Source organism: Somniosus microcephalus, unplaced genomic scaffold (assembly GCF_052327205.1).
Source record: "Somniosus microcephalus isolate GS21.2 unplaced genomic scaffold, FLI_Smic_1.0 unresolved_chr2, whole genome shotgun sequence".
Lineage (NCBI taxonomy): Eukaryota > Metazoa > Chordata > Chondrichthyes > Squaliformes > Somniosidae > Somniosus > Somniosus microcephalus.
Window position 1 is genome coordinate 95,251,014 of NW_028225180.1, and position 144,179 is coordinate 95,395,192.

Below are 144,179 nucleotides of genomic sequence, written 5' to 3' on the forward strand. Positions count from 1 at the left end.
AGCACAAACATCGCCACGCCTGGCCTTTAGTTGCTTTGTGCCCCAATTGGTGCCCTCTTAAGGTGCTAATGGGAGGCGCAATCAACTGAATTTTTCCCCCCTTGAATTTACATAGCGTCTTTCAAGGGCTCAGGACATCCTAACGCGGCTTAAAGCGCATAAAGTACTTTTAAAGTGTAGTTACAGCAGTCATGTCAGGAAATCCAGAAGCCAATATGCGCACAGCAAGGTCCCACAAACAACAATAAGGTAAATCACCAAATAGGACAACACTGGGCATGGACGGTGGATATGAAATTATCGGTATCACATCGATTGCCTGTTATACACTGCCCCCAGTATTCAGCCATATTGGCGTCATGAGCGCAGAATATCAGTTCTGTTCTATAACTGTCGGCAAATGCCCAACTGGGCGCAAAACATAGCCATATGGAGATTTGCAGTCATCGGTGGATGGAAGACAGAGCAAAAAGCGTCTATGAAAAAGAAAAAACATTCCAGCCAATATAATTTGGAGGAAATTTGAACCAACAGAGTAACCTATATATGCGATGCCCATCAATCACAGAAGGCATTTAAACATCAAGTGGACACTATATACCCGGTTACACACATTCTATGTGTAACCGGGTATACTGAACGAGAGTGCAAGCAGCCCGCGGCATCTCCTCTGATGATCTTACACATCCTGCAGTGTGAACGGTGGATTTACCAATCCCAGGGGCAGCCTCTCCTCCACATCTTCCAATCAGTAACCCAAACACCGCTGCTTATAATGGAAAACAGTTTCAGCTGAGGCACAACAGGAGGAGGGCGGTAAAAATGTCAGTTCATTGGCTCAAGTTTTTATCTGATCTCTTTGCACCGAGCCAGGTCCCCAGTGGGGCCGGGCAGAGCTCCCAATAGACCGACTTGCATTGGGGATACCCGGTCAACCCCATTTGGTATAAGACAGGGGGTGTTATATATTATGGTCTGTGTGCAAACACAGGCAGAGGATTGTTCCAACTCAATACATGACTTTTACATTGTACAGATCGTTGAATCAACTTTTCCTTTTATTTAGTATATTATGAATTCTTAAACAGCTTTACCTGTTTAACCAGGTCGCTGATTCCAATGAACTGCATTAAGGTTACCTGTGACACAATTATTAAAAACAAGTATCGGATTTACTTTAATGTAGCTGCAAAGCCTTCAACTAATTCTCAGTATTAGAGATATCAGAATAAAAACAGTTAAAATGACACAACTTCAGTTAACATTCAAGAAGTGGTGAAACATCACGACACTCTGAAGCTGGCATCAGCTCCACTCCTTATTCCCAGGAGACGGGATGAGGCGGTCAGTGCAGCTGCAATCAGTCCAATCAACATTATCAGTAAACCTGCGAGAAAAGATAATGTCACCAGGGTTTCTACACCACCGAGTCTTATCCTAAATCTGACGGATATTCTTGTCAATTACACGTAAAATGAAATTACAGTCCTCGCTCTGTCAGATATTAAACACGTTGATTAAATATCCTATTCCATTATTCAACTTCAGTTATCACTGACGCTTTTCATACTTAAGGCAGAGTGTCCTTATTGGGCAGGAGTCATCAGTTAACGAAGTGTGCAAACCCAAGGTCAATGTTGGGATAAATGACACAAGGGGCACAGATATAGTTGCATACCTGTGAGATTTTACAAGAACCATCCTAATGTAGCTGTAAGGATTGGGAACCCCAGTCGAAGCTGCAAAAGGAACTAAAAGTGAATTCTGATATTCCAAAGCGAGCCCTAGTACGCATTTATTTTATTTTTAACCAGTCTTAGAATCAGTGTCCAGGGAGATTTTTGCACCTTCTTCAGCTCTTCTCTGAATTTCTTCTGTGTCGCTGCATAAATACACGTGTTCAGACAGGAACCCAAAAGCTTCAGTATGGCTTTGGTTTCAGTGACGAAACATCCAGGTTTTGTGCGGTCGCCTCGGTAATAAGTGGTGTTTGATAGTCCGGTATTTGCAAAACTCATGACAGCTGTCAACCACAACAGTATAAAACTGCCGGATATAGTGAAGAGTAAAATGATGGACTTCCTTCCGTTCTCCATCTCTGGATCACACTGATTCTCACTGCTGTGACCCCGGAATCCCCTGTGGGCTCTGCTGGTCACTAAAATACGTCTGATTGTGAAAGTATTACACAAAACTGTTAAAGTAAAAGAAAGCCAAACAACCCTGACGCTGTGAAACCAGGAGAACGCTGCACCTGGAGTTGAGGGGAAAAAAGCTACACTTCCTCGGCAGCCCCACTGCACCTTGTCAATTATTTGCTGAAAGTCATATGCAAACATAAAAGCGATATTCTTTAACAAAATCAGAACAGAGAACATTGTTATAATCATGGCCGCGGTTTTCTTGGTGCAATACTTTACTTTAAACTTCTGGCAGCAGATAACTACACATCGGTCAAATGTCATGGAGACGGTGAACCAAGCAGACAAATCGAGGTTGACAGTAGTGATGTATAGAATGAACTTACACACGGGAATGTGGGAAAGGAATGAAAGTGGAAACAGATAACTTAAAATATAATATACTATTATGTTGAAGAACATGACCAGTAGATCTGCTGTTGCCATGGCCACCATGTAGACAGAGATACATTTGGAAAGGCTGCAATTTCCTCGGGAGAGAATCGCAATTGCCACCAAGTGCGCTGTAAGAAAGAGATAGGAAGAAACAATGCTCCAGTGTCTGATTGAAATATATATAGAGATTTAGATCATTTGCCTCCATGCGGTGTGATTATCAACATGGAGCATTATGAGAATAGGATTAGTTTTTGAGCCATTACTTGGAAACCCAGCCACACATGTTAATGAGCTGCTGCAGCGCTCACTCTGCATGAGGGGGGGCAACACTGTCCAGATATCCGCTAAAATCCTTGTGTTGGAGCTTCAAAGAAGATTGTAAAATCAGTGAGGTTATCAGATTAATGGGATCTCGGTAAGTGCTGACATGTGGTTCAAGAGTTTCTGGCAGTCACTACCAATTGTGCTGACATCCGGCAAACCCGTCACCTTACCCAGCAGGCTGTAAGAGCAAGGGGAGTGTTAACACCAGTTAACAACAAACAGGTTACAATGGCTCACTCACCGGGAACACCGATGGCTGCCAGAGTCGGGTAGTAAATCTCTTTTCTCAGTAGAATAGTTGGCCGCCCAATTTTCTGTGAGATTCGATGAGTTATTCAGGAGCTGAATATCTCTGACAGGCGCACGGCTGAGGGAATGGAAGGGAACCTATATTTGTCCTCAAATCAATCCTCCAGGGAGTCAATCAAGTATAATCTTAATTAGAATTAGCTACAGTCATTTAACAAATAGACTCAACTAAGTTGTTTTGCTTATCTGACATTTCAGATTAAGAGAAAAGTGTGAAATTGTTGTTGGAGATTTTAACAAATACACAATAAAAGATTGTTCACAAGTGAAAAATGCAATGTCGCAGGATGAGTGTTGGCTCTATTCCTACAGCCCTGGTGAAGGATGCTCCCCTTATAATAATCGTCATGACCCTGGCCATTAGTCACTACTAATGCACCATATAATCCAGAACAGGCGGACTAACAAATCCTGCAAAACTAGTGATATAGCCAGTCTGGCAGCATTAGCCATGACCTTGTTCCTCCAGTACTATACATACGCTACACTGATACTAGAGGTGATTGCGCTCCTCCTGTACAAGTGGCACACCTACACTTACACTAGAGGTGACGGTGCTCCTCCGGTACAACTATTTACAATCTATATTAATGACCTGGATGAAGGATCCGAGTGAAATGTAGCCAAATTTGCTGATGATACATAGATAGGTGGGAAAGCAAATGTTGTGGAGGACGGAAAAAATCTCCAAAGGGATATAGATAGGATAAGTGAGTGGGCAAAAATATGCCAGATGGAGTTTAATTTCTGAAAATGTGGGGTTATCCAATTAGGTAGGAAAAAATAAAGCAAATTATTATTTAAATGAGGAGAGATTACAAAATGCTGAGTTACAGAGGGATCTGAGGTGCTTGTACATGAATCACAAAACGTTAGCATGCAGGTAGAGCAATTAATTTGGAAGGCAAATGGAATGTTATGCAAAGGGAATGGAGTATTAAAGTAACGAAGTCCTGAGAGAACTGTACAGGGCGTCGCTGAGACCACACCTGGAGTACTGTATACAGTTTTGGCCTCCTTAATTAACAAAGGATAAAAGTGCATTGGAGGCATTTCAGAGATGTTTCACGAGGCTGACTCCGGAGATGAAAAGGTTGTCTGATGATAAAAATGTTGAGCAGGTTGGGCCTTACTCATTGAAGTTTTGAAGAATGAGAGGGAATCTTATTTAAGCATTGAAGGGCCTTGACAGCTTCGATGCCTAGAGGGTGTTTCCCCTCGTGGGGGGATCTAGAACAAGGCGCCATAATTTCAGAATAATTGTGCCCTCATTTAATTCGGAAATGAGGAGGAATTTCTCCTCTCAGAATGTCATGAATCTTTAGAGTTCTCTTCCCCAGAGAGCTATGGCAGCTGAGTCATCGAATATATTTAAGTTGGAGAAAGGCAGATTTTTGAAAGAAAAGGGGGTCAAAGGAGCCAGCAGGGAAGTGGAGTTGATGCCACAATCAGATCAAGCATAATCTTATTGAATGGCGGAGCATGCTCAAGGGGCCAAATGACCTACTCCTGCTGCTTCGTCTTATGTTCTTATGTTCTCCCGTACTAGTCAAACCCTTAATATTATCATAGAGTGGACCATGCTCATCCAGTGGTAGTGGTATCCTACACTTACACAAGCTGTGAGCGTGTATTTCTCCTTCACTACTGGATATAATAAACCTAAACTAGAGGTGACCACGCTCATCGGGTACTGCTGGTACACAACACTAGAGAGAGGTGAATATGTGAATGCTGATGAAGTGATTTTGCATGAAGCACAGTTTCGCTGATGACAACCAGCTGTACCTCCCCACCACCTGTCCCGATTCCTCCTCTCTCTCTAACTAGTCAATGCATATCCAACATCCAGTAATGCATGCGTAGAAATTGCCTCCAACTAAGTATAAGGAAGACCAAATTCATTGTCTTCGATCAACGCCACAAACACCATTCCCTAGCCACCAACTCCATCCCTCTCCCTATGATAAATGTGACTGTAACCTCCGATGTCCCCTACATTTTGACTAGAGGAGACCCTGCTGCTCCGGTACTAGTGGCACCTACACTTAGATTAGAAGTGACCACCCTCCTATGGTACAGTTGGTACACAACCTTTTCTTTTGGTCCTGCGATGTGGGCATCGCTAGCAAGTCCAGCATATATTGCCCATCCCTAATTCACCTTGAAAAGGTGGTGCTGAGCCGCCTTCTTGAAACCGCTGTAGTCAGAGTGGTGATGGTTCTCCCACGGTGCTGTTATGGAGGGAGTTCCAAGATTTTGAGTCAGCGATTTTGAAGGATCGGCGATATATTTCAGAGTGAGGATGGTGTGTGACTCGGTGTTGAACTTGGAGGTGGTAGTGTTCCCATTCGGCTACTGCCCTTGTCCTTCTAGGTGGTACAGGTCGCAAGGTTTTGTGGTGCAGCCCAAGAAACCTTGACGAGTTGCTGCAGTATATCCTGTAAATGTTACACACTGCAGCCATGGTACGCCGGTGGTGGAGTGATTAAGGTGGTGGCTGGGTTCCCAACTAAACGGACTACTTTGTCCTGAATGGTGCCGACTTTCTTGACTGTTGTTGGTGCTGTACATATCCAGGCAAGTACAGATTATTCCATCACACTCCTGACTTATGCCTTGTAGATGGTGGGAATGTTTTAGGGAGTCAGGACGTGAGCCACTTGCCTCAGAATACCCAGCATCTGATCTGCTCTTATAGCCACAGTATTTATGTGGCTTCTCCAGTTAAGTGTCTGGTCAAAGATGACTCCCAGGTTGTTACAGGTGGGAGATTCGGAGATTGTAATGCCGTTGAATATCAAGGTGTGGTTTTTAGACTCTCTTTTGTTAAAGATAATCATTGACTGGCACTTGTGCCACTTTTCAGTCCAAGCCTGGATGTCATCCAGGTTTTGCTACATGCGGAGATGGACGACTTTATTTTCTGAGGTGTTGTGAATGGAACTGAACTCTGTGCTTTCATCAATGAACGTCCCCAATTCTGACCTTGTATGAAGCAGCTGCAGTAGGTTTGGCCTAGGACGCTGCCCTGAGAAACTGTTGCAGCGATGTCCTGAGGCTGAGGCGATTCACCTCCAACAGCGACAGCTATCTTCCTTTGTGCTAGATATAACTACAGCAAGTGGAGAACTTTCCCCTGATCGCCAATCACATCAATTTTACAAGGGCTCCTAAATGTGACAATCGGTCAAATGCTGCCTTGATGACAAGGGCAGTCATTCTCACCTCACCTCTGGAATTCAGCTCCTTTGTCCAGGTTTGGATGAAGGCTGTAATGAGGTCCGGAGCCCAGTGTTCTTGGCAGAACCCAAAGGGGCATCAGTGAGCAGGTTATTGGTGAGTAAGTGCCGCTTAATAGTACTGTCGATGACACCTTTCATCACTTTGCTAATGATTGAGAGAAGACTGATGGGGTGATAAATAGCTGCTTTGGATTTGCCCTGCTTTTTGTGGGTAGGACATACCAGGGCAGCTTTCCACACTGTCTGGTAGCTGCCAGTATTGTAGCTGTACTGGAACAGTAGGATGGAGCCGCAACTAGTTATGGACCACAATAGTTTAATCTGCATATAGACTGGAATCAGATGGACAAAGGTAGCCTAGATAACGAGTTCATGGAATGTTTTCGGGATAGTTTCTTGCAACAGCACGTTCTGGAGCCAAGCAGAGAGCAGGCTATACTAGACCTGGTATTGTGCAATGAGATAGGATTAATTAATGACCTCATAGTGAGGGCGTCCCTAGGTAGCAGCGGTCATAATATGGGTGAATGTTACCTTTAGTTTGAGAGAGAGAAGAGTCGGTCCAGGGCTAGTATTTTAAACTTAAATAAGCGCAATTATGAGGGCCTAAGAGCAGAGCTAGCTAAGGTGAACTGGCAAATTAGGTGAAGGGTTAGCTCAATAGAGTTGCAGTGGCAGACATTTAAGGGGATGTTTCAAAATACACAGAATATATACATTCCAACAAGAAAGAACAAATCCAAGGGCAGGATCCACCATCTGTGGTTTACTAAAAATGTTAAAGATCGTATTAAACTTAAAGAAAAAAGCATATAATTGTGGAAAGATGGGTGACAGGTCAGAAGATTGGACAGAATATGAAAAAACAGCAAAGAATGACTAAAAGATTAATAAGGAGAGAACAATTAGCGTACAAGAGAAAGCTAGCTAGAAATATAAAAACAGATAGCAAGAATTTCTATAGATATTTAAAAAAGAAAAGAGTTAACAAACTGAGCGTTGGTCCTACAAAAAGTGAGTCTGGGGAATTAATAATGAAAAATAAGGACTTGGCAGTTAAATTGAACAGGTACTTTGCATCGTTCTTCACTATAGAGGATAAAAGTAACATCCCAAAAATAGATGTACATCAGGAAATGGAAGGGAGGGATGAACTCAAGAACATTATAATCACCAGGGAAGTAATACTGAGCAAATTGTTGAAGCTACGGGCTGACAAGTCCCCGGGTCCTGATGGACTTCATCCTAGGGTCTTACAAGAAGTGGCTAGTGAGATATTTGATGCGTTGGTTTTAATTTTCCAAAATTCCCTAGATTCAGGGAAGGTTGCATTAAATTTGACAATACCGAATGTAACTCCTTTATTCAAAAAGGGAGGGAGACAGAAAGCAGGAAATACTGACCAGTTAGCTTAACATCTGTCCGAGGGAAGATGTTAGAAGCTATTATTTAAAACATTATAGCAGGGCACTTAGAAAAGTTAAAAGTATTTAGGCAGAGTCAACATGGTTTTGTGAAAGGGAATTCATGTTTAACTAAAACATTGGAGTTCTTTGAGGAAGTAACATGTGCTGTGGATAAAGGGTAACCGGTGGATGTATTGTACTTAGATTTCCTGAAGGCATTTGATAAGGTGCCAGCTCAAAGGTTATTGCGGAGCATAAAAGCTCATGATGTAGGGGTAACATTTTGGCATGGATAGATGATTGGTTAGCTAACCGGAAACAGAGATTAGGCATATATGGCTCATTTTCTGATTGGCAAGATGTAACGAGTGGTGTGCCACAGGGATCAGTACTGGGGCCTCAAATTTTTACAATTTATATAAATGACTTGGATGAAGGGATCGAAGCTATGTTTGCTAAATTTGCTGATGACACAAAGATAGGTAGGAAAGCAAATTGTGACGAGGACATAAGGAGTTCACAAAGGGATTTAGATAGGTCAAGTGAGTGGGCAAAGATTTGGGTAATGGAGTGTAATGTGGGAAAATGTGAAGTTGTCCATTTTGGCGGGAAGAATGTAAACGAAGCATATTTTCTAAATGGTGAGAGATTGCAGAGCTCTGAGATGCAGAGGGATCTGGGTGTCCTAGTACATGAATTGCAAAAGGTTACTATGCAGGTACATCAAGTAATTTCGAAAGCTAATAGAATGTTATCATTTATTGCGAGGGGAATTGATTACAAAAGTAGGGAGGTTATGCTTCAGTTATAAAGGGTATTAATGAGACCACATTTGAAGTACTATGTACAGTATTGGTCTGCTTATTTCAGGAAGGGTGTAAATGCGCTGGAAGCAGTTCAGAGAAGGTTTAGCAGAATAAATCCTAGAATGGGTGTGTTGACTTATGAGGAAATGTTGGACCGGCTAGGCTTGTGGGAGAATCTAGAATTAGGGGTCACTGTTTAAAAATAAAGGTTCACCCATTTAAGACAGAGATCAGGAGAATTTTTTTCTCACAGAGGTTCGTGAGTCTTTGGAACTCTCTTCCTCAGAGGGCGGTGGAAGCAGAGTCTATGAATATTTTTACGGTGGAGTTAGATAGATTCTTGGTAAGCAAGGGGGCGAAAAGTTATTGGGGGCAGCGGGAATGTGGAGTAATCAGATCAGCCATGGTGTTATTGAATGGCGGAGCAGACTCGAAGGGTTGAGTGGCCTACTCCTGCTTCTAATTCGTATGTAAGTATTTTCAGCACGACAGCCGGGATGTTATCGGGACCCATAGACTTGCTGTATCCAGTGTGCTCTTCCGTTTTTGATATCAAGTGGAGTGAATCTAATTGGCTGAAGATTGGCTTCTGTGATGGTGGGGACCTCAGGAGGAGGTCGACATGGATCATCCACTGGCACGTCTGACTGAAGATGGTTGCAAAAGCTTCAGCCTTGTCTTTTTTGATGCACGGTTGGCTCTTCCGTTATTAGGATGGGGATGTTCATGGAGCCTCATTCTCCCGTTAATTGCTTAATTGTCAGCACCATTCCCTTACAGAAGAGGTGACAGTGTGGACTGTGCGCTGGGAAAGTTTGGCGCTGATTTTCCGGTGGTCTAAAATTTCCAGCACCCGCCCTGCCCACTGCATGAGAATGGAAGTTGAATTGTGTTCGAATTTCCCGCTCTACCTTTCGCAGTCTGACTCACAAAACCCCATCAATAACAAGCTGTTTGTTGCTCGGTGGTGGTTGTCAGGGGCGATTTTTATTGGATCCGTTTTATTGGGATTGTGCAAGTGGGGAAACTTACTTTCTGGAAATTCCATGTTTTTGGCCTTTTACTATCTCCAGCTCGCAAACGGTTTCTCCATCACCACCAATGCTGAGGGATATTTTTGACATTCACCTGCCCCTGTGTCTATGAAGAGCAGGAACAGGAGAATGAAGAATTCGCCCAGCAGAGCTCAGTGTCCACTGTCAGATATCTGTGACCACAGGTCAGACGTGGCACCGGAACAGAAATAAGATCAGAGACATATGAAAAATAAACCAGTCCCGGCTATCATCGAGTCTCCCATCGGAAATCATCCTGATTCTATTTTTACGAAAAATTACCGGGAATTTACAGCACAGAAACAGGCCTTTCAGCCCAACTTATCCAGGCCGGTGATTATGTTCCACACAAGCCTCCTTTCACCCTTCTTCAGATTACCCTATCAGTTCATCCTCATATTCCTTTCTATCTACTTACATAGCTTCCCCTTAAATGCATCCAAGCTATTTGCTTCAATTATTCCATAGTAGCTGCTTCCACATACTCACAAGTATCTGAGTAAATAGTTTTCTCCTGAATTACCTGTTGGATTTATTAGTGACTATCGAATATGATCCCTAGTTTAGGATATTCCAGCAAGTGGAAACATCTTGTCCACATCTACCCTATCAACGATCTTCATAAGTTTTAAGACCTTTATCAGTTCACACATCAGCCTTCTCTTCTCTAGAGAAAAAAGCCCCAGCCTGTTCAATTTTTCCTGATGGTTATATCCTTCACTTCTAGTATAAATCTTGGAAATATTAGTTGGAACTTCTATAGTGATTCTCTATCCTTTTAATAATAACTCTATCTCGCCGGGCCACCCCACTTTGCCCAAATTATTTCCCCTTATCCAAATAGTGCTAAAAATGAAAGGAAGCCATTCTGTGTGCTTTCCTCTTTTGATAACCACCGGTGCCCCTGCCGATTCCTACAGTTATAGGGCATTTCATTCCAGCCTCTCCCCTCTCCTCAGTGGGCCTTCAGCACCAGGCGGTTCTGAGCTGATTGACTGATGCTGTCCAGCACGTTTATTGTGAGACTGAGGCGGCACTTCCTTATATTTGGTGTTGGGATGTTTCTCATACCAGAAAAAAGTGCAGAGTGTGAAGCTGGAATGTAACCCAGGGGTCAGAAGCGGTGATTAATGTGGGTGATAACAGGGGCAGAAACTAGAAAATAAGCGGCATGTGAGTCTTCCAATGATTTCTGACATTTCTGTCTGTTTGAAAGAAGGCCTGTCGGGAAGAGACGGGGTGGGGTGAAGGGTATTCGGGTCCCTCCTCCACATTGCTATCCAGCTGTCTGGTAATCAATGCAAACAGACCCGGCAGCAGGCAATAGTGAACATGGTTATTATAGCGCACTGTTACATGGGGCACTGACTCATGTTACCTTGGCTGCTCTGGAGATTTCTTTGAAATTCTTTCACCTTTCAGTAGCCAAGCAGAAATTGCTGGAGGTGAGACTCACTGCCAAGGACAATCTCCCCGCACTGGGCTGGCACCGTGCCCTCAGTGCGCCTCCTTCCATCAGGACCATGGAGCCGGATGGTCCTTTGTTGTGTTTCACACAGTAAGGACAAGCTGAATCGTGTGTGAATGTCACGGCTCAGTGTGCGAGGAACCAGCATTCTGAGACTCTGCTGTGATCCAGATAGTTTAACAAACTGATGACTGCATTTCCCATCCCATTGCTGCAGAGAGATTGGCAACAAATTTTATGTTCCGCCCCAGCCTGAGGCGGGGTCCCAATATCGGGCGGTAAATGGGGCCTGTACATCCGCTAGCTTTTTCATGAAGGAAACAGAGGAAAGCTCTTCCGGGGTCATGGCATGGCCACTGAGATGGGTGTAATTTCCGGTCTCTGTGCACTCGGGATTTTTATGAGCCAGGGAATGAAACCAGATGTTTGTCTTCCGACGCCCTGCGTCACTTTACCAGTTTCCAGTTTGCTGGTCCCGACCACCTCCTTTTCACTATGGACGTCCAATCCTTCTACACCTCCATCCCCGACCAGGACAGCCTTCGGGTGCTCCGTTTCTTCCTTGAGCAGAAGTCCAACCAGTCTCCATCCACCACCACCCTCCTCCGCCTGGCTGAACTTGTTCTCACATTGAACAACTTCTCCTTTGACTCCACTCACTTCCTCCAAATTAAAGGTGTTGCTATGGGAACCCGCATGGGCCCTAGCTATGCCTGCCTGTTCATGGGACATGTGGAATATTCTTTGTTCCATGTCCTACTCGGGTCTGCTCCCTCACCTCTTTTTCTGGTACATCGATGACAGTGTTGTTGCCGTTTCCTGCTCTCGCCCTGTACTAGATAAGTTCATTCACTTTACTTCCAATTTCCACCCTTCCCTCACCTTCACATAGTCCATCTCCGACTCTTCCCTTCCCTTCCTTGAATTCCTCGTCTCCATTTCTAGTGATCGGCTTTTGACAAACATCCACTACAATCCCACAGACTCCCACAGCTACCTGGAGTACACTTCCTCCCAGCCCGCTTCATGTGAGGACTCTGTTCCATTCTCCCATTTTCTCTGTCTCCGCTGCATCTGTTCTGACGATGCCACCTGCCATACCGCTGCTTCCAACATTTCTTCCTTTTTCCTCAGCCGAGGATTCCACTCTACTGTGGTTGACACGGCCCTTGACCGTGTCCATTCTATTACCTGCACTTCTGCTCTCGCCCCTTCCCCTTGTCCTCACCTTTAACCCCACCAGCCTTCACTTTCAATGGATCATTCTTCACCATTTCTGCCACGTCCAACGTGATCCCTCCACCAAACACATCTTCCCCTCACCTCCCCTTTCAGCATTCCAAAGGGACTGCTCCCTCTGCGACACCCTGGTCCACTCCTCAATTGTCCCAAACAGCCCTTCTCCTTCACCTGGCACCTTCACGTGCAAGTGCAGGAGATGTAACACATGCCCTTTTACCTCCTCCCTTCCCACTGTCCAGGGCCCCAAACACCCCTCCAGGTGAAACAGCAATTTACTTGTACTTCTTGCAATTTACTATACTGTATTCGCTGCTCACGATGCAGTCACCTCTACACTGGGGAGACCAAACGCAGATTGGGCGACCGCTTTGCCGAACACGTCCGTTCAGTCTATAAGAATACCCCTGACCTTCCGGTCGCCTGTCACTTTAAGTCACCACTTCGCTCCCGCTCTGATCTCTCTGTCCTCGGCCTATTACATTGTTCCAATGAAGCTGAATGTAAGCTCGAGGAACAGCACCTCATCTTTCGATTAGACACTTTGCAGCCTGCTCGACTCAAATCGAGTTCAACAATTTCAGATAATTATCCCTGCCCCCATTTTTCATGCAGTATGATTTTTGCCACTCTCATTTGCAACATTTTATCTTTCCTGCTTCTTGCAAAATTACAGGATGTTCTTTCAATTCCTTCCTCCCCTCCTAACCTCCCCCCTCTCCCTCTGCACCTGCTTAATATCTGTTACACCTCCATCTTTTTCCAGTTCTGATGAAGGGTTCCAGACCTGAAACTTTAACTCTGTTTCTCTCTCCACGGATGCTGCCTGGCCTGCTGAGTGTTTACAGCTTTTTCTGTTGTTATTTCAGATTTCCAGCATCCGCAGTATTTTGCTATTATACAGATGTTTTTCTTTCTGCACTCGGGAATAAAGTAGCGACTACACAGAGCGCACACAGCAAAACAGGGATAGGAGAATTCCCATGGAGCAAGAAAACTCGTCCAATGTTCCCTCCATTAATGTTCCTCTCTGCGCTCCGCCAAGGCGATCCTTTACTGCCCTGTGCTATGAGGGCTCATCCGGCCTCAGGATCTTTCCCTGCCGCTGGGTCACTGTACCTGACTCGTGCTGGCGTGGCCACCTGATGCCCGCTTCTGCCCCTGCTATGTATTGTAAGATTGGTAGTTGAGAGCCTTTATTTTGTCCGCTCACCACATCCTCCCAGTCTGAAGGCCGCCGGCTCGATGCCCATTTCATTTTATTCTTGGACTACAGGAAAACTACGATGCTTTGGTCTGACTTTTATTGATCCACTGCCAGTGGATTTGGTTCTAGTGACTGAATTGGGCACCTTCATCACTGCATGTGATTGACCAATAAAACGGGGGCTCTCGGTTTTCTAACCACCAGGCGGGTTTCAGTGTAAACTCATTTTAACCCCCTGGCCGGTGAAGCACATGCACTCTTTTTATGGAACAGTCGGATATTCAGCATAACACCGCGAGTTGGAGCTGGCCCCATCCAAAGCATTGAGTGCTCTCCACATCTGGATCATTCCTCGCACAATCCCGTTGATGGTTAGGGCACTCATTGTTCTGGTGGTCCATCAGGATGTTATTCTCTTCCAGCAAGGTCGATAATATGCACTGTGGGATATTAAAGTGAGGCGTCACATCCATCCCTCTCATTTTTATCATTATCACAACCCCTTTCACTGACACTACCTTCTGTCTTCTCTACAGCACAGGCCGAGTCCGGTCTGACATGGTGAAGTCTGTGTGGAGCAGGTGATGGTCCATCAGTTGAGAACAGTCACTGAGATGTGAGACTCTCTGCCCCACTTCTGATTAAAGGTGAACGCGCTGTGACTCGGGATTGGAGTCCTGTCCTGTGCTGAACCAGTAGACTGCGATGATCAGCGATTCAGCACAATTAATGGATTCAGTCCAATGGACCGAACCACTTACGTAGATGTGGGTGATGGGATTGGCCAGGATGGATTGATCATTACAATAGATTGATCGCTGCAGCCCAATCCCACTGATTAATGTTAATGTGCCATGTAGCTACATGTGGAAATGGGGATTGGCAATGATTTACTGCTCATTACGAAAACAATAACCTTCATTTATAAAATGAATTTAACTGAGTAAAACACCCCAAGGTGCTTCACGTTAGTTTAATCAGACAAAACAGGATGCCGAGCCAAAGCAGGAGATATTACGACAGGCGACCATATGTTTGGTTAAAGACGTCAGACGTAAGGATCTCTGTAAAGAAGGAGATAAAGATGGAATGGGTAAGGGACGGAATTCCAGAGTTTAGGGCATAGGTAGCCGAAGGCACAGCCGCCAATAGTGGGGAGAAGAAAGTTGGGTATGCACAAGCGGCCAGAGTTGGAGCAATGCAGACATCTCTGAGGACTGTAAGGCTGGATAAGTTTACAGAGATAGGGGAGATGCGAGGCAATGGAGCTATTTGAACACGAGGATGTATGTTTCTAAACCGAGACATTGCTGGAACGAGAGCGAATGTATTTGAACGAGCAAGGGGTAATGTGTGAATGGGACTTGGTGCGAGTCAGTTTATGGACAGCAGAGTTTTAGGTAAGCTTATGGTTATGGAGGGTGGGAGAATGGCAGCCGGAAAGAATGGCATTAGATAGTCAAGTCGGGAGAAGGTAAAAGCATGGGCGTTCTGGCGGCCGAAGTGGCAGAGCTGTGAGATGTTACACAATCTTGGTGATGGAGCCGATATGGGGTCAGGAGCTGAGCTGGGGCGCTGAGTTTGCGAACACGCTGGTTCAGCCTGAGACATTGGCCATGGAGGTAAATTGAATCGGTGGTGAGAGAACGGAATTTGTCGCTGGGACCAACGACAATGATTCAGTTTGCCCAATGTGTAATTGAAGGGTCATCCACGACTGCAGGTCAGACAAGCGGTTTGACAACACAGAGGCAGTGGAGGGGTTGAGAGAGCAGATGGTGAGGTAGAACGGTGTGTCATCAGCATACAAGTGTAATCTGACGTTGTGTTTCTGGAAGATGCCGCCAAGTGGCAGCAAATAGATCATAAATCGGAGGATGAAAGAGAATGACCTTTGGGCACACCAGAGGCAACAGTGCAAGAGTACGAAGTTGAAGCATTTGAAGTATATTCTCTGGTTCTGACTGGATAGTTAAGAGTGGAACCGAGTGAAGGCAGGAAACTAGAGGAGAGGCATTGGAGAAGGCTGATGTCTTCAGTCTTGTTGAAGAGGGAAGAAAGAGGCAGGATAGTGCACCCCGATCACAGTCACAGAGGATGTAATTTCTAACTTCGATAAGGGCCGTTTGAGTGCGGTGGAAAAGGCAGAACATTCATTGGAGAGATTCAAACATGGAGTTGCAGAAAGATGAGCACGGATCTGGGAGACAACAGTATGTCCAAGGGCTTTGGAGAGGAATACTTATTGGAGATGGGTTGATAGCTTGCAAAGATAGAGCGGTCAAACTGCCTTTGTCAGAAGGTGTGTGATGACGGCAGAAGGGATGGGGACAGTAACAGAGCAGGTGGAACCGTTCAGAATATCAGCCAACATGGGGGCCAGGAACAGAAGTTGTGTAGTCAGCCATTTTATGGGATGTATTTGGAATAGGGTCGAGAGAACACGAGGTGTATCACGTGGACAAAATGAGCTCGGAGAAGACTCAACGGCAAATGGGGAGCATCGAGGAATTGATGGTAATACAGTAACTGTTTAATTACAAATACACGGCAGGTGAATTTAGTGGAATGCAGCAACTGTTTCATTAGAAAAACAGGACTGGAGAATTTAGGGGATTGGAACAATTGTTTTGTTATAAATAGAATAAAAGGAACTATGGGGAACACAGTGGTTGTTTAATGAGAACTAGCGGATTAGGAAGTTTAGGGGAACACAGTAACCATTTAATTAATAATGGGGAACACAGGGAATTAGGAGAACACATTAACTGTTTAATTAGGAATAGAGAAAGGGGGAATTTAGGAGTAAAGGGGTAATTTGTAATTGAAGCTCATGGAACGTAGTATCCGTGTATATAGAAGTAGGTGACAGGGAAAAACGGTTATGGTTTGATAACAAATAGAGGGTATGGAATGTCAGGGAAACACAGTAACTTTAATTAGAAACAGAAAATCTCAAGGGAACACAATTATTTAATTAGCAACACGGGGCGGAGAATCACAGCCATACGGGACTTAATTTGACACGGTAATGTAATGGTTAAATTGTTCATGCATTTGATTTCTATTTTATATGTTGATATTAGATAATGTAATTGTTTACACATCGGTTTCTCACGACTTGTGCTGGGTGCAGTTAAATCGCTGACTGAGAGAATTAACACCTCTGCCTGCTGCCTTACTCCTGTCTTACATAGAGTTGGCCGTCTGAATCCAGTTAACTGAGAATGTGCCTATTACACAGAACAGCCAGCAACTCACCACCACTTCCCCCAGAAGCTGAGTGCCAGCCGGATTGGCAGAGCCCGGGAATCACGGGGAAATGAAACCAATTTACTTAGCCTTTATCAATAACGAATTTTCCTTAGTGAACGAGCTGTTTTTTTTTCTATTGGGCTAACAAGTATTATAACTTTAGTTCATTATCTTATCAATAGTTTCGCTCTTGATCCATAAAATTGCAATTATACCAAGTGAAAGTTTTAATGATAAGTCAATTCTTTGTTTCTGTATCATCGAGGTCAATGCTGATGAATTTCCAAATGGTTTCCTTGGCAGAACTAACACCTTCCCACACGTTATCACATGATTAATGTTCTCGGAAATATATGAATCAGTTTGGGATGATATCTCTTAAATTAAATATCGTATTACTTCATCCTGAAACTGACCATTGCTGCAGGGTCAGGCCTGGCCCATCAGCCTAGTGTTACTTTAAATTGTCTTGTACTTCCCCACTTCAATGGAAAAGGGTGTAGGTTAACATTACTAAAGTATAAAGAGAAACCAATACAATATAACATTAGCAGACTTCAGGACAGTCTGATTAACCCTTTCCTTATTGTGCCACTCTGTTGGTGTTAGAGTACTAACGGCCATCACTAAACAACTTCTCATCAGCATCATATATTTATCTCGACGTATTCCATGCCACAGATTTCTGCCTACTATTTTTACACATGTTCTCACTCTCTAGAGCGATATTAACAAATTCTTGTAGTGGTGATGTCAGCGTGACTGACCATGTCATGGATCCGTTCTTCGGGGCATCTGCATCATGTAAATCGCATGCTGGTCAGTTCATGTTCAACGCGTCACTTCTGTACACACAGTGACATCGCAAGATCAGGCAGCACCAGACATCCGATATTGACCCACATCTGTCCTTTCTGGCAATCGATCAAAAGATCGGGGCTGTGGAGGAGTTTGATTTGAATTTCACCCTGCATGGTCCTGATGTTTCGGATAGTGGCCACGCTATCAAATATATTATTCTCATTGTTCATTATAAACAAGCACACAAACATCGCCAACAGAAAGCTATAAATTAGTTATTTTCACTAAACTTTCCTGACTTTTACTAGATTATGTATTGTGTAAGAATCACTTTCTGAGATCTTCGATTCCAAATGATTCGACATTCACCTGTATTGGTAGCAGTGGTTAAATCTTTAATCATCACAAGCAGGAATCAATATAATTACTGTATCTTAAGCAGCAGGTTACAAGGTATAATTAAAAGTTACACAACCCCGTTTCTGCCTCCGGAAATAGTCGAGTTAAGAGTTGCCTGCACCCCTCTGGCCGTGCCACAGACCTGTATTCACATCGGAGTGTTTCCGGGAATTCCTTGGATCCTCCTCTGGCTTCAACAACTTACAACTGTCAGGACTTCCTTCTTATACACTATGGCGGTGTTTGATTATAATCTCCCCCTGCATGGTCCCGATGTTGCGGGATTCCATTAAACTATCAACTACATTCTTCTCATTGTTCAGTGCCAGAAAGGACACAACCATCTCCAAGATAAATCTATCAAGTAAGTGTCTTAGCTACACTTTCCTGATTTTCACTAGACTGTGCATTGATATCAGATTGATATATTTGTCGGGTCGTGTCCAAGTGATGTGAGTTAAGAAGGGACAGAACAGGATTGATAGAAGCTGGCTGTTTCCATTTGTTCAGCGGTCAAGAAGTAACGGTCAGAGATAAAATAATAAATGTAAGAGGTTTAGAACTGAGGGTGGTTGAAACATCTTTACCTGGAGAGTTATGAGGCTGTGGAATTAATGGAAGCAGAAATTATGTCGACATTCAAGTTAAATTGGATAGTTTGATCAATAATAATAGCTTGATGGGATGTTCAGACAGGCTGGGAAAAGTGAATGGAAGTTCTTGTTCGGGGTAAACGCCACCAGGACTGATTGGGTCGAATGGAGTGTCTCCTGTTATAATATTCCAACATTGTGATGAACAGTTGAGATTTTAATTCGATATCTGTGAACAAAGAGTCTAATGTCACATTGACGAGTCAAGTTCCTATTGTCTCCAACATTAGTCACTGATCAGGAGAGAGGGCCCCTCTTGGCACAAGAGACAATGGGGGGGCGGAGTCTGATGGGGAGATCAGCACCTACTACATTCACACGAAGAATTACTGTTTAAATTATGCGTTTCTTTCAGCGTCAACATTTGATTTAGTGGAGATTTACTAACTACATTCCCGTGGTGAAATTCCGCGCTCCCCAGAGGAGCCATCATGTGTTCTCTGCTCTTTATTGCAGGTGATCGTGATTTTCACCGTGGGCCAAAGTTATTCTTGCTCGTTGCTGTGTTGCTCAATAAATGCAAAGCATGGGGACTTAATCTACAAGTTAAGGTTGACTCAACCAAACTGATCGTAGAGGCTAGAGAGAGAAACGCAGGCTCAGTGCCTCAGGAAGAAGAATGAGAGGTGATCTCATTGGAACATGCAAGTTTCTGAAGGGGATTGACAGGGTAAATGCTGAGAGGTTGTTTCCCCGGCTGGACTGTCTACAACTAGGGGGCATAGCCTCAGGATAAGGGGTTGGCCATTTAAGACAGAGACGAGGAGGAATTTCTTCACTCAGAGGGTTGTGAAGCTTTGGAATTCTCTGCCCAGAGAGTTGTGAAAGCTGAGTCTTTGAATATATTCAGGGCTGAGACAGATAGTTTTTGGACTCTAGGGGATTCGAGGGATATGGAGAGAGGGCGGGAAAGTGGAGGTGATTTCGATTATCAGCCATGATCTTATTCAATGGTGGAAGAGGCTCGAGGGTTCGTATGGCCTACACCTGCTCTTATTTCTTACGTTCTTATGTGCCCCGACCTTCCGGACGGACCTGTAAAAGGATTTGTCGTTACCAATACAAAATGATACTTTGTATTGTGAATTTGCATTCCAGATTATTCTTAATCTGTTACATTTTTCTTCGGTATATTTGCCTTCTGGTATATGTAATACACGTATGTGGAGTGTACACGATTATAGTGAGCACCGTTCGGGGAGAGGTTTAGGTGGACTGTTATTGAGACTACATGGGAACATGATGAAATACTGCGCAAGCAATTAAAAGGGTTGCTTAAAGGAATAAATAGGCAAACAGGGGATGTTATATCGTAAAAAGGAGAGTCTCTGGTTCCATAAAGAAATGGCCGAAAGGTTGGGGATGAAACTAATACGATAATCATTCAGAACAACAAACACTAAAAGGAACAATTGGTGTCAAAGGCAATTGCTTACAGTATGTGTGAATGGTTTGTGCTTAATCATGTTCAGAAGTGGTTACCTGATTGAAAATACAATCGGATCACAAATTTTGTATTAGACAAACAAGTGCAGTTCCGGACGTCAGATGGGAATATAAATTGGTGTAAAATGCGAAGATTTGAATCGGAGCATTACACGGCATAGGAGAAACATATAAAAGATACAACACACTGAAGCTCTTTGGGGACTTTGAGCCGAGTCTAACTGAAGCCAGCATAAGCATTCAAGGTGACAGGCTTGCGATCTCCTGAAGGAGACCTGGCTACAGGAGTTATAGTATTATTGTAAGTACCTCTATCTCATATACCCTGCATTTAAGAATTAGTGTTTTATTATAACATTGACATGATTTAATGAAATGCATTAATAAGATGTTTCAGTGTTTCCTAGGCCATGAACTTGTATCAGAGGTAAAGGATGTACGACGATATCTTATTATACCTCCACTTAAGGGCAATGGGCTGATATGACAATATTCAACAGAAAACAAACAGTGATCACTTGTAAATCAGGCCTAACTATAAATAGAATTATAAAACAGGCACGTGCCCTGACGCAGACAATGGAAGCAATGGAGCAGTAGGGAGGAGGGGCACTCTCACCTCGGGAAGGGTTTAGCTCACCAGGTTAGACCGCATTGGTGGATTGTAGTCTTGTTTAGCGAGGTTTTCCGTCATCTCGGCTCTGCTACGAAACTAGCACGTTAACTGACGCGTTGATCTATGCAATACACATTGGGCCAGAAATTCGGGGCCAAATGCGTGAGTACGGTCTGGGTACTCACGCATCTGGCCGGTGGAAATGCCGGCGTTCAGCATGCACAGCGCATGCGGGGAACGCCGGCATTTCCAGCCCTCTGAACGAAGGGGTTCAGAGGCACACCGCGTGCGACTGCACAGGCAGCGCTTGCGCAGAGAACTTCGTCGATTTCATTCATGGATTCAGTGAGGGTAAGTCCTTACAAGTTACACTTGAAAAAAGCATGTGTAAAGTTGTTCCAAGGCTGCGGAGGAAGATATATTTTATCGTGGAGCTTCTGAAAGGCAGTATTTTTGTTTGGGAAAGGGAGGGAAGTTATTTTAAGAAATTTTAAGTAAGTTTTAAAGTTTAAATTTTTTTTTTAAACGCTTTTTCAGAACGGTAGGTAGAAGGAGCAATTGTGGCTGTGTGAATGGAATGTGAAAATGAGTGTTCTAAAATGAGTAATGTAACATTTCCAGCACTTTTAAGAAATAAACTTTTCATCAGTAATAAGTAATTATGTATGTATGTCCGCATATATTCCTTTATGTATATGTATGTATGTTTTATATTCCTTTACTTATGTGTATGAATGTATGTTTTTAATTATGATTTTCCAATAAGTTACTTTCTCTGAAAGTCATAATTAAATAATACATTCATACACATAAGTAAAGGAATATATACATAACACGCAAAGGATGTATATACAGACATACATAATTTCAGAAGCTCCACGAGAAGAAATATCTTCCTCCGCAGCCTCTGGAGCAAATGTACCCATGCTTTTTTCATGTGTAAGTTGTAAGGACTTGACTTCACTGAAAGCATGAATGAAAGCGGCGAATTTTACTGCGCACGTGCTGCCTGTGCAGTCGCACGCGTTCTGCCTCTGAACCCCTTCGTTCAGAGGACAGGCAATGCCGGTTTTCCCCACATGCACTGTGCATGCTGAAAACCGGCATTTCCTCCGGCCAGACGCATAAGTACCCCGACCGTACTCGCGCATTTGGAAGGGAATTACTGGGCCAACGTTTTACATGTCAATAAAATGAAAAAATTAACAATTGCACGATTTGCCCCCTCGCATCTGCGACTGAGGGTCCAAGGAGGTGCATTGCGCAAGAGGTCATCATCGTACGTATCCTCACACTGTGCCCTTTCGGGAACTGTATGAAGTGGTGGAAGGATTTATGGCCATGATTAACGCTCATTCTGTGACCGTAACCATCTTTGAACCAGCCATTAGGGTGGTTAGTCCTATGGCGTGAGGGTTTTACGGGCTCCCACAACCCATCTGAGGGGGGGGCCACCCACACCCACGGACGCAAGTATCCCGCTGGATGTCCACCCAGAATTTATAGTTGGAGCTCCGACTCCACTTGCCGGGACTGTCTGGAGTGGGGTTCGAAACCCTACTCCTTCTGGCCCAGTGGCAGGGATGCTTACTGCTATGCAAATGGCCCACTCCGCACAAAAGGTGACACCCATACGTTTCCTGTGCCTTTTCCCTCCCCGTGACTGGAGCCCTATGCTGCCACTTGAAAGACCAAGCTATCATCTGCCCTTTTTGCGGCGCCTTTGACTTCTCATTACCAATGATGAGCAGGCGCTGCGCCTCCACCTCCTTGAGGAGATTGCTGAGGTCATCATCAGTTCAATTGTGAGTTCATTTAATGCCGTGAATTGTGCTCATTCCAGCCATTTCACTTTGTTAATCGGATTGGGCCTTTGGCATAGCGGTAGGATGCCCGCGGCTGGGCCAGATTCAGAGTAGGGTTTCGAACCTCGCTCCAAACAGTCCCGGTCAGTGGAGTCGGAGCTCCGGCTCTAAATTCTGGGTTGACATCCATTGTGCTATTTGCGTCCGTGGGTGTGGGTGTGGGTGGCCCCCCTCCTTGTATAGCTTGTGGGAGCCCGTAAAACCCTCCTGCCATAGGACTAACTGCCCGAATGGCTGGTTCAAAGATGGTTACGGTCACGGAATGAGCGTTAATCATGGCCATAAATCCTTCATACAGTTCCCCAAAGGGAACAGTGTGAAGACACGTATGACGACGACATTGCTAAATAAATAAATGGAATTAAGAAAATTCTTTTAGGGGTTTTAAAAGTCTTTAAATTGCTTTAATTCTGTTTAAAACTACTTCACATTCTTCAAAATAATGCAAACGTTTTTAAAAGTTTATAAAAGTTACCAAAATCTTCAAAAAACTTCCAAAAACCTATTTAAACTGTTGCTTTGCATGTAAAAATGCTTAGCAGCTTGGCAGACTCATTGGGGGCGTGTCCTGTTAAACTGAGACCTCAAGGGGCGTGTCTCAATTGCACAGCGCGCTACAGGCTTCGCGCTGGCTGCACTCCTGGGCGGCGTGACGTCATACGCTGCCCGGGATTCTTCTTTTTCAAAATCGAATTCCAGGCGTCCCTGGAGGTCAACAGCCAGCGCGTCGGGTAAGTGCATATCAGGGGCTTGCACGCGCGGCAAGCCCCCGATCTGAATTTCTGGCCCATTATGTAACTAATTTAGCAACGAGAATAACAGGGTACACCACCGCGCTCCTCAACTGCTCTCTGAATTTCGTCTGGGTCACTCCATAAATGAAGGTGTTTGTGCAGCAGCTGAAAAGCTGAATTACTGTCCCAACATTTTTTGCCTGAATAAGACGAATAGTTATTTCCAGGTCTGTGTAAAGACATCGGCTGAGAATGAAGACCACAGTCGTTGTCATCCAACACAGAATAAAACTGCCCGACAGGGTGAAGAGCAGAATGATGGATTGTCTCCGGTTCTCCATCTGTGGATCTCTCTGGTACTCGCCATTACTCGGGCCCTGAGGCTCCTGCGGACTCTTCTGGCCGCAATAATCTGTCCAGGCCCTGAGCCCCCTGTGTACTCTACTGGCTGCAATAATCCGTCCGGGCCCTGAGCCCCCTGTGGACTCTACTGGCCGCAATAATCTGTCCGGGCCCTGAGCCCCCTGCGGACTCTATTGGCCGCAATAATCTGTCCGGGCCCTGAGACCTCTGCGGACTCTACTGGCCGCAATAATCTGTCCGGGCCCTGAGCCCCCTGCGGACTCTACTGGCCGCAATAATCTGTCTGACTGTCAGAGCATTACGGAGCAAAAATAGAAAGAAAGGAAGCAGCGGCTTCAACAGACGGTCCAACAAGTAAAAGCCCTCAAACGCTTCCGACATGGGGAGGGATTGTTTCCCCAAACACCGCAGATTCCCGCGAACATAATAAGCTAATTCCATTTACAGGAAATAAAAGGGGATGTTCTTTAAACAGAACCCCAGACATACTGTGAAAATAACTACTGCCGCAATTTTTGGGGTGCAATATTTCAACTTAAATTTCGGGCAGCAAATGGCTACAAAGCGATCGAAAGTGAAAGCGACGGTGAGCCAAACAGAACAATCCAAAGCAACCTGACACAAGACATAACGGAGAAGACAGAATGGAGCGTGTTCCAGGAATTTGATTTTCAAATAACTTCTATTAATCTGGTACATCAGGACTTCAATAATCACCACCATTAAATCAGCTACTGCCATCGTCACCAGGTAGTGAGTGACACATTTGGAAAGACCGCAATTTCCTCGGCACAGGATGGAAATCGCCACAAGGTTAACTGGAATGAGGAGAGAAATAAATGTAGAATTATGTTAAACCACAAAATTACAATCAACCGGAATGTGTGTGCAACTAAAAACTTCGTTTCTTCCATCCCGTGAGGACAATTGCTCTTTAATTTTTGCACGATTTTTTTAAGTAACATGTTAGAAAATAAGGAAATACTTGTATTTATAAAGAACCTTTGATAATCTCAGGGCGTCCCAAAGCGTCTTGTAGACAGGTTTTAAATTTTTGCTATATTAATGTTAAAAACACAGCAGCCAAGATCTTTCAAACAGCAATCTGATAATGATCAGTTAATCTGTTTAAGTGATGTTGGCTGAGTGATAAATATTGGCCAGGAAACCGGGGAGAACTCCCCTGTTCTACTTCGAAACAGTGCCTTTGGATCTTTTACATCCATCTGAGATAGGAGACACGGCCCGGTTTAGCATTTCTTTTGAAAAGCGGCCTCTCCCTCAGTGTCAGCCTGGATGAAACCTTCTGACTCAAATGCGAGAGTGCTATAAATTGAGCCGCGGCTGACACTTTGTAAAATATAGAAAAGTATGTTAATAATGAAAAGGCTTGCAGATGAGCGAAGGTAGTGTGGGGATCTGTAGAGCATAGAACATAAATGAAACTATGAGCGTGTGAAGGTTAACCACAGAATCACAGAATCTACAGTGCAGATAGAGGCCATTTCGGCCCATCGAGGCTGCACCGACACATATCCCACCCCATCCCTGTAACCCCACGTATTTAATCCCCTAACACTAAGGGTCAATTTATCATAGCCAAATCAACCTAACCTGCACATCTTTGGACTGTGGGAGGAAACCGGAGCACCCGGAGAAAACCCACGCAGACACAGGGAAAATGTGCAAACTCCACACAGACAGTCGCCCGAGGCCAGATTTGAACCCGGGTCCCTGGCGCTGTGAGGCAACAGTGCTAACCACTATGCCACCGTGCCCCCCGGTGGGCAGGTGGGAATAAATACAGACACATCGGAATGAACTGGATCAGAAACTATCAAAAGGAGAAAGTAACCATAAACAACAACAACAATTTGTATTTATATAGCGTCTTTAACGTAGTAAAATGTCCCAAGACGCTGCTCAGAAGGATTTTAAGACAAACAATTTGACAGCGAGCCACTAACGGATAAATTTAGACAGGCGACAAAAAACTTGGTCAAAGAGGTAGGTTTTAAGGAGCGTCTTAAAAGAGGAAAGAGAGGTAGCTAGGCGGAGAAGTTTCGGCAGGGAATTCCAGAGCTTAGGGCCTAGGGAACAGAAGGCACGGCCACCAAAGGTTAAATGATTATAATCAGGGATGCTGAAGAGGGTAGAATTAGAGGAGCGCAGATAACTCGGTGGTTATGGGGCTGAAGGAGATTACAGGGATAATGAGGGGCGAGGCCATGGAGGGATTTGAAAACAAGGATAATTATTTTGAAATTGAAGCGCTGCTTAACCGGGAGCCAATATATACCAGCGGGCACTAGGGTCATGGGCGAACGGGACTTGATGCTAGTAGAAAGTTTTGGGGTGAAATTAACCGCCCCACCACAATAAACATCTTCACCGCCGAACCAATGTCGGTCTGAATTGCAGACAGTGGAAGCAGGAAAGGGGAACGGGATTCTACAGATGCAGCCACAGTAGATCATGTGTTAAAATGTGACATGATTCTGAACTAAATCATTTGTTTTTACTTCATATTATGACTGCGCATTTTAACCATAGGGATCATTTGAAAGGAAGCAGTTCCGATTGTGGTACGCAGTCTTATGACACTCGGACTGCTGCAGATGACTCATCTGTTGACAGTGCATTTTGGAGATATATGCGCAATTGAGAATGATTCAACCTTTTAATTAACCTGAATGGTCAACATTACCGTGCCTTTAAATAAGAACTATTCTTACTATAGCATATGAGGTTAATAATTACACTCTGGATTTTCAGGGTAATACACGAGCACACATTGGTGATCTAACACCAGTTCCGGATCTACTCGGGTAACTGCTTGGGACCGAATAGTGATGATAAATCTGGTGACCAGTGAACCACTAGCTGTCTGTTACCTGTCAGACAATAAAAGTCATTGGTTGTGTGTGCAGGATTCGCGAGAAGGCTCTGCTCAAATTCACGTCCCATCTTACCAGGGATAGAACAGCCTGCAACTTTTCAGCAGCGAACAACCAAAGCAAAGTGAAGAGGCAACTTTGTAACAAACACCGAGAAACTCCTCATCATCCGGCAGGCATTAATAGAGATAATACAGTCTAACTTCGCTCCATACAAAGCAATAACTGGTTACAAATACTTACCTGGGTCACCGATGGCTGTAATAATTAGGTAGAGAATATCCGGGTAAACAATCCTTGTATTTTAGTGTGAGATGTTGTCTTATGGGCCAGCGTTACAAGATTCAGCCCAATTGAGACTCTGCTGCGAATGATTCCAAATGTGTAATATTCATACAACGATTGTGTCTGTCTTTGAATCTGAACAAACAGAAGACACCATGGGACAAATTTAGCACAAAAAATTGTGCAATTTATACTGCTGATGTAGTGCGCTGTCCATCTATTTATTATAGAAGAAGGTGTGGATTCGGTGCTGCTTCAAGGTTCCATCCCAAGTGCTTCTGAGTTCCATAAATTTTACTCATTTATAGACCACTCGGTGCCCCGATGAGAAAATCCGATTACACAATAATTGACGTTAGTTACAGTCACTTAACAATCAAAGCAAGATTTTCCAATTGAGTGTTCTGGAGCCCCAATGGGGAAACAATGCACCTCTGTCCATATATTCTACAATAAGAATATACAACACTAACATTACTGGTGTTGACCCTACTCTAACATTATTGGTGGTGACCCTTCTCTAACATTGCTGGTGGTGACCCTAGTCTAACATTACTGGTGTTGACCCTATTTTAACATTACTGGTTGTGACCATAATCTAACATTACTGGTGGTGACTCTACTCTAACATTACTGGTGGTGACTCTACTCTAACATTACTGGTGGTGACTCTATGCTAACGTTACTTGTGGTGACTCTACACAAAGATTACTGGAGATGACCCAACTACATCGTTATTGGTGCTGACCCTACTCTACCATTACTGATGGTGAACCTATGCTAACTAAACTGGTGATGACTTTAATGCAACATTACTGGTAGTGACTCTACTCTAACATTACTGATAGTGAATATATTCTATCACTACTGGTGCTGACCCTACAATACATTACTGGTGGTGACTCTTCTTTAACATGATTGGTGGTGTCTACTCTAGCATTACTGGTGGTGACCCTACTTTAACATTACTGCTGGAAACCGAACCCTGACATTAATGCTGATGACACGGATTTAACTTCAAATGTGGGTGCGCTACTCTGACATTGCTGATTGTGACCAAACTGTAACATTACTGGTGGTGACCCTACTCTCCCATTAAAGGTGGTGACCCTACTCTAACATTACTGCTGGTGACTATAATCTAACATTACTGGGTATGACTCTACCTTAGCATTACTGGTTCTGACATTACTCTAACATTACTCTTGGTGACAATACTCTAGAATTGCTGGTGGTGGCCCTACTATGACATTACTAGTGGTGTGCCTACTCCTACATTACTGGTGTTGATGTTATTTTAACATTAATGGTGGTGTCTCTGCACTATCATTACTGGTGTTATATCATATCTAACCTAACTGAAGATGATTTTAATGGAAAATTGCTGCTGCTGACACTAACGTAACATTACTGCTGCTGATCTTGCTGGAACATTACTGGTGGTGACTCGACTCCTACATTACTGGTGATGAACCTATTTAAAATTACTGATGATTAACCTACTCAAGCATTAATGGTGATGATTCTAATCTAACATAACTGCTGTTGACTCTACTCTAACGTTACTCGTGGTGGCTATACACTAAAATTAGTGGTGGTGCTCCTACTCTAACATTATTGTTGGTGCCTCTGCTCTAATATAAATGTTCGTGACTCTACTCTAACATTACTGGTTGTTACCCTACTCTAAAATTACTGGGAGTGACCCTACACCATCATTGCTGGTGGTGACACTATTCTACTTATAGAATAAGGCCATCAAGACTAAAGTTAAATAGAGTTCACAAACAGTAATATTGGATTAGAGTCAAAACCAGTAATGTTGGATCAGGGTCATCCCGAGATAATTTAGGGCCGATTCACCACCAGTAATGTTAGAGTAGGGTCACCAACAGTAATGTTAGAGCAGATTCACCGGCATTAATGTTAGAGTAGGGTCACCAACAGTAATGTTAGAGTAGGGTCACAACCAATAATGTTAGAGTCTGGACAACACCAGCAGTGTTAGAATAATGCCACCACCAGTAATGCTAGAGTAGAGACACCACCAGTAATGATAGAATAGAGCCACCAAAATAATATTACTCTAGAGTCAGCACCAGTAACGTTAAAGTAGGGTCATCACCAATAATGTTAGAGTGTGTTCATCACCTCTAATGTTACAGTCGGGTCAACACCAGTAAAGTTAGATTAGTTTCAACACCAGTACAAATGGAGTAGGGTTAACATCAGTAATGTTAGAGAATGGTCACCGCCTGAAATGTTAGAGTAGAGTCACAACCAGTAATCATAGTGTAGGATCACCATTAGTAATGTTATAGTAGAGTCACCAGCAGTAATGTTACAATAGGTTTCCGATGAGTAATGTTTGAGTTGGGACACCACCAGTATGTCAGCGAGGGGTCACCACCGGTAATGTTTGTTTCAGGACGCCACCAGTAATGTTAGAGTTGGTTTACCAGAAAAATGCTTCAATAAGCTTACCACAATTAATGTTCGAGTAGGGTGAACACCAGTAATTTTAGAGTAGAGTCACCACCATTTATATAAGGGTAGGGACACCACTAGTATTATAAGAGTAGATTCATCACCAGTAATAATGGAGTAAAGTCACCACCGGCAATGTTACAGTAGGTTCACTACCAGTAATGTTAAATTTGGATCACTACCAGTAATAATAGAGTAGCATCACTACCAGTAATGTTAGATTAGGGTGACCACTGGCAATGTTAGAGCAGGTTCACTATCTTTAATGTTAGAGTCGGGTCACCACCAGTTAGCATAGGGTCACTACCAGTAATGTTAGAATAGTGTCACCGGCAGTAATGGTAAAGTAGGGTCATTACCAGTAATGTTGCGGTAGACTCACCACCACTTATTCTAACATTGTGTCACCAACAATAATGTTAGAGCAGAGTCACTACCAGTAGTGTTAGTTTACGTCAGCACCAGTAATGTTAAAGTAGAGACGCCACCTGTAATATTAGATTTAGGTCACCACCAGTAATATTAGAGTCGAGTCACCACCAACAATGTTAGAGCAAGGTCATCACCAGTAAAGTTAGAGTAGAATCACCACCAGTAATGTTACTGTAGGGTCACCACCAGTAATGTTAGTGTGGGGTCATCACCAGTAATGTTAGTTTGGGGTCACTACCAGTAATGTTGGAGTAGAATCACCACCAGTAACGATATAGTAGGGTCACCACCTTTAATGTTAGAATCGGTTGAAGACGAGTAATGTTTGTATAGGGTCACCGCCATTAATGTCAGAGAGGGTTCTCCACCACCAAATAACAATAGGCTCACGTCCAATAATGCCAGTGTAGGGTCACCACCAGTAATGTTTGAGCAAGGTAACCATCATTAATGTCAGAGTAGGGTCGCCACTAGTAATATTAGAGTAGGGTCACCACCAGAAATATTAGAGTAAATTCAACACCAGTAATGTTAGAGTGGAGTCACAATCAGTAATGTAAGGATAGAGCCGCCACCAGTAATATTAGAGTAGAGTCATCACCAGTAATATTAGACTAAATTCATCAACATTAATGTTATATTAGTGTCACCACCCATAATGTTAGAGTAGGGTCACACCAGTAATGTTAGATTATGGTCACCACCATTAATGTTAAAGTAGCGATGCCACCTGTAATGTTAGATTTAGGTCAGCACCTGTAATATTAGACTGGAGTCACCACCATTAATGTTAGAGTAGTGTCATCAGCAGTAATATTACTGTCGAGGCACCACCTGTAATATTACAGTTGGGTCACCACCTGTAGTATTAGAGTAGAGTAACCACCAGTAATAATAGGGTAGGTTCATCACCAGTAATATTAGAGTAAAATCACCACCAGTAATGCTAGAGTGGAGTCACCAAAAGTAATGGTAGTGAAGGTTCATCACCAGTAATGTTAGATTAGAGCCACCACCAGTAATGTTAGAGGAGATTCATAACCAGTAATGTTAGATTACATTCACCACCACTAATGTTAAAATAGAGTCACCACCAGTAGTGTTAGTTTAGGTCACTACCAGTAATGTTAGAGTAGCTTCACCACCAGTAATGTTAGACTCGGGTCAGCACCAGTAGTGATAGATAAAATAGAGTCAAGGTTTCGGGTGAAAAACATTTGTCAAAACTCTTTGTTTTCCCCTGAAACGTTGACTCTATTTTCACTCCACGGTTGTTGCCTGGCCTGCTGAGTTTTTGCAGCATTTTCTGTTGTTATTTCGGATTTCCACCATCTGCAGTATTTTGCGATCGTACCAGTAGTGATAGAGCAGGATCGCCAACATTAATCCAAATATGCTGACCACTGTTAGTGGTAACTATGACCTTGTATCGAATGCTTGAACCTTTATAAGCATGACACTGAATTAGAAATATTAGGCAGCAAGAACCTAACTCAGTATCCAAGAGAGATGTTGGCTTCAGTGAACCCGGGCGTGTCGAAGTTTATTACATCTGGGCTTACTTTCTGTTCCTTAATTTTAATGGACGGATGTTAGTGGATTTAGGCGCATTACTTCCCGTTCATGTTCCTAGGCAAGTTGAAGCGAAAAATCTCACCTTGCTGTCAAGTGACTTTAATTAACGCCAGTAGTGTATAACTTGATTTTCTCACTGTGGCACCGACTGTTCTATAAAGGCGTAATATTTACAGGACTCAGCTGCACCCCAGTCGAAACAATAAAATGCGGTCAGATTTTAACTTTTCTTCTAAAACTATTGCAACCAATAATTCTACAGACTGTTCCAGCAATCCTTTGTGTTCCCGATAAATCGAGTAAACGGCTATTTAATAGGTGCAGAATATCGTTCCATGTTGATCTCTGTTATATACTGTAATATATTAACGATTTAATATTTTCTTAGCTTTTTAACAATAATTTATATCTTACTCTAAAGTCTGTCTCACTAGTTCTCCAGTGTCATGGAGAGAAGTGCTTGATATCCTCATGCAGTTAATGTAACAGACACAAACACAGGTATTCGTTCAAAATCAACGTGCAGGGGGCCACACAAAGATAAACACAGCCAGAGATACAGAGAGTATCGGGGAACACCGGGAAATAGACAAGAGATATTGACAAAATGCTTTGCTGTCTGAAAATTGCCTGAACCGCTGTGGTCACTGAATGGTTTAATGGATGACTTCCTAATACACCATGGAATTCAGGAGCACTTGGTTCGTGATTTATAGAACAAGTTGAACCCCTGGGGCGGAGACAACAGCCACCTCGCTGTAATACGCGACAAGAACACAGAATTTGATCAGGGCCAGCGAGAGTCGATAGAGCATCAGACACTTAATTTCAGATCGTTGGGTGAATGCTTTTTTAAAACTTTCATGTTGCGTTCATGGGCAACCCTTGACTCTGAATTCCTGCCGCAGTGTCACCACGCTGAAAATGGGTCTTTGTCCGCAACTTTTGCTTAATATTATATTTGGTTTAAGATTGAAAACTGGCATCCCCTTCACTTTAACTGCCAGAGACAACATTGTAGGTGCCACCTAATCAGATAATTATAGAATGATACAGCAGATGAGAATACCATTCGGTCCATCGTGTCTGTGCCGGCTCTTTGGCAGAGCTCTCCCATTAATCCCACTTCCCTGCTCTTTCCCCATAGCCCTGTATTAATTTATCTTCAAGTGATGTAAAATAAATGGTAAAACTGTATAAGCTAACAGGTAGTGCTCGTGATTCAGATGCACATACATTTCTGACGGGCCTCAGATTCTCTCAGAGGTTACAACCTCCCCTGTTATATTGTCCTTCGTGAGGCAGGTGTGATGTTCCAGTCAAAACTCTGTCCGAACAAAACAGGCTGCAGTCACAGAATTAGAATGGCCACGTCCTGGGGACCGAGAGCAGCCGGTCCACATCGAGGAAGAATAAGAGGCGATTTTTTTTATTAGCGAGTTGTTGTAATGCGGAATGCACTATCTGAAAGGGGGTGAAGGCAGATCCAATAGTAACTTTCAAAGGAGAACTGGATAAAGAATTGAAGGGAAAATTTTACAGGGCTATGGGGAAAGAGCAGGGGGCTAGGATGAATGGGATAGCTCTGTTAACGATCCGGGACAGGCATGATGGGCCGAATGACCTCCTTCTGTGCTGTATCATTATATGATTCTATGATTCTGTTAAAAGGATTCCATCGAGAATTATCTGATTCACGAGATTAGGCGAAGACAATTAGCGAGCTCCTTCAAACCGATAATCACTTAAAACAATTCCTGTGTAACTTGTCTGGTTTCGATCAGTGAAAAGTCTGTAAAGTCAATGGAGGAGAAGGATTGAGAGGTTTCAGTGTGAGATAGAAGTGATGTTGTTTAAGGTCATTGAGCCTTCCGGTATTTACAGGCGGACAATGAGTGACACCTCCCCTGGGCATCTGTAGGGATATTCCGGCAAATTGAGCAGCCGTGCAGTGAGTGAGGATGGCCGAGCGGTGAAAGGCGCTTTGTTCAGGTTGCGGTCTTCTCTGGAGGTGTGCATTAGAAACCCCTTTTTAACATGGCAATTGCTTCACTTTTCCGTGTGATTGTATTTTCTGGAATTAGCTGCCTGGTCAGCCCAATGTATTTGTTGCGATCAGCATACACACTCTGGGATTGTTCTCCTTCGAGCAGAGAATGCTAATGGAAGACCTAATAAATGTATTCACAGTTATGATAGAGCAAGTATGGAGAAACGGTTTTACTGGGAGATTGGATCGGCAACCAAAGGGCATAGATTTAAAATAATTGCCAAATGATCTACAAGCGACATTCGGGGAATTTTTTTTCACACAGAGGGTTCTAGAATCTGGAACACATTACCTGAAAAGATGGTGGAATCAGCTTCCATAGAAATATTCAAACGGCAATTGAACATGTTTTTGAAGAGAAATAATTAGCAGGGTTTGGGGAGAAAGCTGGGGTGTGGGCCTAAATTGGAGAATTCTTTCAAAGAGTCGGCACAGGCCGGATGGGCCGAATGGCCTCATTCTGTGTTTTAAATTTTATATTCCTCAGGTTCTATGATTTTATGACTCCGGCTTCTTGTGTATCCCACTTCCTCTTCACTCTACAAATCGTCTGCCATAACCTGTGCCTCACCCTCTGGAATTTGCTCCACAAGCCCTTCCGTCACGTCCTTTAAGACACTCCTTAAAACCATAAGCTTTGAGGAGATGCTTGACCACACGTCTGAATAGCTCCTTCTTTGGATTTGAGTGCCATATTTTTGACCAGACCTCTATGCAGTGCATTGGCAGATCCCCTGGAACTGGGGAGGAAAGCTGTGCGGAACTCTTTACTGAACACATGTGTTTGTGTCTGTTTGTTTCATTAACCAAATGAGGGCATCTGGCGTTTCTCTCCTTGGCACTGGGAAATGACTGAGACAGACTTTATAGCAAGGTTCTGTTTATCATTGAATAGCAAAGGTAATATTCTTCCGGAATTATCCAGGCTCCAATCAACGCTAAAAATAGTGCTGAGCCTGACCTGATTTGATTTGATACATGCAGCTTTCAGATCTGGAGTCAGACACACTATCCTTGTGCCACGAGGACTCGAGTTGGATTAACATATGAGATGTTTCTATACAGCAATGTTTCTCAAACACCGTTTCATTCTCCCACATATCACCACATCACAGGAAAATAAACCAGGAAAAAGCTCAAAATACACAAGAGGTAGAGCAGCTTCTGAAAAATAATTAATCTTATGTCCTGTCGACATTTGTTAGAAATGCTATCAAGGCCGTGTGAAAATATACAATGTGAGTGTATATATAGAATCATAGAAACTTACAGCGCAAGAGGAGGTCATTCAGCACGCCGTGCCGGTGCTGGTTTGGAAAGAGCAGCCGTGCTCATTCGCACCCCCCCCCCCCGCTTTTTTCCGTAACCCTGTAAGTTTTTCATCCTCAAGTATCTGTGAAACTCCCTTTAAAATTATTGGTGGAATCAGCTTCCACCACCTTTTCAGATCGAGCGTTCCAGATCCGGACAACTTACAAAATACATTTGGAATGAATACAGATACCCCCCGATAAATGAATCAATATCACTGATAAAGGGGAACACATTTGGAATGAATACAGATACACCCCGATAAATGAATCAATATCACTGATAAAGGGGAACACATTTGGAATGAAGACAGTTGCCTAAATAAATGAAATAATATCCCAGATACAGAGAAACACATTTGGAATGAAGGCAGATGCCCCAATAAATGAATCAATATCACCGATACCGGGAAACACATTTAGAATGAAGGCAGATGCCCCAATAAATGAATCAATATCACCGATACAGGGAAACACATTTGGAATGAAGATGGATGCATCAGTTAATTAATGAATATCACTGATACAGGGAAACACATTTGGAATGAAGGCTGATGCCCCAGTAAATGAATCAATATCACCGATACAGGGAAACACATTTGGAATGAAGGCAGATGCCCCAATAAATGAATCAATATCACCGATACAGGGAAACACATTTGCAATGAAGGCAGATGCCCCAATAAATGAATCAATATCACCGGTACAGGCAAACACATTTGGAATGAAGGCAGATGGCCCAATAAATGAATCAATATCACCGGTACATGGAAACACATTGGGAATGAAGGCAGATGCCCCAATAAATGAATCAACATCACCGGTATAGGGAAACACATTTGGAATGAAGACAGATGCTCCAATAAATGAATCAATATCACAGATACAGGGAAACACATTTGGAATGAAGACAGATGCTCCAATAAATGACACAATATCACCGATACAGGGAAACACATTTGAAATGAAGACAGGTGCCCCAATGAATGAATTATTATCACAGATACAGGGGAACAAATTTTTAGCAGTTGAATCAGAAAATGTATTTACATGTACAAAAAGTCAAAATAAGTTTGCATCAAAAAGGGAGAGACCCAATTATATTTAAAATTATCGCAACGATTTGTTGCAGCGTTTCCTGATGGTCTAGTGGTTCGGATTCAGCGCTCTCACCACCGCAGCATAGGTTGGATTCCAGTTGAGGGGATTGACTCTTACAGCAGTTGTTTATTAAAATCCTTATCAAATTAATTATATATATCCAATGTGAAAAATGTTGTAATCGCCATTAATTACCTGATAATGTTCGTTTACAGAATGAATGCAATGCTATCATGATTACTGAGGGACAATCCAAGCCTTAATAATTTATTCTGACCTTTGCATGGGATGAAGTGTTATCCCTATCATATTTTACACCTTGTATTTTGGAACCTGGTTTGAAATGCTCTGTGGTTATGACTCCAGGAATCTGGTGAAATATTTGTTAAGTTTAACAGGATTGGCTGTTTCTCAGAAAAATTCATTCTCTCACAAAATGTTTTTATAAAATACACTGACTTATCTTTCTGAGGTCCAAAGTGGATGATCTGAATGATCAACTCCATTAATCACCGTTTTGCCCACTAACGTAATCCATCGATGTCCCTTACAATCCACTGTTCCCATCTACACTGCTTACTGTGCTCTCAACTTAGTGCCATCAGAAATCTTGGATATCCGGTTCTATGTTCCTTCATCTAAGTCATTTATCAATATAGTGAAAAGCTGAGGCTGCAGTCCAGATCCCAGGGGACACCACTAGTCACATCCTGCAAATTGAAGTACATGCCCATTATCACTAATCTGTAACTCCTACTTCCTAACCAATCCCCTACCCATGTCAATACGTTGCCTCAAATTCCATGTGCTTTGGTTTTTGCTCACAGCCTCTTGTGAGGAACCTTATCAAATGCCTGCTGGAAGTCATCATATTAAATCTTGGAGGTCCCTCCGTATGCTTTCGTTTTCGTTTTCTCCATATTTCTGGTAGTTTATCCTCTCCCTCTACTTTGAAGACCGATACAATGTAATGGATTAGCATGTCTGCAATTTCATTATTTTCAATTACAATGCCGCCTGCGCCTATCCTGAAAGGGCCAGCATTATCCAGAGCCACTCTGAGACCGTGAATAATTATGTTGATTTCCATCAGTAAAACCATTACTTTCTGTTGCAGAATGAAGGAAATGCTAATAATTTGCCGAGTGACAGTGAAAATTTAATAGCTTTTCTGCTCTGCATGTCCTGAACATTTACCCTTCCCGTTTTGCGCACTGTATTTTAAGGGTTTGGTTAAAAATGTTCAGTGTTTATGAAACCAGGAATCTGCTGCAGCCGTTGTTAAATTTAAAGGATTGCAGCCCACTTCACACGAGAAGCAACGTTCCTGAGGAGAAGTTTCAGCCCGGGCATAAAGAAAGTTTCCCTCACTCCGGTATCTGTAAATGCTTTTCGAAGGCTGAGTGGTCGGCATATAATCTCCCCGCCTTTTTGGAAGCCTGTGCTGGGTGTACGGGGAAATTTGGTCGTGGCAGTTTGCAATCCAAGGATGGGCAATAACCCGCTGATTGAGGCGGCATTCGCCGCATTCCGCTGGCAACGGGTGATTGGAGAGTGCGGGACCAGAATGTTGCTGCTTGTCCCGGCCTCACTGACTCTGGAGATGGGGAACAGCGAATCATTGATGGGCTTGTTCCCGGGTCTGAAATGCGGCTTTAACTGCTGCTGTTGACCGAGGCAGCACTGCAGGATCCTTGAATCATCTCTCTCAATTCAACTGATATCAGCCAGAATGTGCAACTTTGAGAGGGGCTTTCTGCGCCGTCAGTACTGTTCACGGGAGCGAGTGAGAGAGCAACGGAACATAGGAACAGGAGGAGGCCATTCAGCCCCTCGGGCCTGTTCCGCCATTCCAAGAGGTCATGGCTTATCTGCGACCTAACTCCATATATCCTCCATTCATATCGCTTCATACCTTAAGTTAACAAAAAGCTATCGGTCTCAGATTTAAACTTAACAGCTGATCTAGCATCAAATACCATTTTCAGAAGAGAGTTCCACAATTCTACCACCCTTTGTGTGAAGAAGTGTGTCCTAATGTCACTCCTGAAATGACTGTCTCTAATTTTTAGACTATGCCCCCTCCTCTCAGAATCCCCAAGTAGCAAAAATAGGTTATCGATATCTACCCTATCTGTTCCGCTTAATATCTTGAAACTGCGATCAGGTCATCCCTTAACCTTCTAAACTCTATTGAATACAACCCTAAATTGTGTAATCTGTCCTCATATCTTAACCATTAAAGTCCGGGTCTAATTCTGGTAAATCTACGCTGCAGTCCCTCCCAGGCCAATATATCCTTCCTAAGGTGTGGTGCCCAGAACTGCTCTCTGTACTCCAGCTGTGGTCTCACCAGGGTTTTCTATAGTTGCAGCGACACTCCATAGAGAGATATAGAGACACTGTTGAGTTTGAATGTGTACAGAACAGAATAGAGAAACAGCAAATGTAACACAGCTCTGAGATAACGTAGCTTGTTAATATCTAAACACAAATGTGAGTTATTCTATTTTCTAAATATTTAATTGGACACATTCTCAAAATACTTCTGTCCACTTCTGGAACAGAGACATTTCCTGTGTTAAGCAAACATGATAACCACTGAACTACGGAAATATGGCAGCAAGAATGGTTTTAGGAAAGTGCAGCACTAAAGGAATTATTTTTACGGAAATAAAATTTCGGTGCTCTATTGAGGAAGGCTGTAGAGAATGGCAGAATTTGATCTGTTAGTAGAATCATAGAATGACACAGCACAGCAGGAGGCAAATCGTCCATTCTGCCTGTGCCGGCTCTTTGAAAGGGCTCTCCAATTAATCCCACTCCCCTGCTCTTTCCCAAAAGCCTAGCACATTTTCCCTTTCAAGTAATTATCCAATTCCATTTTGGAAACTGAGAGTTTGGGAAAACATTATTAACAGAGGTGCTGGAGCCTCTGAAGTGTCGTTGCACAGTGTGTGGTGATTGACAAAATTCCCTGATCCAATGACACTAAAACTGGATATGGGGAGTCTTAAACAGTTTCTTTAAGAAAATAATTTGTGGAATTGATTTCAAATCAAAATTTTTAAAGAATTTATTCTGGTCAAACGAGTGCTTATTTTGCCGACTTGGTATATACAATCCAATCACACGAACTGTGTAACCTGTTACAGAGGCAGGTTTACAAAGGGGAGTATTGCTACAGCTGTACAAAGTCCTGGTTGGACCACCTCTGGAGGACTCTGTACAGTTCTGGGCACGGCACCTCAGAAAGCTTTGACATTGGCCTCGGAAGCAGTGCAGCACATATCCACCAGAATGTTTCCAGGGTCCAATGGTAAGATTATGAGGGGAGATTACATAAACTAGGCTTGTGTTCCTTGGAATATAGAAGGTTCAGCGCTGATTTCATTGAGATTTTTAGAATTATGAAAGGAAATAATAGGGTTAAAATAGAAGAAACATTTTTCACTTGATCATTGTGGACACGACCCTTACTCAGAAAAATGATGGATAACCTTCAATGACGTTGAAGTATTTTGTTGTCCTATTCCACACATTATGTCATCAGTCTATATTCTGAAAGGCATTGAAAGTGTCTGGGAGCACAGGTGTTGTACAAACTCCATGTGTCATTATAGAAGTCGGTTGCTTTACACGTGGTGCATTGTCCTCTCTCTTGAAATGCGAGTCTCTTCAATATCCAATACAAAGTGAATTGCAAACTTGAAGGACAAGCATAGGAATAAAAGTTACTAGTGAATACAAACCACATGGTGCCCATTTTCAAAGTCATAGCAGTCAGTTTTTATATAAAGTGTAATAAATGTGCATTGATAAGATTTGGAAATAAATGTTACTTTTATTTATGTCTTTTGTTGTTCTTTTAATTAATCTTTCTGGCTTCTGATTCCCGTTGATTCTCTTCTTCCTCTATTTAATGAGAAAGGAGGAGTTTGACGTTGACCAGACCCACACTGCGCCTGATATTTGTGAGCTCATCTTTATATTTATTGTTTTATGCCCCTTTAATCGGCGTCAGATTTAGCTCATTCTATTATACAAATATGGAACTTGTAAGAGGGGTGACTCAAACTGCTCAACGCCTTCGGCTTTAAGGATGGTCTGCAGGGAGGTGACGATGGGGTAAATGTGGAGGGGTTTAGGCAGGGATTTCCAGATCATGACGCCTACACAAATATTGCATCATGTTCGCATGTGCCTGCTATCAGACCACAGTTTTACATTGAAAAATAAAGTTACTAGATGCAGTTAAATTATCATTAAAATAGCCCAGCCAACGTGTTTTAAATAGTTTTCCCTAATATCAGCTTTACGATAGCCACACATTCCATGTAGCCACACATGGATTGTTCCAGTTCGAAATATGTAGATACAGAATCAATTTCCATCAATTTATTTGAACCCAACTACTTAATATATTACTAACCGGTTGGAGGGAGGAACATGATCAATCCACATGTTTTTATCATTTGATTGGCAATGAGTACTCGTAAAAGTATTTGGGTGGGAACTTACTAGATAACAGCACAGCTGACAATGTGTGCAGAATATTTTCCTGCAGAAAAAGCACACATTGACAACCTGGAACAGTGCAGCGAAGAATCATAAAGGGAGAAAACAGCTAAAATCTTCGTCCCTTAATAGAATTGGAACCAGCAACCTTTCGGTTAACAGGGGAACACGTTAACCGATTGCGCCACAGAGCCGACTGAATGCGCTTTTGTAAGATTCCCTAAACCCGGGTGTCAGCGATTAAAGTCACACATTGCTGCGACCGAGGTAGCAATTGCCCACTATCAGTTTTACATTTCCAAATTAAAGAATGGGACATTCATTGTGGACACATGGACACTGTCTGGTCCACACACGCCAGACAGATACATGTCACGGTGAACCAGCTCTCCTGTGAACGATGCAGTCTCCCTTCCAGCCTGTATCAGCTGCCAGAGAGCTGACTCATAAACCTCAGCAGTATAAACAAGGGAGGTTGGAGTGCAGTTTGTCACGGAGTGCAGCTTGGTGCAGAGTGAACAACCTGGGAGTTTAGTAAGTGTTGGAGTTCGGTGTAGTGGGGGAAGGATGTGCTGCTTTGTCTTGCTTTTCCTAACTTCTCCCACAGAGCGTCGGCGGACCTGAGCGTTAGCAGACCGAGGCATGAGCGCGTGGATAAAAGCAGCAGCAGACCAGCAACAACAAGAGAAAACTACAGGTAAGGTAGGCAAGTGATATTTATTTTTAATTCGTTTTTATGGGATGTGGGCGTCGGTGGCAAGGCCTGCATTTATTGCCCATTCCTAAATGCCCTTGAGAAGGTGGCGGAGAACTGCAACTTGAACTGCTGCAGCCCGCGTGGTGAAGGTGCTCCCATAGTTCTATGAGGGAGGGAGTTCCAGAATTTTGACACAGCGACGATGAAGGATCGGCGATATTCCTCATTTCAGGATGCTGTGTGACTTGGAGGGACACTTGGATGTGGTGGTGTTCCCTTGCGACTGCTGCCCTTTACCTTCTAGGTGGAAGAGGTCGCAGGTTTGGGAGTTGCTGACAAAGAAGCCTTGGCAAATTGCTAAAGTGCATCTTGCACACTGCAGCCACGATACGCCGGTGGTGGAGAGATTGGATGTTTAAGATTGCAGAGGGGGTGCCAATCAAGTGGGCTGCTTTTCCTTGGATGGTGTCGAGATTTTTGAGTTTTGTTGGAGCTGCACTCATCATGACAAGTGGAGAGCATTCCATCAAACTCCTGACTTGTGCATTGTAAATGGTAGAATGGCTTTGTGGGGTCAGGAGGTGAGACACTCGCCACAGTATACCTAGCCTCTGACCTGCTCTTGTTGCCACAGTAGTTATGTGGCCGGTCCAGTTATGTTTCTGGTCAATGGGGACCCCCAGGAATTTGAAGGTGGAGGATTCGACAATGGTAATACCGTTGAATGTCAAGTGGCGGTGTTTAGACTCTCACTTGTTGGAGATAGTTATTTCGTGGCACTTCTGTGGCGCGAATGTTACCCGCCACTTAACAATGCAAGCCTGAAAGTCGTCCATGTCTTGTTGCATGCGGGTATTCACAGAATTTCACAGAAACCCCACAGTGCAGATAGAGGCCATTTGGGCCCATCGAGCCTGCACCGACACATATCCCACCCTATCCCCGTAACCCCACGTATTTAATCCCCATAGCACTAAGGGTCAATTTTATCATAGCCAATCAACCTAACCCGCACATCTTTGGACTGTGGGAGGAAACCGTAGCACCCGGAGGAAACCCACGCAAACACGGGGAGAATGTGCAAACTCCACACAGACAGTCACCCGAGGCCGGATTCGAACCCGGCACTGAATACTGTGCAGTCATCAGCGAACATCACCATTTCTGACCATATGTTGGTGGGAAGGTCATTGATGAAGCAGCGGAAGACGATTGGGCCTGTGTGCTAAGTGGTAGTGACCGTGGGCTAAATTTTAATTGAACATATACATGTAATTAAATGTTTAAAACTTAATTTAATTTAATTAATGCAATAAACTAAAGGAGGTAAATAATTTGATTAACACGGAAACAAAATCAAATTATAAACAAAATAATGGGAGAACAGGCAATGTGTTGCTGTTGCTATTTGGTGGACATTTGTGGACATTTTGGTCCAGGGCGAATATCTTCAGTATGTGCCTGCGACTTGAGGAAGTTCGGCTCTGAGTTGAGGAGCTGGAGTCTGAACTGAAGATATTGCGAGACATCAGGGAGGGAGAAAGTTACCTGGACCTTTTGCTCCAGGAGGCAGCCACACCCATTCGATTAAATACTTGAAAAGTGGCACGTGGTCATGGACAAGAGGGTATGTCTGTGACTAAGGCTGATAAGGAGATCCAGAAGGTAGCATTGCAGGAGCCTCAGTCCCTGCAATTGTCCAATACATTCGAGGTTCTTGCAACACTTGTGGACGAGTGTGGGGACTGTGGGGAGGTCGAAAAAACTGACCATGGCACCGTGGTAAGAGAAGCCGTTCAAATGACGGGAGTAAAAAGGAAAGTGGTTGTAGTAGGTGAGAGTATAGTTCAGGGGATAAACACTTGTCTCTGCAGCAAGGAGCGTGAGTCCCGAAGGCTATGTTGCCTACCTTGTGCCAGGGTAAAGGACATCTCCTCTGGGCTGGAGACAAACTTGGAGTTGGATGGGGAGGATCCAGTTGCCGTGCTCCACGTAGGTACCAACGACATAGTTAGGACTAAGGAAGGGACTCTGCTGAGAGAGCTTGACCAGCTAGGGACCAAATTGAGAAGCCGAACCACAAAGGTAATTATCTTTGTATTATTACCCGAGCCACGAGCAAATTGCCATAGGGTCAATTGGATCAGGGAGATGAATCCATGGCTCAAAGATTGGTGTGGGATAAGTGCGTTTCGATTCGTGGGGCACTGGCGCCAGTTCTGGGGAAAGAGAGATGTTCCGTTGGGACGGATTACACCTGAACCATGCTGGGAACAGAGTTCCACTGAATCTAATAACTAGGGAGGTAGACAGAAAATTAAATTAAATAAGGTCGGGGGTGGGGTGCAGAATGGTTCCAGTCGAGAGCAATCTGCAATGCTAAAGAGAAATAACAAGGAAGCATTGCAGGAAGGTGATTGGGCTAAGGATAACCAGATTGTGTCAGGAAGGGACAGACCGTACAAATAAAAGAGTGCACAAACTAACATGGTCTGGATAAGAAAAAATGGTAAGACAAACATGGCCATAGTACAAAAAATGTTAAAAAGACATATCTAAAGGCAATGTATCTGAATGCATGAAGCATTCGTAATAAGTAGACAAATTAACAGTGCACATAGATGAACATGGATACGATATAATTGCAATTATGGAAATATGGCTACAGGGTGACAAAGACGAGGAGCTGAATGTCCAAGGATATTCGATTTTTAGAAAGGACAGGCAAAAAGGAAAACATAGAAACATAGAAATGGGTAGGACATTTGGGAATGAGATGAGGAGAAATTTATTCACTCAGAGGGTGGTGAACCTATGGAATTCTTTACCACAGAAGGAAGTGGAGGCCAAATCAATGATTATACTTAAGAAGGAGATAGGTGGATTTCTAGACGCAAAGGCGTCAAGGGGTATGGGGAGAGAGCGGGGATGTGGTGTTGAGATAGAGGATCAGCCATTATCATATTGAATGGCAGAGCAGGCTCGGAGGGCCGAATGACCTATTCTTTTTCCTCCCGTCCTGTGCAGCAGAACCACCCTTCTGAAAGTCCAAGTATACCACATCCACTGGTTCGCCCTTATCTATTCCCCCTCCAGAATGCCCTGCAGCCGCCCCGAGACATCATTGACCCTTGCACCAGGGAGGCAACATACCATCCTGCAGTCTCGTTTGTGGCCATAGAAACATCTATCTATTCCCCTTACAATAGAATCCCCTATCACTATAGCTTTCCCATTCTTTTTCATCCCGTCCTGTGCAGCAGAACCGCCCTTCTGAAAGTCCAAATGTTTCTATATTTCTTTCGGTGCCTTGTTTGTTACGAAGTATCCTGATTGTCCTGAACCCAATGTTCCGTTTGATTCCTGATCTGCAGTAACGAGAATCCCTTAAATGTCTCAGAGCAGTTAATTTCAGCGATAACATCAGAGATAATGTTCCAGCTTCTTAAACCAGGGAACGGTGTCTTGACTGCCTCTGGTCAATCGGGCAGTTCGCCCTTCATTCTACTCTGATTCCGTTTACAGAAGCGGATCTAAAGTTTTGCTAAGTTGGTGACTGTTTATAGTTCTTTGGTTCCTTTCGAACTTTACCGGTCCCAACTGGCAATATTTTCCAATCCTCCGCCTTGCATCATGTCCAGGGTGGAGGGAATTCAGTAATTTTGGGAAACTATAGAAGTGGACATTGTTCTCCTTAGAGCAAAGAAGGTTAAGCGGAGATTTTATAGATGTGTTCAAAATTATGGGAGGGGGTTCGTGGGAGGGGTGCAGGAGTGGGCAGATAGAGTGAACCTGTTTCCACTGACAAGAGGGTCGGTAACCAGAGGTCAGTGATTTAAGATAATTGTTCAAGCGGGGATGGGGATGGTGGTGTGGCGAGATCTTTTTTACTCAGCGAGGTTATCTGATCTGGAATGCATTAATTCAGAGGGCGGTGAAATAGATTCAATAGTAACTTTAAATAGGGAAGGTAAAATGATAAGCATATCAGTGCTATGGGGAAAGAGCAGGGAGTGGCCTCCTCCTGTGCTGTGTGATTCTATGATTCTGTGTCCCAACCTTCACAGCAGCCTCTACCCGCGATTTCCCACCTCTGCCATGTTCCTATTCTTGCCTCAATGGAGCAACCGTGAACTCACACTCTGGAACACTCACACCATCCAGAATGCTGGAAGTGCAACTCGAAAATGTCATTCTAGAGTTCGATGCGATTTTCGGCAATAATCGAAAAAATAATGCAGAATTTCAACAAAGTCGGTCTAAAAGTTGTATATAGCAAAGATAAGAGCAAATGCCAATATGATAAAGGAACCTATGCGTGTGGATCAGTAAAGATACAGTTGAGCTGTGATCTAATTAAATGGTGGAACAGGCTCGAGGGGCTGAATGGCCTCCTCTTATATACCTAACAACAAAAACTCGCATTCACAAAGCGCCTTTAACACAATGGAACCATCCAAATCGCTTTCCATGAGCTTATCAAACAAAATTTGACACTGAACCACGTGAGTAGGTATTAGGGCAGATGAGCAAAATCTTTATCGAGGAGGTAGGTTTTAAGGTGCGTCTTTAACGAGGAAAGTGACGGCTAGAGAGGCGGAGAGGTTCAGGGAGGGAATTTCGGATCTTAGGGCCTTGGCATAATGAAGGCATAGCCACCAATGGTGGAGTGATTAAACCGGGGATGCACAAGAGACCAGTATTGCAGGTGCGCAGAAATCTCAGAGTGCTGTACGGCTAGAGGAGTTTACAGCAATAGGGAGAGGCGAGGCAATGGAGGGATTTGAAAATAACGATGATAATTTTTTTATCAAGGCATTGCTTAACCGGGAGTCAATGTAGGTCAGCGAGCACAGTCGCAATGGTTGAATTCATCACTTAATCGCTCGGTCCCACGTTCCAAACAAACATTTACACCACCTGCATGTGCACAATATTACTGAAATTTAAATGTTGAGTTTCAGTGTAGCAAAATCTTAAATAATCTTCTTCACGCACAAGCCTTCAACCAAACCATTGATAAAGACCCACTCCACCTGGATTGTGATTCGATTAATCAAGTGAGAAACACTTTGATTTGAATTGCCATTAATATAAGAGCGGATGTTATATTTTTATGGCATTTAGGACAATATTTGGGGAAAGTGGGTGTGGAAACTGAGAAGCTGTTGTGAGTCGGTAATTGAAGGTGTGTGATTATTTTATTCACAATCTGAAGGTCAGACCTTTCTTAAGTGGGAATAGAAGAAAGTAGGATAATACAAAAAACCACAAAACAATACCGGAACAGATGTCTGGTTCAGACTAGCTTTGACTCAGTTCCAGCCCTCTCCTCTCCACTTCAGAATATCATTGAGTGAATTTGGTCTATGCCAGCAGTGAAGCAGCGGTAAACATGAGGACAGATGGTGCCTGGAACCACTGAACAAGCATCACAAGTTGATGAAGTTTGTACGAGGGAATACCTGTGCTGTATTACACAGTATTTACTGCAGGGAAACAGGCCATTCAGCCCAACAGGTCCATGCCCATGTTTTTATTCTGCACACGAGCCTCATCTTCACCTAACTCAGCAGCATATTCTCTACTCCTTTCCTCTCATGTTTTTGTCTAGATTCCCCTTAAATGCAGCTGTGCTATTCGCCTCAATTACTCCTTTTTGTAGCGAGTTCCAGATCCTAACCGTTCTCTGGGTTAAGACGTTTCTCCCAAATTCCCTATTTGATTTACTCGTGATGATCTTATCATTTTCGCCCCTAGTTCTGGTCCCCCCGCCCAGTAAAAACATCTTCTCTACGTCTACCCTATCAAAATATTTCAAAATCTTAAAGTCTTCTATCAGGTCACTCCACGTTCTTTTTTTTTCTAGAATAAAGAGACCTGGCCTGTTCAAAGTTCCCTGATAAGTATAACCTCCGAGTTATGGTATATTTCTAGTAAATATTTTCTGCACCTTCTTCAGGGCCTTTGTACCCTTTTAATAATAAGGAGACCTGAACACGTCACAGTGCTCCAGGTGTCGTATAACCAAAGTTCTATATGAGTTTAAGATAACTTCTCTGTTTTTCCAGTTATTACTTAGCAGCAAACTCACCATTGCCCGCAAATGCCTGTATGATGGATCAGTACGCCAGTGGGAAAGAGGATCGTGATTTCAAGTTGTTATTCGACAGTTTATAGTTGTACAGGGCCTTGGTGAGACCACACCTTGAGTATTGTGTGCAGTTTTGGTCGCCTTACCTGAGGAAGGACGTTTTTGCCATGGAGGGAGTGCAGCGAAGATTCATCAGGCTGATACCTGGGATGGCAGGAATGACGTATGAGGAGAGATTGTGTCGATTGGGCTTACACTCACTGGAGTTTAGAAGATTGAGAGGGGATCTCATCGAAACCTATAAAATTCTGTCAGGCCTGGACAGACTAGATGCAGGAAGGATGTTTCTAATGGCCGGGGAGTCCAGAACCAGGGGTCATAGTCTAAGGATAAGGGGTAAGCCATTTAGGACTGAAATGAGGAGGAAGTTCATCACCCAGAGAGTGGTGAACCTGTGGAATTCTCTGCCACAGAGGGCGGTGGAGGCCAGTTCATTAAATAAATTCAAGAAACAGTTGGATATATTTCTTAAGGCTAAATGGATCAAGAGATATGGGGAGAAGGCAGGGACAGGGTACTGAATTTGGATGATCAGCCATGATTGCATTGAATGGCGGAGCAGGCTCGAAGGGCCGAATGGCCTACTCCTGCTCCTATCTTCTATGTTTCTATGTTTCTATGTTATTTGTCAGTAATTTTCCCCTTAGCTGAAAATAAGATGAGAAAAAATACAAGCAGATCCAACGAACAAGTCTGTAAGGCTATGCAGCAACTATAAAGTTGTCGCTTGCGCTTACACTGAAGTGAGGGCCGGTTTTTATTCTTGATCCACCAACATTACGACTAACGTGTCGGAGAAGGACTAGATCTCAGTGTGGTGACATTAAGTCACAGTAAAGTGCAGTTGATTTGATTGCCGAGTGGCTAGCTGGTGGATTTGCAATTCGTATACGGCTGCACTGTGAATTTTCATGGTTAAACGGAATAAAAAAATCGTGGCCCAGAAATTCGGGTCAGGGGCTTCCCGCGGGTGGAAGCCCCCGATCTGCAGTTAGCTTGCGCGCTGGTCGTTGAGCTCTGGGCCCCCGTGGAATTCTGATCTGGGGACCGGTCCAGCTGTCGGCATGCAGTGGTTGCGTATCCCAGGGGCATAGTTAGTTCGATGCATCCCCTGGGATCACGGGGGCCATGGGGAGCCAACCGAGGCAGGGAATGCTCCATTCATAAGTCTGACAGGAAGTGCTTTCAAGACTTATAAATACTACAGCCCCAAAATAGCACTAAATTTTCAAATAATTTTTTTAAAAATCACATTTTTTAAGTAAACTATAAATTGCATAAAATAACTACTTTAAACAATAATTTAAATTTTGGAAAAAAATAAATTTATTTTCTAACGGGGCTAAAAACAAACTTACCTTGCTTTAAATATTTAAAAATAATAAACCTGTGGAAAAAATGTTTTAATTTTAATTAATTCACCACTTACCTTTTAAAATGCAGGCCTTACGCCAGCTTTTTATATTTCTAACTTCTGCAGGCTTACGCTCGTGGGAAAACCTGTAAAAGAAAACTAAGTTTTATGCGCACGCGCAGCCTGTCCCGCGCACGTGTTAGACCTCTGAACCTCCTCGTTCAGAGGAACGGAAGTGCCGGTTTCCCACGCATGCGCAGTGCATGCAGGAAACCGGCACTTCCATTGGGCCTACGGGTGAGTGCCCTGTATGTACTCACCCGTGGAGACCCGAATTTCTGGGCCAATATCAAGCACTGCGTCTCCGTCCTGCCTCAGCAGTGAAAAACAGTTTGAGTTCTTTGTGCTTGCATGAAGATATAATAACCACATCAGTGTTTTAAAACGAGTTTGTTCCCTAAAAACGGGAATGGGCGTCAGTGCCACACTGTAGGGGTCATCTGGGTTATCAACGGGTGGGGCCATATGAGCAATAATTGGAGGGGAAATTATCGGCAATAATAGTGAAAGCTTCGTCTACGCTATCCCATCAAGCATACGCAGTTCAGGTGCGGCACGAGTAAAACTACCTACACTGTCCCATCAAACACTCTCAGGTCAGGTACAGCATGGGTTACATACAGTGTACAGCACATTCATACAGCTGATTAAAGATGCCGATGTCAGGCCCAGCACGGGGTAGATACAGAGTAAAGCTCCCTCCAAACGGTCCCATCAAAGACTGCCAGGTCAGGAACAGTACGTGTCACATACAAAGTAAATCTCCCTCCACAGTGTTCCATCCAACACGCACAGGGCAGGTTCAGCATGGGTTAAAATAAGAGTAAAGACCCCTCAATAATGTCACATCATACAGTCCCAGGACAGGTACACAGGAGTTCGATACATTGCAAATCTAACTGTATTATCGATCCTCAAGCACAGTGGACTCAGAAACAGCATGTGGCCAATGCAGCGTACAGCTCCTCTGACTCTACCCAATGAAGCTCACCATCACACGTACAGCATGGTATGAATACAGGACAGAACCCCCCGAACATGTAATCATCACGCACTCCCAGATGAGGTATGGACTAGCTTTACATACCAGTGAATCCACCGTCAAATTACTGCATCAAAGGCCGAGCCTTCTGCCAGAAATTAAACGGCTCCCAAAAGCTTGTCAGTCTCTCAAGTTGAAAAAATCCTGTACTGGTGCGATTTTCAGCCTTTCCAATCATCGATGAAGCTTCCTCTTTTATGCCGTCTTATTCAATGGGAGTCTTGGTCATGACAGATCTGTTCTGTGAAACTAGTCCCAGTTAGTTCATAAAACCAGCGTCAGTTCTTTATATTATCGGCCCGCACCACAGAAAATAATCCTGACCCCGCAAAAGGGCACGAGAGCCCCGTTAGAGAGATCGCAATGGGTCTGGTGTGGGGAATGAAACCACGTTGTATTGGAAAGCTCTCTGGGTCTGTTGCTGAGGTCCATGTGCTGACTTTGGCCGATACTACAATGGGGCTGGTGTGTGGAATGAAACCATGTTGTACTGGGAGTCTCTCTGGGTCTGTTGCTGAGGCCCATGTGCTGCCTTTGGCCGATACTACAATGGGGCTTGTGGGGGCAATGAAACCATGTTGTACTGGGAGTCTCTCTGGGACTGTTGCTGAGGGTCATGTGCTGCCTTTGACCGATACTACAATGCTGTCCCAGCAGAGTGTTCGACTTTGAAAATGACAACCCGGGAGATGCTGGGTAGATTCTATTATTGCAGAATGACTGGAACCAATTGAACTCAGTCCACCAGTGGGTGAAAGCCCTTTCCTCCGGGCTGCGAAAGCCAATCATTCCCCTGTCGGAATCACTGGCCATGGCGGGAGTGGCTCGGCTTTGCTCAGAGCGGCCGGAGATCAGTGAATTCGGTGAAGAGGGTCTGAGGCCCATTGATGCTGGGGCTGAACTTCCATCAATCGACACTGGACCTCAAGGTCCCATTCAGCTGTGGACAGACGCCAAGAGCTGTGCCCATGGGTCGGGGATTTCTGGGAATATCCCTTTGTGTCAGGAATGGTCTGTCCAGAATGTTTCCTCTCTTTAAAGAGCCGGGAAAGAATCCTTCAGTACCTTGCACTCGCTACAGCACGATCCGCTGCTGGGATCCAATACGTCATCTCATGGGAGCAGTCACAACCATCAAGGCCTTTCTCATAGTTTTACTCCTGACCACTTAGCCCCATAGATTTAACTCTACGAATAGTAAGTTCAGGAATCTAATTCTTTTTAATCAGTAGTATTTCTCTATTTGGAGTTCCAGCTCCTACTCACTCCCCTAGTTTACAAGGAGTTCACTGATCAGGTGTCGCAGTGTTTCTTTGCGATGCTTGTTATTTTCCCCATCGGTGATCCCCTGGTCTGCAGCAGCGTTCGCGATCTGTGGTTATAATGCTTTGTGTTACAGCTGAATTTTATGTCTGAATTCATGTCTTTCCAGTAATTGATTGTAAATGATATTGAATACAGCTGACATCAGATGCCGCTCCCGAGATCCCCCTCGCCAATTTAGCCAATGAGGTTAAATGTAAAATTCCATCGATTGCTCCCTGGGGCTGCTGTAGAAACTCATCAAATTGGCTCGGTGCATCACATGGTTCCAGCCTCATAGCGGGATGGTTTCAGAACTCCACACTGCAATGGAATGTGTGTTTGGATGTATGTAAGTGAATCCCCTTCTTTATTGACTATCAAAACGAACAAATTAAAGAACCATCAAAGCTTTCGCTTTAAGTGTCTTTTATCTGTAACTGCACCATCCCTGCGAGGTACTCCGGCTTGACCTAGGCCGCACAGTTAGAGTGTGAATGGAGGCTCAGTCTAGTGTCAGGAACGATAGTGATTGAACTGACAATCGGGAGAGATGTATGACGGTCGGCTGATCCACTGTCGCCGGTTTTATATTATCGCACAAATTTAACATCCGCCTATATCAGTGCCTGGGTGTCTGTGGTGCTGGGGAGCGCTCTCCGTGTCCAATCCCGATACAGAATCCGAGCGAGCCTCCTCCCCCGCCGCTTTGACAACGTCTGACTGAAGTATGCTGGAAGGATGGTCATTCTCAATCCCTCTATGCTGAGTGTAGAATGATATATTTTTTTGAAGAAAATGTTGACAACGCTCTCCTATATAAAAATATAATAGGAACACAGCGCAACATTTCCCCACAATAAGCTGTGAGATTTATTTGAGTGTCTCCGTTACTGACCTCTTGTCCCTTTTTCTCACAGCGAAACTACTGACAATGGTGATTCTGTTCAGACGACTCTGCGGCCTTTCCAAATGTATTTCTGTCTACATGGTGACCATGACAACAGCTGATCTACTGGTCACGATCCGCAATGTAATAGTGTATCACATTTGTACAAATCGCTTACCACGTTCCTTCCTGTCCTACACTGCCGTTTTTAAGAATATTACTTACATCAGTTCTACCAGCCTGGATATGTCGGTGTAGTTTACAGTCTTGTTCATATTTGGCCGATTTCTATCCTTATGTTGTCAGAGGTTCAAAACAAGTTATTGCAGAGTGAAAATCGCGGCTGTCGCCATAACAACGGTCTCTGCCCTGATCAATTTGCAAAGCATTCCAGATTTAATTGCCTATAAACCTGATCGAATAATTAACAATATTCATTGGGGTTTTTACCCCGGACTGGACTATTTTCCATCGCCTGCAGGTGTCGTGTTCTCCTGGTTACAAGGTATTTTAACGATTTGGATTCCTTTAGTTTTGATATTACTGTTTAATTGTTTGACAATCAGACGTATTTTACTGGCGAGGAGAGACCGCAGGGGCCTCAAGAGTCACAGTAGTGAGAATCAGAGCGCTCCAGAGATGGAGAGCCGGAGCAAACCCACCGTTTCCAAGGCTGTCACTGACCTCATCTCCTCTGGATATCTTCCCCCCGCTGCCACCAACCTCATAGTTCCACAACCCGGCACAGCCCGCTTCTACCTCTTTCCCAAGATCCACAAACAGGACTGCCCTGGTAGACCCATCGTTTCAGCCTGTTCTTGCCCCACGGAACTTATCTCTTCCTATCTTGACTCTATCTTTTCTCCCCTTGTCCAGTCTCTTCCCACCTGCATCCATGACTCTTCGGACGCCCTCCGCCACTTTAACAGTTTCCAGTTTCCTGGCCCCAACCGCTTCCTTTTCACCATGGACGTACAATCCCTCTACAACTCCATCCCCCACCAGGATGGTCTGAGGGCGCTCCGCTTCTTCCTTGAACAGAGGCCCGACCAGTCCCCATCCATGACCACCCTCCTCCGCCTGGCTGAACTTGTTCTCACATTGAACAACATCTCGTTTAACTCCACTCATTTCCTTCAAATCAAAGGTGTTGCCATGAGTACCTGCATGGGTCCTAGCTGTGCCTGCCTTTTCGTGGGCTATGTGGAACAATCTTTGTTCCAGTCCTACTCGGGTCCCCTCCCTCACCTCTTTTTCCCATACATTGATGACTGTATCGGTGCCATTTCCTGCTCTCACCCCGAACTTGACAATTTCATTCACTTTGCCTCGAACTTCGACCCTTCCCTCACCTTCACATGGTCCGTCTCTGATTCTTCCCTTCCCTTCCTCGATTTCTCCGTCTCCATCTCTGGGGATAGGTTATCGACCAATATTCACTACAAGCCCACTGACTCCCACAGCTACCTGGACTACACTTCCTCCCACCCCGCATCCTGTAAGGACTCTATTCCATTCTCCCAGTGTCTCCATCTCCGCCGTGTCTGCTCCGATGATGCCACCTTCCACACCAGTGCTTCAGACATGTCTTCCTTTTTCTGCAACCGAGGATTCCCCTCTACCATGGTTGACACTGCCCTCGAACGTGTCAGTTCTATCTCCCGCACTTCTGCCCTCAACCCTACCCCTCCCTCCCTACCCCTCCCTCCCGGAACCACGATAGGGTTCCCCTTGTCCTCACCTTTCACCCCACCAGCCTCCACATTCAACGGATCATCCTCCGGCATTTCCGCTACCTCCAAAATGATCCAACCACCAAATGTATCTTCCCCTCCCCTTTCAGCATTCCGTAGGGACCGCTCCCTCTGAGACACCCTAGTCCACTCCTCTATCACCCCAAACAGCCCTTCCCCTTCACCTGGCACCTTCCCGTGCAAGCGGAGGAGATGTAACACCTGCCTCTATACCTCCCCCCTTCCCACTGTCCAGGGCCCCAAACACCCCTTCCAGGTGAAACAGCGATTTACTTGTGCTTCTCACAATCTAGTATACTGTATTCGCTGCTCACGATGCGGTCTCCTCTATATTGGGGAGACCAAACGCAGATTGGGTGACTGCTTTGCAGGACACCTCCATTCAGTCTGTAAGGGTGACCCCAAGCATCCGGTCGCCTGTCATTTTAATTCACCGCTCCATTCCCACTCGGACATCACCATCCTTGGCCTCTTGTACTGTTCCACGGAAGCTCAACATAAACTCGAGGAACAGCACCTCATCTTCCGATTAGGCACTCTGCAGCCTTCCGGACTGAATATCGAGTTCAACAATTTCAGGTCATAACCTCGGCCTCTATCATATTTTTACTTGCAATATTTCCACTCCTTTCCCCCCCCCTTTCCTTTTGTTTCTCTCTCACACCTGGCAGCTATCTCTTGCCCTGCCAGTACACTTCACACCTAATCTCAGCCTATTACCATCTCGTCTAGCTTCGAATACCTTTTATTGTTTCTTTTACTAATTTTGTTTCTTTTACTTCTTTTGTCCGATCGCAGCCCTGCCTTCGATCCATTTTATTTTCTTTCTAGTTTTGAAGAAGGGTTCGACACGAAACGTCAACTCAAATTTCTCTCCACGGATGTTGCCTGACCTGCTGAGTTTTTCCGGCATTTTCTGCTGTTAGTCCACCATTTTACTGTTCAGTGTATCGGGCAGTTTAATGTTGTTGTGGCTGACATCTGCCGGAAGTTTTTTAACTGACAAACACCGCTCATCAGCCACCCGATTATACATCTCCTGCACACATCGCCACAGAAAGCAGGTTTATGCTCATGCATTTGAGTTCCTGTAAAAACACGTGTATTTATGCAGCTGCAGAAACTTAATTTAGGGAAGAGCTGAAGAATATGGTGAAATCTCCTTGAACATTTATTCTGATTTTGGTTAAATTAATGTAACATTAAAGCATAGCTTCCTGTCCTAACTAGAGTTATATTACAGCCCGTCTTCCATTTTGGAATGACCGTCTTTCTGTTAGGACGAAAGCCAATTTTTTTGTGAAAATGAGCAGGAATCAGGAAACGTTTCTTCCAATTTGTGCCGGGTGTTTGATGTCCGCTGCTTTCTCAGGTTGAACATAATTGATTCCCGCTTAAAAGGCGCCCTTCCCTCTCAACATTCAAACGGATTTCATATAAATGCAAGTTGTTTTTGTAGTCTAATTGATAAGAGATTGTTTGCTGAGCTCAGCCAATAACACCATTATCAACAATAACATGGTTCACAAGAGAGGCTGGTTAATAATGCCATAAAAAACAAACCTAGCCATAGTGGTTATTTCTAGAAGAATAGAGTTGCAAAGTAGTTATATTATGTTAAACTCGTATCGAACCTTGGTTTGACCACACTTGGAGTTTTGTGCAGATTTCTGGTCTCCATATTAAAAACAAGGAAATAAAGACAATGGAGGATGTGTAAATAACGATTTTCCTGGATGATACGAGAACTGAGAGAGTATACATATCAGGAAAGATTGGACAGGCTAGGGGTCTTTTCCCCAAGAAAGAAAAGGCTGAGGGGTGACCTGATAGTGTTCTTTAAGTTTATGAAAGGGTTTCATTCGTAGACGTAGGGGAAATGTTTCCACTTGCGAGGGAGACCAGAACTAGGGACCATAAATAGAAGAGTCACTAATAAATCCTACAGGGAGTTCAGGAGAAACTTCTTTACCCAGAGAGTGGTGAGAATGTGGAACTCGCTGCCACATGAAATAGTTGAAGCGAATAACATAGATGTCCAAAGGGGAAACTGGATAGGCACATATGGGAGAAAGGGATAGAAGGATATGTTGATGTGGTTAGAAGAAGAGGGGTGGAAGTAGGCTCGTGGGGAGCATTAACGGCGGAATGAACCTGTTGGGCCGTATGGCCTGTTTCTGTGCTGTAAACTCTATGTTATAATCTGAGAGAACAGGCATGATGGAGCTTCAGCAGTGGAGTAGAGCATGAGGGCATTAGCGTTAACTGCCTCACACCGCGGGTACTGGAATGAGGCGCTCAGTTTAATTAACAGATAAAGTTTCTTTTAGTGTCGAAACAATGTGTTACAATGGTGGTTATCTATAATTCTGTAATCTCAGTGTGAATGTTGCAGACGCTGGACTCCCCATCAGCCTCCGTTCTCCATTGTCTCCTGGACCAATAGAACGGGGCCCTGTCTCCTGATCAGTGTCTAATGATGGAGACAATAGGAACTTGATTCGTCAATGTGACATTAGACATCTTTGTTCACAGATATTAACTGAAAATCTCAACTGGCCAACAGAATAGAGTGCTACGACAGGAGCAAAGGCTACATGAAACAACCAGTTCTAGGTTGTGTTTATCATCTGCCCTAACAATTAATTCAAATCAATTGACCTGCCCGGTCTCAGGATCACTTCAGCCTATTTTTATTCATCCATCTTTCGTTATTGAAAAGAATGATTAAAATAATTCCCCTCATAGGAAGTTAAATACTAACTCACTATTATTATGTAATAAAGAATTGTATCGATTTCCACGCAGCGGGAGTGAGAGCAATGTATAAAACGAGCTGTTTGTAATTAGAATGACATTTTTAAAAGCCTAAGATAACGAGCTCAGAACCGTAAACATTTGAGCTGACCAATTCTATTTAAGGCACGAGTCAGACAGCAGGCCGGGATTTTAATTCCATCAGTCAGCGATGCATCTGAACCCAGCTCCAATCATGAAAAGGCAATGTGTCATCAACCACATCATCTAATATCAACAAGTAAAATAGACAGCAAAGGCATGAACAAGTTAACCATTGGTGTTCAGGAAAGACAGGGAAGGAAAGAAATGAGGTGTCGCAGCGATATTGATTAAGGAAAATGTTAAAGTGCTGGAGAGAGGATGTCTTGGAAGGGGCAAGGACAGAATCTATTTGGTTAGTGTTAAGAAACAGTAGAGGTGCCATTACAGTACTAGGTGTATTATATAGGCCATCATCCAGTAGGAAGGATATAGATGGACAAATTTGCAGGAACATTACAGAGAGTTGCAAGAACTAAATAATAGTGATAATGGGGACTTCAATTATCCTAATATAGACTGCAATAGTAATATTGAAAAGAGGGGGAAGGATTTCTGAAGTGTGTTCTTTCTTGATCAGCACGCTTCTGGCTCAACAAATTAGGAGGCATTGCTGCATCTGGTTCTGGGGAAAGAGGTGGGTCAAGTGGAGCAAATGTCATTAGGAGCATAGTTAGAGATAAGTGGTTGAGATTAGATATGGAAAAGGACAGGGAGGAATCTAGAGAGAAAATACTTAATTGGTGGGAGACCAGTTTCATTGGGTTGAGAATTGATCTGGCCCGGGTAAATTGGAATCAAAGATTGGCAGGCCAAACTGTAATTGAACAATGGGCTGCCTTTAAATAGGAGATGTTTCGGGTCTAGTCGAGGTACATTACCACAAGAGGGAGATATAGGTTAACTAAAATCAGAACTCCATGGATGATGAAAGAGATAGTGAGTAAGATGAAGCAGAAAAAGAGTGAGCATGTCAGATGTTAGGTGGAGATTACAAGTGAAAAGGTAAATAAAACGGACAAGAGAGAATGTGAGAAAGACTGGCAGCCAACATTAGAATGAATAAAAATTCTTCTATATGCGTATAAATAGTAAAGGGTTCGTATGTGGAGTGGTGGAGGCGATTAGGGACATACAAGAAGATCTACGCATGGAGGCAGATGGCATGGTTGATGTACTAAATGAGTACTTTGCATCTGTCTTCACCAAGGAAGAAGTAGCTGCCAAAGTCATCGCGAAAGATGAGGTAGTTGAGATACTGGATGGGATAAAACAAAATTGTTAAAGTGGCGGTGCTAGAAAGGCTGGCTGTACTTAAAGTAGATACATCACCATGACCGGATGGATGCATCCTAGGATGCTGAGGGAATTAATGGTGGAAATTGCAGAGCTACTGGCCACAATCTTCCAATCCTCCATAGATACGGGGGTGGTGCCAGAGGACTGGATAATTAAAATATTACACCTTGTTCAAGGAAGGGTGTAAGGATAAATCCAGCAACTACAGCCCCGTCAGTTTAACCTCAGTAGTGGGGATGATTTACGAAACGATAATCCGGGACAAACTCAACGGGACAAGTGTGGATTAACTAAGGAAAGCCAGCACGGATTTGTTAAAGGCAAATCATGTTTAACTAACTTGAATGAGTTTTTTGATGAGGTAACAGAGAGGGTTGATCAGGGCAATGCGGTTGATGTGGTGTACATGGACTTCCAAAAGGCTTTTGATATGGTACAACACAGTTGGCTTGTCAACAAAGTTGAATCCCATGGAATGAAGGGGACAGGGACAGCATGCATAAGAAATCGGCTAAGTGACAGGAAACGGAGTAGTGGTGAACGGTTGGTTTTTGGACTGGAGGAAGTTACACAGTGGTGTTCCCCAGGGGCCAGTTGTAAGATCACTGTTTCCTTGATATATATCAATGATTTGGATTTGGGTATACAGGGCACAAGTTCAAAATTTGCAGGTGACACAAAACCTGGAAGTATAGTCAACAATGAGGAGGATAGTGATAGACTTCTTGAGGAGAGCAGACAAGCTGGTGGAATGGAGGGACGCATAGCAAATGGAAATTTAATGCAGGAAAGTGTGAAGTGGTACATGTTGGTAGGAAGAACGCGGAGAGGCAATATAAACTAAAGGGTACAATTCTAAGGGACTGAAACATCCTGGGGTTATATGTGCACAAATCTTTGAAGGTGGCAGGGCTGCTTGAAAAAGCGATTAAAAAGTATTCGGGATCCTGGGCTTCATAAATAGAGGCATAGAGCACAAAAGCAAGGAAGTTGTGATGAAACTTTATAAAACACTAGTCCGAGCTCGACTGGAGTATTGTGTTCAATTCCTGGCACCACACTTTAGGAAGAATGTGGAGGCCTTAGAGAATGTTCACAGAAGATTTACAAGAATGGCTTCAGGGATGAGGGACGTCATTTATATGGATAGACCAGAGAAGCTGGGGTTGTTCTCCTTAGAGCAGGGAAATTTGAGAGAACATTTAATATAGGTGTTCATAATCATGAGGGTTCCAGACAGAGTAGGTAGAGAGTAACTGTTCTCATTATTGGAAGGTTCGAGAACCAGAGGGCTAACATTTAAGATGATTGGCAGAAGAACCAAAGGCCACATGAGGAAAAAATTTTTACGCAGTGAGTGGTTAAGATCTGGAATGCGTTGCCTGAAATGGTGGTGGAGGCAGATTCAATCATGGCATAAAAAAGGAATCGTGAAAGAAAAAAAACTGCAGGGCCAGGGGGTAAGTGCGAGGGAGTGGGTCTAGCTGAAGTGCTCTTGCAGAGAGCAAGCACGGGATCGACGGGCCGAATGGCCTCCTACTGTACTGTAACCCTTCTATGATACGATGATTCTGTGATTCAACAGCTTAATCCCAGTTTGCCGGGAAGGTTCATCACTTTCTAGGAAGAGGGGATATCCCCAGACCAGAAATACACACAGGGGAGTATGGAGCAGCTGAGGGAGGGGGGAGGTGAACTCAGGCAAGGGAAAAACACAGGGAGTTTGGAGCAGGGGAGGGAGGGAGAGGATGTCCCCCGGTTTAGAATACACTCAGGGGGGTTGGAACAGGTGACAGGGGGGGACGCAAAGTCCCCAGACAAGGAATACACATAGGGGGATTTGGGGCAGGTGAAGAGGGGTGGGGGTTGGAGGCGATGTCCCCAGACAAGGAATACATACAGGGAGATTTGGAGCAGGTGACGGGGGGTGGGGGCTGGAGGCGATGTCCCCAGACAAGGAATACACACAGGGGGATTTGGAGCAGGTGACGGGGGGTGGGGGTTGCGGAGGCGATGTCCCCAGACAAGGAATACACACAGGTGGATTTGGAGCAGGGGAGGGAGGAAGTGGAGTGGATGGGGAAGGAGTCTGTCACACATCAGAATTGCTCCGTCCAGCCCGGTCCTTGTGGTTTGGTGTGAGCTGTGATCTGTCTCACCGGGTGATGTTCTTGGGCAAGCCCTGTGTATGGCCTGCGAGTGGGATCAGTGCTTAGGATTATATCAAACTGCAGTAATATTCACAACAAATATTAAGGTTTCAAATCAAAAAACAGGTCCCTGGAAAGGTCGTGGGCAAAGCAGTCCGAAACTGGACAGCATTTGTCCGGATTAACTAGAGAATGGGCAGAAAGACAGGGCATACACGAGCGATATACCAACCTGTCAAAGGCTCAGGGGAGGAGCTCTAGCATGCAGTATAAAACTGCTCACCTGGCTGGGTGAGTCCCAGTGTGGAGGATGTCTCGGTTGGTGGGTCTTTGGATGGGTTGGTCTCTGGGTGGTGTGGTATTGGGTGGATGTGTCTCTGGGTGGGTTGTATCTCGATTAGTTGGACCTTGGGTAAGTGGATCACTGAGTGGGGCAATATTTGGGTTGGTGGGTCCCATGAAGGGTTCTGTCTTGATTGGTGAGTAGCTGGGTGGGTGAGTTTCGATGTGGGCTGATGGCTGGATGGGTGTGGTCCAGTTTGGGGGCCCCAAGGGTGGATGAGCCCCAATTCAAACCAGCCCCACTCTGGAGGAAAAACCTCTCAGTCTTGTTTCTCCTGTGTCTCGTCAACGTCTTTCTTCTCTAGCATTCATTAATTCTTCAGTTCCTCTGGTTTATAACTGGGATTGGATGGTAAATGGTGTTTCTGAGAGATTGCCAATATAACTGAGTGAGAGAGAGGGAGCCTGGACCCGTGCTGTGTCTTTACAAATTGTACTTTGTTTTACTCAATTTAGTTTTGCCATCTAGTGCAGATTATTTTTGAAAATTGCCACGAAAAGATTTAGGGAATGAAAATTTTGGGCAAGAGGAATATTGGACAAGAGCTTCCTCCAGAGGAGCTTAACCGAGGCCTCCTCCAGCAGGGACTGACCGAGATCTCCTCCAGAGGGGATTGACTGAGAACTTCTCCAGAGGTGCCTGACCGAGCCCTCCTTCAGAGGGGACTGACCGAGGCTTCCTCCAGAGGGGACTGACCGAGATCTTCTCCAGAGGGGACTGACCGAGCCCTCCTCCAGAGGGGACTGACCGAGGCCTCCTCCAGAGGGGACTGACCAAGACCTCCTCCAGATGGGACTGACTGAGAGCCCCCTCCAGAGGGGACTGACCGAGACCTCCTCCAGAGGGGACTGACCGTGACCTGCTCCAGAGGGACTGACCAAGACCTCCTCCAGAGGGGACTGACCGAGAACCCCCTCCAGAGGGGATTGACTGAGACCTCCTCCAGAGGGGACTGACCGAGACCTCCTCCAGAGGGGAATGACCGGAGACCTCCTCCAGAGGGGACTGACCGAGATCTCCTCCAGAGGGAACTGGCCGAGACCTCCTCCAGAGGGGACTGACCGAGACCTCCTGCAGAGGGGACTGACCGAGACCTCCTGCAGAGGGGGCAGACCGAGACCCCCTCCAGAGGGGGTGACTGAGACCTCCTCCAGAGGGTAGTGACTGAGACCTCCTCCAGAGGGGACTGACCGGGACCTCCTCCAGAGGAGAATGAAAGAGCTCGCATCCAGAGGAGACTGACCGAGACCTCCTCCGGAGGGGACTGACTGAGATCTCCTCCAGAGGGGACTGACTGAGTCCTCAATGAGAGGGAGCTGACCGAGACCTCCTGCAAAGGGGACTGACCGAGACCCCCTCCAGAGGAGACTGACCGAGACCTCCTCCAGAGGGGACTGACTGAGATCTCCTCCAGAGGGGACTGACTGTGTCCTCAATGAGAGGGGACTGACCGAGGCCTCCTCCAGAGCGGATTGAACGAGGCCTCCTCCACAGGTTTTAGTAAAGGGGGCCCACCTATGTTCTGGCTGTTTATGACCTGGGGTTTATTTTCCTCTCTGGGACCTGGTATTGTTACAACGGGTTAACAAGTTGCTGTTTGATTGTGGCCCTTGTGTTTTGAAGAGGTTAAAGACTGGGGTTAAAGTACCCAGGCCTGCAATGTGACAAAAATATGTTAACTCGGTGCGTGATGAACAGGGGCTGAGAGTAAATTTAAATTGGAAACGTGACCCCGTGGATGGACATTTCAAAATAATGCTTGTGCTTCAGAGTGATGAGACAACTTTGAGGGGACATGGGGGTCATTTGAGTGGTTTTGATAGATTAAATAGGGAGCAACTATTTCCAGGTCAGGAGGAAGGCTAACTAAAGGATCCAGGTTAAAAATAATTGGCAAAAGAACCAGAGCAGAGATGAGGAGGATTTTTTTTTCTGCAGCGAGTTGCAGATTGTACTTGTATCCTTGTAAAGACACAGCTTGCAGAGCTACGGGGAGAGAGAGGGACTAATTGGATCACACTTTCAAAGAGCCAGCACAGGCAGGATGGGCCGAATGGCCTGTATGATTTGATGATTTATAGCAGATTGATGGGGTCCATTTTGCTGCAGGGTGATGTTGACCGTTTTGCGGCAGGTTCATGGCGGCCATTTCCCTTTGCCCATGGGGCTCCATTTTTAGAGTCCCAGCTGCGCTCTTTTGCTGACACTCAGTCTCACCATCTTGTGTAAATTGTATATCCAGCCTCCCGTGAAAGACCACCCGCTTCATTAGACCGACAGGTCGCATCCAGAGTGTCGTTTGGAGAAAGTGAGATGTACTTCAGAGGAACCCTGATTTAATAATTTGATACAATGAAACCAGTTTTTTGAAAGTAGCGATGAAACCAGGTGCGAGCTGAAGAAAGCGGTGGATTTTTATTAACAAAACACAGGGAAAACAACAATAACTTGCATTTATAGAGCGGATTTAAAGTATTGAAACGTCACAAGACAATTATCAGAAAAAAATGATTCTGAGCCATATAAAGAGATTTTAGGACAGATTAACTAAAGCTTCGTGAAAGATATAGGTTTTTAGAAGCGTTTAAAGGAGGAGGAGAGAGAGGTAGATCTGCGAAGAGATTCTGGAGGGAATTCCAGAATTTAGGACCCTGGCAGCTGAAATCATGGCGCCAATATGGAGCGATGAAAATCGAGGATGTGCAAAAGGTCAGAGGAGTGGAGAGATCTCGGAGGCTTGTAGGGACATTTGTTACAGAGTCCGACTGCACATTGGGAGAGACACTCACTGTACGCAGGGACACTTGTTGCAGAGTGCGACACGTCACTGGGAGAGACACTCACTGTACAAATGGACACTTGTTGCAGAGTTCGACTCCTCACTGGGAGAGACACCCAGGAATATTGAGTGCAATTGTCAGTGTCCCACTTCAGCCCAGACTGAGCCCCACCGTGGGTCCTTCCTATCTGTGCATTTCCCCAGTGTCCCACTGAGGAACATTCAGCCCCAGATATCCTGCAGAAGCAGTGCTGTGGGGCCGGGCGGCTGAGTCTCCTGACCCTATGGCTGGGCCTCTGACCTCACAATGGGAGATGACGCGAGCTGAACTCCAGCTGCAAACCCTTAAATGGCTGATAGGATTTAAACCCAGAGCATGGCCGCTTAAAGGGGAGGGGCAGAAAACTCGCCCAAAATGGCCACATAATGAGAGCAGCGATGGTCATCAATTGAAATGTTCAGATTTCCACTCTCAGTCCACGTCTGGATCCCCGTAGTGACTCGAGGTTTCTCTCTCCATGTGAACTGAAATGATTTCTCCACAGCTTGAAACAGATTAAAGATTAAAAAGGAAATAATCAGATTGCACAACAGTGTAAATCACATGCAGACTGGGGTTAATATTTCAATAATTACAGACAAATATTACCCATAAAATTGACTGAATCCCATCTACGCATTATTTTTTGCATTAAACATTAACAGAAACACTCACACGATACGCTCCAGACTTTTGCAGGTCAGTAAGAGGTGGCGGAGACAGATTTGTCTGTGAAGGACTTTGATCTCAGATCCAGAACCATCAGTGACCGGTTTGTACTGAGAGCAGAGGCGAGATCCTCGACACAAGAATCTGTGAGACCGACATCACCCAGGCTGGGGATCAGAGAGAGAAATAACATGAATCAAATTAAATACCTTGTATTTATTAATAACAAAATTACTGATTATAATAAATATCTAAAATTTCAGACATCCAGTTACTATAAACACAATCTCACACATTTTGGTAGTTACCTCAGTTGCTGTATTTTACAGTCCCGGTTACTCAGAGCCGCAGACAGTAGCTTCACTCCAGAATCTCCCAATTTATTATGGTTCAGGTCCAGCTTGGTCAATGACCGGTTTGTACTGAGAGCGGAGGCGAGATCCTCAGCACAAGAACCTGTGAGACCGATATTATCCAGCCTAGTGATCAGAGAGAGAAATAACATGAATCAGAGTAAATCCCCAACAAGTAATACAAACACTATTACTGACACTAATACTAATATACAGTGTCAGACATCCCGTTATTATATACACAATCTCACACAGTCTGGTACTTACCCCAGTTCCTGTATTTTACAGTCCTGGTTCCTCAGAGCCGCAGACAGTAGTTTCAGTCCTGAATCTCCAAATGTATTCTTGTTCAGGTTCAGAACCGTCAATGACCAGTTTGTACTGAGAGCGAAAGTGAGATGCTCGATACAATAATCTGTGAAACCGTTATTATCCAGCCAGAGATCAGAGAGAGAAAAAATAAGAGGAATCAGGGTTTATTAATAACCCTATTACTGCTACTAATACTAATGCACAGTGTCAGGCTTTCAGTTATTATAAACACAATCTCACACAGTCTGCTACTTACCCCAGTTCCTGTATTTTACAGTCCGGGTTCCTCAGAGCCACAGACAGTAGTTTCACTCCTGAATCTCCCAGTTTATTATTACTCAGTTTCAGGACCGTCAGTGACCGATTTGTACTGAGAGTGGAGGCGAGGTCCTCGGCACAAGAACCTGTGAGACCGACATCAACCAACCTGGGGATCAGAGAGAGAAATAACAGAAATCAGTGTAAATCCATATTGTTTATTAATAACACTATTACTGATCCTAATAATAATTTACAGTGTCAGACATCCAGTTATTATAAACACAATCTCACACTGTCTCTTGCTTACTCCAGTTCCTGTATTTTACAGTCCGGGTTCCTGAGAGCCACAGACAGTAGTTTCAGTCCTGAATCTCCCAGTTTACTAAAACTCAGTTTCAGAACCGTGACTGACCGGTTTGTACTGATAGCGGAGGCGAGATCCCCAGCACAAGAGGCTGTAAGACCGACACCCCATAGACTGGGGATCAGAGAGAGAAATAACAGGAATCAGAGTAAATACCTAATGTTTATTAATAACAATATTACTGATAGTAATAATATTGTACATTGTCAGACATCCAGTTATGATAAACACAATCTCAAACAGTCTGGTACTTACTCCAGTTGCTGTACTTTACATGCTGGGTTCCTCAGAGCCGCAGACAGCAGCTTCACTCCAGAATCTCCCAGTTTATTTTCCTTCAGTCTAAACACACAGCGGGAGAAGCAAACTGCATGAAACCCTGGATCGGATATATTTTCTCTCTCGGATATTAGAACAATCACTGAGATTTCTTCAGGAAATTAATAACCCGGTTTTCCTGTTATTGACAATGAATCTCACTCTGTCCAACTGCACATATATTCAGGGACTGTCAGTAAATGTATTTATTGGGCAGAAATTCGGCTCTCCACGGGTGAGTACGCAAGGGGTACTCACCTGTAGGCCCAATGGAAGTGCCGGTTCCCTGCATGCAATGCGCATGCGCGGGATACCGGCACTTCCGTTCCTCTGAACGAAGGGGTTCAGAGGTCGAACGTGTGCGCGGGGGAGGCTGCGGTGCGCCTCGAACTTAATTTTTTTTTTACAGGTTTTCCCGGTAGGGTAAGCCTGCAGAAGTTAGACATGTAAAAAGCAGGCGTAAGGCCTGCTTGTTATAAGGTAAGTGGTAAATTAATTAAAATTAAAACATTTTTTCCACAGGTTTATTATTTTTAAATACTTTAAAGCAAGGTAAGTTTATTTTTAGCCCCATTAGAAAATAAAATTACTTTTATCAAAAAATTAAATTATTGTTTAAAATAGTTATTTCATGTCATTTATAGTTGATTTTAAAAATGTGGTTTAAAAAAATGTATTTGAAGATTTAGTGCTATTTTGGGGCCGTAGTATTTATAAGTCTTGACAGCACTTCCTGTCAGATTTATGAATGGAGAATTCCCTGCTCCGAATGGCTCCCCATGGCCCACGTGATCCCAGGGGATGCATCAAACTAACTGCGCTCCTGGAATACACAAGCACTGCACGCCGGCAGCTGGACCAAGCCCTGGAACGGAATTCCACGGCGGCCCAGAGCTCAACGGCCGGCGCGCAAGGTAAGTGCAGATCGGGGGCTTGCACCTGCAGGAAGCCCGCGACCCGAATTTCTGGGCCATTAAATAAAGTACTGTCTGTGTGAAGCCTTTAAATGTCCCTCAGTCCGGTTTCATTCCCTCATGATCAGAATTAGCCTCCTTTGACCGGCCCCGTCATGCTTGGGGAAATTTGTTTCATTTCTGCTGCTCCTTAAATTCCAGTGTTTATGGGAAAGGGCCAATGTTCCCGGAATTAATTGATAAAGCAGTGATTCCATATACTTTATAGTCTGTGCATTATATTACTCTATATAATAACTCGGGGTGAGTTATATTGTGAAACGGCGCTAATTGCTGCCTTATAATCGGCACCCAGGATTTTATGTAACAAGCAAAATTTATTCTGTCCCGTTACAAGTTTTAAATGTCCCTGAGCCCCTAGTTTATAGGGGAGGGGAGACTCTTACTTTATTCCCCATTACACTGACTCTACATTTATTTACAGTGTAACTGGCCCGACAGTTCTGGGGAATTTCGGAAGTTCCCCCTCCGAGTGGGGCCGAATACCAAGGGGGCGGATTATGGGGAATTCCCAGGTTTACTGCCCCTGGTTTATCCCACTGGCCGGTGTGTGTCTGTACTCCGGGCCTACTACCACACAACACATAAGATTGGAACCTTTTTCCTGGCAGATTTAATATCCTGAATGTCATTCTTTTCTTAATATTCAGGATGTGAATAATTGTAAACATTAACAGCTGAAAGAATTCTCGTTTCCCAAATACTCCCAATCCAGGAAAACTCCCCGATGACAAGACACCTCCTAGACTCTATTGGATTAAATATGTAATTGTTAGTTGTTTAAACTTGGGTTTCTGTCCTGTTTCTGGTTAAAATGATGGATGTGGAAAATATTATAATTCATTTGATCTTTACTGCTGGCTTCTATTTTGTATTTGCATTCAGGCGTCCAACATTTTCAAATAAGGCTTATTGTAATTAAATTATCAGACTCTCAGTGACCTGTAATTGCTGATCGGATAAAGACTGTAAAATCCCGACTTGTTCACAAGGATCCATTTTTGATTTAACAGTACGTTGGGAATTACTAACCGATCCTGTTATTAATAGGCATATTTGTGTTGAACCTGCTTCTCTCAGGTTTAACTGAACTGCTCGTTTCCCTTCAATACGGAGCAACAACATAATCCGTGACTGTTCTACAATCCACCCAACAGTTAGAGACAAATTAACAGTTACCTCAACACCCGGCATTTGTGCAGTATGGGTCCCAATCGCTGGAGTCCTGAACACTGAATGGAGCAGTTCTCCAGATCAAGGTGTATTATTGTATCACAGAGTCCAATAACATGTGACAGGACCGCACAGTCAATCGGGGTCAATGTCAAGCCACTAAATGTAAGTGTTCCCACAGATCCCACTGTGATCCGAGCCAGTCCTGTATTCTGAGATTCAAACAGGTAGTGCAATGTGTTCAGGAGCTTCATTTTACCAGCTTCACTCTCCGTGTTCCCAATCTGGCCTTCAATCTTCTCCTTCACCCAATCAATCACTCGGCATGTGGTTTGATGAAGAAATGGACCCAAAAACTCCTCCAGTGTTGAGCTGCCTGTGGGGAGGAGAGACCAGCAACAAAACGGAGAAATATCTCAAATCGCCCATCTTCCTTGCTGTGGGCTTCAGTGAGCAGTTTCCGGATGTCCCCGGGATCTGGAGTCAGGAATTGTGCGAGTGTGGCTACAAACTCTTGGATGGTGAGGTGTGGGAATGTGTACACCACGCTCTGGACAGAAACATCTCTCTCCAAAAGTTCCATCATGAACCCAGACAGGAACTGGGAAGGTTGCAGATTGTATTTGATCAAATCTCCATTTCTAAACACAATCTTCTTCTCAGAGACTCCTGTGAAGGCCATCTCACCCATCTTCAGTAACACATCACGGGGGCTTTCAATCTCTCGGCCGTGGATTTTCAGAATGTTGTAAATATAGTAGGAATATAGTTGGGTGATGGTCTTGGGAACTCGCTGCTGTTTCCTGCCTCCTTGTGTAAAGAAGGGACCCAGTGAGAGCCCGAGGATCCAGCAATAGGAAGGGTTGTAGCACATGGTGTACAGGATCTTGTTCTCTTCCAGGTGTTTGAAAACAACTGCTGCCACCGTCTGATCTTCAAAAAACCTGTTGAAATATTCCTTCCGCTCTTCACCAACAAATCCCAGGATTTCAGCCCAGAAACTGATCTCAGCTTTTTCCAATAAATGTAATGCAGTGGGGCGGCTGGTCACTAGCACTGAACATCCTGGGAGCAGCTTGTGCTGTATTAAACTGTACACAATGTCAGACACTTCACACCAGTCTTCGGGATCTGTGCACATGTGCTGAAGTTCTGTATTTCTCCGATTGTCAGCAAAATCGATCCTGTCCTTGAATTCATCCAGACCATCGAATATGGAGAGCAAACCCTCTGGGCTCTTCCAGACCTCTCCCAGAATATTCCCAAAGTAAGGATACAGATCCAGGATCAGATTCCTCAGGTTTATTCTACAGTTAATAGAGTTCAAATCCCGGAATTTAAAGCTGAAAACAAATTGAAAATGTGGGTATATTTTCCCAGTGGCCCAGTCATGAACAATCTTTTGTAACATTGTTGTTTTTCCAATCCCCGGGACTCCGCTCACTGCTCCTGAACTCCCAGATTTGGATTTTCTCTGGGAAAAACTGCTGTGGAACAATTGATCAGTTCGGATTTTTTCCAGCTCTCTCCGGAGATGTTCCTCCCTCCACTCTTCATGGTCTCGGCCTCTTGCCAGCAGTTCCGGTTCTACAAGTGTCCGATCTCGAACAGTAGAAATGACCGTTAGCTCAGCGTATCGATCAACCAGCCGGAAAATCTTAACCTTCTCCTTTATTAGGATAGTCTTCACTCTCAGTGTTTCAGTTTGTACCCGGAGTGTTTCCTTGTGTTTCTGTTGAACAGCTTCAATTAAAACAGCCGTAAATTTGTTCCTAATGTTAATTGATTTGACATAAAAGGAACTGCTCAATCCGATTCCACTATTCAGTAAACTGTTGCGAAATTTAATTCAGAGCTTCAATAGAGGTTTGTTTTGAAATTAAAACTCAGCTAATGGAAACTGCGCTTGAAAATGAACAATGGCGGATAAAAGTTTCAAATCCTCATTTAATTCTATATATTTACTGAACATGGAGATTCCTATGAAGGTGATATTTTTCGTCTGATGGTTAAACTATCCGTCCTGCCCTGTACTCTAGACATCTAATTACAAATACACCTACATGCATCTTTGGTTGAGAAGCTGAGCATGCTGTTAAAAAGCGTAAGGATCTTTGGTTTTATTAAAAGAATAGGGTAAAAAAGCCACAGTGTTATGTTAGACCTTTGTAAAACACTGGTTCGGCCTCAGCTGGAGTAGTGTGTTCAATTCTGAACATCATATTCAAGGCAAGATATCAGGGAGCTGAACAGTTTTATTAGAATGGAACCTGGGATGATGGAGTTCAGTTATGTGGAGAGTCTCGAAACACTGGAGCTGCTCTCCTTACAGCAAAGAAGGTTAAGAGGAGAATTGATAGGTGTTCGAAATAATGACGTTTTTTGATAGAGTAAATAAGGAGAAACTGTTTCCACTGGCAGAAGGGTCGGTACCCAATGGACACAGATTGAAAGTGATTGGTAAAAGAACCAGAGGCGTCAATTTTTAATGCAGTGAGTTATGATGATCTGGAATGCACTGCATGAAAGGGTGGTGGTAACGGGTTCAATAGTAACACTCAAAAGGGAATTATATACCTACTTTAAGGGGAAAATACAGGGCTATGTGGAAAGAGTAGGGGACTGGGTCTAATTGGAGAGCTCTTCAAAGAGCTGGCAGAGGCACGATGGACCAAATGTCCTCCTTCTCTGCTGTATCATACTATGATACTACTATAAAAAAGTATACTATTATTGTATCAGACCGTGGGCAAGTTATCTGGGTTATTGTGTTCACTGGGAGAGGGGCAGACTGTTATTGGAGAGGAGTTTCACCGTTATTGTATTGGAGCGTGGGCAGGGTATCTTGGATATTCTATGAAGTTCTAGTCAGCTGACCACAGAAAGAGTTTTTTTGCAACATTGAAGTTACTGAGGAGAATTAGAAATATGGTTATATATGCCAGGAATTAAGACAGAGGAAAGGGCGTGAGAGTTGGACATGTATTGTTTGGGGGATGAGATATAGGATGTTGACATATTGATCCAAACATTGAACAGAATACATTAAACTAATGAAGGAAAGAGACTCACAGTCTACAAGTATTTAATAACGGATCAACTGAAGTTCTGAAGTGAGGATTGAGAAGGGAAATCAGGGTGAGATTTTTCATCAAATGTAACAGAGAGGGGTTTATTTACCAGGGAAGGACACGGAAGGGGCCGTGTCAGTGGGGTCCAGAGATTATTGAACGAGTTCGGGTGGAGACACTGAGAGGAGCTGTAGGTGGGTTGCATAAAAATGTAAAGAATAGGAGCAGGAGTAGGCTATTCAGCCCCTCGAGCCAGCTCCGCCGTTTAATAAGATCATGGCTGATATGATCTTGGCATCAACTCCACTTTCCTGCCTGTTTCCCAAAATCCTTGACTCTCCTGTAGCTCATATAACTGTTTATCTCAGCCTTGAATATATTCACTGACTCAGCCTCCACAGCTCTCTGGGGTAGAGAATTCCAAAGAATCATGACCCTCTGAGAGAAGAAATTCCTTTTCATGTCCGTCTTAAATGGGCGTACCCTTATCCTGAAACTATGTCCCCTAGCTATGGATTCTCACACGAGAGGAAACATCCACTCAGCATCTACCCTGTCAAGCCCCCCTCAGAATCTTATATTTTACTATAAGATCACCACTCATTCTTCTAAACTCCAATGAGTGTAGGCCCAACCTGCTCAACCTTTTCTCATATGACAACCGTTTCATCTCAGGAATCAACATAGTGAACGTTCGCTGAACAGCCGCCAATGCAAGTGTATCCCTCATTAAATAAGGTGACCAAAACTGTGCGCAGCACTCCAGATGTTGTCTCACCAATGCCCTGTACAGATGGAGCAAGACTACCCTAGTTTTATACTCCATCCCCCTAGCAATAAAGGCCAACATTCCATTTGCCTTCCTAATTACTTGCTGTATCTGCATGCTAATCTTTTGTGTCTCATGTACGAGGACACCCAAATCATTCTGTACCGCATCATCCTGTAGTCTCTTTCCATTTAAATAATATATTGCTTTTCTATTCTTCCTACCAAAGTGGATAACCTCACATTTTCCACATTATACTCCATCTGCCAGATTCTTGCCCACTCATTAACCTATCTATATATCTTTGCTGACTCTTTGTGTCCTCCTCACAACTTGCTTTCCCACCTATATTTGTATAGTCAGCAAATTTGGCTACACAACACTCGGCCACTTTATCCAAGTAATTAATATAGATTGTAAATAGTTAAAGCTGATTTCTGTGGCACCCCACTAGTTACAGTTTGCCAACCTGAAAATGACCCATTTATCCCGACTCTCGGTTTTCTGTTAGTTATCCCATATTCTATCCATGCTTATGTATTACCCCCAACAGAGTGAGCACTTATCTTGTGCAGTAATCTTTTATGTGCCTTTTTGAATTCCAAATACAATCATCTACTGTTTCCACTTGAACCACTCTGCTCGTTACATCCTCCAAGAACTCATAAATTTGTGAAACATGATATCGCTTTCATAAAACCATGTTGACGCTGCTTGATTATATTATGATTTTCTAAATGTCGTGCTACTATTCGCTTTATAATGGATTCCAACATTTTCCCAATGATAGATGTTAAGCTAACCGGCCTAAAATTTCCTGGCTTCAGTCTCCCTCCTTTCCTGAATAGGGGCGTTACATTTGCGGTTTCCCAATCCACTGGGAACTTCCCAGAATCAAATTAATTTTGGAATATCACAACCAACGCATCAACTTTCACTGCAGCCACCTCTTTTAGGACCCTAAGATGCAGGCCATCAGGTCCACGGGGCTTGACAGCCTTTAGTCCAAATAGTTTGTCTCACACATTTTCTCTTGTTATAGTAATTGTTTTGAATTTCCTCCCTCCCTTTTGCCCCTTGATTATGTACTATTATTGGGATGCTTTTAGTATCTTCTACAGTGAAGACCGATACAAATTTTTGGTTCAAAGTCTCTATCATTTCCTTGCTTCTCATTATTAATTCCCCAGTCTCATCCTCTGAGGGGCTAACGTTTACTTTATCTAGTCTCTTCCTTTTTATATACTTGTAGAAGCTCTTACTGTCTCTTTGGACATTTCTTGCTAGTTTACTCTCATAATCAATATTCTCCCTCATTATAATTTTTTTGTCATCCTTTGCTGGTGTCTATAAAATTCCCATCATCTGGCCAAGCACTAATCTTTGCAACATTGTACACCTTTTCTTTCAATTTGTTACCATCCTTAACTTCCTCAGTTTGCCACGGATGGTCCTTCTGTCTCGTAGATTCTTTCTTTCTTAATGGAATATATATTTGTTGAGAGTTATGAAATATCTCTTTAAATGTCTGCCACTGCCTATCTACCGTTTTACCATTTAATCTATTTTCCAAGTCCACTTTAGTCAACTTTTTCTTCATTCCATTATGTAAGTTTAAGACACTAGTTTCAGACTCAAGTTTCTGACCCTCAAAGTGAATGTGAAATTCTATCATGTTATGATCTCTTTTCCCCAGAGGATCCTTTACTATGAGATCATTAATTAAGCCTGTGTCATTATACTTTACCAGATCCAAGACAGCCTGTTCCCTGGTCGGTTCCACGACGTACTGTTCTAAGAAAGCATCCCAAATACAATCTATGACCTTGTCCTCAAGACTACCATTGACAATTTGATTTGTCCCATCGATATGAAGATTGAAATCGCCCATGATTATTGTAGTACCTTTCTTACAAGCCCCCATTATTTATTGATTTATACTCTGTCCTACAGTGTAGCTACTGTTAGGGTGCCTATAGAGTACTCCCACCAGTGACTGTTTTCCCTTTCTATTCGTTATTTCCACCCTATTTGATTCTACATCTTGATCTTCCGAGCCAAGATAATTTCTCACCATTGTACTGATCTCATCCTTTATTAACAGAGCGGCCCCATTTCCTTTTCCTTTCTGCCTATCCTTCCTTCTGTGTGCCCTCGACTCACAGGAAAATGACAGAACCTTCAGCTAGTTATGTTAGGTTATCTGTGCTCCGCCAGCTCTATCCTATAAACTGTCAGAAAAGTGGTGGGGAGATATGGAAATAGATATTGGAGGACCCCAAACAATAGGTCCAATGTAGCACAGAATATAAATCAGGAAATTGGAGGTGCATGTATCAATGGTAATACAGTAATCATGGGTGAATTTATTCTACATACGGACTAGGGTAAACCAAATTTGCAGTAACAGTGTGGAGCACGAGTTCATGGAATGTATACAAGATAGTTTTCTTGATCAGTATGTTGAGTAATCAACTTGGGAACCGGCTATTTTAGATCGATTATTGTGCAATGAGAAGGGGTTAAGTAATAACATTGTAGTAAAGGGGTCTTTAGGGAAGAGTGACCATAATATGGTTTTAATTTCATATTGAGTTTGAAAGTGATTTAGTTAATTCCGGAACTAGGGTCTTAATCTAAACAAAGCAAACTGCGTAGTTATGAGAGGCGAGTTGGCACAAGCAGATTGGGCAACTACTTTAAAAGCTATGATGGTAGACAAGCAATGCTGAGCATTTAAAGAATTAAAACATAATTTACAGAAAAATATAAGTTCTGCCTGTATCTCTTGCCAAAAATATTAAATATGTGTGTGCCCTAGTCCCTGTACCATCAACTAGTGGGAACAGCCTATCTCGGGCTAGCCTATCCAAACCCGTCATAATCCTGTACTCCTCTATCAAATCACCCATCAGCATCGTTTGCTCTGATGGAAACAAATCCAGCTTCTCCAACTTGTCCTTGTAGTTGAGATCCACCATCCCCGGAACCATTCTGGTAAAATCTCCTCAGCACCCTCGAAAGGACCTTCACATCCTTCTTATAGGGTGGTGACCAGAACTGGACGCAATACTCTAGTTGTGGCCTAACCGGCGCTTTATAAAGATTCAGCATAACTTCTCTACTTTTGTACTCAGCATCTCTATTTATGAAGCCCACGATTCCATAAGCTTTGTTAACCTCAATATATCTCAATATCTCAATCTCATTATATCCTGCCACCTTCAGGGACATTTGCACGTTAACTCCCAGGACCCGCTGTCCCTGCACACTCTTTCAAACTGTGCCATTAAGTGTGAATTGCCTCTCCCTGTTCCTTCTGACACAATGCATCACCTCACACTTCTCTGTATTAAATTCCATCTGCCACTTGTCATAGAGTCATAGAGTTATACAGCAGAGTAAGAGGCCCTTCGCCCCATCGTGTCCGAGCCAGCAATCAAGCCCTGTCTATTCTAATCCCATTGTCCAGCGCTTGGTCCTTAGCCTTGTATGCTATGGCGCTTCAAGTGCTTATCTAAATGCTACTTGATTGTTGTGAGGGTTCCTGCGTCTACCACCCTTTCAGACAGTGAGTTCCAGAATCCAACCACACACTTGTTGAAAAAGTTTTTCCTCAAATCCCCTCAAAAGCGCCTGCCCCATACCCTGAAACTATGCCCCCTGGTTATTGACCCCTGTACTAAGGGGAGAAGTTCCTTTCTATCTAACCTATCTATGCCCCTCATAATTTTGTACAACTCAATCAGGTCCCCCTTCAGCCTGCTCTGCTTTAAGGAAACAACCCCAGCCTGTTCAGTCTCTCTTCATAACTGAAGTGCTCCAACCCAGGTAACATCCTAGTGAATCTCCTCTGCTCCCTCTCCAATGCAATCACATCCCTAAAAGTAGTTTGGTGACCAGAACTGCACACAGTATTCCAGCTGTGGCCTAAATAGCGTTTTGTACAGTTCCCTCATAACCTCCGTGCTCCTATATACTATGCCTCGGCTAATGAAGGCAAGTATCCCATATGCCTTTTTAACCATCTTATCTAACTGTCCTGCTGCCTTCATGGATCTATGTACATGCACACCAACGTCCCTATGAGCCTGTCCTTCCTAGGGTCCTACCATTCATTGTGTATTCCCTGGCCTTGTTAGCCCTCCCAAAATGCATCACCTCACACTTTTCAGGGTTAAATTCCATTTGCCACCATTCTGCCCATCTAAACATCCCGTCTATATCGTCCTGTAGCCTGAGACTTCCCTCCTCGCTATTTAACACTCCACCAATTTTCGTGTCATCTGCGAACTTACTGATCATACCTCCTACATTCATATCTAAATCATAAATGTACACTACAAACAGCAAAGGACCCAGCCTTCGACCATCACCCTCTGCCTCCTGCCACTAAGCCAATTTTGGATCCAATGTACCAAATTGCCCTGGATCCCATGTGCTCTTAACTTCCTGACGAGTCAACCATGTGGGACATTGTCAAAAGCCTTCCTGATGTCCATGTAGGCTATATCAACTGCACTACTCTCATGCACACACATAGTCACCCCCTTTAAAAATTCAAACAGATTGGTCAGACATGATCTCCCCCTGACTAAGCCATGCTGAATATTCCTGGTTAATCCCTGCCTCTCCAAGTGGAGATTAATTCTGTCCCTCAGAAATTTTTCCAATAATTCCCCAACCACTGATGTTAGGCTCACTGGCCTGTAATTCCCTGATTTATCCCTACTACCCTTCTTGAACAATGGTACTACGTTAGCTGATCTCCAGTCCTCTGGCTCCTCCCCTGTGGACAGAGAGGTTCTGAAAATTTGTGTCAGAGCCCCTGCAATCTCCTCCCTTGCCTCACAGAGCAGCATGGGATACATCCCGTCAGGTGCTGTAGATTTGTACAATTTTAAGCCCGCTAGAATAGCTAGTAACTCCTCCCTCTCAATACTAATTTGTTCAAGTATATCACAACCCGCCTGCCTGATTTCTATGCCTACATCGTCCTTTTCCATAGTGAACACAGATGCAAAATCTTCATTTATAACCTCACCTACAACTATTCCAACTCTACACACAGATCGCCACTTTGGTCCCTGGATGCACTTGAAGAATTCCACACCCTCTAAGCCTTTCACTCTGACTATCCCAATAAATATTGGGGAATTTGAAATCACGTACTATTATTACCCTTTTATTTCCCTGGTTATCCTCTTGCCTTTATATATATAAACGGATCATTCTGTCTGTCTACCTGTCTGTCCTTCTGTCTGTCTGTCCTTCTGTCTGTCTGTCATCACGTGTGCGTCTGTCCGGCTATGCGCTAGAAAGTTATAGAGCGTACCTACGCGTGCGTTACGTCGAAAGAAAGCTTACCTTTCCGAAACGGTCGTAAGGGTATTTACGTTTTGGCCGGACAAAAATCGCGCCCGCGGTATCCGAAAAACGTTCAAAATTCGGCTCATTAGCATCTCATTATCCGCTCATTAGCGACAGAGTGACCTCGAGGTCGACCAATCATATGCCGGGTCCCTGGCGCGAGCGGCCGGGCCCTCCTACGATCGAGTGACGGGACGATTGACCAATCCTACGCTTCGATGACCTGCCGGTCGACCAATCGGTGCATGTGTGGGCGGGCCTTATCGGTCTGAACCGAGGTGAGTCGCCGCCATCTTGATTCCAAACTTTTCCTTTCTTTTTCCCGCTTTCTGCACCTTTAAAAAAAAAGTTGCTTTTAAAACACATATTGTTTTTTAAAAAAGTTAATTACTTTCTAAATCTTTTATCTAATCTCATTAATTTTCCTGCATTTCCCCATTTTTCCAGGTAGGCCTCGAAGCCTCGGCCTCTCCTCCGCACCCACGCCCGAGCTAGGCACCTCCCGGCCCCAGTCAACAAGCGGCCCCCGATCGCCGCAATCTTCGTGAAGGCTGGAGGGGCGGGCCTCAGCCGAGCGCCACTATCGCCGCCATCTTAGTAAAGGCTGGTGCGGGGGTGGTGGCATGGAGCTCCGCGGAGCAGGAGCGCGGCAGCGTCTAACTCTCTCCCCCCAGTCTGTCTCTCTCTCTCTCTTCCCCGTGCCTCCTGAATGCGCGGGGGAAGAGGCCCGGGTCACAGTGGCTGCTTTCGGAATCATCAACTCCATGACAGGTGAGGAGGGTCTTTGTTCACGTTAGGCAGCGGGTGGTTTCCCCGGGTGCTGATTCCTGCCGGTGTGGGTGTGGGGCCGGAGCCCGGCTCTTACCTTGCCCCGGAGAGTGGGCAGATGGCGGGGCCTGGAGTAGCAAATCGGGCACCAGCGCCAAGATGATTTCTATACAGAGCCTGAGCGGCCGGCGAGCTCGCAGAAAAAAAACGGCAGAAGAAAAACTGAGAGCGGTAGAGGGGAACAGAAGTCAGAGAGACAGAGAAATAGGGAGGGAGGAGAGGGAGAGGGGCAGGGAGGGAGAGAGGAGAGGGGCAAGGAGGGAGAGGGAAGGGAGAGAGGGTGGGGGGAGGGAAGAGAGGGTGGGGGAGGGGAGAGAGAGAGGGTGAGGGGAGGGGAGAGAGAGAGTGTGGGGGGAGGGGAGAGAGAGAGGGTGGGGGTAGGGGAGAGAGAGAGGGTGAGGGGAGGGGAGCGAGAGAGAGGGTGGGGGGAGGGGAGCGAGAGAGAGGGTGGGGGAGGGGAGAGAGAGAGGGTGGGGGGAGGGGAGAGAGAGAGTGGGGTGAGGGGAGCGAGAGAGGGAGTGGGAGGGGAGCGAGAGAGAGGGGGGTGGGGGGAGAAGGGAGGGAGAGAGGGTTGGGGGGAGGAGGGAGGGAGAGAGGGTGGGGGGGAGGAGGGAGGGAGAGAGGGTGGGGGGGAGGAGGGAGGGAGAGAGGGTGGGGGGAGGAGGGAGGGAGAGAGGGTGGGGGAGGAGGGAGGGAGAGAGGGTGGGGGGAGGAGCGAGGGAGAGGGGGAGGGAGAGAGAGGGTGAGGGAGGGAGAGACGGGGGAGGGAGAGAGAGGGTGTGGGAGGGAAAGAGTGAGGGGGTGGGACATGGAGGGAAAGAGTGAGGGGGTGGGACCGGGAGGGAGAGCTTTCCTTCTTCCTTCCTTCGCAGGGGTCCATCGGGCCACCTTCCCCACCCGTCGCTCTCTCTCTTCCCCCCAGTCGCTCTCTCTCTTCCCCCCAGTCGAGCTCTCTCTTCCCCCCTAGTTGCGCGCTCTCTCTCTCTCTCTTCCAACAACAACATGCCCTCGAAAGAGCCTCGGCACCGCCGGGCACTCCAGCTAGTATACTTATAAATCTCCTTGGGATTTTCCTTTATTTTGCCCGCCAGTGTCTTTTCATGCCCCCTCTTCGCTCTCCAAATTTCTTTTTTAAGTACCCCCCAGCACTTTCTATACTCCTCTAGGTCTTCCACTGTTTTCAGTCCTTTGTATCTACCAAAAGCCTCCCTTATTTCCCAATCAATTCTTGTATATCCCTTGACATCCAGGGTTCCCTGGGTTTATTGGTCCCACCCTTCACCTTTACAGGGATATGTTGGCGTTGTATTCTCTCTATTTCCATTCTGAAAGTCTCCCACTGCTCTGATGTGGATTTTCCTACAAGTAGCTGATCCCAGTACACTTTGGCCAGATCCTGCCTTATCATATTAAAATCGGCCTTCCCCCAATTTAGAACCTTAATTTCCAGTCGTTCTCTGACCTTTTCCATGACTACCTTAAATCTCAGTGAATTATGGTCACTGAAACGTTTACCACTTGCCCGGCTACATTCCCCAGAATTAGGTCCAGTACCTCCCCCTCTCTTGTAGGACTTTCTACATGCTGGCTCAAAAAGCTCTCCTGGATTATCTTTAAGAATTCCGTTCCCTCTAAGCCTTTCACACTCTGACTATCCCAGTTAATATTGGGGAATTTGAAATCCCATACTATTATTACCCTATTATTTCTACACTTCTCATAGATTTGCCTACATATCTCTTCCTCTATCTCCCCCTGATTGTTTGGGGCCCTATAGTACACGCACGACAAAATGCTTGCCCCCTTTTTGTTTTTAAGTTCTACCCATATGGCCTCATTAGAGGGACCTGCTAAGATATCATCCCTCCTTACAGCCATAATTGACCCCTTGATTAATATTGCAACACTCCATCCTCTTTTACATCGCCCTCTCTCACGCCTAAAGCTTCTATACCCCGGAATATTGAGCTGCCAGTCCTGCCCCTCCCTCCACCATGTTTCTGTGATAGCAACAATATCATACTCCCATGTGTTCATCAACACCTTCAATTCATCTGCCTTAATCGCAAGACTCCTTGCATTAAAATAAATGCCATCCAGCCATGCCATACTCCATTGTGCCATTACATGTTTGCTCTGCCTTGCAGGCTGACTTGTTTTTTCCTCTATATTTGGCTGTGCATCACCCCCTTCTATAGCTTCACTCCGTATCCCATCCTCTGCCAAGTTAATTTAACCCACCGCCCCCAACAGTACCAGAAAACCTTCCCACAAGGATGGTGGTCCCGTTTTGGTTCAGGTGAAACCCGTCCGACTTGTACAGGTCCCACCTACCCCAGAAGCAGACCCAGTTACCCAGGAATCTAAAGGCCTCCCTCCTGCCTCAACTCTTTTGCCATGCATTCATCTGCTCTGTCCCCTTATTCCTATTCTCACTAGCATGTGGCACCGGGTGTAATCCAGAGAGTACAAGCTTTGAAGTCCTGCTTTTTAATCTGCTACCTAGCTCCATAAATTCTTGTTGCAGGACCTCATCCCTCTTTCTACCTATGTCGTTGGTTCCAATGTGAACCATGACCTCTGACTGTTCGCCCTCCCCCTTCAGAATGTCCTGCAGCTGTTCAGTGACATTCGTGACACTGGCACCAGGGAGGCAACATACCATCCTGGAGTCAAGTCTGCGGCCACAGAAACGTATATCTGTTCCCTTTACGATAGAATCCCCTATAACTATTGCCCTCCCACACTTTTTCCTCCTCTGCTGTGCAGCTGAGCCACTCGTAGTGCCACGGAATTGGCTCTTGCTGCATTCCCCTGCGAAACCATCTCCCCCATCAGTATCCAGAATTAAAATTCTGTCAGAGAGCCAGATGCACCCAGAGGACTCCTGCACTACCTTCCTAGTTCTTTTACTCTGTCTGGCAGTCACCCATTTCCTGTCTGCCTGTGTACTCTTTACCTGCGGTGTGACCACCTCGTTAAACGCACTACCCAAGTGTATCTGAGCTTTCTGGGTGCTCCACAATGACTCCAGCCGCAGCTCCCGCTGCGAAGCGCGGATTTCCAATAGCTTCAGCTGGAGACACTTCCTGCAGATGTGTTCACCCTGGACACCTAAAGTGATCCTGACTTTCCACATAGCACAGTAGGAGCCCTACATGCAGCCGAGCTGCCCTACCATGTCCTATACTTAATTTACTCCTCTTACTTCCTTTAAATTAAAGAATATTAAATACACTAGGGACCTTACTTCACTTTAATCAATACTTACTCGAAACTAGCGACCATACTTTGACTTTTACGTCTGGACGGTAGAAGTACTCACCAGGTCCTACTTAGCACTTTGCTCCTTCCCTGGTTGCGACGTCACTTTAGTGGTTTTGCAGTTGTTGTTGTTTGACTGCTCCCGCTCTCAGGCTCTTTCCTTGCTGTAAATGTCTGATTATTCTGCTAGACTTTCTAAGTCCTGTTGCAGTAGATTGATATCATCATCACTGTTTGCCGCACCCCCAAGTTGGTTGTCATCGGCAAACTTAGAAATGAAATATTTCCATATCCAGGTCATTTATGGATGTATAAAAAAAAGCAGTGACGCCAGTACTGATTCTTGGGGAACACCACTGTCTACCATCCTTCAATTTGAAAAACAGCCATTTACCAAAACTCGCCGTTTCCTGGCCTTAATTAAATTCCTTATCTAAGCAGCCACTGACTCACACTATTCCAAGAGCTGCAATTTTGTTAACCGGCCTTCTATGTTATACTTTGTCAAATGCATGTAGACAACATGCATTTCATTCCCTACATCAATCATCTCTGTTATTTCATCAACCAATTCAATTAGATTACTCAAACAAGATTAGCATTTTACAAATCCGTGTTGGCTCTCTTTAATTATCTTAAACCTCTCCAAGTGCCCTTTAATTTTTTCCTTGATTATTGTTTCTAAAACTTTACCCACCACTGATGTTAAACTGACCGGCCTGAAGTTACTAGGATTGTTCTTACACCCTTTCTTGAACAATGGTGTCACTTTTGCCAATTTCAAATCCTCAGGCACCTCCCCTGCATCTAGGGAAGATTGGAAAGTTATGGCAAGCACTCCCGCTACCTTCTCCTCAAATCTCCTTAGCAACCTGGGATGCAAACCATCTGGACCAGACGACTTGTCCACTCTAAGTATACCTAGCCTTTCCAGTACATCCTGTCCATCAATTTTCACCCCTTCCATTGCTTCTACCTTTTCCACTACTACCGATATTATGTCAGCATTCACCCCCTTAGTAAACACCGATACAAAGTACTCATTGAGTATTCTGGCCTTGCCCTGCACTGCTAAGCACATATCTCCTCCTTTTTCTCTAATAGGCCCCACCCCACCTCTTACTACCCGCTTACTGTTTACATGATTGTAGAATATTTTTGGGTTCCCTTTTATGTTTACCACCTTTCTATTTGGATTTTCAAAAGGGATTCGATAAGTTGCCACACAAGAGTTTATAACACAAAATTAGGACTCATGGGATTGGGGGTAATATATTAGCATGGATTGAGGATTGATTAATGGACAGAAAACAGAGATTAGGAATAAGCAGGAACTTCTTGGGTTGGCAGGCTGTAACTAACGTGGCACTGCATGTCTCAGTTCTCGAGCCTCAGCTATTCACAATCTGTATCTATGACTTATTTGATAGGATGGAGTGTACCGTATCCACGTTTGCTGATGACACAAAATTAGATGCGGAAGTAGGCTGTGAGGAGAATGCAAAGTGGTTGCAGTTAGATATAGAGTAGGTTGACTGAGTGTGCAAGAACCTGGCAAACGGAATAAAATGTGTGGAAGTGTGAAGTTATCCCTTTATGTCGGAGCAACAAAAAAGCTGACTATTTTTGAATGGTGAGACTGGGAAATCTGTTCATTCATAGGTATTTTTGTGTCCTTTAAATGTATCACAGAAAGTTAACAGGCAGGTACAGCAAGCATTTAAGAACGCAAATGATGTTAGCTTTAGTTACAAAGGGATTAAAATATAAGAGTAAAGAAGTCTTACTACAATTAGACAGGACATTGGTGAGGCCACACCTGGAGCACTGTGTATAGTTATGTTCTCCTTAGCGATGAAAAGACATACAAGCATTACAGAGTGTGCAACGAAGGTTCAGTAGCCTGTTTCCTGGGATGAGGGGATTGCTCTATGAGGAGAGATTTAGTAAACTGGGCCTATAGTCTCTTGAGTTTAGAAGGATGTGATGTGATCTAATTGAAATATATAAAGTTCTTAAGCGGCTTGACAGGGTCAATGCTTGGAAAATGATTCCCCTGGCTGGGGAATCTAGAACACGGTGTCACAGTCTCAGCATAAGGGGTCGGCGGTTTAGTACTGAGATGAGGAGACATTTCTTCACTCAGAGGGTGGCGAATCTTTGGAACTCTCTATCCAAGAGAACTATAGATGCTCAGTCACTGAGGTCGACAATTGTTTGGGAACTAAGTGAATTAAGAGTTATGGGGCTCGTGTGGCAAGATGGAGATGAGGTAAACAATCAGCCATGATCTTGTTCAATGGCTGAGCAGGCTCGAAGGGCCAATGGCCTACTCCAGCTCACATTTCCTATGTTCTTATGGCCCTGCCAGGAGTGTGAGCGATTTCACAGTATATCGAGATCCTGCAGTTATGTACATAGCTGGATTAACGAGTTGGATACAACACTTGCAAATTTACCAATTATTCCAAAATCGCAGGGCATTGGAACTTAAATTTAAGCAGAACATTTGACCATTAAGCACAAATACAAAATAAGTTCAATTGTTTCCCCAGCCTGTGAACTTCTGATTCCCGGATTCTGACAATCTCGAAACAAACGGCTGCATTCAAACATTCAGATTCTCAGGAGTGAAATAAACTGTTTGAAATATCCATTTCCTCACTTACCTTTCAAGTGACTGGGAACTTCGGATAAACCTCGTGCGATGTTCAGGTAAGCAAATGGATCAGAACCTGTTTAAATCAATTAACTTTTATCAGATGCGTGTAATATTATGGTAAAATCAGAATTGCTTAAATCTGATATTGAATTCCAGGTGTGATTTCTGCACACCACGTTCCTGAATTTATTTCAGTATTTTGTTCAACTTTGGTAACCTGTGGCGCATTTTCACAAAGGATTCCCACATCACCCTTTGGGCCCGAAAGCCTTTCTCCATCACCAGATTTAGGAGAAGTTTGGAACTGTCTGCCCGGGTTCCCTTCTCTGCAAGCTCAGTGACTTTCTGTAAAGAATAATAATGCATATATTGAGGATTGGAGTAAATGACAAACACTGAGATTGTGAAGGAAAGGATCTGCTTTTGCGATGGGATTATTATTTGAGCACAGAAAGACGTCACTGGGCCGGGTACTGATCCATTCTCAACAAGAACTGAATATTCTGTAAACATCATGATTCCCTCCTTCACGGCCATTGTATGAGATAAAACTAAAACAGAAATCAGGAATATATTTCTAGGAGAGTGAGGAATCACTGACAATCTGCACTAGTTTAAATTCGATTAGTTTTCTCTGTCCCTCAGTTTCCAACATGACATCCGATTACTAACTGACAATAAGATACACTAGCTTCAAACACATCCTTCCTGCTGTTACACTTCGGATTTATGGGGGTTCAGAGTCGAAATTAGACAATGGAGCTGAGCCAAAGTAAGATATACTGGTAGAGGTGACACAGTTCGAGAGCAAAGGTAAGTTTTAAGGAGTTGAGGGAAGTGTAGAGGCTTATGGAGTGAATTCCAGAGCGTAGGTCTTAAGACAACTGAACGCTCGACCTCCAGTGTTGCTGTAAAGGAAGAGGATGCACAAGAGGCTAAAGTCAGAGGAACAGAGAATTCCAAATGGCACGGGACGGTTGTAGGCCTGGAGTGAGTTAAAGAGTTAGTGAGGGGCGAAGCTATGAAGGGATTTAAACAGAAGGATGGGAATTTTAAATTGGAAGAATTCTAGAACCAGGAGCCGCAATGTGTGAGTGAGCACACATATGATATCGGAGCGGGACCCGGGGAGGGACAGGGTACAGGCAGCAGAATTTTGGACCAGCTGAAGATTACAGAGGGTGGAAGGGGGGAGGCCAGACAGGGGAGCATTGGAATACTCGAGTCTGGACTTGACAAAGGCATGGATGAGTGTTCAGCAGGCTGAGGCAGTGGGAGAGATTGGCAATGTTACGGAGATAGTCTGTGATCTTTGTGATGGAGAGTATTTGGTGTTGGGATTACAGTTCCAGGCTCGACAAGGAGATTGTGGACTATCTGTTTCAGCCTCAGACATTGCTGGGGATCGAGTGGCATGGATAAGGGGTTGGTGCTGGGGTTAGAATACGATGGCTTCAATCTTTCCAGTGTTGAACTGGAGGAAATTTCAAACTAAAGAAATAACAGGATCACAAAGAATCATACAATCTAAACTGGAAAATAATATAAAATTGTGCAGCTATTAATATTTCACCTCTCCGTCATTCTATCTGTATCTAAAATGGAACAGAAATCCACCAATTACTATTAATTGAAGTCAATGGGAATCGGTGAAACTCTCCATTGGCTGGAGTCATACATAGTTCAAAGGAAGATGGTTGTGGTTGTTGGAGGTCAATCATCACAGCCCCACAACATCGCTGCAGGATTTCCTCAGGACAGTGTCCTAGGTCCAAACATGTTCAGCTGCTTCATCAATGAAATTCCTTCCAACATAAGGTCACAAATGGGGATGTTCGCTGATGATTGTACAGTGTTCAGTTCCATTCACAACTCCCCAGATAATGAAGCAGTCCATGCCCGCCTAGAGCAAGACAAGGCCGGAATTTAGGCTTGAACTGAGAAGTGGCTGCTAACATTCGCGCCACACGAGTGCCAGACAATAACTATCTCCAACAAGTGAGACCTAATGACCGTCCCTTGATATTCAACGGTATTACCATCGCATAATCCCCCACCAACAACATCCTGGAGGTCACCATTGACCAGAAATGTAAATGGACCAGCGACATAAATTGTGTGGCAGCAAGAACAGGTCAGAGGCTAGGTATGCTGCTGCGCCTGGCTCAACTGATTACTGTCCAAAGCCTTTCCACCATCTACAAGGCACAATTCAGGAGTGTGATGGAATACTCTCCATTTGAGTGGACGAATGCTGCTGGAACAACATCCAATAAGCTCGACAACATCCAGGACAAAGCAGCCCGCTTCATTGGCCCCCCATCCACCACGTTAAACATTCAACACCTCCACCACCGGCACACCATGGCTGCAGAGTGTACCATCTACAAGATGCACTGCAGCAACTCACAAGGCTTCTTTGGCAGCACCTCCCAAATCTGTTAACTCTAACTCCTGTATGTTGTCTCTTGGCTCTCCTTTTCCCTACTAAAATGGTTTCCCTTTGTTTTCAATCCACACAAGAGTTATACACCTGTCCTTTGTACAGAAACTGATGGATCCGCTGGATATTTTCAGCACTTCGCATCATTGTTTCAGATGCACAATATTTGCCGTTTGATGTATTTATTTCCTACTTTGCCGGTTGTTATTCTGTAATTTTCTACGATTTCAAGACTTGATATTGAAACAATTCTCAGTGCAGTGAGGAAAGTAAATCGATTTTTGAGATAATCCCGCTACTATATAAATCATTTGTCTGTTCACACTTCGAATACTGTGCACAGTTCTGCTTGCCTCAATAAAAAAGATTGTCACAACTTTTGAAGAGATCAACCAGAGTGATTTACAGGGTGGAGGGATTGGATTAGGAGGAGCTTTTGAATAAATTGGACATGTTCTCACTGGAAAAGTGAAGGTCGAGAGGTGATATTATTGCTGTTTCACTTTGTCCAATATACTAGAGACAGCACACATGGCCTGTGCTTGAAGGAGGGTAAATTCAAAACTACTCTGTGGGAACAATAATTCAGTGAGTGATTGCTCAATCTGGGGAACAGGCTCCCGAGGGAAATGGAGGAAGCAGTTTTTATTGATTCATTAAAGGGCAAATTAGATAGATTTATTTCTGAAAATATCATTTTGGGATGTAGTATATGAGTAATTTGAGATATTACATGTGGTAAGGGCAGCATGGTTGAGATGAACATGTGTATTTGGTTCAGTTGTCCCCAAAGCTCTCCACCACTGGGGGTTTCCTCACCTCATGTCTGTGTCTGTTGCAGACTAATCGATAGAGATCGATTAGCTAACAACTCCATTATCGTTGTAGCACTTGTCTACCAGGATGGTAGAAGGGGGCTTAATTAAAACTTGGTCTTGTCTCATCTAGTAATTCCTTTGTTCCTCTGTTAGGACATTCTGTCAATTCTATGATGTTAGAATAATCCAACCTCATTCAGTGTCCCTCTCACTTACTTGATACTCTTGTCCACTGAAATGGTCCTCGCCTGTAAAAAAGAGACCGACCCCCTCCACACCCTCTTGAACTGCCTGTTCCAGTCTGTTCCCGTAGAATTTCGTCAACTGGAACAGCTGGTAATCATCGCATTTTGCCAAGAACTCTCTGATTGTCGAGTTCGCATCTGTGAACAGAAATGGCCACATTATCAAACACCTTCTGAAAACACATATACATCGCACATGCAACATTCCATCGACCTGTATAGTCACTTCTTAAGAACAAGTATTGCAAATTTGTCAAATACGACTTGTATTTCTAGAGGGAGCGGGCGGCACGCGTATATTGTTGAAGCGGCTACGATGGAGGATCCATTGTAGGTCAGTGAGCACAGGGGTGATGGCTGAACGGGACTTTGTACGAGTTAGGACACGGGCAGCCGATTTTTGGATGACCACAAGTTTATGTAGGTTAGAACAGCCAGGATAGTCACGTCTAGAGATAACAAATGCATGGAAGAAGGTTTCAGCAGTGGAAGAGCCGAGGCAAGGGTGGAGAGGGGCGATGCTACGGAGGTGGAATATGTGGTCTCAATTATGCTGCGGATATGTGTTGGTAAGCTCATTTCAGGGTCAAATGTGACACAGAGGTTGGGAACAGTATGGTTCAGCCTCAGACAGATCTTACAGAGTGGGATGGAGTCAGTGGCTAGGGAACTGAGTTTGTGGCAGGGACAGAAAACAAATGCTTCGATCTTCCAAATATTTAATTGGAGAACATTTCTGCTCATCCATTACTGAATGTCGGACAAGCAGTCTGAAAATTTAGAGACTGCGGAGTGGTCGAGAGAATTGATGGTGAGGTAGAGCTGTGTGTCATCAGCGTACATGTGGAAACTGATGCTGTGATTTCATATGATGTCGCCAAGGGGCAGCATGTTGATGAGTACTAGGACGAGCCTAAGGATAGACCTTGGAGAAACACCAGTGGTAACAATGCGGGAGTGGGAAGAGAAGCCATTGCTCGTGCTTCGCTGACTACGTAGGTAAGATTGGATCCAATCGAGTGCAGTCTCACCCAGCTGGATGGCGGAGAGTTGTTGGAACGGGATAGAGTGTTCAAACGTGTCAAAGGCTGCAGACAAGTATAGAAGGATGAGGAGGGCTAGTTTAACTTTGTCAGAGTCACACAGGATGTCATTTGTGACTTTGGGCGCTGTTTCCATACCCTGGCAGGGGTGGAAATCTGATTGGAGGGATTCAAACATGGAGTTATGGGAAAGATTGGTACGGATTTGGGAGAGGACAACACGTTTAAGAACTTTGGAGAGGAATGGGATGTTGGAGATGGGGCACTAGTTTGGAAGGTTGGTGCGGTCAAGAGTTGTTTTTTGAGGAGGGGGTGATGACGGCAGATTTGAGGGAAAGGGGGGCAGTACCTGAGGGGGGTTAACCAATAACAATGTCAGCTTACCTGGGAGAAAGAAAAGGAATTTGAGTGGTCAGCAGTTTGGTGTGAATAGGATCGAGGAAGCAACTTTAGGGAAAATCAATGAAGATGGAGATTGAAAGCGATTTGGGCATTCGAGTGCATACATCCTTAAAGGTACATGAGCAATGCCATGAAGCGATAGCTTGAGAAAATAGGGTTTTGGTGTGTATCCATAGGACACTTGATTATAGAACGAGGGAGACTGTTTTGTCCTTGTACAACACTTTCATTAGGCCGCACTTGGAATACTGTGTGGAATTATGGTCTCCTCATATGGTGGATGAGATTGAGGATTTGGAAGGGGTGCAGAGGAGGGACACTAGACTATTTCCCAGTCATAGCATTTTAGTTATCATGATAGGCTAAATGAGTTGGGAATGTACACTTTAGAGAAGCATAGACTTGGAGGTGATCTGATTGAGTTTTAAAAGATAACAAAGGGGATAGGTTGTATTCCAGATGACAGTTTTTTCAATTACATATGTTACGGAGGACCAGGGCGTCAAAACTTAAGTTGCATAAGGCCAGATCTAGGTTAGATGTCAGGAGATGTTTCTTTTCCCAGAGAATAGTGGACCTCTGTAACAGGGTGCTATCTCGTGCGGTGTATCCCGATTTGCTGATTTCCTTCAAGCTAGAGCTGGACCTGTTCTGGCTGGGGCCGGGACCTCCTCTTACAAAAGGTAGGACCTGGAAGAAGTTCCGGGTCAGAGTGATTTCCTGGACTAGTTTGGATCGCTCAGATGGGCTGGGGAGGAATTTTCCAGATTTTTCCCCCAAATTGGCTGGAGTTTTTACCTGCTCCTTCCGCCTCTCCCAGGAGATGACATGGTTTGGGGTGGGGTGGACAGTGTATATATTGTGATACACAATGTATCGCAATTGTATGGGACAGGCTGGGTGAACCACATGGTATTTATCTGTCCGCCATTGGTCGTATAGAACCATTTCTTAATATGGGCATAGACAACTATTATTCTCTCCCCTCAAAATGTTCGAACCAAGAACAATTCCCTGAGTCCTGTGTCAACTGAGACCCTGTCTTATAGATACTAGATCACATCTCTCCTGCTTCTGATTTTCCAAATGATTTTGGAATCATTTGTACATTCACAGACACAACAATCAAGACTAACTATAATTTACTGGATGTTGACCCACTTTATTTTTTTAAATACCAAATAACTTTCTCTGACTAATCCAAAACCTCCTTCATCATTTCCTGCTAAGAACTTTACAATAGATCATAAATCTTCTGGCTCAACTCGAACAGCTTTAATAATTCCGCTCTCCAATCTCAGAATGGATACTTCCCACCCTCCAGTCACATCAGCTGATACCAGTCCCACTGCTCCATTCACCATTTCATAAAACTATTGTTTTGGTGTGTTCAGATCGCGGCCGTCCCTTCTCTCTGAACACACTGTACTGCCCCGAGAGTGTGAACCCTGCCCTCCTGCTCCAGCCCTGCCTCTGCACATTGACCTGCCTCCTATTTCCCTCCTTAAGGGAGGTTATGCTTGAGCTGTGTAAAATACTAGCTTGCTACAGCTGGAGTAATGTGTACAGTTCTGGTCACCACTTTACAGGAAAGATGTGATTGCAGTAATGAAGGTACAGAGCAGATTTACGAGGATGTTGCCAGGACTGGAGAATGTTAGCTATGAGGAAAGATTGGGGTAGTTTTCCTTGAAACTGAAGAACCTGAGTGGAGATCTGAGAATAAACATAAGAACATAAGAAATGGGAGCAGTAGTAGGCCATTTGGCCCTTCGAGCCTGCTCCGCCTTTCAATGAGATCATGGCTGATCTTCTGCCTAAATTTCATTCACCGGCCCTCTCGCCATATCCCTTGATGCCCTTACTAGTCAGAATTCTATTGACTTCTGTTTTGAACATACCCAATGACTGAGCCTCGACAGCCTTCTGGGGTAGAGAATTTCAATAAGTCACCACCCTCTTTGTAGAGAAATTTCTTCTCATCTCAGCCCTGAATGGCCGACACTTTCTCCTGAGGCTGTGGCGCCTGGTTCTGGACTCCGCAGCCAAGGGGAAAATTTCCCAGCATCCACCCTATCAAGCCCAGTAATAATTTAGTATGCGTCAATTAGATCCACTCTCATTCTTCCGAATTCAAGAGAATACAGGCTTAGTTTACTCAATCGCTTCTCATATGACAGTACTGCCATCCCAGGAATCAATCTCGTGAATCTTCGTTGCACTCCCTCTATGGCAAGTACGGCAAGATTGAGGTGTGTAAAATTATGAGGGTCCTAGATAGAGTGGATAGGAAGGACCTATTTCCACTAACAGAGAGTTCAAAAAACAGGGGGCATAGATTTAAAGTAATTGATAGAAGGATTAGAGGGGAGTTGAGGAGACCCGTTTTCACCCAGAGGATGGTGGAGGTCAGGAACTCACTGCCTGAATGGGTGGTAGAGGCAAAAGCGCCCATAAAATCTAATAGTGCTTGGATATGCACTTGAAGTGCCATCACCAAGGCTACAGATCAAGAGCTGGAAAGTGGGATTAGCCTGGATATTTCTTTGTCAGCCAGAACAGACATGATGGATTGAATGGCCTCTTTCCGTGACGCAAATTTACAAAGATTATATGATTAAGTGGCCCAGTGCAAAACAATCTGCAGATCACTACCATGTTGCCTGGGTTTAGTCTAAGGCCTCAGTCTTAATATTTCTTCTATAAACGTATTTATGGTTCCGACACTTAATATTTTCTGCACTCCTTCCCTTCCCAGAAGTGGTCCAACGCGTTCCAGGATGCTCTTCCGTCTGGCACCAGGGAGGTAACATAACATTCGGGGCCTGCTCAGGGCTGTAGAAGAGTCTGAGTCACTGCCTCTATCCACCTTACAGTCCGCAATACTAGCTATCTATTGGACAGTTCCAGTACTCAGGGGCTCCCGCCACTTGTGACTGTGATGCCTCTCTAGATGGTCACTCACTTCCCCCTTTCTACAGAGCTCCTGTCCTGTTCCCTCTTCCTGTGTAAGCTGCAAGTTCTTGCTTAAGATCAGGACCCATTTTCAGGTCAGAAATTATATTTGAAAGTATTTTCTGAACCTACCTGTGTCCATTCTTTTTCTTTATGATGATGTTGAATCTTCTCCCCTGTTTGGAGCCATGGTGGTGTCAAACGTTCCTAGACGGTGCTGCTCTGCAATAAATATATTATTCATTGGGGGTTATACAGAAATATAAAAAGCACGAGAACTTTGCCTTGTCAATCATGATATGAAGTCCCTCCTCCCCCATAAGTACAACAGCTGTTAGCTCTGGGATTGAACATTTCTTGAGTGCAGGACAAAACCAGCCTTGTTTCTGAGGTAGGGAATATTATGGAGGGAAATATGGAGCGGGGTCATCATTGATGTATTAAATGATTCTTCACTTGGTTTTAAACAGTTTGTCGGTATTGTGCTATTTTAATACACAGATTTGTGTTTAATATTTTGGATTTGTTAAGTTTCGATATTAACTTACGGTAATTTATGAATATGATATCTATCCACACACAAAATATACAGCTGGGTGTAATTCCTCTGGTCTCTATGGGCAGTGACGTTCTCTGTGTGTTCATGGAGATGTGTCCTGGTTGGTGTTTCTATTTGAATGTATTCACCATATCTCTCATGTTGCCAGCACCTGACTAATGCACACTGTAGGAGGTGAAGACATTTACCGCTGTTCCACTAATATTAACACTAGTGTATAATGTTGTGAATGATGTAACTTTAAACAGTGAGATGTCTTTCAACATTGATTTGTGGAATATCTTTAAGGGTCTTACAATCTCAGAAATGACCATAAATATAAAAGCGGTAGATTTGCCTACTGTTTTACAATCATAATTCTTCACTTGTGTGTGTGTCTCGCTGTGTGTGCGTCCACGCACCTGCGTACAATGAAACTCTCAGTCAGCGTCCCTTCTTTTCCCCACTGGGGAAATGTAAAAGCGAGTCAGTCTCAGATCAATATTTCCTCCAAACTGAAGTTATGCTCCGGCATTCAATTATAACCAAGTTGAGACCTGGCAAATTTAATTTGTTTGTTGTTACACTCATGCTGCCATTAGTACAATAAACACACAGCAGCACCGATTTGCATTCATTACTTTAGAGTAATAAGACAAGATTAATTTGAAATTATATCTCCCTAAATATTGATTTTTAAATCTTCCTACCTGTTGGTAATTTAATCATTTGATAACATAACGATTAACCATTAGTATCATACTTTCTACGTGAAATGTGGTTCTTGCCCTGTGATCGGATTCCAACTAAAACATTCCTGAAGTTTGTTTCCCTCTAAAGAGAGCGGCCTCTCTGATTCTTGTTCAGCCAGTTTGACAATTAACCACCAGATTAATGTTAATTTGTATCAGCGAAACACAATTCCCTGCTCCATTCGCCTACCTAATTCACATCCGTTTCTAACTGACTGAAACTAATATTGCTGCGTTAAAATTAAGTTATCCTTCTAATTAATCAAGGACAAGTTTTATCTCTAGAAGTTGCTCCGATCACAGGACTCGGTCGCGGTCAGTCCGGCCTCAGGTAACCAGAGGCTGACATTCCAGTTGCTTGGCGGAGACCGATAATTGACCAGTGCAAACGTGTTAACCAGTTACTGAGCTGAACTGTGTGTTGGGTCTGAACTGCTGGTCCCGTCTTTGATCAGTTACATAAAAGAGTACTGGGCATCAAATAGTTCAGTGAGCAATACAGTAAAAAAGGTAACCCTGAATCAGAGGATCCAGGATCCAACCCGATTCTCGGAACTGGAAATTCTAACATGGAGAGGAGGCGCAGCTGGACCACAATTGGGTAAATCCCCAAAGTTTGTGTTCCAGCTTTCTATCCCGCAACCACTTTATAACGTGTCTGTGGGGAGACTGGTGGTGACCAGGATTAGTTTAGCCCTGAAACTCTGGGTGTAAAATGGATTGCCCTCAGTCACGGTCTGAACCTATACTCACAGAACAGCCGCAACCCACGCTGGATAACTTATCAGACCACGGGAAATAGGCTTTAGAAAGGAAGAGCAAAGGGAAAAATTAAACAAAACACCGAATTGAATTGCAGAAGCTATATTAACCTAACCCTGATCCCGCAAGTATTTTCTGTTTCTATTTCCGCGCAAATTTTGCAAGTTATATCCTTGTTACTACATTACAACAATCAGGTAGAAGTTCCTTTTTTTACTTTAGCAAGTCTCAAATTGTGAACTTGACCTGATCCTTGTTCTGAGTTTCAGGGCTCCACCCTCTCTTTTAAAGTAGCTGCCTGCCCGCAGGATGGATTTCAACTCAAACATTCCTCATTTGCTTCAGAACAGGGAGCGGCCTTTCTGGCCAATGCAAATCCAACCGTGTTGACAATTCGCTGTCACTTCACCTGTGTTATAATTCATTAGTTATAATGTTTACTTTATCTCCTCTTGTTCCAGGGACGTGCAGAAAAATCGGGAGATTTGCTAAAAGTCCCGTTGCCCTCCTACCTGTTGGTGACTTGATAAGTTACTTGTTATATAAAGATTTACTGAGCTGAACTATGTGTTCGGTCTGACCTGCTTGTCCCGCCTTTGTTCATTTCAATAAAATGTACTGCGTACCTAAAGGTTGAGTGAGTTATATATAAAAAAAAAATCAAGTTCAGCTCTCTGAATTCAATGTTACATTTACAGTGCGGATAAATGTTGGGTTTGCTGCAGCCGGTGAGCATTAATTGAGGTGTGTAAAATGATAAAAGAATTCGATAAAGTCGATACAGAGAGAGATATCCTCTGGTGGGAGAATCCAGAACGGGGAGTGTGGCGGGGGTGGGTGGTGGGTGGTGGGTGGGAGAGGTTTGGGGGGGGGTCGGCGGTTGGGGGGCTGGTGTGCTACATTAAAATTAGAGGTAAGCTGTTCAGGCGTGAAATTAGGAAGCACTTTTTCACACAAAGGTTAATTGAAATATGGAATTAACTCCCCAAACATTGTGAATTCTGTGTCAATTGCTTTATTCAAGACGGATACATATTTTTTATTAGTTAAGGCTATCAAACAAAATGAATCAAAGGCAGCTTCATGAGTTTAAGGTACTGGTCAGCCATAATCTCATTCAATAAAAGAACGGGCTCGAGGGCTGAATGGTGTCCTCTTCTTGTTCCTACATTTAATCAGCTCCTGAATAATGAATTCCAGCATTTGGTAAATGTGAAGCTTAACCGGAGTTTCCGGGGGCTTTTGGCAGATACAAAGGACTAAAGACAGAGGAAGCCATAGGGGAGTATAAAAAGTGCAGAGGGATACTTAAAAAAGAAATTAGGGAGCGAGGAGGGGCCATGATATAACACTGGCGAGCAAAATAAAGGGAAATCCTAAGGTGTTTTATATAAGTATAATTAATTGCAAGAGGATAACTAGGGAAAGAGTAGGGCCCAATTGGGACCAAAGTGGCAAGTTGTGTGTAGAGCCAGAAGATGTAGGTGGGGTTTTAAATGAATTTTTTGCATCTGTATTCACTATGGAGAAGGACGATGTGGCCTTAGAAATCGGACAGGGGGACAGTGATATACTTGAACATATTAGCATCAAGAGGGAGGAGGTACTAGCGCTTTTAGCAGGCTTAAAAGTGGATAAATCCCCAGGCCCGGACGAGATGTATCCTAGGCTATTATGTGAGGCAAAGGAGGAGATTGCACGGGCTCTGACACAAATTTTCAGAACCTCTCTGGCCACAGGAGATGTGCCAGAGGACTGCAGAACAGCTAAGGTAGTACCATTATTCAAGAAAGGTAGTAGGGCTAAACCAGGGAATTACAGGCCATTGTGCCTAACATCAGTGGTAGGGAAATTATTGGAAAAATTTCTGAGGGACCGAATTAGTCTCCACTTGGAGAGGCAAGGATTAATTAGGGATAGCCAGCAGGGCTTTGTCAAGGGAAGATCATGACCGACCAATTTGATTGAATTTTTCGAGGGGGTGACTAGGTGTGTGGATGAGGGTAGTGCAGTGATGTGGTTTACATGGATTTCAGTAAGGCTTTTGATAAAGTCCCGCATAGGAGACTGGCCAGGAAGGTAAGAGCCCATGGGATCCAGGGTGCCTTGGCAGATTGGATTGAAAACTGGCTTAGTGGCAGAAGGCAGAGGGTGATGGTGGAAGGTAGTTTTTGTGACTGGTAGCCTGTGTCCAGTGGGTTACCGCAGGGATCGGTGCTGGCTCCCTTGCTGTTTGTGGTCTACATTAATGATTTGGATGTGATTGTAAAATGTAAGATCAGTAAGTTCGCAGATGACACGAAAATTGGTGGGGTGGTAAATAGCGAGGAGGGAAGCCTTAGGATACAGGACGATATAGATGGGTTGGTCAGTTGGGTGGAACAGTGGCAAATGGAATTTACCCTGAAAAGTGTGAGGTGATTCGTTTTGGACGGACTAACAAGGCAAGGGAATACACAATGATTGGAAAGACCCTAGAAAAGACAGTGGATCAGAGGGACCTTGGTGTGCATGTACATAGATCCCTGAAGGCAGCAGAACAGGTGGATAAGGTGGTTAAAAAGGCATATGGGATAGTTGCCTTCATTAGCCGAGGCATAGAATATAAGAGCAGGGAGGTTATGATGGAGCTGTACAAAACGCTGGTAAGGCCACAGCTGGAGTATTGTGTGCAGTTCTGGTCGCCACACTATAGGAAGGATGTGATTGCTTTGGAGAGGGTGCAGACTTGATTTACCAGGATGTTACCTGGGCTGGAGCGCCTCAGCTATGAAGAAAGACTGGACAGGCTGGGGTTGTTTTCCTTGGAGCAGAGAAGGCTGAGCGGGACATGATTGAGGTGTACAAAATTATGAGGGGCATAGATAGGGTAGATAGAAAGGAACTTTTCCCCTTAATAGAGTGGTCAATAACAAGGGGCCATAGATTCAAGGTAAGGGGCAGGAGGTTTAGAGGGGATTTGAGGGGAAACTTTTTCACACAGAGGGTGGTTCGAATCTGGAACTCATTGCCTGAAAGGGTGGGAGAGGCAGGAATCCTCACAACATTCAAGTAGCATTTGGATGTGCACTTGAAAGGCCATAGCTTACAAGGCTACGGACCAAATGCTGGAAAATGGGATTAGATTAGACAGGGCTTGATGGCCGGCGCGGATGCGATGGGCCGAAGGGCCTCTTTCTGTGCTGTATAACTCTATGACTCTATGACTATGGGAACTATGCAAATAATAGCGTAATAATAGTGGGGGATTTCAACTTCCCCAATATGAATTGGGATAGTCAGAGTTTGAAAGGCTTAGAGGTGCAGAATTCGTAAAGTGCACCCAGGAGAGCTTTTTGAGCCAGCATGTAGAAAGTCCTACAAGAGAGGGGGTGGTACTGGACCTAATTCTAGGGAATGTGGCCGGGCAAGTGGTAGAAGTGTTAGTAGGTGAGCACTTTGGTGACAGTGATCATAATTCGGTGAGATTTAAGGTAGTCATGGAAAAGGACAGAGATGGACGGGAAATAAAGGTTCTAAATTGGAGGAAGGCCGATTTTAATATGATAAGGCAGGATCTGGCCAAAGTGGACTGGGATCAGCTACTTGTAGGAAAATCCACATCGGAGCAATGGGAGTCTTTCAGAAAGGAAATTGAGAGAGTACAATGGCAACATGTTCCCGTAAAGGTCAAGGGTGGGACCAACAAGCCCAGGGAACCTTGGATGTCAAGGGATATTCGAGAATCGATTAGGAAAAAAAGGAGGGCTTTTGGCAGATACAAAAGGGCTAAATTCAGAGGAAGCCCTAGAGCAGTATAAAAAGTGCAGAGGGATACTTAAAAAAGGAATTAGGAGAGCGAGGAGGCGCCATGAAATAACACTAGCTTGCAAAATAAAGGAAAATTCTAAGGTGTTTTATAAGTATATTAAAGGCAAGAGGATAACTAGGGAAAGAGTAGGGCCCATTAGGGACCAAAGTGGCAATCTGTGTGTGGAGCTAGAAGATGTAGGTGGAGTTTTAAATGAATTTTGTGCATCTGTGTTCACTATGGAGAAGGATGATGTAGACATAGAAATCGGGCAGGAGGACTGTGATATACTTGAACATATTAGCATCGAGAGGGAGGAGGTACTGGCGGTTTTAGCAGGCTTAAAAGTGGATAAATCCCCAGGCCCGGATGAGATGTATCCCAGGCTGCTGTGTGAGGCAAAGGAGGAGATTGCAGGGGCTCTGACACAAATTTTCAGAACCTACCTGGCCACAGGGGATGCGCCAGAGGACTGGAGAACAGCTAACGTAGTACCATTATTCAAGAAGTGTAGTAGGGATAAACCAGGGAATTACAGGCCAGTGAGCCTAACATCAGTGGTAGGGAAATTATTGGAAAAAATTCTGAGGCACAGAATTAGTCTCCACTTGGAGAGGCAAGGATTAATCAGCGATAGTCAGCATGGCTTTCAAAAGGGCAGATCATGTCTGACAAATTTGATTGAATTTTTCGAAGGGGTGACTAGGTGTGTGCATGAGGGTAGTGCAGTGGATGTGGTATACATGGATTTCAGTAAGGCTTTCGATAAAGTCCTGCATAAGAGACTGGTCAAGAAGGTAAGAGCCCATGGGATCCAGGGTGCCTTTGCACATTGGATCCAAAACTGGCTCAGTGGCAGAAGGCAGAGGGTGATGGTGGAAGGTTGTTTTTGGGACTGAAAGCCTGTGTCCAGTGGGGTACCGCAGGGATCGGTGTAGGGTCCCCTGCTGTTTGTGGTCTCCATTAATGATTTGGATGTGAATGTGAAAGGTATGATCAGTAACTTCGCAGATGACACGAAAATTGCTGGGGTGGTAAATAGCGAGGAGGGTAACCTCAGTCTGCAGAATGATATAGATGGGTTGGTCAGATGGGCGGAACAGTGGCAAATGGAATTTAACCCTGAAAATTGTGAGGTGATGCATTTTGGACAGACTAACAAGGCAAGGGAATACACAATGAATGGTAAGACCCTAGGAAAGACAGAGGATCAGAGGGACCTTGGTGTGCAGGTACATAGATCCCTGAAAGCAGCAGAACAGGTGGATAAGGTGGTTAATAAGGCTAATGGGATACTTGCCTTCATTAGCCGAGGCATAGAATATAAGAGCAGGGAGGTTATGGTGGAGCTGTACAAAACGCTGGTTAGGCCACAGCTGGAAAACTCTGTGCAGTTCTTGTGGAGACGAAGTCCCGTCTTCATGTTGAGGATACCCTCCACCTTGTTGTGTGGCACTACCACCGTGCTAAATGTGACAGATTTCGAACAGATCTGGCAACTCAAAACTGGGCATCCATGAGGTGCTGTGGGCCATCAGCAGCAGCAGAATTGTATTCAACCACAATCTGTAACCTCATGGTCCGGCATATCCCTCACTCTACCTTTACCATCAAGCCGGGAGATCAACACTGTTGTAACGAAGAGTGCAGGAGAGCATGCCGGGAACAGCACCAGGCATACCGAAAAATGAGGTGTCAACCTGGTTAGGCTACAACACAGGACTACTTGCATGCCAATCAACGGAAGCAACATGCGATAGACAGAGCAAAGCGATCTCACAACCATCGGATCAAATCAAAGCTCTGCAGTCCTGCCACATCCAGTCGTGAGTGGTGGTGGACAATTAAACAGTTAACAGGAGGAGGAGGCTCCAAAAATAATCCCCATCCTCAATGATGGTGGAGCCCAGCATGTGAGTGCAAAAGACAAGGCTGAAGCATTTGCAACTATCTTCAGCCAGAAGTGCCGAGTGGATGATCCATCTCGGCCTCCTCCTGAGGTCCCCAGCATCACAGATGCCAGTTTTCAGCCCATTGAATTCACTCCACGTGATGTCAAGAAACGGCTGAAGACACTGGATACTGCAAAGGCTATGGGCCCTGACAACATTCCGGCAATAGTACTGAAGACTTGTGCTCCAGAACTAGCTGCGCCCCTAGCGAAGCTGTTCCACTACAACTACAACACTGGCATCTACCCGGCAATGTGGAAAATTGCCCAAATATGTCCTGTCTACAAAAAGCAGGGCAAATCCCACCCGGCCAATTTCCGTCCCATCAGTCGACTCTCAATCATCAGCAAAGTGATGGAAGGTGTCGTCGACAGTGCTATCAAGCGGCACTTACTCAGCAATAACCTGCTAACTGACGCCCAGTTTGGGTTCCGCCTGGGCCACTCAGCTCCTGACCTCATTACAGCATTGGTCCAAACATGGACAAAAGAGCTGAACTCAAGAGGTGAGGTGAGAGTGACTGCCCTTGACATCAAGGCAGCATTTGATCGAGTGTGGCATCAAGGAGCCCTAGCAAAACTGAAGTAAATGGGAATCAAGGGGAAACCTCTCCATTGGTTGGAATCATACCTAGCACAAATGAAGTTGGCTGTGGTTGTTGGAGGTCATTCATTTCAATCACATGACATCACTGCAGGAGTTCATCAATGACCTTCCCTCCATCATAAGGTCAGAAGTGGGGATGTTCGCTGATGATTGCACACTGTTCAGCACCATTCGAGACTCGTCAGATACTGACACAGTCCGTGTCCATAGGCAGCAAGACCTGGACAACATTCAGACTTGGGCTCACAAGTGGCAAGTAACATTCGCACCACACAAGTGCCAAGCAAGGACCATCTCCAACAAGCGAGACTCTAACCATCTCCCCTTGACATTCAATGGCATTACCTTCGCTGAATCCCCCACTATCAACATCCTGGGGGTTACCATTGATCAGAAACTGAATTGGACCAGCCATTTAAATACCGTGGCTACAAAAGCAGGCCAGAGGCTGGGAATTCTGTGGCGAGTGTCTCACCTCCTGACTCCCCAAAGCCTTTCCACTATCTACAAGGCACAAATCAGGACTGTGATGGAAAATTCTCCACTTGCCTGGATGAGTGCAGCTCCAACAACACTCAAGAAGCTCGACACCATTCACGATAAAGCAGCCCACTTGATTGGCACTCCATCCACCACCTTCAACATTCACTCCCTCCACCACCGGCGCACTGTGGTTGCAGTGTGTACCATCTACAAAATGCACTGCAGCAACTCGCCAAAGCTCCTTCAACAGCACCTTCCAAACCCGCGACCTCTTCCACTTAGAAGGACAAGGGTGGCAGACACATGGGAACATCACCACTACAAGTTCCCCTCCAAGCCCCACACCATCCTGTCTTGGAACTGTATCGCCTTTCCTTCACTGTCGCTGGGCCCAAATCCTGGAAATTCCTTCCTAACAGCATTGTGTGTGTACCTACACCATATGGACTGCAGTGGTTCAAGAAGGTGGCTCACCACCATCTTCTCAAGGGCAATTAGGGATGGGCACTAAATGCAGGCCTAGCCAGCGAAGCCCACATCCCATCAATGAATAAAAAAAAAGAAAAATTATGGTTGCCACACTATAGGAATGATGTGATTGCCTTGGAGATGGTGCAGAGGAGATTCACCAGGATGTTACCTGGGCTGGAGCGCTTCAACTATGAAGAAAGACTGGACAGGCTGCGGTTGTTTTCCTTGGAGCAGAGAAGGCTGAGGGGGGACCTGATTGAGGTGTATAAAATTATGAGGGGCATAGATAGGGTAGATAGAAAGGAACTTTTTCCCTTAGTAGAGGGTTAAATAACAAGGGGGCATAGATTTATGGTAAGGGGCAGGAGGTTTAGAGAGGATTTGAGGAAGAACTTTTTCACCCAGAGGGTGGTTGGAATCTGGAACTCACTGCCTGAAGGGATGGCAGAGGCAGGAACCCTCACAGCATTCAAGAAGCATTTGGATGAGCACTTGAAATGCCATAGCTTGCAAGGCTACGGACCAAATGCTGGAAAATGGGATTAGATTAGATAGGGCCTGATGGCCGGCACAGACGCGATGGGCTGAAGGGCCTCTTTCTGTGCTGTATAACTCACAAGTATTTAATAACGGATCAACTGAAATTCTGAAGTGAGGAGTGAGAAGGGAAATCAGGGTGACATTTTTCATCCGAAGGTAACAAAGAGGGGTTTATTCACCGGGGAAGGACACGGAAGCGGCACTTTAAGTGGGGTCCAGAGATTTTTGAACGTGTTCATGTGGATATACTGAGAGGAGCGGTAGGTGGGTTGCATAAGAACATAAGAAATAGGAGCAGGAGTAGGCTAGTCGGCCCTTCGAGCCGGCTCCGCCATTCAATAAGATCATGGCTGATATGATCTTGGCATCAACTCCACTTTCCTGCCTGTTCCCTGTTGAGTCTGTGTTTTCAAATGTAGTTCTACAGAATCTACAGAATCTACAGTGCAGATAGAGGCCATTTCGGCCCATCGAACCTGCACCGACACATATCCCACCCCATCCCCGTAACCCCAAGTATTTAATCCCCTAACACTAAGGGTCAATTTATCATAGCCAAATCAACCTAACCTGCACATCTTTGGACTGTGGGAGGAAACCGGAGCACCCGGAGGAAACCCACGCAGACACAGGGAGAATGTGCAAACTCCACACAGACAGTCGCCCGAGGCCAGATTTGAACCCGGGTCCCTGGCGCTGTGAGGCAACAGTGCTAACCACTATGCCACCGTGCCCCCCTTCAGTTATGCTGAATAACAGGACACAGACTACAGAAATAATTAAACAGGTCTTTAGTGATTGAGGGTCAGGGCTGAACTGGGATACACTTTGCTCCGCAGGGTTTATATACCGGTGTGGTCACCAATGGCACTACATTGTACAGGAGCCATCAAAAAGTAGTCCATCACCTTAAGGTATCCTCTTAAGGTGGTACAGGTTACATACACTACAATTTCTCCCCTTTTAGCTTAACAGTGTACACCCCAATTTAAACATTACATGGATAACATATATACCATTTTCACACAAAACTGTTCAAAGATTCAGTCTCTGAGGAGGCCTCCTGATCTGGGCCGGATAACGCCTTTCAGAGGTCTCTGGTTCTCGTTGCTGGACATGTGGTCGACCCTTGTTCTCGATTCCACAAGCTGGTCAGCATGACGTCGTATTGCGTTCTCTCCAACGTCTACCGTGTACATCAAGGGTCCTTGTCGGGCACGAATTGTTCCGGATTGCCATTTATCATCCCTATAGTCCCTGGCCAACACTGGTTGTCCTATTTCGAAACTCCGAGTGGCCTTGTTATTTGCGTGCTGGAATTGCTTGTTTTCGACTTCCCTTCGCACATTGGGTTTTAACAAATCCAACCGGGACCGCAACCTCCTGTTATAGAACATTATGGCAGGGGTTCGATTTGTCACTGCATGCGTGGCGTTTCGATATGCCATCAGGAAATTGTCCACCTTGTGTTGTAGTGGAATATGATCTTCGCTCATGGCCTTTATCGCCTTTTTGAACGTTTGTACAAATCTCTCGGCCAACCCATTTGTAGCCGGATGATATGGGGCAGATGTATAGTGTTTCACCCCATACATTTTCATGAATTTCTGGAATTCTTCTGACACGAACTGTGGTCCGTTGTCTGAACATATTTGTTCCGGCAACCCATTCCTTGCAAATATGGTTCTTAGAACTGCGATCGTCTTCTCTGAGGTAGTGGTCGACATCTTAATCACTTCTGGCCATTTAAAATATGCGTCTACTGCTTTCAAAAACATGGAATCCATGAATGGACCTGCAAAGTCGATATGCACACGTTGCCATGGGGTTGAAGGCCATTCCCGCGGATGCAGCGGTGCAATTGGAGGTGCATTTTGAAATTTTTGGCACCCTGAGCAGCTTTTAGTCAGATCCTCTATTTGTTTGTCGATACCTGGCCACCACACATAAGCCCTAGCAAGGCTTTGCATCTTGGCTCGCCCCAGATGACCTTCATGCAATTCCTTCAGAACTCTCTCTCTTAATTTAGGAGGAATAATCACCCTTGTTCCATACATCAATGTTCCTTTACATACAGACAGCTGTTCTCGTCTGGCTGAGAATGCTGGTAACAGTGGGTCGCCATGTGCTGGCCATCCCTTCACTGTCAAGTCGTAGACCCGAGACAGTGTCGGGTCATTTCGGGTCTCTCTCTCAATACCCGCATTGGTGAATGGTAAGCATTCGATGATGGTGGAGTGAAATATCTCGACAGGGTCAACTGCCGGTGCCTCTTCCACTGTAGGTTGTGGCAGGCATGACAGCCCATCAGCATTACCATGTTGCTTTGTACCTTTGAAAACGATATCATATTGATGTGCTCCTAGGAAAAGGGACCATCTCTGAAGCCTCTGCGCCGTCATTACCGGAACACCCTTTATAGGGTTGAAAATGGAAACCAACGGCTGGTGATCTGTCAGCAGCGTAAACTTTTGGCCTTGCAGGTAATGGTTAAATTTCTTAACTCCCCACACGAGGCTGAGAGCCTCCCTATCTATCTGAGCATAGTTGCACTCTGCGGAGGTCAATGATATGGATGCGAATGCGACTGGCCTTTCCGAGCCATTTGGAAACTTATGTGAGAGCACTGCCCCGATACCATATGGAGAAGCATCACAAGCTAAGCGAATAGGCAGCGTTGGGTTAAAGTGAGCCAACACTTCCTTAGAGGTGATCAGTGCCTTGCTGTTTTGAAAAGCCCGCTTACAATCATCGCTCCACTTCCATGGTATTCCCATTTGCAAAAGAGTGTTCAGCGGGTGTAAGACCGTGGATAAATTTGGAAGAAACTTGTGGTAATAGTTAACCAACCCAAGGAACGACCTCAACTGGGATACATTTTCCGGAGCAGGAGCTTTCACAACAGCTTCCATCTTGTCAGGTGACTTATGGAGCCCCTCCTGGTCAATGACGTGGCCGCAGTACGAGATTCACTTTTGAAAGAACTCACATTTCTTGCGATTAACTCTGAGCCCATATTCTTTCAACCTGGTGAGCACCTGCTTCAAACTCGCGAGGTGATCCTTATTATCATCTCCTGTAATCAGGATGTCGTCCAGGAAGCATTGTGTGCCTGGAATTCCCTGCAATACCTGCTCCATAGCCCTTTGCCAAATCGCTGGAGCCGATGCCACTCCAAAAACCAGTCTACTATACCGCTATAAGCCCTTATGTGTGTTGATCGTGAGATACTGGCGTGACGCTTCATCAACTTCCATCTGTAGGTACGCCTGCGCGAGGTCTATCTTGGTGAAGTGTTTCCCGCCAGACAGTGAAGCGACGATATCTTCAATCCGCGGAAGCGGATATTGCACCGTGTGAAAAACCGGATTAACAGTGATCTTGAAATCGCCACAGATGCGAACCTTCCCAGGTCCCCCGGCTTGTTGCTCAACGAACGCTTCATGACAGGAACAATGAGTGTGGCCCATTCGCTCCAGTCCACCTTGGACAGTACTCCTGAATGTTCTAGCCCTTCCAGCTCTGCTTCCACAGCAGGTCGTATCGAAAAATTTTGGGCTTGCAGGTTCTTCAACCTTGATGTTTGCCGTAATTCCTTTCAGTGTTCCCAGTCCCTGTTGGAACACCTCCTTAGCATCATCCAATATTTTGGACAGCCGTTTAGGTTTGACGTCATCCCCTTTACAGGCATCTACAGTCAGTGCTTGTATGGGATGCCAGTCCACATTTATTCTCCGGATCCATTCCCGTCCCAGTAGTGGCAGACCTCCATCAGGTAACACATACAAGTTCATTTACTGACTTTCTTTACCATTGTAGACCACATTTACTTTTATCTTTCCTTTCGGCTATACTATTTGCCCCGTGTATGTTTTCAATACAATCTCCGTATCCCTCAGGGGAATGTGCGAGAATAACTTTTTGTAATCTTGCTTATTCATGACCGTTAATGCCGATCCAGTGTCCAATTCCATCTTCACTTGGACTCCTGCTATCCGAAGCATGACCCAGATAGTTTGGTGGTCTGCTGTGTTACCCACATTATGTATTTTTAGACAACCCAGTTCCTTACTGCTGGAGTCTGAATCCATCTTCTGTTCATCCGAACAGTTCTCTGTCACCTTGTGTACTTTTTTGTACTTCTGCTGCAGCGACTTTTTGCTGCTGGTCTTCTTTCCTGACCGGCATACTCTCGGTATGTGACCAAGTTTGCCACATTGCCTGCATTCTTTACCTTTGAACCAGCACTGGTTCTGGTCATGCATTGTCCTTCCGCAATGATAGCACTTTACTGCGCCCAATGCCATTTCATTGGTGCTGAATTCCAATGGCCTTTGCTGTATCTCTGCAGCGCCTCATGCTGCTGCCTCGTGTGATGCTGCAATGCTGAAAGCTTTGTCCAGCGTAAGATCCTTTTCCTCTAGCAGTCACTTCTGGGTTCTTCCCTTAGGAGCCCACACACAAACTTATCTCTCAGTGCGTCTGCTAGTCCTGTACCGAACTGACAGTACTTTGATAACTTGTGCAGTTTGGTTAAGAATTTAGCGTTGCTTTCTTCTTTAAGTTGAATTCTTTTGTAGAATTTAAATCGTTCCGCTGTCAGCAGCAGCGTGGGGTTTAAATGGTCTTGCAGGATAGTAACAATATCCGCAAATCTCTTCCCTACCAGTTTATCTGGTGTTACAAGGTTCCTTAATAACCCATTTGTCTTCGAACCCATCGAGTTTAATAGGGTTAGTGCTTTCTTATCCTCCGGTACCTCATTCGCTGTACAGTAAACTTCGATGCGTTCCACATAAGTGGCCCAATCTTCCACATCGCTATCAAAAGCAGTGATGTTACCAGTTTTTGGCATCCTTGTTGAGTTTCCTTTCCTTCGGATATGATTATTATTTTATTTTATTTTATTTTCAAAATGGCGGCTTCCCACGCCTGGCAGCTTTTCCCGCGCTTGGCGGCTTTTCCCGCGCTTCTCTTCTTCCCCCGCTGACTCAAAATGGCGATTGCCGCGCTGTTGCCTTTCTCGCCTCCCAGCGGTCCTTTATTTTCCCCTACGCTGCTGCTCTTAGTTGCCTGCCGCTCCCGCGTTCCTTGTGGTCATAAACGCTTTTCTGGCTGCTGCGCGTCTCTGCCCCGATTGCAGTCCGGCCCCTGACAACGGCTGCGGTCGTGTTCTCCGCCCTTTTTGTCAATTCCCTCCCCTTCTCTTACTGACAACTCGGCCGACTTCCCCCCCGTGCCGCTCGATCAGGCTTATCCGCCTCTGTCGTCGAAGGGATGTTCACTGATGTTTGACTTCGTGGCCAGAAACCAACCCGGGTTCCCGATGGCCTCCCGTGCTATGCAGTGCCCAGCAGGATGTTGAGGGTGGATGTCGTTGTTCGACGCCCGTTTCAGAGGCGAAGCTTCCTTTGATGCAACTGCCACTAGGTAAGATCAGACTTGTCGCCTCTGTTGAGTCTGTGTTTTCAAATGTAGTTATGCTGAATAACAGGACACAGACTACAGAAATAATTAAACAGGCCTTTAGTGATTGAGGGTCAGGGCTGAACTGGGATACACTTTGCTCCGCAGGGTTTATATACCGCTGTGGTCACCACCAGTACTACAATGTACAGGAACCATCAAAAAGTAGTCCATCACCTTAAGGTATCCTCTTAAGGTGGTACAGGTTAAATACACTACATTCCCCATAATCCTTGACTCTCCTGTAGCTCATATAACTGTTTATCCAATTCCAATTCCAATTCAAATGCTTTATTGGCATGAAAGTTTACAGAGAACCATATTGCCAAAGCTTACATAGCAAAAAGGTACAATTTTCCAACATTCTGTAGGTGTCAATCGATTTGACATTTGTTGGGTACATACAATATTACTTTTAAACAATATTAATTTTAAACAGTCTTTGTACTTCATTTGGTACGTTCAATATTAATTTTAAACAGTCTTAATTTTAAACAGTTCTCAGGTTGTGACATGTTGTTACATATTTGGCCCCAAGGTATGGTCTGTCTCCTTCTCCTAGGACTAATCTCAATTTTGACAGGTCATCCAATTCCTTGAAATCTGGGGTTGTTTGGCTTAGCTTGTTGAATAATATGTTTCTTGATGTGTTGAATTTTTCGCATTTTAGGAGGAAATGCATCTCTGTTTCAACCTCGCCGGCCAGACATTGATCGCATATTCTATTCTCTCTAGGCTGCCAGGATTTCTTGTATCTGCCTTTTTCAATTTCCAGTTGGTGGTCGCTTAGTCTGTACCTGGTGAGGGTCTGTCTCTGTTTTGTGTCTCTGATGGTCGTGAGGTAGTCTGCCAGTTTATATTCTCTTTTTAGGGCCCGGTAACATTCTAATCTGCTTTGGCTTTCGGTTATTTTGTTCCAATGTTCCAGGTAGGTTTCTTTGCATTTTTTTAATGATTTGGTTCACTCGGATTGGTGTTTGGACGGCTGTGTTGGTCTGGGGCTGGTCAGGGTCCGGCTGAGTACTTAGTTTCAGTAGCAGCTGACTCAGGGGACTCTTTTCTGGGTTTAGCTCTTGGGTCTGAAAGGCTTTGAAATGAAGGGTGTCTGGGGAGCTAGATTTGAGGTGATTTAGGAAGTTTAGTGCTCGTTTTTGGATGTTTATTATCAGTGGGTATCTGCCTAGTTCGGCTCTGCATGCATTTGTTGGCGTTTTTCTTTGGGTGCGAAGGATGCTTCGGCAGAATTCTGCATGTAGGGCTTCTATTGTGTGTTTTTCCCATTTAGTGTAGCTTTGGTGATTTAGCGGGCCCCATACTTCACTACCGTACAGTGCAATGGGCAGGATTATGCTGTCAAATATTTTGAGCCAGATTTTGATTGGGATTTGGATGTTGTAGAATTTTCTTTTTATTGCATATAGGGCTCTTCGTGCTTTTTCTTTTAGTGCATTCACTGCTATGCTGAAGCTCCCTGATGCTCTAATAGTTGGACCAAGGTTGGTGTAGCTCATAGTGTGTCCTATAGTGGTATCACTGAGGGTAAACTGGTATTTGTTTTCCTGACATCTGGGCCTTTTTTGAAAAATCATGATTTGGTTTTCTTTAGATTTACTGTTAGAGCCCAATTTTGGCTGTATTTGTCGAGTAGGTCTAGTTGTTGCTGTAATCCCTGTTCTGTGGGAGACAGCAGAACCAGGTCGTCCGCATAGAACAGGGATTTCACTTCTCCATCCAGGAGACGGAGACCTGGTGACTCGCTTTGCTCCAGCATGTCTGCTAATTCATTTATGTATATGTTGAACAGGGTCGGGCTCAAATTGCAGCCCTGCCAGACGCCTCTTCTCTGGGTGAAGAAATCGGTGCGTTTGCCTGCAATTTTGACCCCGCATTTGTTTTTCAGATACATTGATTTATTAAGGTCATAGACTTTGCCCCCTATTCCACACTGAAGAAGTTTATAACAGAGCCCTTCGTGCCATATAGAGTCAAAGGCTTTCTTGAAGTCGATGAAACAGGCGAATATTTCCCCATTTTTTGTTTGGTGTATATGTTTTTCAATGAGGGTGTGAAGGGTATAGATATGGTCGGTGGTGCGGTGTTTTGGAAGAAAGCCTATTTGGTTTTTTCTGAGGATATTATGTTTGTTAAGAAAATCAAGTAATCTACTGTTTAGAATACTGCAGAATAACTTCCCTAGACAACTGTTGACACAGATGCCACGGTAGTTATTTGGGTCTGATTTGTTTCCACTTTTATATATGGGGGAGATTAGTCCTTGGCACCAGATATCGGGAAAACAGCCTGAACGTAATATGATGTTGAATAATTTGGTTACCGCACCCTGCCGCATCTCAGCCTTAAATATATTCACTGACTCAGCCTCCACAGCTCTCTGGGGTAGAGAATTCCAAAGCTTCCCGACCCTCTGAGAGAAGAAATTCCTTCTCATGTCCGTCTTAAATGGGCGTCCAATTATCCTGAAACTATGTCCCCTAGCTCTGGATTCTCGCATGAGAGGAAACATCCTGTCAGCATCTACCCTGTCAAGACCCCTCTGAATCTTATATTTTACAATAAGATCACCACTCATTCTTCTAAACTCCAATGAGTGTAGGCCCAATCTGCACAACCTTTTCTCATAAGACAAACGTTTCATCTCAGGAATCAACACAGTGAACCTTCGCTGAACACCCGCCAATGCAAGTGTATCCCTCTTTAAATAAGGTGACCAAAACTGTGCGCAGCACTCCAGGTGTTGTCTCACCAATGCCCTGTGCAGATGTAGCAAGGCTTCCCTAGTTTTATACTCCATCCCCCTAGCAATAAAGGCCAACATTCCATTTGCCTTCCTAATTACTTGCTGTATCTGCATGCTAATCTTTTGTGTCTCATGTACGAGGACACCCAAATCATTCTGCACTGCATCAACCTGTAGTCTCTTTCCATTTAAATAATATATTGCTTTTCTATTCTTCCTACCAAAGTGGATAACCTCACATTTTCCACATTATACTCCATCTGCCAGATTCTTGCCCATTCATTAACCTATCTATATCTCTTTGCTGACTCTTTGTGTCCTCCTCACAACTTGCTTTCCCACTTATAATTGTATAGTCAGCAATTTGGCGACACAACACTCGGTCACTTTATCCAAGTAATTAATATAGATTGTAAATAGTTAAAGCCCCAGCGCTGATTCCTATGGCACCCTGCTAGTTACAGTTTGCCAACCTGAAAATGACCCATTTATCCCGACTCTCGGTTTTCTGTTAGTTATGCAATATTCTATCCATACTTATATATTATCCCCAACAGAGTGAGCACTTATCTTGTGCAGTAATCTTTTATGTGGCACCTTATCGAATGCCATTTTGAATTCCAAATACAATCATCTACTGGTTCCACTTGAACCACCCTGCTCGTTACATCCTCCAAGAACTCTAATAAATTTGTGAAACATGATATCGCTTTCATAAAACCATGTTGATGCTGCTTGATTATATTATGATTTTCTAAATATCGTGCTAGATTTCGCTTTATAATGGATTCCAGCATTTTCCCAATAACAGATGTTAAGCTAACCGGCCTATTATTTCCTGCTTTCCGTCTCCCTCCTTTCCTGAATAGGGGTGTTACATTTGTGGTTTACAATCCGCTGGGAACTTTCCAGAATGAAATGAATTTTGGAATATCACAACCAATGCATCCACTATCACTGCAGGCACCTCTTTTAAGACCCTAAGATGCAGACCATCAGGTCCACGGGGCTTGACAGCCTTTAGTCCCATTAGTTTCTCTCTCAATTTTTCTCAGGTTATAGTGATTGTTTTGAAGTTCCTCCCTCCCTTTTGTCCCTTGATTATGTATTATTATTTGGATGCTTTTAGTATCTTCTACAGTGAAGACCGATACAAAATATGTGTTCAAAGTCTCTACCATTTCCTTGTTTCCCATTATTAATTCCCCTGTCTCATCCTGTAAGGGACTAACGTTTTCTTTAGCTACTCTCTTTCCTTTTTTTATACTTTTAGAAGCTCTTACTGTTTCTTTTTACATTTCTTGCTAGTTTACTTTCATAATCTATTTTCTCCCTCTTTATAATGTTTTTGTCATCATTTGCTGGTATCTGTAAAATTCGCAATCATCTGGCCAAGCACTATTCTTCGCAACATTGCAAGCCTTTTCTTTCAATTTGGTGCCATCATTAACTTCCTTAGTTAGCCACGGATGTCTCATCTGTCTGGTAGAGTCTTTCTTTCTCAATGGAATATATATTTGTTGAGAGTTATGAAATATCTCCTTAAATGTCTACCACTGCCTATCTACAGTTTTACCATTTAATCTATGTTCCAAGTCCACTTTAGACAATTTTGTCTTCGTTCCTTTGTAATTGCCTTTGTGCCTAGTGCGGGTGGCACAGAGTGATTCTGCTGAGAGTTTGGTAAGTGAGAGCATTTAGGCAAGTGGGGAGTGAGGGGCTGTTTTGTCTTTCCTTTTAAAACCTTTATAAGATGGTAAGTTCTTTTAATTAGAGGTGTGATATTCACCTAGAATAGGGGCAGAGCGTCTTTTAAATCATATTAATAAATTTTATTAATTGCATAAAATGGGAGAGCAGGTGACGTGTTACTGCTGTGAAATGTGGGAGCTGGTCGACACCATTGATGCTCACGGTGATTACATTTGCAGTAAGTGTTTGATACTAGAGGAACTCCAGCACCGTGTTGATGAGCTTGAGACCGAGCTTCAGATACTGTGACACATCAGGGAGGGGAAGAGTTACCTCGACTCTATGTTTCCGGAGGTAGTCACACCTCTGAGATTAATTGATTCAGATGTAGTCCGTGGTCATGGACAGGATGGTCTAGCTAGGAGTGACGCAGGTACAGGGATCCAGGGGGTAGTGTTGGAGGAGCCGCAGCCCTTGCTCTTGTCCAACAGGTTTGAGGCTCTTACTCCCTGTGAGGATGGGAATGGGGCCTGCAGGAAGGATGAGCAACCTGGCCACAGCACCGTGGAACGGGCGGCCATTCAAGTGGGGGGAGTTAAATGAAATGTTGTAGTGGTAGGGGATAGTCTCGTTAGGGCGATAGATAGGGTTCTTTGCAGCCGAGAGCGAGAGTCTCGAAGGCTGTGTTGCCTGTGTTGCCTGCCCGTCCTGCCAGGGTTCAGGTATCTCCTCTGGGCTGGTGAGAAACTTGGAGTGGGAGGCGGAGGATGCAGTTGTTGTGGTCCATGTTGGTACCAACGACATAGATAGGACAAGGAAAGAGGTTCTGCTGAGGGAGTATGAGCAGCTAGGGGCCAAACTAAAAAGCAGAACCACGAGGGTAATAATCTCTGGATTAGTACCTGAGCCACCAGCAAATTTGGCTAGGGTAAATAAAATTAGAGAGTTAAATGCGTGGCTCAAAGACCTGGTGTGGGAGAAATGCGTTTTTCTTCTTGGGGCACTGGCATCAGTACTGGGATGGGAGAGAGCTGTTCCGTTGGGACGGGCTTCACTTGACCAGTGCTGGGACTAGAATCCTGGTGAATCAAACAACTAGGGCTGTAGGGAAGGATTTAAACTAATTAGTGGGGGGGAGGTTTCAAGAGAGCGAAAAATAAAAATGACAGCGGAGAAGGAAATAGAGCAAGGTAGCAGGGAAATTAAAAACCAAAGCGTGTCAGGAAGGGGCAGAATGTATAAAGATAAAGGTAAAGTAGAAAAAGGGGTAAAAGCAGGAATAAATTGCCACAACACATATTTGAATGTTCTTGCAGCATTCGTAACAAAATAGATGAGTTGACGGTGCAAATAACTACACATGGTTATGACCTGGTGGCCATTACAGAAACATGGCTGCAAGGTGACCATGACTGGGAACTAAACATACAGGGGTATTTGACAATTAGGAAGGACAGACAGGAAGGAAAGGGAGGTGAGGTTGCTTTGTTAATCAAGGATGGAATCACTGCAATAGTGAGAAATGATATTGGGTCAAAGGATCAGGATAGTGAAACAGTTTGGGTGGAGATAAGGAATAATAAGGGGAAAAAGTCACTAGTGGGTGTCGTCTATAGGCCTCCTAACAGTTGCAACTCTGTTGGTCGGAGTATAAATCAGGAAATAGTTGGGGGTTGTAATAAGGGGACAGCTATAATCATGGGGGATTTTAACTTTCATATTGACTGGACAAATCAAATTGCACATGGCAGCCTTGAGGAAGAGTTCACAGAGTGCATTAGGGATAGGTTCCTTGAGCAGTATGTAACTGAACCAAACAGGGGGTAGGCAATCTTAGATCTGGTCTTTGTAATGAGACAAGATTAATAAAATCTATCCTTGTAAAGGATCCCCTTGGAATGAGTGACCATAACATGGTTGAATTCCAAATTCAGTTTGAGGGTGAGAGAGTTGGATCTCAAACCAGCATACTTAGCTTAAATAAAGGAGACTATGAAGGTATGAGAGTAGAATTGACAAAAGTGGACTGGGAAAATAGATTAAAGTGTAGGACGGTACAAGAGCAGTGTTCAACATTCAAGGAGATATTTCACAAATTTCAAGAAAAATATATTCCACTGAGGAAAAAGGGGAGTAAAAGAAGATACCCATCCGTGGCTTAGTAAAGTAATAAAGGATAGTATCCAACTTTCAAACAGGTATACCAATTTGGATACTGTTGAGGGGGATGACTCACCAGAGGAAGGCAGCAGCAGCCAACTTCCTTGCACCGGGGGTGCTTCTGCTGCTCAGGAAGGGAGGAAAAAGAGTGGGAGAGCAATAGTGGTAGGGGATTCTATCGTAAGGGGAACAGATAGACGGTTCTGTGGCCGTAGACGTGACACAAGGATGGTTTGTTGCCTCCCTGGTGCCAGGGTCAAGGATATCACTGAACGGCTGCAGGGCATTCTGAAGGGGGAGGGTGAACAGGCAGAGGTCGTGGTTCACATTGGGACCAACGATATAGGTAGGAAGTGGGATGAGGTCCTGCAGCAAGAATTTAGGGAGCTAGGTAGCAGATTAAAGAGCAGGACCTCAAAGATTGTAATCTCTGGATTACTCCCGGTGCCATGTGCTAGTGAGTATAGGAATAGGAGGATAGAGCAGACGAATGCGTGGCTAAAGAGTTGGTGCAGGAGGGAGGGCTTTAGTTTCCTGGCTCACTGGGCCTGCTTCTGGGAAAGGTGGGACCTGTACAAGTCGGATGGGTTGCACCTGAAACAGAGCGGGACAAATATCCTTGCGGGGAGGTTTGCTAGCACTGTTCGGGGGGGTTTTAACTAAAATGGCAGGGGGTTGGGAACCTGAGCAGGGAGACAGCGGAATGGAAAACAGGGATGCAAGCAAAAGATAGGAAGGAGAAAAACAAAAGTGGCAGTCAGAGAATTCAACGGTTTAAATCAAACGTGGCCACAGTAAATAATAATTCTAATAGGTCTAAGAGCGTGAAAAAAACAAGCCTGAAGGCTTTGTGTCTTAATGCGAGGAGCATTTGTAATAAGGTGGATGAATTGGCAGCTTAAATAGAGGTAAATGAATACGATTTGGTTGGGATTACAGAAACGTGGCTCAAGGATGGCCAAGACTGGGAACCCAACATCCAGGGGTATTCGATATTCAGGAAAGATAGGCAAAAAGGAAAGGGAGGTGGGGTAGCATTACTGGTTAAAGAAGGGATTAATACAATTGTAATGAAGGATATTAGCTCTGATGATGTGGAATCTGTATGGGTAGAATTGAGAAATACTAAGCGGAAAAAACTTTAGTGGGAGTGGTATATAGACCTCCAAACAGTAAGTTGGAGGTTGGGGATGGCATTAAAAGGGAAATTAAAGAAGCGTGCAATAAGGGCACAGCAGTCATCATGGGTGACTTTAATCTACTTATAGATTGGGCCAACCAAATTAGTAAAAGTACTGTGGAGGAGGAATTCCTGGAGTGTTTACGGGATGGTTTCCTGGACCAATATGTCGAGGAACCAACCAGAGATCAGGCCATCTTAGACTGGGTATTATGTAACGAGAAAGCCTTAATTAGCAATCTTCTTGTACGAGGCCCCTTGGGTCGGAGCGATCATAATATGATCGAATTCTTCATTAAGATGGAGAATGAAGTAGTTGACTCAGAGACAAGCGTCCTCAATTTAAATAAAGGAAACTACGATGGTCTGAGGAGTGAGTTGGGTAGGATTGAGTGGGGAATGGCGCTCAAAGGGTTGATGGTGGATAGGCAATGGCAAACATTCAAAGACCGAATGGATGAGCTATAGAATGTGTTCATCGCAGTTCGGCAAAAAAATAAAACAAAAAAGGTGACTCAACCGTGGCTAACAAGGGAAATTAGGGATAGTATAATATCCAAGGAGAGCACATATAAGTTGGCTAGAAAAAGCAATAATCCTGAGGATTGGGAGCAGTTTAGGAGTCAACAAAGGAGGACAAAGGGATTAATTAAGAAATGGAAAATAGAATATGAGAGTAAGCTTGCAGGGAACATAAAAACTGACTGTAAAAGCTTTTATAGATATGTGAAGAGAAAAAGATTGGTGAAGTCAAGCGTAGGTCCCTTACAGTCAGGATCAGGAGAATTTATAATGGGAAACAAGGAAATGGCAGCCCAACTAAATGCATACTTTGGTTCTGTCTTAACAAAGGAGGACACAAATAACCTCCCAGAGATGCCGGGGAACATAGGGTCTGATGAAAGAGAGGAACTGAAAGAAATCAGCATTTGTAGGAAAATGGTGTTAGGAAAATTGATGGGACAGAAGGCCGATAATTCCCCAGGGCCTGATGGTCTACATCCCAGAGTACTTAAGGAAGTGGCCCTAGAGATAGTAGATGCATTACTGGTCATCTTCCAGAACTCGATAGACTCTGGAACTGTACCCATGGACTGGAGGGTAGCGAATGTTACCCCACTATTCAAAAAAGGTGGTAGAGAAAAAGCGGGGAATTATAGACCGGTAAGCCTGACATCCGTAGTGGGGAAAATGCTAGAATCTATTCTAAAAATGTAATAGCAGAGCACTTGGAAAGCAGTGACAGTATCTGACAAACTCAACATGGATTTACAAAAGGGAAATCATGCTTGACTAATCTACTGGAATTTTTTGAGGATGTAAGTGGTAAAATAGATAAGGGAGAAGCAGTGGATGTGGTGTATTTAGACTTTCAGAAGGCTTTTGATAAGGTCCCACATAAGAGATTAGCGCGCTAAATTAAGGCACATGGGATTGGGGGCAAGGTATTGACTTGGATAGAGAACTGGTTGGCGGACAGAAAGCAAAGAGTTGGAATAAACGGGTCATTTTCCGAGTGGCAGGTAGTGACTAGTGGGGTGCCGCAAGGATCGGTGCTAGGACCCCAGCTGTTCACAATATATATTAATGATCTGGACGAGGGAATTGGATGTAATATCTCCAAATTTGCAGATGACACAAAGCTGGGCGTGAGGGTAAGCTGCGAGGAGGATGTCGGGAAACTCCAGTACGATTTGGACAGGTTGGGTGATTGGGCAGTAACATGGCAAATGCACTATAATGTGGATAAATGTGAGGTTATCAACTTTGGTGGCAAAAACAGGAAGGCAGATTATTATTTGAATGGCAATAGATTGGGAGAAGGGGAAGTGCAAAGAGACCTGGGTGTCCTTGTGCACCAGTCGCTGATGGTAAGCATACAGGTGCAGCAGGCGGTTAAGAAGGCAAATGGTATGTTGTCCTTCGTAGCAAGAGGCTTCGAGTGCACGAACAAGGATGTCTTGCTACAGTTGTACAGGGCCTTGGTGAGACCGCACCTTGAGTATTGTGTGCAGTTTTGTTCACCTTACCTGAGGAAGGACGTTCTTGCCATGAAGGGAGTGCAGCGAAGATTCACCAGGCTGATACCTGGGTTGGCAGGAATGACATATGAGGAGAGATTGTGTCGATTGGGCTTATACTCACTGGAGTTTAGAAGATTGACAGGGGATCTCATCGAAACCTATAAAATTCTGTCAGGTCTGGACAGACTAGATGCAGGTAGGATGTTTCTGATGGCCGGGGAGTCCAGAACCAGGGGTCATAGCCTAAGGATAAGGGGTAAGCGATTTAGGACTGAAATGAGGAGGAATTTCTTCACCCAGAGATTGGTGAACCTGTGGAATTCTCTGCCACAGAGGGCGGTGGAGGCTTGTTCATTAAATATATTCAAGAAATAGTTGGATATATTTCTTGAGGCTAAAGGGATCAAGGGATATAGGGAAAAGGCAGGGACAGGGTACTGAATTTGGATGATCAGCCATGATCACATTGAATGGCGGAGCAGGCTCGAGGGGCCGAATGGCCTACTCCTGCTCCTATCTTCTATGTTTCTATGTAAAACAAGGGTGTATAACGTAGCCAAATCTAGTAGGTGGATAGGAGATTGGGAAGCATTTAAAAGCCAGCAATGAATAACTAAAAGATTAATTAAGAAAGGGAAGATAGATTATGAAAGTAAACTAGCAAAAAATATAAAAACGGATAGCAAAAGTTTCTACAGTTATATAAAAAGAAAAAGGGTGGCTAAAGTGAATGTTGGTCCCTTAGAGGATGAGACCGTGAAATTAATGGTGGGGAACATGGAGATAGCAAAAACGCTGAACCAACATTTTGTATCACTCTTTACAGTAGAGGACACTAAAAATATCCCAACACTGGACAAACAGGGGGCAATGGGGTGGGAGGAGCTAAACACGATTAAAATCACTAAGGAGCTGGTACTCGGTAAAATAATGGGACTTAAGGCGGATAAATCCCCTGGACCTGATGGCTTACATCCTAGTGCCTTGAGAGAAGTAACGGTAGGGATTGTGGATGCATTGGTGATTATTTTCCAAAACTCCCTGGACTCAGGAAAGATCCCGGCAGATTGGAAATCTGCTAATGTAACGCCCTTATTTAAGAAGGGAAGTAGACAAAAGGCTGGAAACTATAGACAAGTTAGCCTAACATCTGTGGTTGGTAAAATGTTGGAGTCCATTATTAAGGAAACAGTAACAGGGCATTTGGATAAACATAATTTAATAGGACAGAGTCAGCATGGTCTTATGAAGGGGAAGTCATGTTCGACAAATTTGATCGAATGTTTTGAGGACGTAACATACAGGGTGGATAAGGGGGAACCAGTGGATGTGGTGTATTTGGACATCCAAATGGCATTTGACAAGTTGCCACACAAAATATTACTGATCAAGATTAAAAATCACGGGCTAGGGGGTAATATACTGGCATGGGTGGAAGATTGGCTATCTAACAGAAAACAAAGAGTTGGGATAAATGGTTCGTTCTTGGGCTGGCAATCAGTAACTAGTGGTGATCCGCAGGGGTCAGTGCTGGGGCCCCAACTCTTTACAATCTATATTAACGATTTGGAGGAAGGGACCGAGTGCAACATATCCAAGTTTGCCGGCGATACAAAGATGGGAGGGAAAGCAGTGAGTGAGGAGGACATTTAAAACCTGCAAAAGGACATAGACAGGCTAAGTGAGTGGGCAAGGACTTGGCAGACGGAATATAATACTGGAAAGTGGGAGGTTATGCAGTTTGGCAGAAAAAATCTAAGAGCAATTTATTATCTAAATGGAGAGAAACTGCAAAGTGCTGCAGTGCAAAGGGATCTGGGGGTCCTGGTGCATGAAACACAAAAACTTAGTATGCAGGTGCAGCAGGTGATCAGGAAGGCCAATGGAATCTTGGCTTTTATTGCAAGGGGGATGGAGTATAAAAACAGGGAAGTCTTGCTGCAGTAATGCAGGGTATTGGTGAGGCCACACCTGGAATACTGCGTGCAGTTTTGGTTTCCATATTTAAGAAAAGATATATTTGCTCTCGAGGCAGTTCAGAGAAGGATCACTCGGTTGATTCCGGAGGTGAGGGGGTTGACGTATGAGGAAAGGTTGAGTAGGCTGGGACTCTATTCATTGCAGTTCAGAAGAATGAGAGGCGATCTTATCGAAAGATATAAGATTGTGAGGGGGCTTGATCGGGCGGTTTCGGTGGGGGTGTTTCCACTGATGGGTGAGACTAGAACTAGGGGGCATAAACCTAGACTAAGGGGCTGCCCTTTCAAATCTGAGATGAGGAGAAACTTCTTCACTCAGAGGGTAGAAAATCTATGGAATTTGCTATCCCATAGAGCTGTGGAAGCTGCAACATTAAATAAATTTAAAACGGAGTTAGACAGTTTCCTAGCAGATAAGGGAATTAGGGGTTACGGGGAGCGGGCAGGGAAGTGAACGTGAGTCTAGGTTCGGATCAGCCATGATCCTATCGAATGGCAGAGCAGCCCCAAGGGGCCGTATTGGCCTACTCCTGCTCCTACTTCTTATGTTCTTATATTCTTATTTAAGTTTACCACACTAGTTTCAGGCTCAAGTTTCTCACCCTCAAAGTGAATGTGAAATTCAATCATGTTATGATCACTTTTCCCCAGAGGATCCTTTACTATGAGATCATTAATTAAGCCTGTCTCATTACACTTTACTAGATCTAAACAGCCTGTTCCCTGGTCGTTTCCACAATGTACTTGTTGTGTATGTACCTTTAAGAGAATAACTGGTCTCAGACTGCAGTACCGGCAGTGACCACCCCCGTATAAAAGGCGCTAGTGAGCCTCTGTTGTTTCAGTTTCACAATTGACTTCCATCAGTAAAGACGTGTTTTGTTCAACTCCTGCTGTCCGTGTCTCAATCATTCACGGACGTAATACTGGCGACGAGCAGATACGAACCTACCTACAGTTTGCACCGCCTCTTGGGATCCATTCCTACAGCGAAGTGAGCAGAGGTCGAGGCCAGAAAGAAAAGAAAGTAAGAGGCAGTAGAAACGGGCGTCGACCGTGGGCATCCGCCCTGTGTTGCGGAGTTGAAGATTGCTGGAGAAGCTGTCGGAAGCGGGGCCTGGTTCCTGTCGCTGGTGCTTCAGCTAATCGGGCTGGTGGCAGGTAGTGCACTGATCCTTCCTCGGCTGCGGCGGTCGTGAACTCGAGCGGGTGGTTTGCAACGGGGCCGAGCAGCGTGGTCGGGGAGAAGAGAGAGAGAGGGTGGAGCACACAGGGCGCGGCCGGTGCTACGAAGCCGGGCTGCATATAAACCCGCGAAGAGGGAGGCAAGAGTCCCACAGGGTTGTTCCACGACGGGAAAATAATAAAAGAAGAAACATTAAACGTGCAAGAAACCGCGAGGAGCTGCAGGTTGCAACGGGAACCGTGGAAAGCAGCGTTAACAACAACGGGGAAGAAGGCAAAGCACGGGAGGCGCCATCTTAATCAGCGGGGAAGAAGGCAAAGCGTGGGAGGCACCACTTTGTTAAATCGGGGAGAAGGCAAAGCGCGGGAGGTGCCATTTTAGATTTGCAAGATGCCGAAGACTGGCTGTATCACTGCTTTTGATAAGACAATAGAGGACTGGACCACATATGTGGAAAGAGTCGAGGTATATTTTGACGCAAACGAAATAGCGGAGGAGAAAAAGGCATCGATATTGCTGAACTTAATGGGCGCTAGAACGTTCGGCCTATTGCGGGACCTTTTACTCCAGCCAAACCGAAGGCGAAGAGTTTTAACGAAATTGTTGCTGTCCTACAGGAACACCTAAACCCTGCACCACTGTTGATAGCAGAAATATTTAAATTCCACAGGAGAACTCAGCATAAAGATGAGAGCAATGCTGAGTACCTTGCAGAGCTATGCCAGCTACCAAAGCACTGCCAGTTCGGAGCAGGACTGGCAGATACCCTACGGGACAAATTTGCCTGTGGACTCCTGAGTGAAGGAACACAGAAGAAGTTACTCTCAGAGAAAGAGCTGACGCTAGATAAGGCTTTCAGCGTGGCAGTATCATATGAAGCAGCAGCCAGGGGAGCTGCAGAAATTCAACAAAAAACACAGGAATATGGCACCCAGGAAATGACACGGGGATTTGCAAAATGTTATCGCTGCGGCAGAAGTAACCATGACCAGAAGGACTGCTGGTCCAAAGACAAAATATGCAGGCAATGCGGGAAGATGGGACACATTGCACGAGTTTGTAGGTCTGGGAAGAAGATCAGCGACAACAAAAAGGCTACGAAGCAACCATACAAGAAAGTACAAATGATGATGGACAGTAGTTCCGAAGACCAGATGAGCGATAGTGAATCCGGGAACAGGAGACTAAGCTGTCTCAAACTTCACAATGTAATCGCAAAAGAGGATCACCGAACCATTTGGGTCACCCTCACAATAGCAGGGTCCCAAGTTAAAATGCAATTGGATACAGGATCAGCGCTAACCGTCATGAATCGATGAGACTACTAGCGGCTTTTTTCACACATACCCTTGAGAGAGACATCCATCATCTTGACTACGTATACGGGGCAAAAAGTATACCCCAGTGGAAAAATAAGGGTGCCTGTCGAATACAACGGCAAGAAAATACGGAAATTGTATCTCTACATACTGCCAAATGGTGGACCACCGTTATTGGGACGGGAATGGATCAGGAAGATAAACTTAGATTGGCACTCCATTCATGCAATGACGGTGGATGGTAAAAAAGATGAAGACGTCACTCCTGGACGATTGTCAACAATCTTAGCTAAAGCCAAGGAGGTATTTCAACATGAACTGGGCACACTTAAAGGCATAACCGCCTCGATAAAAATTGAAGAGAATGCAGTTCCCAAGTTTTTCAAAGCAAGACCGGTACCATATGCAATTCGCCCTGCCATCGAGGCAGAGCTGGAGAATCTGGAGAAGGCAGGCTTGTTGTCTAAGGTTGACTGGAGCGAGTGGGCAACATCCATCGTTCCTGTCATGAAGAAAACGTTAAGCAATAAGTCTGGGGAGCCAAGGAAGATTCGCATCTGTGGGGATTTCAAGGTGATGGTGAACCTAGTTCTTCACACAGTACAATATCCTCTTCCAAGGATAGAAGACATCTTCGCCTCACTGTCTGGAGGGAAGCGTTTTACAAAAATTGACCTAGCACAATCATATTTGCAGATGGAGGTTGAAGAGTCCTCTAGGAAGTATCTCACGATAAGCACTCACAAAGGTCTTTACCAGTATCATTGATTGGTATTCGGAGTAGCATCGGCTCCAGCCATATGGCAAAGAGCGATGGACAAGTCCTGCAAGGGATTCCGGGGACTCAGTGTTACTTGGACGACATCCTTGTGACAGGGGAAGATGACAGTGAACACCTTAACAACCTAGAACAGGTGCTCACTAGAATACGGGAACATGGGCTGCGAGCTAACTGCCGAAGTGCAAATTTTTTAAGAAACAGTTATCGTATTGTGGCCACGTGATTGATGAAGAGGGGTTACATAAGTCCCCTGACAAAATTGAAGCGGTTGTTAAGGCCCCAGCGCCTGAAAATTTGTTGCAAATGAGGTCATTCCTCGGATTGGTGAATTACTATCATAAGTTTTTGCCGAATTTGTCCACAATTCTGCACCCACTGAACACCCTGCTATGAACGGGGGTAGCATGGAAATGGAGCGATGATTGTAAGCGTGCCTTTCAGAAGAGTAAGGACTTAATCACTTCAAGGGAAGTATTGGCTCACTACAACCCAGCACTGCCGATCAGACTGGCGTGTGATGCGTCTCCCTACGGCATTGGGGCGGTACTGTCACATAAATTCCTTGATGGTTCAGAGAGGCCGATAGCTTTTGCGTCACGCTCGTTAATTTCTGCCGAGTGTAACTACACCCAGATTAACAGAGAGGCCCTCAGCCTAGTGTGGGCGGTGAAAAAGTTCAATCACTACCTGCACGGTCAAAAATTTACTCTACTCTACAAAAATTTACTAACCGATCATCAACCTTTTGTCTCCATTTTCAACCCTCAGAAGGGCGTACCGATAATGACAGCACAATGGCTGCAGAGGTGGTCCCTTTTCCTAGGGGCACACCAATATGACATCGAGTACAAAGGAACTAAACAGCATGGAAATGCTGATGGATTGTCATGCCTACCGTTGCCAACGGTGGAAGAAGAAGACCTTGCAGTGGATCCAATGGAGTTATTCCACTCGACCATAGTCGAATGTCTCCCTGTGACGAATGCAAACATAGAAAAGGAAACACGGAATGACCCGACACTATCACGGGTCTATGATTTAATGGTGAAGGGATGGCCAGCACATGGCGAACCACTGCTGCCCGCATTCTCGCTGTGAAGAGAACAGCTGTCAGTGTGCAGAGGAACCTTGATGTGTGGATCCAGAATAGTAATTCCACCTAAGTTGACGGATAGAGTGCTCAATGAGCTTCATGAGGGTCATCTGGGTGGGGTTTAAATGAAGAATTTAGCCAGAGCGTTTGTGTGGTGGCCGGGAATCGATAGAGAAATCGAAGAGATGACCAAGAGCTGTGCAGGGTGCCAGAAGGTCCAAAACGCCCCACCACAAGCTCCTCTGCATCCATGGGAGTGACCCACATCTCCATGGCAAAGGGTGCACATTGATTTTGCTGGTCCCTTCATGGACTCGATGTTTTTAATTGCAGTGGATGCACATTCAAAGTGGCCAGAGGTAATAAAAATGTCCTCAACCACCACGTAAAAAACTATCACAGTTTAACGAATCATATTCGCCAGGAATGGGCTGCCTGAACAGGTTTGCTCTGACAATGGACCACAGTTTGTGTCTGAAGAGTTCCGGAGGTTCTTAAAGAACAATGGTGTTAAGCATTACACCTCTGCCCCATATCATCCAGCCACGAATGGATTGGCCGAGAGGTTTGTCCAAACATTCAAGAAAGCTATCAAGGCAATGTGTAATGACGATATACCCCTACAACACAAGGTGGACAACTTCTTGTTTGCCTACCGGAATGCGACACATGCGGTTACCAACCAAACTCCAGCCATGATGTTCTTCAATCGAAGACTACGATGCCGCTTGGATTTGGTTAATCCAAACGTTCGAAGAGATGTGGAGAACAGGCAGTTTCAGAATATGAATGAAAGGCCGACCAGGAGTATTAAGATAGGTCAAACAGTTTTGGCCCGGGACTACCGCACTAAGAAATGGCAGCCAGGAACGATTTGTACACGACAAGGACCTCTCATGTATACCGTGGACGTTGGGGAGAGCATTGTAAGACGCCATGCTGACCAGATTCTAGAGTCACTGGAAAACGTCAACTCCACACCACGATCTGATACACCTGGTAATGAAATCGACATTCCAATTGCAGCTACCGCAGAACCGGTAATATTGGAAGCAGATGAACCAAACAACGACATTGATCCCGACTCAACATTGCCAGAAGAACCTGATACCCCAAAGAGGCGCTATCCAGACAGAATCAGGAAGCCTCCTCAAAGACTGAACTTATAATTGATAAAACTTAACCAATGTTTCTAGCAACCGCAATTGTGATTGTAATTAGTTATCATTTTGTTGTTAAATGAATGTTATGTACTGTTTATCTAAAAGGGGAGGAATTGTTGTGTATGTACCTTTAAGAGAATAACTGGTCTCAGGCTGCATTACCGGCAGTGACCACCCCTGTATAAAAGGCGCTAGTGAGCCTCTGTTGTTTCAGTTTCACTATTGACTTCCATCAGTAAAGACGTGTTTTGTTCAACTCCTGCTTTCCGTGTCTCAATCATTCACGGACTTAATAGTACTGTTCTAAGAAACCGTCCCGAATACTATCTATGAACTCGTCCTCAAGGCTGCCATTGACAATTTGAATTGTCCCATCCGTATGAAGATTGAAATCGCCCATGATTATTGCAGTGCCTTTCTTAAAAGCCCCCATTATTCATTGAATTATACTCTGTCCTACAGTGCAGCTACTGTTAGGGTGACAATAGTGTACACCAACCAGTGACTTTTCACCCTTTCTATTTGTTAGTTCCACCCAAACTGACTCTAATTCTTGATCTTCTGAGCCAAGATCATTTCTCACCATTGTACTCATCTCATTCTCTATTAACAGGGCTACCCCATTTCCTTTTCCTTTCTGCCTATCCTTCCTGCTGTGTGCACTCGACTCACAACAAAATGGCAGTACCTTGAGCTAGATATGTTAGGTTATCTGTGCTCCTTCAGCTCTATCCTATAAACTGTCAGAAAAGTGGTGGCGAGATATGGAATTATGTATTAGAGGACCCCAAACAATAGTTCCAATGTAGCGCAGAATATAAATCAGGACATTAAAGGTGCATATAACAATGGTAATACAGTAATCATGGGGGAATTTAATCTTCATACGGACTAGGTAAGCCAAATTTGCAGTAACACTGTGGAGCACGAGTTCCGGAATGTTTACAAGATAGTTTTATTGATCAGTATGTTGAGGAATGAACTTGGGAACCAGCTATTTTAGATCGAATATTGTGCAATGAGAAGGGGTTAATTCATAACACTGCAGTAAAGGGCTCTTTAGGGAAGAGTGACCATAATATGATTTAAATTTCATATTTAGTTTGAAAGTGATTTAGTTAAGTCCAGAACTAGGTCCTAATCTAAACAAAGCAAACTGCGTAGGTATGAGAGGTGAGCTAGCAAAAGCAGGTTGGGGAATTTCTTTAAAATGTATGACAGTAGACAAGCAATGCCAAGCATTTAAATAATTAATACATCATTTTACAAAAATATAAATTCCGCCTGTATCTCTTGCCGAAAATGGTGATTCTGTGAGCCCTAGTCCTTGTACCATCAAATAGTGGGAACAGCCTATCTCTGCCTAAACTGTCCAAACCCATCATAATCATGTACACCTCTATCAAATCACCCCTCAACATGCTTTGCTCTGATGAAAACAAATCCAGCTTCTCCAACGTGTCCTTGTAGCTGAGAGCCACCATCCCCGGAACCATTCTGGTAAAATCTCCTCTGCACATTCGCAAGGACCTTCACATCCTCCCTAAAGGCTGGTGACCAGAACTGGAAGCAATACTCTAGTTGTGGCCTAACCAGTGCGTTAAAAAGATTCAGCATAACTTTTCTACTTTTATACTCAATACCTCTATTTATGAGGCCCAAGATTCCATAAGCTTTGTTAACCACTCTCTCAATATATCCTGCCACCTTCAGGGACATTTGCACGTTAACTCCCAGGACCTGCTGTCCCTGCACTCTCTTTCAAACTGTGCCATTAAGTGTGTATTGCCTCTCCCTGTTCCTTCTGACATAATGCATCACCTCACACTTCTCTGTGTTAAATTCCATCTGCCACTTGTCATAGAGTCAGAGAGTCATAGAGTTATGCAGCACAGCCTGAGGCCATTCGTCCCATCGTGTCCACGCCGGTCTTCAAGCCCCGTCTATTCTAATCCCATTTTCCAGCACTTGGTCCGTAGCCTTGTATGCTATGGCGTTTCAAGTGCTCATCTAAATGCTTCTTGATTGTTGGGAGGGTTCCTGCCTCTACCACCCTTTCAGGATGTGAGTTCTAGTTTCCAACCACACTCTTGTTGAAAAAGTTTCCCCTCAAATCCCCTCAAAACCTCCTGCCCCTTACTTTGAAACTATGCCCCCTGCTTGTTGACCCCCTACTAAGGGGAAAAGTTCCTTTCTATCTACCCTATCTTTGCCCCTCATAATTTTGTACACCTCAATGTGGTCCCCCTTCAGCCTACTCTGCTCTAAGGAAAACAACCCCAGCCAATCCGACTAAAAATAAGTGCATATAAGGTAGCCAAATCTAGTGGGAGGATGGAAGATTGGGAAGTCTTTAAAAGACCGCAAAAAATAACTAAAAGATTGATTAAGAAAGGGAAGATAGATTATGAAAGTAAATTAGCAAAAAATATAAAAACAGACAGCAAAAGTTTCTATAGTTATATAAAAAGAAAAAGGGTGACTAAAGTAAATGTTGTTCCCTTAAAGGATGAGACCGGGAAATTAATGGTGGGAAGCATGGAGATGGCAAAAACGCTGAACAATTATTTTGTATCAGTCTTTACAGTAGAGGACACTAAGAATATCCCAACACTGGACAAACAGGGGGCTCTGTGGGGTGGGAGGAACTAAATACGATAAAATCATTAAGGAAGTGGTAAATGGTAAAATAATGGGACTCAAAGCGGATAAATCCCCTGGACCTGATGGCTTGCATCCTAGGGTCTTGAGGGAAGTGGCGGTAGGGATTGTGGATGCATTGGTAATAATTTTCCAAAACTCCCTGGAATCAGCAAAGGTCCCGGCAGATTGGAAAACTGCTAATGTAACAGCCTTATTTAAAAAGGGTAGTAGGCAGAAGGCTGGAAACTATAGACCTGTTAGCCTAACATCTGTGGTTGGTAAAATGTTAGAGTCCATTATTAAGGAGACAGTAACGGGACATTTGGATAAACATAATTTAATAGGATAAAATCAGCATGGTTTCATGAAGGGGAAGTCATGTTTGACAAATTTGCTTGAATTTTTTGAGGAAGTAACATACAGGGTGGATAAAGGGGAAACAGTGGACGTAGTGTATTTAGACTTCCAAAAGGCATTTGACAAGGTGCCACACAAAAGATTATTGCTCAAGATAAAAAAATCACGGGATTGGGGGTAATATTCTGGCGTGGGTGGAGGATTGGCTCTCTAACAGAAAGCAGAGAGTTGGGATAAATGGTTCGTTCTCAGATTGGCAACCAGTAACTAGTGGTGTTCCGCAGGGGTCAGTGCTGGGTCCCCAGCTCTTTACAATCTATATTAACGATTTGAAGGAAGGGACCGAGTGTAACATATCAAAGTTTGCAGATGATACAAAGATGGGACGGAAAGTAGTGAGTGAGGAGGACATAAAAAACCTGCAAAGGGACATAGACAGGCTAAGTAAGTGGGCAGAGATTTGGCAGATGGAATACAATGCTGGAAAGTGTGAGGTTATGCACTTTGGCAGGAAAAATCATAGAGCAAGTTATTATCTTAATGGCAAGAAACTGGAAAGTACTAAAGTACAAAGGGATTTGGGTTCCTGGTGCACGAAACACGAAAAGTTATTATGCAGGTGCAGCAAGTGATCAAGAAGGCCAATGGAATGTTGGCTTTTATTGCTAGGGGGATGGAATATAAAAACAGGGAGGTATTGCTGCAGTTGTACAAGGTATTGGTGAGACCGCACCTGGAATACTGCATACAGTTTTGGTGTCCATACTTAAGAAAATACATACTTGCTCTCGAGTCAGTACAAAGAAGGTTCACTCAGTTAATCCCGGGGATGAGGGGGTGGTCATATGAGGAGAGGTTGAGTAGATTGTGACTCTACTCATTGGAGTTCAGAAGAATGAGAGGCAATCATAATGAAACATATAAGATTGTGAAGGGGCTTGATCGGGTGGATGTGGTGAGGATGTTCCCAATGAAGGGTGAAACTAGAACTAGGGGGCATAATCTTAAAATAAGGGGCTGCTCTTTCAAAACAGAGATGAGGAGAAACTTCTTCACTCAGAGGGTGGTAGGTTTGTGGAATTTGCTGCCCCAGAAAGCTGTGGAAGCTACATCATTAAATAAATTTAAAATAGAAATAGATAGTTTCCTAGAGCTAAAGGGAATTAAGGGTTACGGGGAGCGGGCAGGAAATTGAACATGAGTCTAGGTTCGGAATGGTCATGGCCCTGTGGGTAGTGGAGCGGGCCCAAGGGCCGTGTAGCCTGGTTCTGCTCCTACTGTGTTCTAATTCTGTGTTAGATTTCAGGAGATGGTTTTATTCCTGTTCCTGGCTGGGGTGGAGATCGCCTTTACAGAAGGTAAGTACTGTAGAAAATATAGGGACAGAGTGATCTCCTGGAAGAATTTCGATCGCCTAGATGGGTCGGAGAGGAATTTCCCAGATTTCTTTCTCCCAAATTGGCCATTGGGTCTTTTATCTGGTTTTTCGCCTCTCCCGGGAGATCACATGGTTTCGGTTGGATGCAGAGTGATAGAAGGTTTGAGGTTAGGATCAGATCAGCCATGATCTTATTGAATGGTGGAGCAGGCTCGAGGGGCCAATTGGCCTACTCCTGCTCCTATTTCTTATGTTGTTATGTTCTCTCTTCATTGCTGAAGCACTCCAGCCCAGGTAACATCCTGGTGAATCACGTCTTCCCCCTCTCCAGTGCAATCACATCCCTCCTATAGTGTGGTGACCAGAACTGCACACAGTATTCCAGATGTGGCCTAAGTAGCGTTTTATACAGCTCCATCATAACCTCCCTGCTCTTATATTCTATGCCTCGGCTAATGAAGGCAAGTAGCCCATATGCCTTTTTAACCACCTTATCTAACTGTCCCGCTGCCTTCAGGGATCTCTGTACATGCACACCAACGTCCCTATGATCCTCTGTCCTTCCTAGGGTCCTCCAGTTCATTGTTTATTCCCTTGCCTTGTTAGTCCTCCCAAAATGCAATAACCACACACTTTTCAGTGCTAAATTCCATTTGCCACCGTTCTGCCCAACTATATCGTCCTGTAGCCTGAGGCTTTCCTCTTCGCTATTTACCACTACACAAATTTTCTAGTCTTCTGCGAACTTACTGATCATACCTCCAACATTCATATCTAAATCATAAATATACATTACAAACAGCAAAGCACCCAGCACCGATCCCTGCGGTACACCACTGGACACAGGCTTCCAGTCGCGAAAACAACCTTCGGCCATCAACCTCTGCCTCCTGCAACGAAGCCAATTTTGGATCCAAAGTGCGAAATTGCCCTGGATCCCATGTGATCTTACCTATTTGACCAGTCTCCCATGTGGGACATTGTCAAAAGCCTTACTGAATTCCATGTAGACTATTTCAACTGCACTACTCTCATCCATACACCTAGTCACCCTCTCGAAAAATTCAAACAATTTGGTCAGACATGATCTCCCCCTGACAAAGCCATGCTGAATATCCCTGAATAATCCCTGCCTCTCCAAGTGGAGATTAATTCCTACCCTCAGATTTTTCCAATAATTTCCCTACCACTGGTTTTAGGCTCACTGGCCTGTAATTCCCTGGTTTATCCCTACTATCTTTCTTGAATAATGGTACTGCGTTAGCTGTTCTCCAGTCTTCTGGCTCCTCCACTGTGGACAGAGAGGTTCTGAAAATTTGTGTCAGAGCTCCTGCAATGTCACACAGCACCGTGAGATACATCCCATCAGGTCCTGCGGATTTATCCAATTTTAAGCCCGATAAAACAGCTAGTATCTCCTCCCTCTCAATACTAATTTGTTCAAGTATATCACAAACCTGCTGCCTGATTTCTATGCCTAAATCGTCCTTTTCCATAGTGAACACAGATGCAAAGTATTCATATAAAAACCCAACTACATTTTCCGGCTCTACACACAGATTGCCACTTTGATCCTTGGATGCACCTTAAGAATTCCGCACCCTCTAAGCCTTTCACACTCTGACTATCCAAGTTAATGTTGCAGAAGTTGAAGTAAACTACTATTATTACCCTATTACTTCCTTGGTTATCCTCTTGCCCTTAATATACCTATATACTTATAAAACTCCTTGGGATTTTCCTTTCTTTTGCCCGCCAGTGTCTTTTCATGCCCCCTCTTCGCTCTCCTAATTTCTTTTTTAAGTACCACCCTGCACTTTCTATACTCCTCCAGGGCTACCACTTTGTTTAGTCCTGTGTATCTGCAAAAACCCTCCCTTTTTTCCTAATCCATTCTTGAATATCCCTTGACATCCAGGGTTCTCTGGGTTTGTTGGTACCACCCTTCACCTTTGCAGGGAGATGTTGGCATTGTATTCTCTCCAATTCCTTTCTGAATATCTTCCACTGCTCTGATGTGGATTTTCCTACAAGTAGCTGATCCCAGTCCACTTTGGTCAGATCCTGCCTTATCATATTAAAATTGGCCATCCCCCAATTTAGACCCATTATTTCCGGTCATTCTTTGTCCTTTTCCATGACTACCTTAAATCTCACTGTATTATGGGCACTCACTTTACTACCACTTGCCTGGCTACATTCCCTAGAATTAGGTCCAGTACCGCCCCCTCTTTTGTCGGACTTTCTACATGCTGGCTCAAAAGCTCTCCTGGATGCACTTGAAGAATTCAGCACCCTCTAAGCCTTTCACACTCTGACTATCCCAGTTAATATTGGGGAATTTGAAATCCCGTACATTTATTACCCTATTATTTCTACACTTATTTGAGATTTGCCTACATACCTCTTCCTCTATCTCCCCTGACTGTTTGGGGGCCTATAGTACACTCCCAAAAAAGTGGTTGCCCAATTTTTGTTTTTAAGTTCTACCTATATGGCCTCATTAGAGGGCCCTGCTAAGATGTCATCCCTCCTTACAGCCGTAATTGACTCCTTGATTAATATTGCAACAAGCCCTTGACTTTTACACCCCCCTCTGTCTCGCCTGAAGTTTTTAAACCCTGGAATATTGACGTGCCAGTCCTGCCCCTCCCTCTACAATGTCTCTGTGATAGCAACAATATCACACTCCCATATGTTCATCAACACCTTCGATTCATCTGCCTTACTCGCATGAATCCTTGCATTAAAATAAATTCCATCCAGCATTGCCATACTCCATTGTGCCGTTACATATTTGCTCTGCCTTCCAGGTTGACTTGTTTTTTCCTCTATATTTGGCTGTGCATCACTCCCTGTGTTAGCTCCACTTCGTATCCCTTCGCCCTGCCAAGTTAGTTTAATCCCTCCCCCCCTGCCAAACGTACTAGCAAACCTCCCCACAAGGATGCAGGTCGCGTTCTGGTTCAGGTGATTCCCGTCCGACTTGTATAGGTACTGTAGGAACGGAGGTTCCTAGCTGAATAAAGTATTCGACTCGATGAATCAAATCAACAGGTTTAAATGAACAACAAAGTTAGCAGGGAAACTACAGGAGAAACGGTATACAGGTCTATACAGCTTGTTGGGCACTCGACGACGACTGGAAGATTCTGGAAGCTGACGTCATGACGTCATCACGGTCTTTGCGCCACTGGTGGTCACGTGAGCAGCGTCATGACGTCATCACGTGGAGTGCAGGAAAACACCATACAGTAATGTTAACAGGCAGTTTAAAGGTGCAGTCCATGGTTGCACTATACTGTAGTTAAAGGGATTATTAATAATTGTTCTGAGACCCTTGGTGGCTCTGCCACAGTCCCACCTATCCCAGAAGGAGACCCAGTGATCCAGGAAACTAAAGCACTCACTCCTGTATCAATTATTTAGCCAAGCATTCATCTTCTCTATCATCAACTGACGCAAATCAATATCTCTAAGGATATGGTGTTAAGGAAGCTAAAGGGATTGAAGGTGGACAAATCCCCAGGGCCTGATAACATGCATCCTAGGGTACTGAAGGAGGTGGCCCTAGAGATAGCGGATGCACTAAGGATGATTTTTCAGAATTCATTAGACTCGGGAACAGTGCTGATGGATTGGAGGGTAGCTAACGTTACCCCACTATTCAAAAAGGGGGGTAGGGAAAAAGCAGGTAATTACAGACCTGTAAGCCTTACATCAGTTGTGGGCAAAATGCTGGAGTCCATCATTAAGGATGAAATAGCGGAGCACTTAGCAAATGGGGACAGGATAGGACAGAGTCAACATGGATTTACAAAGGGTAAATCGTGCTTGACTAATCTATTGGAATTTTTTGAGGGAGTAACTGGTAGAATAGATGGGGGAGAGCCAGTAGATGTGGTGTACCTGGACTTCCAAAAGGCCTTCGATAAGGTCCCACATAAAAGATTAGCATGGAAAATTGAGGCTCATGGGATAAAGGGGAAAGTTTTGGCGTGGATAGGGAACTGGCTGTCAGATAGAAAACAGAGAGTTGGAATAAACGGCTCATTTTCTGAATGGCAGGCAGTAACAAGTGGGGTACCACAGGGATCTGTCCTGGGCCCCCAGCTGTTCACAATTTACATTAATGACCTGGATCAGGGAGTCGGATGCAGCATTTCCAAATTTGCAGACGACACTAAACTAGGAGGGGGGGTGGGCTCAGAGGAAGAGACCAGGAAGCTCCAGAGCGATTTGGATAGACTGGGCGATTGGGCGGATAAATGGCAGATGCACTATAATGTGGACAAGTGCGAAGTTATCCACCTTGGGTGCAGGAACGGGAGGGCAAATTATTATTTAAATGGCAATAGATTGGGAGAGGGGGAAGTACAGAGAGACCTGGGTGTTCTTGTACACCAGTCACTGAAGGCGAGCATGCAGGTGCAACAGGCGGTCAAGAAGGCAAACGGTATGCTGGCCTTCATAGCAAAAGGGTTAGAATACAGGAACAGGGATACCTTGCTGCAGCTGTACAGGGCACTGGTGAGACCACACCTCGAGTACTGTGTACAGTTTTGGTCGCCTCATCTGAGGAAGGATGTTCTTGCCATGGAGGGGGTGCAGCGGCGATTCACCAGGCTGATACCAGGAATGGCGGGAATGACCTATGAGGAGAGACTATGTAGTTTAGGGATGTACACACTGGAGTTTAGAAGATTGAGAGGGGACCTCATAGAAGTGTATAAAATTCTGACAGGTCTAGACAGACTGGATGCAGAAGGAATGTTTCCCTTGGCGGGTGAGAACAGAACTAGAGGACATAATTTAAGGATAAGGGCTAAACCATTTAGGACAGAGATGAGGGGGAATTTCTTCACTCAGAGAGTGGTGAACCTGTGGAACTCATTGCCACAGAGGGCAGTGTACGCCAGCTCATTAAATATATTTAAGAGGGAATTAGATATATTTCTACGGGCAAAAGGGGTTAAGGGTTACGGAGAGAAGGCGGGGACGGGATACTGAATTAAAGGATCAGCCATGATCTCATCGAATGGCGGAGCAGGCACGAAGGGCCGAATGGCCTACTCCTGCTCCTATCTTCTATGTATCTAGGTATCTTATTCCTATTCTCACTAGCACGTGGCACCGGGAGTAATCCAGAGATTACAACCTTTGAGGTCCTGCTTCATAATCTGCAACCTAGCTCCCTAAATTCTTGTTGCAGGACCTCATTCATCTTTCTACCCCTGTCGTTGGTACCAATATGAACCACGACCTCTGACTTTTCACCCTCCCCCTTCAGAATGCCCTGCAGCCGTTCAGTGACATCCTTGACCCTGGCACCAGGGAGGCAACATATCATCCTGGAGTCATGTCTGCGGCCACAGAAACATGTATCTGTTCCCATTACGATATAATCCCCTAGCACTCTTGCTCTCCCACATTTTTCCTCCCCCCCTGTGCAGCTCAGCCACTCGTAGTGCCACGGAATTGGCTCTTACTGCATTCCCCTGAGAAACCATCTACCCCTCAGTATCCAAAACGAAACATTTGTCAGAGAGGCAGATGGACCCATGGGACTCCTGCACTACCTTCCTAGTTCTTTTATTCTGTCTGTCGGTCACCTATTTCCTGTCTGCCTGTGCACCTGCAGTGCGACCACCTCGTTAAACATGCTATCCACGAAGATCTCAGCTTCGGGGAGGCTCCACAGTGACTCCAGCTGCAGATCCAGCTCCCAACCATGGATTTCGAGTAGCTGCATCTGGAGACTCTTCCTGCACGTGTGTTTGCCCTGGACACCTAAAGTGTCCCTGACTCCCACATAGCACAGGAGGAGCACTCCATGCAGCTGAGCTGCCCTACCATGTCCTACCCTTTATTTACTCCCTTTACTTCCTTTAAATTAAAGAATATTCAATACACCAGGGACCTTACTTCCCTTTAAACACTACTTACTCTAAACTAGTGACATAAGTGTGACTTTAACAACTGGACTGTAAAAATTCTCACCAGGTCAAACTTACCAATCAGCTCATTGCCTGGTTGTGACGTCACTTTAGCGGTTTTGCAGTTGTTGTTGTTTGACTGCTCCCGCTCTCGGGCTCTTTCCTTGCTGTAAATGTCTGATTATTCTGCTAGCCTTTCTATGTCCTGTTGCAGTAGATTGATATCATCATCACTGTTTGCCGCAACCCCAAATTTGTTGTCATTGGCAAATTTAGAAATTATACTCTGCATTCCAATATCTGGGTCATTTATATATATATCTATATCAAAAAAGCAGTGACCCCAGCACTGATCCTTGGGGAACACCACTGTCTACCATCCTTCAGTTTAAAATACAGCCATTTACTACTACTCGCTGTATTTCTGGCCTTAAGCTAATTCCTTATCAAAGCAGGCACTGACTCACACTATTCCATGAGCCTCAATTTTGTTAACCAGCCTTCTATGTGGTACTTTGTCAAATACATGCAGACAACATGCATTCCATTCCCTACATCAATCATCTCTGTTACTTCATCAATCAATTCAATTAGATTACTCAAACAAGATTTGCATTTTACAAATCCGTGTTGGCTCTCCTTAATTAGCTTAAACCTCCCCAAGTGCCCGTTAATTTTTTCCTTCTTTATTCCTTCTAAAACTTTACCTACCACTGATGTAAAACTGACCGGCCTGTAGTTACTAGGATTGTTCTTACACCCTTTCTTGAACAATGGTGTCACATTTGCCAATTTCAAATCATCAGGCACGTCCCCTGCATCTAGGGAAGATTGGAAAGTAATGGCAAGCACTCCCGCTATCTCCCCCCCAAATTCCCTTAGCAACCTGGGATGCAAACCATCTGGGCCAGGCGACTTCTCCACTCTAAGTATACCCAAACTTTCCAGTACATCCTGTCTGTCAATTTTCACCCCTTCCATTGCTTCTAACTTTACCACTTCTACCGATATTTTGTCAGCATTCACTTCCTTAGTAAACACCGATACAAAGTACTCATTGAGTATTCTGGCCTTGCCCTGTGCCACTAAGCACATACCTCCTTCTTTGTCTCCAATAGGCCCCAACCCACCTCTTACTACCCGCTTACTGTTTACATGATTGTAGAATATTTTTGGCTTCCCTTTTATGTTTCCCGCCATTCTATATAGATTTTCAAAAGGGATTCGTTAAGTTGCCGCACAAGAGTTCATAACACAAAATTAGGACTCATGGGAATGGGGGTAATGTATTCGCATGGATTGAGGATTTATTAATGGACAGAAAACAGATTAGGAATAAACAGGACCTTTTAAGGTTCGCAAGCTGTAAATAGCGGTGTAACGCAAGGCTCAGTGCTTCTGCCTCAGCTATTCACAATAATTTTCTATGACTTATTTGATAGGATGGAGTGTACCGTATCCACATTTGCTGATGATACAAAGTTAGGTACGGAAGTAAGCTGTGAGGAGAATGCAAAGTGGCTGCAAAGATATATAGAGTAGCTTGACTGAGTGGGAAAGAACCTGGCTAATGAAATAAAATGTGTGGAAGTGTGAAGTTATCCCCTTATGACAGAACAAAAAAAAAGCTGACTATTATTGAAAGGTGAGAGACAGAGAAATGTTTGCATTCATATGCATTTTTGTGTCCTTGTACAGAAAGTTAACAGGCAGGTGCAGCAAGCAATTAAGAAAGCAAATTAAGTTAGCTTTAGTTACAAATGAATTAGAATATAAGAGTAACGAAGTCTTACTACAGTTCGACAGGACATTTGTGAGGCCACATCTGGAGCACTGTGTATAGTTTTGTTCTCCTTATCTAAGAAAAGACACACTAGCCTTAGCGAGAGTGCAACGAAGGTTCACTAGTCTGTTTCCTGGGATGAGGGGATTGCTCTATGAGGAGAGAGTCAGTAGACTAAGCCTATATTCTCTTGAGTTTAGAAGAATGTGATGTCATCTAATTGAAACATATAAAGTTCTCAAGCGGCTTGACAGGGTTAATGCTGGGAAAATTATTCCGCTGCTGGGGAATCTAGAACACGGTGTCACAGTCTCAGCATAAGGGGTCGGCGGTTTAGTGCTGAGAAGAGGAGACATTTCTTCACTCAGAGGGTGGTGAATCTTTAGAATTCTCTATCCCAGAGAACTATGGATGCTCAGTCGCTGAGGTCGATAATTTTTGGGGATCTGAGTGATTTAAGAGATATGGGCTCATGTGGCAAGGTGTAGATGAGGTAAACAATCAGCCATGAACTTGCTGAATGGCTGAGCAGGCTCGAAGGACCAAATGGCCTACTCCAGCTCCCATTTCCTACGTTCCTATGATCCTGCCAGGAATGTGAGCGATTTCACAGTATATCAAGATCGTGCAGGTATGTACGTAGCTGGATTAACGAGTGTAATACACCTGCAACTTTATCAATTATTCCAAAATCGCAGGTTGTTGGACCTTAAATTTAAGCAGAACATTTGACCATTAATCAGAAATCCAAATGAAGTTCAATTGTTTCCCCAGCCTTTGAACTTCTGATTCCCGGATTCTGACAATCTCGAAACAAACGGCTGCATTCAAACATTCAGATTCTCAGGAGTGAAATAAACTGTTTGAAATCTCCATGTCATCAATTACCTTTCAGGTGACTGGGCACTTCGGATAAACCTCGTGCGATGTTCATGTAATCAAATGGATCAGAACTTGTTTAAGTCAGTTAACTTTTATCAGATCTGTACAATATTTTAATAAAATCTGCATTGCTTAAATCAGACATTGAATTCCGTGTGTGATTTTTCCATACCAAGTTCCTGTATTTCTTGCAGTATTTTGTTCAGCTTTGGTAATCTGTGGCACATTTTCACAAAGGATTCCCACATCACCCTTCGGGTCCGAGAGCCTTTCTCCATCACCAGATTTAGGAGAAGTTTGGAACTGTCCACCCGGTTTCCCTTCTCCATGAGCTCAGTGACTTCCTGTAAAGAATAATAATGCATATATTGAGGAGTGGAGTGAAAGACAAACACTGAGATTGACAAGGAAAGGATCTGCTTTGTGATGGGACCTCTCAGTTATTTGAGCACAGAAGGCAGTCACAGGACCGGGTACTGATCCATTCTCAACAAGGACTGAATATCCTGTAAACATCTTCATTCACTCATTCACGGCCATTGTATGAGATAAAACTAAAACGGAAATCAGGAATATACCTCTAGGAGAGTGAGAAATCACTGACAATCTGCACTGGTGCTAATGCCATGAGTTTTCTCTGTCCCTCAGTGTCCAACATGACATCTGATTACTAACTGACAATAAGATACATTTGTTTCTGACACATCCTTCCTGCTGTTACTCTTCAGACAATGGCGCCGAGACAAAGTAGGATACACTAGCAGAGGTGACACAAATCTAGAGCAAAGGTACGTTTTAGGGAGTCGAGGGAAGTGGAGCGGCTTATGCAGTGAATTCCAGAGCGTAGGTCCTAAGACAACTCAACGCTCGACCTCCAGTGTTGATGTAAAGGAAGGAGGTGCACAAGAGGCTAGATTCAGAGGAACAGAGAATTCCCAATGGCACTGGACGGTTGTAGGCCTTGAGTGAGTTAAAGTGATCGTGCGGGGCGAGGCCATGAAGAGATTTAAACAGAAGGATGGGAATATTAAATTGGAGGAATTCTAGAACCAGGACTGACAATGTATGAGTGAGCACAAATATGATATCGGAGCAGGACCCGGGGAGGTACAGGGTACAGGCAACAGAATTTTGGACCAGCTGAAGATTACAGAGGGTGGGAGGGGGAGTCCAGGCAGGGGAGCATTGGAATACTCGAGTCTGGACTTGACAAAGGCATGGATGAGTGTTCAGCAGGTGGTGGGCTGTGGCAGTGGTGGAGATGGGCAATGTTACAGAGATAGTCTGCGATTTTTGTGATGGAGGGAATTTGGTTTTGGGAGTACAGCTCCGAGTTGGATGATGAAATTGTGGACTGTCTGGTTCAGCCTCAGGCATGGCTAGGCATCGAGTGTGTTGTGTTTTGAGTTTTGCTTCAGTGAAGTTTGTCCCAGTGCCCCGGTGTTACCTGAAGGGGGTGCTGGGGGGCTCGGTTTTACTTTGTCCCAGTGCCCGGGTGTTACCTGAAGCGGGTGCTGGGGGGCTCGGTTTTACTTTGTCCCAGTGCCCGGGTGTTACCTGAAGGGGGTGCTGGTGGGCTCGGTTTTACTTTGTCCCAGTGCCCGGGTGTTACCTGAAGCGGGTGCTGGGGGGCTCGGTTTTACTTTGTCCCAGTGCCCGGGTGTTACCTGAAGGGGGTGCTGGGCGGCTCGGTTTTACTTTGTCCCAGTGCCCGGGTGTTACCTGAAGTGGGTGCTGGGGGGCTCGGTTTTACTTTGTCCCAGTGCCCGGGTGTTACCTGAAGGGGGTGCTGGGGGGCTCGGATTTACTTTGTCCCAGTGCCCGGGTGTTACCTGAAGGGGGTGCTGGGGGGCTCGGTTTTTCTTTGTCCCAGTGCCCGGGTGTAACCTGAAGGGGGTGCTGGGGGGCTCGGTTTGACTTTGTCCCAGTGCCCGGGTGTTACCTGAAGGGGGTGCTGGGGGCCTCAGTTTTACTTTGTCCCAGTGCCCGGGTGTTACCTGAAGCGGGTGCTGGGGGGCTAGGTTTTACTTTGTCCCAGTGCCCGGGTGTTACCTGAAGGGGATGCTGGGAGTCTCGGTTTTTCTTTGTCCCAGTGCCCGGGTGTTACCTGAAGAGGGTGCTGGGGGGCTCGGTTTTACTTTGCCTTTCACTTTCAGTTTCCGGTTCTGCCATGAGACAATGTGCTGTAATGTCCAACTACTTAGTAAATAGTAAAAGGTTCATTCTGTCTCCTTTATTCATTACTGTTCGGTCAAGATGCAATACTGGCGACGAGGTGGCTGTTGAACTCTCTAGAAGGACAGAGATAGACATGCGAACCTACAGCCGTGATATTGGACATTGCGATGAGCGGGCCACTCAGCTAGCAACATCAACGGCATTTTGATAGTTGGCTAGCTGCGACGTAGACGGCGGACAGAGTATTGTGCGGGCCAGGCAACTACCGTGAGTGTAGCTACCGTAACTCTGGCCGGAGGAGATAAATAATTTTTTAAAAAAGGAAAAAGTCCGTGGATCTTAAAGGGACAGTGCACATTAAAACTATGACGACCTTGAGACGTATTGAAGAGTTCTCTGGGGTTAAGGACAGTTCATGGGAGGAATACGCAGAAAGACTGGGGTGTTTCTTGGAGGCCAATAATATTGACAAAGAAGAGAAGAAGCGCTCAGTGTTGCTAAGTGTATGCGGAGCTGCTACTTACTCCGTCCTGCATTCATTGGTGGCTCCTCGTAAACCTAGTGAGGTGGATTATGCTGATTTGATTGAGAAGCTGCAGAAACATTTTAACCCCAAACCCTCAGAGATTGTGCAGCGTTTCCATTTTCAGAATTGTAAACAACAGCCTGGACAATCTATTTCAAGTTACATTGCTGAGTTGAGGAAACGCTCATTACATTGTAATTTTGGTGACCAGTTAGACAATATGCTCCGTGATCGGATTGTGTGTGGTGTGCTGGACTCGGCATTGCAGAGACAGCTGTTAGCGGAGAAGGCGCTGACGTTCTGACTGGCTGAGGAGAAGGCTTTAGCAGCAGAGGCTGCGTCGATGAACACACGTATGCTCCGTACAGAGGCAGCGCCATCTCAGGCTGCCGAGGAGGTGCACAAGGCCACACACGCAGCTGCCGCTGCGAGAGACATGGTGGCAACTAAAGAGACAGGAAGAAAATGTTTCCACTCTGGGGCTCTCCATGGTTCCACTACATGCAAATTTGTGTCAGCGGTATGTCATTTCTGTAAAAAAAGAGAACACATAGCTCGTGTCTGCATGAAGAAAGCTCAGGCTGCTGCAGCAGAGCCAACACAAGCATCGCAGCCACACACCCTGACACTGGAGGACAACGATGAGTACACAGTGTACACCATGGAAGCTGAGCAGCTGCCCCATGGACGGTGGGGATACATGGCAAATGTGATCATGAATGCGGCACCACTCTGCATGGAGGTGGATACAGGCTCAACGTGTTCGTTGATAAGTGAAGAGACTTAAAATAGGCTGTGGCCAAGTGAACCCCCGGCGATGGCTCAGGTCAGTGACGTGTAACGGCAGAGGTCCCAAGCTGAACTCCAGGTGCTGGGTATGATTCATGTGGAAGTTAAGTATCAGGCAGTCAAGGACACACTTCCACTTTAGGTGGTGGCGGGGCAGGGCACAAGCCTGCTGGGCAGAGATTGGTTTGAGCCCCTCGGTATTGAAGTGACAGGAGTACACACGGTACAGCGACAGCCCATAATGCCTATGTTGGAGAACTGTGAAGAGGTTTTTGGTGAGTTCGGGGCCTGTTGGGGACCGCCAGTCTCAATCGAAGTGGACCAAGGGGTAGTGCCTAAGTTCTTCAAGGCGCGACCAGTTCCTTTTGCGTTGCGTAAGAAGGTGGATGAGGTTATGGATATGCTGGTGAACCAAGGGGTTCTCATGCCAGTGAAGAACTCCCGTTGGGCCACCCCTATCATGCCCATTGCAAAGAAGGATGGGGGCCTGCGAATCTGTGAAGATTACAGATGTACAGTTAATACTGCTGTGTTACCAGATGTGTATCCCTTACCAACAGTTACAGAGCTGTTTTCAACACTGGTTGGAGGCACTCTGTTCACCAAGCTGGATCTCAAGCAAGCATGCCAGCAACTGGTCCTGGATGAAGAGTCAGCCGAGCTGTTGACAATCAACACCCGCAGAGGACTTTTCCGAGCCACAAGGCTGCAATTTGGGGTGTCTACAGTTGTGGCAATCTTTCAGAGGTTCATGGACACCCTGTTGGCTGGTGTTCTGGGAGTTCAGCCTTACTTGGATGACATACTGATTACAGGCAAGACACAGGAAGCCCATGATGAGCGGCTGCAGGAAGTACTACACCGGCTGGCTGAGGTAGGACTACGCCTTCAGAAGGAGAAATGTGTGTTCGCTGCCAATGGGGTGGAGTTCTTGGGATTCCGAGTGGACAAAGACGGTGTGCATCCGAATACGGAGAAGGTGGAGGCTACCAGGAGCGCTCCAACCCCCAAGAACAAGACCGAACTGCAGGCATTCCTCGGACTGTTAAACTTCTACAGTTGTTTTCGCAAGGGCAAAGCTACAATCTTAGAGCCACTGCACAGGCTGTTAGACCAAGCAACGGTGTGGAACTGGACCTCAGCTCATGAAACAGCCTACAGACAGGCATAGGAACTGCTACAAGCAGATAAGGTTCTGGCACACTATGATGAAAACAAGCCATTGGTGTTGGTGTGTGATGCCTCACCATACGGGCTGGGAGCTCTGTTGGGTCACATAGAGACAGATGGCCGGGAAGCACCTATCAGTTTTACCTCAAGAACACTCTCAACAACAGAACGTAATTACACCCAGATTGACAAGGAGGCCCTAGCCATCATATTTGGGGTAAAGAAATTCAGCCAGTACCTGTTAGGGAGACAGGTCATCATCTACACAGACCACAAGCCACTCTTGGGGCTCCTTCATCACTCCAACCCCATGCCCCAAATCATATCACCGCGTATGCTTCAGTGGAGTCTGATGTTGGGGGCCTGCAGTTATGAACTTTGCAACAGGCATGGTAAGATGCTGGCTAATGCTGATGCTCTGAGTCGCTTGCCTTTGAACCGGCTGATGGCTGTGACGCCACCACCCCTGGAGGTGCTGCTACTGGAGGAGGTTCCAGAGACCCCACTCCATGCCGAGCGGATTGGCAGCCTCACACAGAAAGATCCAGTCTTATCACGGGTGCTACACAGAATGCTGCATGGCTGGCCCTCCGAGGTCCAGGAGGAGCATTTCAAGCCCTTCGTTCAGAGGCGCCATGAAATGTCTGCACACAAGAGCTGCGTGCTCTGGGGAAGCCGTGTGGTGGTCCCTGCCGCCGCAAGAGAGGAGGTGCTGAAAATGCTGCATGACTCACACCCTGGGATTGTACACATGAAGGCATTGGCGAGAAGCTACGTCTGGTGGCCAGGGTTGGACCGAGACATGGAGGAGGCGGTAAAGAGCTGTGAGACATGTCATCTGACTCGCCATAGCCCATCCAAGGCTCCCCTTCACCCCTGGGAGTGGACCACTCGTAAATGGTCAAGACTCCACATTGACTTTGCAGGGCCATTTCAGGGGAAGGTTTCTTTGATAGTGGTGGATTCTCATTCGAAATGGCCGGAGGTGGTTATCATGAGCTCCATGACATCCAGTGCAGTGATCAACACGTTGCATTTGCTGTTTGCCACACATGGGGTCCCCGACGTGCTGGATTCGGACAATGGAGCAGCCTTCACGTCAGCGGAGTTCAAGGCTTTTGCAGGCCGAAACTGGACCCGCCACGTGACCACAGCGCCCTATCACCCCTCCTCTAACGGGCAAGCAGAGAGGATGGTGCACTGGTGAGGATATCGGTGGGGGACTGACAAACCAGATTGGCCAGGTTCCTGTTATCACAGCATACCACACCAAACTCAGCAACGGCGAAGAGTCCTGCCGAGATGCTGATGGGTCACCGGTTGGCGACTGCACTGGACCGGCTACACCCGGACTACAGGGATGAGATGCACACAAAGCAAGAGGAGCTGGCTAAGAAGCACCAGGGCACCGCCAGGCAGTTCGAGCCGTCAGAGACTGATTGCCCATTGCTTTGCAGGAGGAGACAAATGGATGCCTGCCGTGGTGGAGCAGGCCACGGGTCCCCTGTCGTACAGTGTCCGTACAGCTACACAGACGCCACGTAGACCAGCTATGGGGTCGTACTCCGGTGAGAGTAAAAGAGACGTCACAGGCAAGGCCATTTTCTCTGCCAACTCTGCCAGGCAGTGACGGCCTGCTTCCTGCAACAACGACGGAAGCCACGTCGACAGAAGGTGTCACGGAGTCATCAGCCATGGAGGAAGGTTTTCCTGTGGCTTGCAGTGGCACCCTGACAATGCCTGTCCAGCGGCGCTCAAGTCGGGTTAGTATCTGTCCCAGACGCCTGGACGACTAAGGGGATTTATCTGGGGGAAAGGAGTGTTGTGTTTTGAGTTTTGCTTCAATGAAGTTTGTCCCAGTGCCCAGGTGTTACCTGAAGGGGGTGCTGGGGGGCTCGGTTTTGTTATGTATTTTGTGTCCTCCTCCCACCTGTGGTGGCGCTGTCACAGGAGATAAATGGTTGGGTGTTCTCTGTTAAGTTTAGCTCTCTTTGTTCGGAACTTGCCAGAACTTCCTTTCCTTCCAATAAAGCACTTCATGTTTTAATCTCTGAGTGCTGAGTCCTAAATTGTGTCTAGGTAGAAAGGTATCGACACAACAAGTGGCAACGAGGAGCGGATGAATCTGTGTACATTACGGGTGCAGTGAGTAAACAGAAATTTTAATTTGAAACGTGAAATGGCTACTATATTAGGAAACATCGGTGATTTTGATGAAAATGTGGAGCAATGGAGCGCATATACAGAACGTTCTGACTTTTTTGTATTGGCGAATGCGGTGGCAAATGAAAAGGTCGTGCCTACCTTTTTGAGTGTAATCTGGCCGAAGACATTCAATTTACTTCGCAGCCTCGTGCAGCCAGATAAGCCAGGAACTAAAACATATAAGCAACTAGTGGAAATTCTTGGAGCACATTTTTCA

At 44.7% G+C, this 144,179-nt stretch overlaps 1 pseudogene; it reads right to left on the reverse strand.

Moving 5' to 3' along the window:
* Nucleotides 1–63,544: 63,544 nt before the first annotated feature.
* On the reverse strand, nucleotides 63,545–91,598 carry LOC147093055 (NACHT, LRR and PYD domains-containing protein 3-like; annotated as a pseudogene).
* Between the last annotated feature and the right edge of the window lie 52,581 nt (nucleotides 91,599–144,179).